Source organism: Hyperolius riggenbachi, chromosome 1, assembly GCF_040937935.1.
Source record: "Hyperolius riggenbachi isolate aHypRig1 chromosome 1, aHypRig1.pri, whole genome shotgun sequence".
In the NCBI taxonomy this organism is placed as follows: domain Eukaryota; kingdom Metazoa; phylum Chordata; class Amphibia; order Anura; family Hyperoliidae; genus Hyperolius; species Hyperolius riggenbachi.
This window is the reverse complement of record NC_090646.1, coordinates 312,020,041-312,164,219: the sequence shown is the minus strand read 5'-3', so window position 1 is coordinate 312,164,219 and position 144,179 is coordinate 312,020,041.

Sequence of the window (144,179 nt, the reverse complement as noted above, 5' to 3'; positions counted from 1 at the left end):
GGTAATGGCCCCTAAACTATGTTCTGGGATGCAATTCACAGCTTCAGTGAAATCTGTTTGCAAATAGGAGTGATAGTTTTGAATCAAGAGCCCACAGTAGGTTTTGCTATGTTAAACCTATATACCATTGAAAAACTGGTTGTGTTTGCAATTGAAAGAAAAATGACTATAGTTGAAAAGGTAATGGCCCCTAAACTATGTTTTGGGATGCAATTCACAGCTTCAGTGAAATCTGTTTGCAAATAGGAGTGATAGTTTTGAATCTAGAGCCTACAGTAGGTTTTGCTATGTTAAACCTATATAGCATTGAAAAACTGGTTGTGTTTGCAATTGAAAGAAAAATGACTTTAGTTGAAAAGGTAATGGCCCCTAAACTATGTTCTGGGATGCAATTGACAGCTTCAGTGAAATCTGTTTGCAAATAGGAGTGGTAGTTTTAAATCTAGAGCCTACAGTAGGTTTTGCTATGTTAAACCTATATACCATTGAAAAACTGGTTGCGTTTGCAATTGAAAGAAAAATGACTATAGTTGAAAAGGTAATGGCCCCTAAACTATGTTCTGGGATGCAATTCACAGCTTCAGTGAAATCTGTTTGCAAATAGGAGTAATAGTTTTGAATCTAGAGCCTACAGTAGGTTTTGCTATGTTAAACCTATATACCATTGAAAAACTGGTTGCGTTTGCAATTGAAAGAAAAATGACTATAGTTGAAAAGGTAATGGCCCCTAAACTATGTTCTGGGATGCAATTCACAGCTTCAGTGAAATCTGTTTGCAAATAGGAGTAATAGTTTTGAATCTAGAGTGTACAGTAGGTTTTGCTATGTTAAACCTATATACCATTGAAAAACTGGTTGTGTTTGCAATTGAAAGAAAAATGACTATAGTTTAAAAGGTAATGGCCCCTAAACTATGTTTTGGGATGCAATTTACAGCTTCAATGAAATCTGTTTGCAAATAGGAGTGATAGTTTTGAATCGAGAGCCTACAGTAGGTTTTGCTATGTTAGACCTATATACCATTGAAAAACTGGTTACGTTTGCAATTGAAAGAAAAATGACTATAGTTGAAAAGGTAATGGCCCCTAAACTATGTTCTGGGATGCAATTCACAGCTTCAGTGAAATCTGTTTGCAAATAGGAGTGATAGTTTTGAATCGAGAGCCGACAGTAGGTTTTGCTATGTTAAACCTATATACCATTGAAAAACTGGTTGCGTTTGCAATTGAAAGAAAAATGACTATAGTTGAAAAGGTAATGGCCCCTAAACTATGTTCTGGGATGCAATTCACAGCTTCAGTGAAATCTGTTTGCAAATAGGAGTGATAGTTTTGAATCAAGAGCCTACAGTAGGTTTTGCTATGTTAAGCCTATATACCATTGAAAAACTGGTTGCGTTTGCAATTGAAAGACAAATGACTATAGTTGAAAAGGTAATGGCCCCTAAACAATGTTCTGGGATGTAATTGACAGCTTCAGTGAAATTTGTTTGCAAAAAGGAGTGATAGTTTTGAATCTAGAGCCTACAGTAGGTTTTGCTATGTTAAACCTATATACCATTGAAAAATGGGTTGCGTTTGCAAGTGAAAGAAAAATGACTATAGTTGAAAAGGTAATGGCCCCTAAACTATGTTCTGGGATGCAATTGACAGTGAAATCTGTTTGCAAATAGGAGTGATAGTTTTAAATCTAGAGCCTACAGTAGGTTTTGCTGTGTTAAACATATATACCATTGAAAAACTGGTTGCGTTTGCAATTGAAAGAAAAATGACTATAGTTGAAAAGGTAATGGCCCCTAAACTATGTTCTGGGATGCAATTCACAGCTTCAGTGAAATCTGTTTGCAAATAGGAGTGATAGTTTTAAATCGAGAGCCTACAGTAGGTTTTGCTATGTTAAGCCTATATACCATTGAAAAACTGGTTGCGTTTGCAATTGAAAGAAAAATGACTATAGTTGAAAAGGTAATGGCCCCTAAACTATGTTTTGGGATGCAATTTACAGCTTCAGTGAAATCTGTTTGCAAATAGGAGTGACAGTTTTGAATCTAGAGCCGACAGTAGGTTTTGCTATGTTAAACCTATATACCATTGAAAAACTGGTTGCGTTTGCAATTGAAAGACAAATGACTATAGTTGAAAAGGTAATGGCCCCTAAACTATGTTCTGGGATGTAATTGACAACTTCAGTGAAATTTGTTTGCAAATAGGAGTGATAGTTTTTAATCTAGAGCCTACAGTAGGTTTTGCTATGTTAAACCTATATACCATTGAAAAACTGGTTGTGTTTGCAATTGAAAGAAAAATGACTATAGTTGAAAAGGTAATGGCCCCTAAACTATGTTCTGGGATGCAATTCACAGCTTCAGTGAAATCTGTTTGCAAATAGGAGTGATAGTTTTTAATCTAGAGCCTACAGTAGGTTTTGCTATGTTAAACCTATATACCATTGAAAAACTGGTTGTGTTTGCAATTGAAAGAAAAATGACTATAGTTGAAAAGGTAATAATGGCCCCTAAACTATGTTTTGGGATGCAATTCACAGCTTCAGTGAAATCTGTTTGCAAATAGGAGTGATAGTTTTGAATCGAGAGCCTACAGTAGGTTTTGCTATGTTAGACCTATATACCATTGAAAAACTGGTTACGTTTGCAATTGAAAGAAAAATGACTATAGTTGAAAAGGTAATGGCCCCTAAACTATGTTCTGGGATGCAATTCACAGCTTCAGTGAAATCTGTTTGCAAATAGGAGTGATAGTTTGAATCGAGAGCCGACAGTAGGTTTTGCTATGTTAAACCTATATACCATTGAAAAACTGGTTGCGTTTGCAATTGAAAGAAAAATGACTATAGTTGAAAAGGTAATGGCCCCTAAACTGTGTTCAGGGATGCAATTCACAGCTTCAGTGAAATCTGTTTGCAAATAGGAGTGATAGTTTTGAATCAAGAGCCTACAGTAGGTTTTGCTATGTTAAGCCTATATACCATTGAAAAACTGGTTGCGTTTGCAATTGAAAGACAAATGACTATAGTTGAAAAGGTAATGGCCCCTAAACTATGTTCTGGGATGTAATTGACAGCTTCAGTGAAATTTGTTTGCAAATAGGAGTGATAGTTTTGAATCTAGAGCCTACAGTAGGTTTTGCTATGTTAAACCTATATACCATTGAAAAATGGGTTGCGTTTGCAAGTGAAAGAAAAATGACTATAGTTGAAAAGGTAATGGCCCCTAAACTATGTTCTGGGATGCAATTTACAGCTTCAGTGAAATCTGTTTGCAAATAAGAGTGATAGTTTTGAATCTAGAGCCGACAGTAGGTTTTGCTATGTTAAACCTATATACCATTGAAAAACTGGTTGCGTTTGCAATTGAAAGAAAAATGACTATAGTTGAAAAGGTAATGGCCCCTAAACTATGTTCTGGGATGCAATTCACAGCTTCAGTGAAATCTGTTTGCAAATAGGAGTGATAGTTTTGAATCTAGAGCCGACAGTATGTTTTGCTATGTTAAACCTATATACCATTGAAAAACTGGTTGCGTTTTAAATTGAAAGAAAAATGACTATAGTTGAAAAGGTAATGGCCCCTAAACTATGTTCTGGGATGCAATTCACAGCTTCAGTGAAATCTGTTTGCAAATAGGAGTGATAGTTTTGCATTTCAAAGTTCTTTATTGGCAGTAAACATAAACATTGCCAACAATTATGTATACATATAGCAAATTTAATCATGTAATACATAACAATTGATTGTCATAACAAATAGACAATCAAACAAACATTGACCGATATTTGTCAAAACATTAATACAGTGGCGTAGCTAAGGAGCTGTGGGCCCCGATGCAAGTTTTACATTGGTTCCCCCCAAGCACTCTATACATAACAGTTGATACGGCGCACCAAAACCTGCCAATGGCAACTACAGTGTCAGAGGTGCAAGAAGGGGACGGGGAACAGCTTGTTAATGATTAACACTATTCAAAGTATCTATAGAAGTGATTATTATGAGCACAGGCCCAATAGAGAGCTAATACTGTAGTTGAGGGAGGGCCCTTCGGGGCCCCTCTGGCCCAAGGGCCCCGATGCGGTCGCTACCTCTGCACCCCCTATTGCTACGCCCCTGCATTAATATCAAGAAGATAAAGCATAAAAAATAAAATAATGGTTAATAAATACTAGATTAAAGAAATTATAGTATTGTTAGGGTATAGTAGAGACCACTAACTTTTAGATCATCAATCCATCCTGACCAGATACTATTACATTTGGGCATACTATCATTTAGCATCGCATTTATTCTCTCACTAATCATAATATCAGATATTTGTGTAAAAGTTTCAGAAACATGGATACGGGGAGACCTCCATCTTCTTGCTATTGTAATTCTAGCTGCTGACAAGATGTGCTGAACTAATTTCTGTTCACATTTTAAAATGTGTGGAATTTGAAATCCTAAAAGAAAGGTCCAAGGGTCCTTTTTAATACGAATTTTTAAAAGCTTATTAATTTTTATTGATTTCATTCCAAAATTTTGCAATTCTTGGACATGACCACCAAACATGAATGAGGTCTACCCTTGCTCCACAATTCCTGAAACACCGATCAGAGTTGCTATTACTAAAATGATGCATCATATGTGGCGTTATGTATGCTCTATGAAGTAATTTAAGGGATGTTTCTAAAATTGAATAATATAAACTATTGTTAGATAATAAAGTACATGCATCAAACCATTCTACAGAAGATTTTTCCATCCCTAAATCTTCTTCACATCTAATCATAAATTTGTGTTTAAAGTCAGGTCTAGGATTGATCATGCTAGAATATATAAATGAGATCTTTCCTTTCCTTAAAGGTTGTAACATACAAACCCTCTCAAATTGAGTTGGTTCCTGTAAATTTCTAGTTTTCATATATCGATTCCAAAAATTATAAAAGGGTGAAAATTCCCAAAAAAATTCGAAAGACAATGACCACTTTTTCTGTATATTTCTCAATGTAAGCAATTTTCCAAATTTACAGAAATGATGCAATTTTGAGAAAGGAGTTTGTAGATCCAACCTCCATAAGAGATTTTTCAACCAAAGTTTCTGTGGGAGATCTGGGCATCCGGTAATTTCAATTAGTGGGGATATTTTATTTTGTAGATTACATCTAAACCTATTTGCCCTCCATAAAATCAGAGAGTGTTTAGTACTAGGCAAAATATTTATTGAATTTTTTGGGCTATTGGCCCACATTAAACCTTGCCAAAGGCGATAATAAAGAAGATTCCATTTCAACCCATCTAGGGGAGTCCACTTCTATAGCAGACAATTGAGAAATTTGACATGCTAAATACAGGAAAATTGTATACTTACCTTCCGTAATTTTCCTTTCCTGTACAAATTCCACGTCAGCATACCATGGGTTAGCCCCGCCCCCTAACCCCCTCAGGACATGTAACTATAAATTTGAAGATGGCTGCCTGGCTCACCGCTTTTTGTAACTAGGCCTGTTCTCCTAACTGAATAGTGGGTGGGAAATCCCGTATGCTGACGTGGAATTTGTACAGGAAAGGAAAATTACGGAAGGTAAGTATACAATTTTCCTGTTTCCTATACAAATCCCCATCAGCATACCATGGGATTTAGCTATTACCACAAAATAAATATAGGGTGGGCAACCTTTAATGCTGAAACAGTATAATTCTTTATTTAAACGTCTGCACACATATTAGATTTATTTATAGAAGATAGTACTTCTTTCCCGAATTCCACAGTTGTACCTGCTGACGGGTCAACTTTATAGTGAGTTATGAACGTATGAATGGTAGACCAATTAGCTGCTCTGCAGATGGTTTCTGGCGACACCTTGGCATATGCTGCCCAAGATGAGGATATTCCCCTAGTCGAATGGGCTCTTATTATTTCCGGTGGCTCTCTACCGTCCGTTCTATATGCTATTCTTATTGCTCTTACCAACCAAGTGGCAATTGTTCTTGTTGTAGCCGCATGGCCTTTCCTATAACCTGCCGGGATAATAAACAGTCTTTCAGTTTTTCGTATATCTTTGGTTCTTATTAGGTACTCTGACAATATTGTAGGAATATCAAGAGATTTTGGATTCTCTAATGTGTCATCTATGAAATTTGGTAGATTCCACTCTTGATTAAAATGATAGGAGGTTGCCACTTTGGGAATGAACTCCTATACGGGTCTGAGGGTCACTCTATCCTGAAAGAATTGTAGATATGAATTAGCGCAAGAGAGTGCTTGTATTTCTGAGGTTCTTCGAGCTGAAGTAATTGCAATGAGGAATACTACTTTAGTCGTCAGATTCTGTAGCGTACATTGCTGTAATGGCTCAAATGGTGATTTATTTAATCCTTTCAATACTAACGGCAGATCCCACTGTGGATACAGATTCTTCTTTGCTGGCCTCAATTTTGATACTGCTTTAATAAATTGGATTATTAGAGGGTGAAATGCCCATCTTTGATCAGTAAGTGCTGATATTGCGGAAATGTGTACTTTAAGTGTGTTTACTCCCAGTCCTAGGTTCAGACCCTGTTGTAGGAATTGTAATACCTCTGTTACCTGTGGTTTATATGGATTAATTTGATTTTTAATAGCTGTTTCCATAAATTTAGACCATATGCGGTAGTAAGTAGCATTTGTTGTTTTTTTCCTTGCCTGTAGTAGCGTATCTATTACTTCCTGAGAACAGCCTAATGTTCTTAGTTTTTTCCTCTCAGTTTCCAGGCCGTCAGAGATAAAATGGCTGGATTGGGGTGGAGCAGGTGTCCCTGCGACAATAGATTCACTGGACATGGTAACGGTATCGGTGGGGCTATCATCAGCTTCTGCAACAAAGGATACCATGGTCTGCGTGGCCAATTCGGTAGGATTGCTATTACTACTGTGTGCTCCTGTTGTATTCTTTTGAGTATTTGATAAATCATTGGGATCGGTGGAAATACATAGACCAGCTTGGTGTTCCATTTCGTCGTTAGTGCGTCCCATCCTGCCGCTGCTTTGAATTTGTAACGGGAAAAAAACAGTTTGCATTTCGAATTGTTCGGTGTCGCCATTAGGTCTATCTGTGGGTGACCCCACTTTGTGCAGATCGTTTTGAAGATTTCCACATTCAATGACCACTCGTTGTTGTCGTAACGAGTTCGACTGAGGCTGTCCGCCACTGTGTTCTGTATTCCTGGTATATGTATTGCCTGTAGATGTAGTAAGGTCTCCTGAGCCCATGTCATAATAGGTGTGACCTCCCGTAATAGGGTGCGGCTGCGTGTGCCTCCCTGATTCTGTATGTAGGATACAGCTGAGGTGTTGTCCATTCTTATTAGCACTGATCTGTTCTGGATTTTGTCTGCAAAGTATAGGAGTGCTTTGAACGCTGCCCTCAATTCCAGTATGTTGGCAGAGACGTTGTGTGTTGGATATCTCCATGTGCCCTGTGCAAATTGATGATTGAAGTGTGCCCCCCAGCCCATCTGACTCGCATCCGTAGTTAGGATTAATGATGCCTCCATTTGCAGAAAGTGGTGGTTCTGTAGATTGTCTTGGTTCTTCCACCAGGCTAGTTGTGATCTGGCAGCTGGATGTATTACTATATTTTGTTGTAAGTTTGTTCCGTCCCACTGATCTAAGAAGTTTTTCTGGAAGGTTCTCATGTTCCATTTTGCCCATCTTATCATCAGTATTGTTGACGACATTGTGCCTAATATTCGTAAATATTCTCTCGCTTGCAAAGTCTGCATATGTTCTGTCCTCAGTATCAGTGTTATTAAATTTTGTCGTTTGTCTTGTGGCAGTGAGATTGAATTTTTCAAGGTATCTATTTCGGCTCCTAGAAAGGTCAGTTTTTGAGTGGGTATTAAGCTGCTCTTTTTCCAGTTCACTAGCCATCCGAACTGTTGTAAAGCGTCCAGAAGTAACTCCTTGTGTTGTAGGGCTATCGTCTGTGATGATGCTATCAAAAGTATATCGTCTAGATATGCATGGATGCGGAGACCTTTTATCCTGAGAAACGCTATGATTGTAACTAGTACCTTGGTGAAGGTTCTTGGTGCTGTGCAGATTCCAAATGGTAGTACTCTGAATTGGTAGTGTTGTTGGCCTATTGCAAATCTGAGATACTTTTGATATTCTTCCTGTATTGGTATATGGAGGTAGGCATCTGCCAAATCGACGGATAGTAGCCAATCCGTTAGTTGGATTGACGGTAGAATTGTTTGTAATGATTCCATTTTGAATGTTTCCAACGAGATGAAAGAATTTAGAAGTCTTAGATCTAACACCGGCCGGAGATCGCCACTCTTCTTTTTTACGAGAAAAAGTGGGGAGTAGAAGCCTCGACATCTTTGCTGTTGTGGAACCACTATAACTGCCTCCTTGTGTATTAGTTCGTTCACATACTGGGAAAGTATGTCTTTGTGGTGTTGTGATCTCGGTATACTTGTAGTTCGAAATGGTCTGGAGGAATCCTTTCTTTGAAATGCCATGAGTGGCCTCTTTCGATAGTCTTGTTCACCCAGGGATCTGTTATATACTTCGCCCACACTTTGAGGTGTTTGCTTAGTCTCCCGCCTACCTTCTCTGTGTGGGCGGGCGTCTCCTCAGAATGACTTGGGCGGCTGGGGGATTGAATTAACATTTCTCTGTTTGTTATACTTTGCAATTTGTGTTTGTCCGCTCTGCCATTGGCGACGAAAATTTCGGCCAAATCTGTTCCCGTTATATTCTCTACCTCTCGATTGATAATTTGATCTACTTCCTGTGGGACGTTGCCTTTTCGGGCGACGATCCTGAGGGAGCAATCCAGACCTACCGCCAGTTACTCTCTTGATGGCTGAGTCGAGTTTCTCGCCGAATAAATTTTTCCCATCAAAAGGAATTTTACACCATGTGACCTTTGAATTTGAATCCGCCGCCCAAGGTTTTAACCACATGGCCCTCTTGGATGTGACTGAATTAAACATTGCGCGAGCCGAACATCTAAGTATATCAAATGAAGCTTCGCCGACAAAATCCGCCGCTACGCGAAAATCCTCTAAAGCTGAGCAGAGAGATTCCTTGTCTAGGTTTGCCTGGATTGCCCCCTCTAGGTTGTCTGCCCATGTTCTGAGAGCTCTGGCCACAGAAGTTAAAGCGATGGCTGGGCGACAGGCTCCGCCTATATTTGTATAATTTTTCTTAAGATCGTTATCTACCTTTCGTTCCATCACATCTTTAAAGGCCACGGCGTCTTCCGACGGTAGGGTCACGTGCTTGGCTAAGCGGGCTACAGCCGCGTCGACTACCGGAGGTGATTCTAGTTGTTGCGGTAATTCACCTTCTAGCGGGTACATTTTAGATAATCTATTTGATAGGGACACTTTCCTTTCCACTTTAGATCACTCTTCATTAAAGAGTTCTGAGACTTCCTCCATTATGGGAAAAGATATGGTAGACTTTTTTAGGTGAGGATAGTAACGTTTTGATTTTGTAGGTGGTTCAGATTGGTCTTCCCACTGAATTGCCTCTTTTATTGATTTAATGAAGGGGTTAATTAATGCGAAGTCGAAACCCATGCTTAGACTATCCTCATCGGTTTGTTCGTCGTCATACGGATAATTGTCTTCCTCAACATTCAAACTTTGCGCTGAGGTAGAAGTGGTTTGTTCCATTAGTGTTTGCTGCACTATGTCCTTTATTAATGCTGGCAAGTCAGGGCTGGGGGTCTCCTTTTCTTTAGGTAAAGTGTAAAAGCAATCTGCGCACACTAGTTTACCCGGGAGCGGATAATCACCGCATGCCCAACAATAAATTTTCTTATTTTCAGATCTGGGTGGTTGGGAACTGGATTTATTTTTAGATGAGGATCTTTTACTAGATCCGGATGATGATTCCTGAGCTTGAGTACTTCTGGGAGTCTCAGTGGAAGGACCCGCAGATTGGGGGCTGTAATGATAGACAAAATAAAAAGATCTTTGTCAGTCTTCACCTCTCTTTTTTCCTACCTACATACCTACCATCTAACAACTCTTACCCTTTGGTATTGTGCTGGTCTGTATGCTGGTGCTCAGAATTAGACTCCATGGCCATATAGTATATGCTCTGTGAAGATATAGTTATAAGTTTATCATGATGTGTCCATTTTAATTACTGGGAGAGCTTTATCTATAAAAGCGGTCACCTGGTATATTGCTGTGTCTCTGGCCTGGCCGATCAACGTGGGTGCAGAGCCTAAGTATTAGAATACATGCTATAAATATTAACCCCACATCATAGAAAGACGTTTCTGGGAGCTTTTGATAACTCCCCCTACCTTCTCCCCAAGGCGTGCGTGGTTCGTTGATCCGCACCATTGTGAGCCCGTGAGCTCTCTTTATGGGCGGCTTGGCGTCCTGCGTCCAAAGAGCGCCTGCGTGTGACGTATTTCCGGTTCCTTTTCGAGCTGGAACGTAGGACCGGAAGTAGGGCATCCATTCTCCTGCCGGGCGGCAATGCAATGGTGCCAGCGTGTGACGTAACTTTGGTCTTTGTCCGCCGTGGAACGCAGGACCGGAAGTAGGAATTCAATTCTCCATGCGAGGCTGTAATGGAGCGCATAATGCCGCTTTACTCCGGGTTCAGTGTATAACTTTCAAAGCAACATAAAAAGGTACACTACCGCTACTGTAGATATACAATGGGCTTTAGCTTGTAGCTGGGTCCGAAGATCCCATACCCCACAGACCAGCAGAGGGGGCCTCTTGTCAAAACACTCATTTAGAGGTTTAATAGAGCAAGAGCTTCGCTTCAGGAGAGGGTCAGAACCTGAGCGGAGGCTATTAAGAAAACAGCCAGGCAAGAGTAAAAATAAAAAGTTTTCCTTATATTCTTATCTTCAGTCCTGAGGGAATTTGGACAGGTGAAAAAAAGCGGTGAGCCAGGCAGCCATCTTCAAATTTATAGTTACATGTCCTGAGGGGGTTAGGGGGCGGGGCTAACCCATGGTATGCTGACGGGGATTTGTATAGGAAAATATTTTTTCAGGTTGGGAACAGATAATCCTCCAAAGTTTTTGTGATAAAATGTTACATTAATATTAATCCTAGGTTTTTTATCTTTCCAAATAAATCTACTCAAAGCATTCTGAAGATCCTTAAGATCTGTATCTTTAATAGGAATATGTAAGGATCAAAATAAATACAATATCTGAGGCAATGAAATCATTTTAAATGCATTCATCCTACCTGTCCAAGATAAACACATTGCTGCCCAATTTTATTATATTCTCTTTAATTTTTTTAAAACAAATTTGGATAATTATATCTCTATAGGCTAATTCTATTATTAGTTAGGTTTATACCCAGATATTTTAAATAGTTTTTTTGTAAAGCAAATTTAAATTGTTTGGCTAGGAATTGTTGTATAGAATGAAGGGTATTGCAAAAAATGGTTTCAGATGTTTCTATATTAATTTTTAGGCCAGATATTTCTTCAAATTCCTTTAACATTTTAATCAAATTGGGTATTGAGGTATGTGGTGATGTTAATGTCAGTAAAATATCGTCAGCAAATAAATGTATTTTATATGTACGATTATTTATTGTAATACCTAAAATTTCATTAGATTTCCTAATATTTTCTGCCAAGGGCTCCATAACAATTGCAAACAATGCAGGGGATAGAGGGCATCCCTGTCTTGTACCTCTATGAATATTTATTTGTCTAGGGGATGGGGCTTGTATTTTTAAAAAGGCCGATGATGTTGCATATATGGAACGTAAAGCTGTAATAACATTCCCTTCAATACCTCTAGACTCCAAAATCGGAAAAAGATATTCCCAGCTAATAGAGTCAAATGCTTTCTCCATATCTAAACTCAAAATTTGTAACGAAGTGGACTTTTTATTTGCAAAATCAATAATGTTAGTCATTTTTCTGATATTATCCCCTGCCTGTCTTCCAGCCACAAAACACACCTGATCTTTGTCAATTATTTGTGGAAGAATATTATTTAATCTATTAGCCAATGTACCAGTTAAAATTTTAAAATTTAAATTAAGGAGTGAAATTGGTCTATAATTTTTAGGTTGATTGGGGTCCCTATCATTTTTTGGTATTACCGTTATTTGGGCAGTTGTAAAATCTGGGTGTTAAGTAATAATTATATAATGAGGTTAAAAACGGAGTAAGAATATTACTAAATTTTTTATAATATATACCTGTAAGACCGTCTGGACCTGGTGCTTTTTTAATCTTCAGATTTAGAATTGTTTGTTTAACCTCATCTTCAGTTAATGGTCTATTTAAGTTATTAATTTTGTCCACATCAATTTTTGGAAGATTAGCAGATTCTAGAAATAATTTTAATTTAGATTGGTCAGGCTGTATTTTTTTAGAGTAAAGATGTTCATAAAACTCCAAAAAACTATCGTAAATTTTCTGTGGGTCTGAGGTCAAAATACCTGAGGATGTAATGATTTTATGAATTTGATTGAAACGTTGAGTTCCTTTAAGCTTATTAGCTAATAAAGAGTCAGGTTTGTTTAATGTTCTATGAAATTTTGCCTTGACCCATCTCAATTGTTTTTCTGTGTAATTGCTGAGAAGTGAATCTATTTCCAATTTAGTATCTTTTATGGCTTTTCTTAAGAAAAAAGATGGATTCATAGTGTTAGCATAAGAAAATCTATCAAGCTTATTCTAAGGATTAAACAAGGCCATAGAACGTTCTCTCTTAAGCTTTGAACTCTGTTTGATAAAAAAAAAACCTCTAATATAAGTCGTATGGGCCAACCAAAGAATCTCCGGGGAAATCTGAGCATTCTTGTTTGTATCAAAATAAAATTTCAGATTATCTTCTGTTTCTTTTAAAATATGATATTCGGATAATAAGGAGTCATTCAATCTCCATGTATAATGTGGCTTGATCTGTTGAGTGAGATCCAACACAGTATATAACATATCGTGCTCAGACCATGACAATGGTATGTATCTAGAATATAATGTGTTAGATATAAGATTATTACTCAATAAAACAAAATCAATTCTGGAATAAATACCATGTGATTGGGAGAAAAAGGAGTATGTTCTACTTGATGGGTTAAGTTCTCTCCAAATATCTGTAATCAAAAGCTGCCTTAGTGAATTATTGACCCAATTCCTTTGTTTTTTTGATAGTTTATCAGGAGACATTGATGTTCTGTCTAGATTTGGAGACAAAGTAAAATTGAAATCCCCACACCATATCAAATTATCATAACTTAGTTTTTCTAATTTCTCAATTATGACTTTAAAACATTTAAATGGATTAATTGGAGGCAAATAGGAATTCACTAAACATACTTCTCTCTCTCCCATTTTCCCTAAAAGAATAATAAAAGAACCATCTTCATCCTTAAATTCTTGTATATCAGTGAAGTGTACAGTATTTTTTAGTAAAATAGTCACACCTCTATGTTTTTTATTTGCACATGAGGAAAAAACTCTGGAGAATTTTTTATTAAAAAATGTTGGATGTGAAATATCTGTAAAATGTGTTTCTTGGAAGGCAATAATATCCGGATCGTATCTTTTATAATCTAGGAATGCCTTAGATCTCTTCTGAGGAAAATTAAAACCCCTAACATTATGAGATAATACCTTAACCATATTTAGACACAGACTAACCAGCAAGCTCATGGTGACCCAGAACTCATTGGGGTGTGTAAGGGACTACAATGGTCCTAAAAGCCCCCTTACTAAGATGTTAAGAAAAACAAAAGTTTGCTTTCCTAAAACAGAAAGAATTTGCGATAATTCAGGTTGGAGTGAGCTCGACAATGGTTAATTTCCATATTTAGACCAAAGCCAATTGCTTAGTAAACCCATCCTCTGGAACATTAAAATTATTCAGTTTAAACAGTATCAGTCAAACAAAACATAAAACAAAATAAAAAAACAAAAAACATGAAATACAATTACTGCAGTGGAACAAAAAGTTCCCTAGGTGGAATAGTTGTGATTAGGATATTAAACTAACCACAAGTATACCCCAATTGGTGTACATGTAAACCAGCAGCCTTTAAAATCTAAAAAAAATAAACATTTCTATGTAATAAACTATAGTAAAATATCTTGGTGATATTTTATGCTTTCTTCTTCTTTTTATACATGTGATTAGCATAAAATTAATCCTTGAAAACCAACAAATTTAATGCAAACATAAAAATGTTTAATTAAGACAAAATAAACAGTCTATAAATAGAAGATACTCATCTCTATTGGATGTTGGATCAGATAAAAGTCTAAAGTGAACCAAGGAGTTGTAGTTTAAAGAGTTCAATGGATTCAAAGAAGATCCTTTCTGACCACTTTTATCAGAATTATATCAGAATTAAAAAGTGTTCAAAATTTTGACACAAACGAACCTTATTCTTATATATCTAGACTAAATGAAAAGGTATCAGAATATTCTCAAAGTAATTTTACTTGCTTCTCACTTTCATGAAAAGGTGTTAGAGTAAACTATACTAACCTTATTCTTTTTCTATCTAATTTTATTGACAAGGTGTCAGAATATAATCTTAACTAATTATACTTACATCTTACCATATTGAAAAGGTGTCAGAGTAAAAAATACAACCCAGACCCAGTAACACAAAATGTGTAGGTGTCAGTGTGGCCCAAAATGTTTGAGAATTTAATCAATCTCAATCTTGAGTATCTATAGGTGTTGAAGGAGAAACTTGACTAGTCTCTGTTAGAATTTCAGAACCATCAGTTATAACTGAAGCCAAAACATGACCTTGTGAAACCGACAAAGAAGTAGTAGAGACAGGAATGGATTGCGCCAATTTTCTGGAAGCATATCTATTTTTCCACACTCTTTGTGATTGTGGAGGTAACGTTGGAATGGGTATAGGTGTTTCCATCTTCATTTGTAGAGATTCCAAGATTCTATTCCCTTCATTCAGAGATCTAGCCGTGTAGATAGAACCAATGTATTGAAAGCAAAGGGCAAATGGGAAATTCCACCTATATTTAATGTTATTTTTGATCAGAGTTTGTGTGACTGGTTTCATTTCTCTTCTTCTTGCTAAAGTGAGAGGCGAAATGTCAGCGTAAAGTTGGACAGAAGCTGGAAAACCAGGAATAGATGAAAGTCTCCTTAATGCTTGTAATATTACATCTCTCATCTCTGGATAAAACAAACATAGCACTACATCCTTAGGTAGTTTAGGGTTTCTTTGCTTTGCTATGGCCCTATGGATTCTGACAATTCTAAATTGAGAGACTTCAACATGTGGGAGCAAAGTGGTAAACATTTTCAACGCTGTTTCTTTAAGATCAATCACAGAGTCTGGGAGGCCTTTAATTCTCAAGTTGGCTCCACGAGATCTGTTCTCAAGGTCTTCTAGTTTGTAATCAATAAGCTCCAGTTTAGAGGAATGTTCATCCACTACTGCCTTATCATTCTCTATTGTATCAGACAGTTCAGCAGTACGGATCTCAAGGTCATTAACTCTCTTGCCTAACTCATTAATTTGACCTGTAAAATCAGCAACCGCAACCGCTAGTTCTGCTTTAAAGATGTGTTGGATTTTATTAAGAAGCTCTTCATCACGAGTATTTTGTGAGATAGAAGGAGAAGGAGAGTTATCCATTGTTTGACATCCTTTGTCTTTGTTTCCTTTTTTGTTTGTCTGTTGAGAGCCTTTGTGTTTTGTTTGCATTGCAGTATCAGACGCCATATTGTCTGTATTCCTACAAATTTGTGAATAGGAGTTACTAATTAATGTTTTAGACTTTGTATAAGCAGTTTGGGAAAGTTTCTCTATTTTAGTACGCCTAACCTTAGTTGGCATAATAAACAAAAGTAAAAATAAAATTGGAACAATCAATCTTTGTTTTTACTTCTTGAATCTAAAAATATATTCAAAAAATAGTATTTGCTCACTATTTGATAAAAAATGAGAGCATCCAACTTGAAAATCCAGCTGTTTTATATTTAACAAAGGATATCACCATAGCAACCCATAGTAGTGTTGGGCGAACACCTAGATGTTCGGGTTCGCGAACGTTCGCCGAACATCGCCGCGATGTTCGGGTGTTCGCGCCGAACTCCGAACATAATGGAAGTCAATGGGGACCCGAACTTTCGTGCTTTGTAAAGCTTCCTTACATGCTACATACCCCAAATTTGCAGGGTGTGTGCACCTTCGGAGTGGGTACAAGAGGAAAAAAATATTTGAAAAAGAGCTTATAGTTTTTGAGAAAATTGATTGTAAAGTTTCAAAGGAAAAACTGTCTTTTAAATGTGGAAAATGTCATGTTTCTTTGCACAGGTAACATGCTTTTTGTCGCCATGCAGTCATAAATGTAATACAGAGAAGAGGTTCCAGGAAAAGGGACCTGTAACGCTAACCCAGCACCAGCAGCAGCACACGTGATGGAACAGGAGGAGGAGGCGCAGGAGGAGAAGGCCACGCTTTTTGAGACACAACAACCCAGGCCTTGCATGAGGACAAGAAGCGTGCGGATAGCATGCTTTTTACCGCCATGCAGTCATAAATGTAATAAAGATGAGAGGTTCCATAAACAGGGACTGGCAACGCTAACCCAGCAGCAGCAGCAGCACACGTGATGGAACAGGAGGAGGCGCAGGAGGAGAAGGCCACGCTTTGAGACACAACAACCCAGGCCTTGCATGAGGACAAGAAGCGTGCGGATAGCATGCTTTGTACCGCCATGCGGTCATAAATGTAATAAAGATAAGAGGTTCAATAAACAGGGACCGGGCGGCAACGCTAACCCAGCAGCAGGCCACGCTTTCAGGCGCAACTCAGGCCTTGCATGAGGACAAAAAAATGCGTGCGCAAAGCAATGCAATGAGTAGTTTTCAGGACACAATGGGCTATTCGGAGGAGCTATTCCCACCTCCACAATCTTCAACCTGTGAAAGGTCAATGGAACAGCCACAAATGTTGTGCCCGGATTCACAACCTTTTTCTGTGGAAAATGCACCTCGCACTGAAATGCAAGGCGAGACCGAGGATGAACATGACGTCAACAACTCAACATGACGCAAAATGGGGGCGGAACAGAAAGCTGCTTTCAATGTTTTGAAGGCCTTAATTGCCTCCGGTGGTCAGTTAGATGCATCATTCATCACACCCAAATCCCAGAGCAATGTGTGCAGGAATTTGAATCGCAGGAGGTGTACCGAGATCATCTGGACAAGTGACCAAGTGACCAAGTGACCAAGTGACAAGTGACCAAGTGACAAGTGACAAAGTGAAAAGTGACAAAGTGACCAGTGACAAAGTGACAAAGTGACTGACAAAGTGACAAAATGACAAAGTGACAAGTGACAAAGTGACAAGTGACAAAGTGACAAAGTGACAAAGTGACAAAATGACAAAGTGACAAAGTGACCAGTGACAAAGTGACAAGTGAGAGGTTGTTCTGGGGAGCTCTACTCCACTGCACACATTCACATATGAGGAGAGGTCTCGTCGGGACTGCTGATCCTCCTCAGCTTGCTCAAAGCCTTGAGGGTTCCTGAAGATCCTCTGCTTGGAGTTCGCCGGGGTTCAGCTTAGTGTCGGGGTCGGCGGTGTCCTCCTCACTCCAACGTGGCAGATCTTCTGTTGAAGGAAAAAAAAAACATTTTTTAAAGTCCAGTACCGCTTCTGAAGGACTCACCAAGAGATGCAGGAGCGCTTCAATCTAGCGCACCATCGCTCGCTGGGTGATGTCCCTCCCTACGCGCTGGAATTCTACGCTGCACATGCTAGCATGCTTTTGCGCAGTGCCGAGGCGCATTCCAGCAGCTAGCTACCAAGCTTCTGTGGATCTGATTAGGCCACCATGTTGGATCTCTGCCAAGTCCTCCAAAATTTTGAGCAATCCACGTTGCTTGTGACTGAGCAGTGACAACTCTACAGTCAGCATTACAATACCACTGCTGTGTTTACTGAAGAAATCAATGTTGAAGATGGAAACTGCTGGCATGATGCAAGTGGGGGAATCTGAAGATGAAAACGATCAGCGTGATGATACCAACATCAGGCAACCTGCCTCGGGAAACGCTGGTCCCAGCTATGACAAAGAACAGGATGAGGAACAGCTGGAGTTGGAGCAGGAATTGGATGCCCCCACTGCCGAGGGACAGAGCGGTGCACGTTGGACTTCCACAATTTAGCGGGAATGGACAGCAGAAGAGGAAGAAAGTGATGCTGGTGACGAATATGGTGCATCACAACAATCACAACGCTCACAAGAACATGAAGACAGAGGAGTCTGGCAGGATTCTCTGGCACACATGGCTCAATTCATGCTAGACTGCATTGAACGCGGCCTGCGCATTATTCACTATTCATTATTATTCATTATTCTGGACAACACCAATTACTGGGTTTATACCCAGTTTATACAAACACAATGTTAAAAAACTGATTGAAGAAAGTGTCAGACAGGTCAAAAATGGAACAATTCCAGCAGGCCCTTGAGGATGGAGACTTTAGAGAGGAGATTGACATCCTCCTCCTTCTCTAGCCAGTTGTACGCCGACAGACTGACTTCAGCAAACCCAGGAGGACCAGGAGGGCAGCAAAGAACACAAGCTGCTGCTAGTGCCCAAAAGGGAATGGTATTGGCAGTGTCCTTGGAGTGGGAACATTTTCTGACACCCATGCAGCAGCCCAAAGAACAGCAATCGGGCAGTTCCACGTCCTCCAACACCAATCGCCTGGAGAAGATGGTCAAGGACTACATGTCAAGAGTTCACAAACAGATAAATTATATATGCTCAGCGCAGAGTCCAAAAACAAAAGACGAGTCTTCAACAAAGGATAAAAGCAGGCAAATCTCCACCACAATAAATATTGGGTTCACGGCACAGCTCTGCAATCATGGATACCCAAAAAGGAAAGAGGCTTACCAGCTGGTGACAACCCACATTATAAGGTTGTATCAACGCTTTGGTAGGACATCAGGAAGCAACAGTCTGTCCAGGATCCACCAATTCAGCAATGATTCCTCTCACGAATGGATATCAGTAAACATCATAAAAAACAAACAAACGGCAACTCTTAAGTGTAAACCGTTTAATATAGAGTTTTCATAGTAAAAACAGCTTAAAAATAGCATAAAAATAGCATAAAAACAAAACTTACATACGGGGCCCATGCAATGGGAACCCCGAGAAAGTTGCACGCGTGTATGGGTCAGCAGTAAAGGACAGTATGAAGGTGCCGCCTGTCTCCTTCCCTGGGAAGGAGACAGGCGGCACCTTCATACTGTCCTTTACTGCTGACCCATACACGCGTGCAACTTTCTCGGGGTTCCCATTGCATGGGCCCCGTATGTAAGTTTTGTTTTTATGCTATTTTTATGCTATTTTTAAGCTGTTTTTACTATGAAAACTCTATATTAAACGGTTTACACTTAGAGTTGCCGTTTGTTTGTTTTTTATGATGTTTACTGATATCCATTCGTGAGAGGAATCATTGCTGAATTGGTGGATCCTGGACAGACTGTTGCTTCCTGATGTCCTACCAAAGCGTTGATACAACCTTATAATGTGGGTTGTCACCAGCTGGTAAGCCTCTTTCCTTTTTGGGTATCCATGATTGCAGAGCTGTGCCGTGAACCCAATATTTATTGTGGTGGAGATTTGCCTGCTTTTATCCTTTGTTGAAGACTCGTCTTTTGTTTTTGGACTCTGCGCTGAGCATATATAATTTATCTGTTTGTGAACTCTGGACATCGTTCTTCTCTCAGCAGCGGCCACTTTGTTTCCTTGGCGCTGATACACATATGCAAAAAAAAAAAAAAAAAGAAGGACTACATGTCAGATGGCGTAGCTATGTTGAACAATCCATCTGCAGACAGACGGTGAGTGTGACAGCACAGAAGGACCATGGCAACTCACTCATAGTACCACAGTTTGATAGTGCTGCCCAAAAAATTATATGGATCCCTGGACCCGGGCAGTACTGGGAAGTGGGAACGCAGATTTTAGTACCTAAACACACGATACAACATGTTTTCCGGGGTCGGACTCTGTGGCACATACAGATGGTCCCGATCATCATCCTCATCATACAACTCTTCTCCTGAGTCTGACCCACCCACCACCTCTGCCACCCCAACATCCCCAGACACAGACCCCTCATCGTCCTCAACATTAACTTGGGATGCTGGCCTGAGCCCGACCTCCTCCTCCACATCAGGCCCCATCATCTCCTCAATGGCAGCCCTCAATAATCGATCTGGCGCCGAACCGATGGACACAACGTTCTCCTCCGGGGAGGGCTGCTGCTGACCACTGGCTGCTGGGGTGGATGTTATAGCTTGCGTGGGGCGTTGGCTGTTGCTGTTGTTGGGAGTGCTGCTCACAGCGGAGGTCTCTGAGGAACTCATGGTGAGCTCATATAGTGGTTGACGTTGAGTGGAGTATTACTGATCCCAGCAATATACACACTGACTGGCAGAGTACGCAATGCTATATAGTGGTTGACAGTGAGTGAAGTACTACAGATCCCAGCAATATACACAGTGACTGGCAGTACAATGGTATGGGTGGGTGAGCAGAGTACTACAGATCCCAGCAATGCTATATAGTAATGGGGTGACTGAGTGAGCGGCAGTGTACTACTGTTCCCAGCAGACACAGAGTGGCAGTAAACATAATGCTATATAGTGTGGCTGAGCGAGCGGTGTACTACTGTTCCCAGCAGACACAGAGTGGCAGTAAACACAATGCTATATAGTGTGGCTGAGCGAGCGGTGTACTACTGTTCCCAGCAGACACAGAGTGGCAGTAAACACAATGCTATATAGTGTGGCTGAGCAAGGTACACAGAGTGGCAGTAAACACAATGCTATATAGTGTGGCTGAGCGAGCGGTGTAGTACTGTTCCCAGCAGACACAGAGTGGCAGTAAACAGAATGCTATATAGTGTGGCTGAGCGAGCGGTGTAGTACTGTTCCCAGCAGACACAGAGTGGCAGTAAACACAATGCTATATAGTGTGGCTGAGCGAGGTACACAGAGTGGCAGTAAACACAATGCTATATAGTGTGGCTGAGCGAGCGGTGTACTACTATTCCCAGCAGACACAAAGTGGCAGTAAACACAATGCTATATAGTGTGGCTGAGCGAGCGGTGTAGTACTGTTCCCAGCAGACACAGAGTGGCAGTAAACACAATGCTATATAGTGTGGCTGAGCGAGGTACACAGAGTGGCAGTAAAAACAATGCTATATAGTGTGGCTGAGCGAGCGGTGTACTACTATTCCCAGCAGACACAGAGTGGCAGTAAACAGAATGCTATATAGTGTGGCTGAGCGAGGTACACAGAGTGGCAGTAAACACAATGCTATATAGTGTGGCTGAGCGAGCGGTGTACTACTATTCCCAGCAGACACAGAGTGGCAGTAAACAGAATGCTATATAGTGTGGCTGAGCGAGGTACACAGAGTGGCAGTAAACACAATGCTATATAGTGTGGCTGAGCGAGCGGTGTACTACTATTCCCAGCAGACACAAAGTGGCAGTAAACACAATGCTATATAGTGTGGCTGAGCGCGCGGTGTAGTACTGTTCCCAGCAGATACAGAGTGGCAGTAAACACAATGCTGTGGCTGAGCGAGGTACACAGAGTGACAGTAAACACAATGCTATATAGTGTGGCTGAGCGAGCGGTGTACTACTATTCCCAGCAGACACAGAGTGGCAGTAAACACAATGCTATATAGTGTGGCTGAGCGAGGGACACAGAGTGGCAGTAAACACAATGCTATATAGTGTGGCTGAGCGAGCGGTGTACTACTATTCCCAGCAGACACAGAGTGGCAGTAAACAGAATGCTATATAGTGTGGCTGAGCGAGGTACACAGAGTGGCAGTAAACACAATGCTATATAGTGTGGCTGAGCGAGCGGTGTACTACTATTCCCAGCAGACACAGAGTGGCAGTAAACAGAATGCTATATAGTGTGGCTGAGCGAGGTACACAGAGTGGCAGTAAACACAATGCTATATAGTGTGGCTGAGCGAGCGGTGTGCTACTGTTCCCAGCAGACACAGAGTGGCAGTAAACACAATGCTATATAGTGTGGCTGAGCAAGGTACACAGAGTGGCAGTAAACACAATGCTATATAGTGTGGCTGAGCGAGCGGTGTAGTACTGTTCCCAGCAGACACAGAGTGGCAGTAAACAGAATGCTATATAGTGTGGCTGAGCGAGCGGTGTAGTACTGTTCCCAGCAGACACAGAGTGGCAGTAAACACAATGCTATATAGTGTGGCTGAGCGAGGTACACAGAGTGGCAGTAAACACAATGCTATATAGTGTGGCTGAGCGAGCGGTGTACTACTATTCCCAGCAGACACAAAGTGGCAGTAAACACAATGCTATATAGTGTGGCTGAGCGAGCGGTGTAGTACTGTTCCCAGCAGACACAGAGTGGCAGTAAACACAATGCTATATAGTGTGGCTGAGCGAGGTACACAGAGTGGCAGTAAACACAATGCTATATAGTGTGGCTGAGCGAGCGGTGTACTACTATTCCCAGCAGACACAGAGTGGCAGTAAACAGAATGCTATATAGTGTGGCTGAGCGAGGTACACAGAGTGGCAGTAAACACAATGCTATATAGTGTGGCTGAGCGAGCGGTGTACTACTATTCCCAGCAGACACAGAGTGGCAGTAAACAGAATGCTATATAGTGTGGCTGAGCGAGGTACACAGAGTGGCAGTAAACACAATGCTATATAGTGTGGCTGAGCGAGCGGTGTACTACTATTCCCAGCAGACACAAAGTGGCAGTAAACACAATGCTATATAGTGTGGCTGAGCGCGCGGTGTACTACTGTTCCCAGCAGATACAGAGTGGCAGTAAACACAATGCTATATAGTGTGGCTGAGCGAGGTACACAGAGTGACAGTAAACACAATGCTATATAGTGTGGCTGAGCGAGCGGTGTACTACTATTCCCAGCAGACACAGAGTGGCAGTAAACACAATGCTATATAGTGTGGCTGAGCGAGGGACACAGAGTGGCAGTAAACACAATGCTATATAGTGTGGCTGAGCGAGCGGTGTACTACTATTCCCAGCAGACACAGAGTGGCAGTAAACAGAATGCTATATAGTGTGGCTGAGCGAGGTACACAGAGTGGCAGTAAACACAATGCTATATAGTGTGGCTGAGCGAGCGGTGTTCTTCTATTCCCAGCAGCGACACAATGACTGGGGGGACCCTGGCTAGCGTGGCTGGAGCGCGAACTACCCTGCCTACCCAAAGCTAAACCCACAGACAAATGGCGGAGATATGACGTGGTTCGGGTATTTATTTACCCGAACCACGTGACAGTTCGGCCAATCAGAGTGCGTTCGGGGTCCGAACCACGTGACCCGTTCGGCCAATCACAGCGCTAGCCGAACGTTCGGGGAACGTTCGGCCATGCGCTCTTAGTTCGGCCATGTGTCCGAAATGTTTGGCCGAACACCATCAGGTGTTCGGCCGAACTCGAACATCACCCGAACAGGGTGATGTTCTGCAGAACCCGAACAGTGGCGAACACTGTTCGCCCAACACTAACCCATAGTAACATCTAATGTAAGCTTAGATCAGCCTAGATAGATATCCATCTAAAATAAAATATTGTCAAAATACATATTGAGTCATATGAAAATGTTTCTCATATTCTCACAACATCAAATATGTTATTTTCACTGTAGTTTGTAGTTTGTGAAGAGAGAAATTGTAGTTTAAAAAATGGAATCTGCTGCTATCTTGCCTGTCTCTTCTATACAAATAGGGATGCAAAATCGAATGAACTGCGCAACCAAAGTGTGAATAAAATGAAATATAGAGCATATAAATACAATCTTTATTGTAGCCCCTTCTAATTAGAAGCAAAATCGTCGCTCTCAGTGGTCTATGTCGCACATAAACACTATTTGAAAAACTGAATCTGCCGCCATCTTGTCTTCCTCATAGAAACATATAGGGAAGCAGGATCTGACAGACCATGTCAGAAGTGAAAACAAAATGTGTTTTAACCTATATGGCAGTAATCCTTATAGTTGTCCTTGCCATTTAATGTCAAAACCGCTGTGTATAGATATATATTGTTGATTTTATATACACTGTGGAATCTCTCTTTTTTTAGTCTAATGGACTCTCCTCGCCTCCCCCCCCCCCTCTTTGGGTGTGTTTCTCCCAATTGGATGTGGGGGCTTTGGGTGTGGTCTTTCCATATATAATCTGTGTGATTTTATTTGGATTCGTGCTATGATTAAGGACCAATGTGTGTCTGAAACATGTTAGCGAACTTTTTACCTGTGTGATCTGCATTAATAAAGAATTTGATACTTTTGGAACATCGAGCGGAACTTCACATTTTTCAACTATTCATGGCTTGGGGCAAGAGTTACCTGGTTCCCAGCTCTGTTCCTTACACCAAGGTTGAGCGGACAACACATTGAACTTTATAGATATATACTAGTACAGTAAACACAGTTTAAAAAATGGAATGCTGCGCCATCTTGTCAGCGCTATGTAAACAAACAGGGCAGCAGGATCTGTCAGACAGCGTTATATGAGTGGTCAAAAAATAGATTTTAAGCTATGGGAAATTAATCCTCATGCCCCATCAATTTAAGAGCAAAACCGCCATTTTTAGACTCATATTATGCCCATACACACAGTTTCAAAATTGGGAATCTGCACCATCTTGTCAGCGCTATATAAAATAATAGGGCAGCAGGATCTGCCAGACAGTGCGTCAGAAGTGATAACAAAATGGATTATAAGCTATAGGAAAATAATCCTCATACGTGACCCATCAATTTAAGAGCAAAACCGCCGTTTTCTGACACTTATATAGTCTGTAAATACTTCATAAAGGACAGTATCCAGCGCCATCTTAAAAAAACATATGTCAGCTAATGGCATCAAAATCTGACAGGCAGTGCTGTTGAAATTCAGTCAAATTGTAAACTAAAGTATATTTTCAGGATCTTCATATGTTAGGCATCCTTTATTTAACAGGATTCCTTGATTTCTGATCAATTACTGGTACAAATAGGTAGAAGATAAGCTATCAATCAACATCACTCCATCTGACAAGGCCTCAGATTGACAGTTGATCCAAAAAAGATCATTTCTTATATTTTTGGTTCAAAATCACTGCTGGGGGATCTACAGAACATCCTTTATCAATTAAGCATAAAATCACCACGTATATTTCAATTTATAGCTGATTACCATTGCTGCTGGCACAGAGCTCCTGTTAAACAGGTCTGTTCAGCATGGCTCCGCCCATGCTCACCTCAGGAGTGATAGTTTTGAATCGAGAGCCTACAGTAGGATTTGCTATGTTAGACCTATATACCATTGAAAAACTGGTTGCGTTTGCAATTGAAAGAAAAATGACTATAGTTGAAAAGGTAATGGCCCCTAAACTATGTTCTGGGATGTAATTCACAGCTTCAGTGAAATTTGTTTGCAAATAGGAGTGATAGTTTTGAATCTAGAGCCTACAGAAGGTTTTGCTATGTTAAACCTATATACCATTAAAAAACTGGTTGCGTTTGCAATTGAAAGAAAAAAGACTATAGTTGAAAAGGTAATGGCCCCTAAACTATGTTCTGGGATGCAATTCACAGTTTCAGTGAAATCTGTTTGCAAATAGGAGTGATAGTTTTGAATCTAGAGCCTACAGTAGGTTTTGCTATGTTAAACCTATATACCATTGAAAAACTGGTTGCGTTTGCAATTGAAAGAAAAATGACTATAGTTGAAAAGGTAATGGCCCCTAAACTATGTTCCTGGGATGCAATTCCCAGCTTCAGTGAAATCTGTTTGCAAATAAGAGTGATAGTTTTGAATCGAGAGCCTACAGTAGGTTTTGCTATTTTAAACCTTTATACCATTGAAAAACTGGTTGCATTTGCAATTGAAAGAAAAATTACTATAGCTGAAAAGGTAATGGCCCCTAAACTATGTTCTGGGATGCAATTCACAGCTTCATTGAAATCTGTTTGCAAGTAGGAGTGATAGTTTTGAATTTAGAGCCTACAGTAGGTTATGCTATGTTAAACCTATATACCATTGAAAAACTGGTTGCGTTTGCAATTGAAAGAAAAATTACTATAGTTGAAAAGGTAATGGCCCCTAAACTATGTTCTGGGATGCAATTCACAGATTCAGTAAAATCTGTTTGCAAATAGGAGTGATAGTTTTGAATCCACAGCCTACAGAGAGCGTCTTTCTCTGCGTCTCAGCCGGCGGCTGCTTCCGTGCAGCAGCATGGGGCTGTCTTGCCTGGTCCTTCTAGTGCACACAAATGGAGATCTACGCGCACGCGCGCCAGGCGACAGGACCTTTATGCTGCTAGAAGGGGAGTCAGCTGATCATGCCGATCAGCTGACTCCAGTCATGATTCGGATTGGCTGAGTGTCTGGGGCGGTGCTGTGCAGCGCTGTTAGTATATATAGGACTTGCTGGTCACTTGCAAGTTGTCTGCAGTTGCGAACACATGCGTGTGAGTGCTCAGACCTGAGTCAGATCCCACAGTGTGTTAGAACCAGCCGGAGCTGGGAATTCACACTGAGTCAGATTCTTGTGATAGCCTTCAGTACTATTGTTTACTATTATCATCTTTTAGACTAGTTCCCAGGTGTTGAGACCAAGGACCTCACACCTAAGACTAGGAATTGTTATATTGCGATTATCATCTTTCAGACTAGATCCCAGGTGTTGAGACCAAGGACCTCACACCTAAGACTAGGAATTGTTATATTGTGATATCATCTTTCAGACTAGTTCCCAGGTGTTGTGACCAAGAACCTCACACCTAAGACTAGGAATTGTTATATTGTGATTATCATCTTGCAGACTAGATCCCAGGTGTTGAGACCAAGGATCTCACACCTAAGGCTAGGATTGTGTTATATTACTGTCTACCCGTTATGACCTTTGGCTTTCCTGATTACTCTCCTGTTCTCTGATTCGGTACTTCTGCTTATCTGTCTACCTGTTGCCAACCTTGCCTGTACCTGGATACCGAATCAGCCTTACTCTTCTGTACTTTGTCTGTCCGTGTGTTGCTGACCTGGCCTGTCTGAGCTTCCTGGCTGTCACCTAGCCCTTGGGTGTAACAGCCTTACTGTACTCCTGTGACATCTGCTCTTCAGGTGGTTACTAGCTGTTATATCTGGCCTATGGTCACCAGCTCCTCTGGAGACTATCATACAGCACAGCTAGTGGGCTTCTACCTCTCTAAAGTCCACTGGCTGCAGTACAGTCTGATTCCCTTCCTCTCCGGGAATCCTTGGCTGCAGTACAGTCTGATTCCCTGCTCCTCAGGGAATCCCCAGTTGCAGTCCAAACCTCACTACTTCACTCCAGACAGTGGTCCCTGCTCCTCAGGTACCCACTGGCTGCAGTACAGTCTGATTCCCTGCACCTCAGGGAATCCTTGGCTGCAGTAGTGTCTGTATCTCCTGCTTCTCGGGAGATAACCTCTCCTATTACTGTTGCACAAAACACTACATATCATTGGGTGTCCTGTGTCTAGCTATACTGGTATTATTGGTGATTCTGCAGATCACCATATAATCGGGTATAGCATCTGTATTATTGGTGATACTGCAGATCACCAATAATCCGAAAAATCTGTGTGCTGACACCAATCGTTACAGAACAGCAGACCAAAACAAAATGGACGCACTACACAGCCGAGTTGACAGTTTAGCCACTTCGGTGGAGAATCTCATCAGAGTGCTTGATGGCCATCAGACTCAAATCACAGCTTTGTCTGGGTCAATCCAGGTTCTCCAAATGGCTGTGAATACAGTGCGATCCCCTCCAGTTACAGACCTTCGCATGTCTGTACCTGAAAAGTTTTCTGGACATAGATCTGACTTTCAGAACTTCAGAAATCGAGTGCTATCCCATTTTGAGTTGAGGCCTACCTTATCAGGAACCGAGTCTCAGAGAGTTACGTTTTGTCAGGGGATTCACAGACATGGGCATATAGTCTTCATGCAGAGCATGAAGCCCTGACATCAGTTGAGGAATTTTTTTAAGCCATGGCCATTATATATGACGATCCGGACATTGCTTCCACCACTGAATGGAAGCTTAAAACCCTGCGCCAGGGTCAGGATCTGGTAGAAGTTTACGCAGCAGAGTTCAGGAAGTGGGCTGTATCAGCTAGGTGGGGAACATATGCACTGTTAGACTGTTTTTTGTCAGGTTTATCTGATGCAGTTTCTGAATTGATGTTGGGGCATCCCGAGCCTAAGTCCATTGACGAGAACACTTTAGCTGTCCAGGTAGATCGCCGCTTACGCTATCAAAAACAGTCCCGGGGTAGAAATGCTGTAAGATTTGTCTCCTACACCTCCTCTCCACCCCTGTCACCCCCGCCAGAGCTGATGCAAATTGGACACTCTAGATTGACGCAGGTGGAAAACAATCGCAGGAAATCGGAAAAACTCTGTTTATACTGTGCTGAGGAGGTTCACAGGGTTCAGGGTTGTCCTAAGAAGTTGGTAAACGCTGTCACCTGGGTGTAGTCAGAGGTAATACCCTAGGCGAGTAGTCTTTACCTGTAAACAATAATCGTTTACTCCTTCCCTGCTCCATCACGTGGGAAGGTCAGACTGTCCCCACAGAAGCTTTTGTAGACTCCGGCTCTGCAGCTAATTTCATTGATTATGACTTTGCTAAGAAATTGGGAATTCCCTTACTGCCATTAGACTGAAAGATTCTGGTTACTGCAGCCGACGACTCTCCATTACAGAGTAGACAACCTCTGTCCCAGACCCCATTGTTGGTGGGTAATGTAGGGGTATTACATAAAGAGAGTTTACAGTTCCTGGTCCTGCAGATGGCAACCTCTACCATTATTCTTGGTATGCCTTGGTTACAACTTTACTCTCCTCAGATTGACTGGGTTTCGGGTCAGCTAAAGAGCTGGTCGGCCCATTATCATCATCATTGCTTAGAGAAAGTTGCTGTTTGCGCTACCAAGATTCAGGTTGGGGGGAGTGGCTTACGTGCTGTCATGGTTGCTGACCTAACTACAGCCCGCATGGAATGCTGCTTTTAGCGTCCTTAATCGCTGAATGGCTTGGCTGGAACTCAGGCTGCATTTACTAAGTGTTACACCACGGGATCTCATCTGCATATGTTATGGTCCACGGTGAACGGAGCTTCTAGGACAGCGACAACCAGCGACATCTTTGTCTGGAAACAACGTGGGTGAGAGCGTCCCTGCATTGATTTGCATGTAATATAAGTCTATCTGCTTGCTTAGCTGAACTTTGGCTCCCCCGCTCCTTAGCACTGCCCTATGTGCTTATCAAGCTTATGCTGCACGTTTCATCAATGGCTATGCAATTTTTCTTGTGAGCCTAGGAATAGTGTGCTCTATCTATCAGCATATGCTCTGTTTGTGGATATGTACTGTGCTTGTGATCTCTGGAAACAGTGATTTATTCAACTTTTTTCATGCAGACAGTTAACCTTGAATCCTGAAAAGAGTAAAGGAACCCTGAAGGATATATATGGCCTTTGCTTCCTTCATGGACTCTCCCTTTTTTTGCCGGCCTAGGTGATGTGGGTGGAGTATGAGTGTACAGGATGGTCTGTGTGTGTACAGTGGCCACTGTATTCTATTTCTATAGCAACCATTATTATAGTGACAGTATTGATAAGCTGAGGCTTTTTTAACATTGTTTTATTGTATTTTTGTACCATTTTTTGCATGCATAAGATTATCCTTATCTCATCCAATTTTTCCAATTGAATAAAGTGATTGATTGTAAACAGTGCCTTAAACCAATTCTTTTTATGCATTCGCACGGTTGCACTGCCTCCTATTTGGAGGGATATAACTTAGCCAATTCCTAATCAGAATTGACAGTTGGGAGATTGTGGAGGTGTTGTTCCTTTATTTCTCTAAAGATTCAGGTTAAAGGTGTGCCAGTACAGTATGCGGAATTTGCTGATGTGTTCTGTCCCAAGTCTGCAGATAAACTCCCGCCTCACCGTAGTTTTGACTGTCCTATAGATTTAAGATCCGGTTGTATGCCTCCTAGGGGTCACCGTTATAATCTCTCAGGACCTGAGAAAGTGACAATGCAGGATTACATCAAAGAGAATTTGGCCAAAGGCTTCATCTGCCCTTCTCGCTCTCCAGCTGGGGCCGGATTCTTTTTCGTACAGAAAAAGGATGGAGGTTTCCGACCCTGCATTGTCTACCGAGGATTGAATAAGATTACAGTAAAGAATCGTTACCCATTACCATTGATTGACGATCTATTCGATCAGGTGACCAATGGAAGCATTTTTTCCAAATTGGATTTACGGGGTGCATACAACCTGGTACGGATTAGAGATGGTGACGAATGGAAGACGGCGTTCAACACACCCGACGGGCACTACAAGTATCTGGTTATGCCCTTCGGGTTGTGCAACGCCCCTGCCGTCTTCCAGGAGTTGATCAATGAGGTTTTTAGGGAGGTTCTGGGAAAGTTCGTGCTAGTGTATCTAGACGACATACTGATTTTTTCTCCTAGTCTGACAGAACATCGCAAACATGTCAAATTCGTTTTGAGGAAATTGAGACAGAATTCATTGTATGCTAAGTTAGAGAAGTGTCTCTTTGAGGTCACTTCCGTTCCTTTCCTGGATTATATTATGGCTACATCTGGTCTCTCCATGGATCCAGAGAAAGTATCGGCTGTTTTGGAGTGGCCGCAACCTGTGGGTTTGAAGGCACTCCAAAGGTTTTTGGGCTTTGCCAATTACTACAGGAGATTCATCAAGGGATTCTCCTCGGTAGTCTCACCCCTCACCAGTCTGACCAAGAAAGGGGCTGACACGTACCACTGGTCAGTAGAGGCACATTCGGCCTTCTCTACATTGAAAAAACTGTTCTGTTCTGCTCCCATTTTGAGACATGTGGATGTCACCTTCCCCTTCATAGTAGAGGTCGATGCCTCAGAGGTCGGGGGTTGGGGCTGTACTGTTTCAACGCACTGGTTTGCAAGGCAAACTTCACCCCTGTGCTTACTTTTCCCGTAGGTTCTCTCCTGCTGAGAAGAACTACGATATTGGCAATCAAGAGCTTTTGGCCATTAAACTAGCCTTTGAGGAATGGCGACATTGGCTAGAAGGGGCAGAACATACTATCACAGTTTATACTGATCATAAAAACTTGGAGTACATAGAAGGGGCCAAAAGACTTAGTCCTCAACAGGCCCGTTGGTCTTTATTCTTTTCAAGATTCAGATTTGTCATAACGTACACACCAGGGAGTAAGAACGTCAAAGCTGACGCCCTATCTAGGTGTTTCGAGCCCGAGACAGTGCAACCCTCAACCCCAGAAACCATCCTACCTCAGAAAGTAGTCTTGGCAGCTACTGAGACCTGGAAGGATTGGACGGCTACTCTGGGCCCTTATCAGCAGGATGTTCCTGAAGGGAAGCCTGAGGGAGTCATGTTTGTACCACTGCCCTTCCGCCTGCAACTCCTACAGCTGTTCCATTCTCATAAGAATGCGGGGCATCCGGGGGCTGCCAGAACGCAGGATTTGCTGGCCAGATGTGCTTGGTGGCCTACGTTAGCAACTGATTGTAAGGAGTTCGTAAGAGAGTGTGCAGTGTGTGCCAGGAGTAAACCCTCTCGTCAGGCACCAGTGGGTACACTCCAACCTCTACCAGTGACAAGTGAACCTTGGACTCATCTGTCGATGGACTTTGTGGGAGAACTCCCCAAGTCTGAGGGTAAGACGATCATTTTGGTGGTGGTGGATAGATTCAGCAAGATGGCTCATTTTGTCCCTCTGAAAGGACTCCCCTCGGCTCAGGAATTGGCTGATCTCTTCATCCAGCACATTTTCCGGCTGCATGGCATTCCGGAGAATGTAGTCTTTATTCTTTTCAAGATTCAGAGTCCAGTTCATGTCAAAATTTTGGAGGGCATTTTGCCATCAACTGGAGATGGATCTTTCGTTTTCATCAGGCTACCACCCACAGACCAATGGCCAGATCAAGACATTAAATCAGTCCCTTGAGCAGTTTCTCAGATGTTATGTGGCAGATGCTCAGTCCGACTGGGTGAAGTTTTTGCCTTTTGCAGAATTTGCACATAACAATCTGAAGAGTTCCTCTTCAGGATTCTCCCCATTTCAGGTAGTGTCGGGAAGATCTCCCAAGTTTGCTCCATTACCTGTGACATCTACCCCATTTTCGGCCCTGGAGGATTGGCAAAGGGCATTGAGGGAGATTTGGGGAATGGTTAAGAGGAATCTGGGGAAAGCCTTTCAGGCCCAGAAGAAATAGGCAGATAAAAGACGGTCTGCAGAATGGAATTTTCCCCAGGGGACATGGTGTGGGTATCTACTCGGCATTTAGCTTTAAATCAGCCGTCACCCAAGTTGGGACCCCGATTTGTAGGACCATACCCGGTGTCCAGAAGGATTAATGACGTCATGTATGTGATTGATCTCCCAGCTAGCATGAAAGGTGTAAGATTGTTCCATGTGTCTCTGTTGAAGCCTGCAGTGCATGTGGATTCCCCCCCCCCCCTGTGATGGTTAACGACCAACCCAAGTATGAGATTGAGAAGATTTTGGATTGTCAATTGGTCCAAAATTCTGTGCAGTATCTGGTCCACTGGAAGGGGTATGGTCTGGAGGATAGAACTTGGGTGCCGGATTGTCACATGCATGCTGAGGAATTGAAAAGTGAGTTTCATGAATTACACCCTGAGAAGCCGTGTAGGAAGTGTCTGGGGTCCACTCCTCAGGGGGGGGGAGTACTGTAAGGAATAGCAGAGATACCGCCGCATGGACAGGCGGCATGGCGGCTATCTCCGCTTCTCAGCCGGCGGCTGCTGCCGCGCAGCAGCATGGGGCTGTCTTGCCTGGTCCTTCTAGTGCACACAAATGGAGATCTACGCGCGCGCGCACCAGGCGACAGGACCTTTATGCTGCTAGAAGGGGAGTCATCTGATCATGCCGATCAGCTGACTCCAGTCATGATTCGGATTGGCTGAGTGTCTGGGGCGGTGCTGGGCAGCGCTGTTAGTATATATAGGACTTGCTGGTCACTTGCAAGTTGTCTGCTGTTGCGAACACATGCGTGTGAGCGCTCAGACCTGAGTCAGATCCCACAGTGTGTTAGAACCAGCCGGAGCTGGGAATTCACACTGAGTCAGATTCTTGTGATAGCCTTCAGTACTATTGTTTACTATTATCATCTTTTAGACTAGTTCCCAGATGTTGAGACCAAGGACCTCACACCTAAGACTAGGCATTGTTATATTGTGATTATGATCTTTCAGACTAGATCCCAGGTGTTGAGACCAAGGACCTCACACCTAAGACTAGGAATTGTTATATTGTGATATCATCTTTCAGACTAGTGCCCAGGTGTTGAGACCAAGGACCTCACACCTAAGACTAAGTTTTGTTATATTGTGATTATCATCTTGCAGACTAGATCCCAGGTGTTGAGACCAAGGACCTCACACCTAAGGCTAGGATTGTGTTATATTACTGTCTACCCGTTATGACCTTTGGCTTTCCTGATTACTCTCCTGTTCTTTGATTCAGTACTTCTGCTTATCTGTCTACCTGTCGCCAACCTTGCCTGTACCTGGATACCGAATCAGCCTTACTCTTCTGTACTTTGTCTGTCCGTGTGTTGCCGACCTGGCCTGTCTGACCTTCCTGGCTGTCACCTAGCCCTTGGGTGTAACAGCCTTACTGTACTCCTGTGACATCTGCTCTTCAGGTGGTTACTAGCTGTTATACCTGGCCTATGGTCACCAGCTCCTCTGGGGACTATCATACAGCACAGCTAGTGGGCTTCTACCTCTCTAAAGTCCACTGGCTGCAGTACAGTCTGATTCCCTTCCTCTCCGGGAATCCTTGGCTGCAGTACAGTCTGATTCCCTGCTCCTCAGGGAATCCCCAGTTGCAGTCCAAACCTCACTACTTCACTCCAGACAGTGGTCCCTGCTCCTCAGGTACCCACTGGCTGCAGTACAGTCTGATTCCCTGCACCTCAGGGAATCCTTGGCTGCAGTAGTGTCTGTATCTCCCGCTTCTCTGGAGATAATCTCTCCTATTACTGTTGCACAAAACACTACATATCATTGGGTGTCCTGTGTCTAGCTATACTGGTATTATTGGTGATTCTGCAGATCACCATATAATCGGGTATAGCATCTGTATTATTGGTGATACTGCAGATCACCAATAATCAGAAAAATCTGTGTGCTGACACCAATCGTTACAATATCAATGAAAAACTGATTGCATTTGCAATTGTAAGAAAAATGCCTAAAGCTGAAAAGGTAATGGCCCCTAAACTATGTTCTGGGATGCAATTCACAGCTTTAGTGAAATCTGTTTGCAAATAGGAGTGATAGATTTGAATCTAGAGCCTACAGTGGGTTTTGCTATGTTAAACCTATATGCCATTGAAAAACTGGTGAACTCCAACAAGGACCGGCACCACTCCAGTGTGTTTATAGCTCAAATACTTTAATGATACATCACAAGCAATGACAGACTGCTGTTTCGGCATTCCATAGGCCTTTGTCAAGTTGCACAACTTGACAAAGGCCTTGTGCAACTTGACAAAGGCCTATGGAAGGCCGAAACAGCAGTCTGTCGTTGCTTGTGATGTATCATTAAAGTATTTGAGCTATAAACACACTGGAGTGGTGCCGGCCCTTGTTGGAGTTCATGATTGTGACCCCTTGGTACTGGGGTGGGACCGTGGCACACATTTTTCATTTTTAATCTTCTCGGTGCTCCTGGAACCACCTTTGCACACATTGAAAAACTGGTTGCGTTTGCAATTGAAATAAAATGACTATAGTTGAAAAAGTAATGGCCCCTAAACTATGTTCTGGGGTGCAATTCACAGCTTCAGTGAAATCTGTTTGCAAATAGGAGTGATAGTTTTGAATCTATTAGCAATAGATAGAAGGATAGTCAGCACATGCAGGTTAAACAGCATTAAAAAAAGCTTTATTCCTTAGGCTTCATGCAGGCTGCAAGCAAGAACAGTGTTGATAAAAATAATCCTACCCGATACTTCACATGGCTGTGGGGTGAGGTGGGAGCAGTGGGGGCCGCCTAACTGCTCCCCCTCACCCCACAGCCATTTGAAGTATCGGGTAGGATTATTTTTATCAACACTGTTCTTGCTTGCAGCCTGCATGAAGCCTAAGGAATAAAGCTTTTTTAATGCTGTTTAACCTGCATGTGCCGACTATCCTTCTATCTATTGCTAATGAATTGATCTGCTGTTCTTTCAAGTCTGAGCACGCAATTTACAGCTTTGCCCGATACTAATCCTCTTAACAGTCATTACCTGTTCTTATGCACGTTTTTGAAGCAGCTGCAGTGCCGGTTCTATTTTTCTATTGAATGTATATAGTTTTGAATCTAGAGCCTACAGTAGGTTTTGCTATGTTAGATCTATATACCATTGAAAAACTGGTTGTGTTTGCAATTGAAAGAAAAATGACTATAGTTGAAAAGGTAATGGCCCCTAAACTATGCTTTGGGATGCAATTCACAGCTTCAGGGAAATCTGTTTGCAAATAGGAGTGATAGTTTTGAATCTAGAGCCTACAGTGGGTTTTGCTATGTTAAACCTATATACCATTGAAAAACTGGTTGTGTTTGCAATTGAAAGAAAAATGACTATAGTTGAAAAGGTAATGGCCCCTAAACTATGTTCTGGGATGCAATTCACAGCTTCAGTGAAATCTGTTTGCAAATAGGAGTGATAGTTTTGAATCTAGAGCCTACAGTAGGTTTTGCTATGTTAAACCTATGTTAAACCTTTTTAAGTGCTCAACAATTGCAAAGTAACTATAGGGACAGGTCTGGCTCGACTTACAGACAGTGTAGGTTATTCTGATTTTGGAGGTAGCATAAGAATATAACTCACCCCAAATAGAGGATAGAAAACATTTGATAGGTTGAGGGGTGCACAAATGTGCGGTGATGGTGATTGAGGTCGGGCCCGCACTGCAAAAATGGCTATTATCGCTCAAAACGTGTATAACCACACGGATCCAAACACAGCGAACCCGTATAATAATACTTCCTATATTAAACATAGCAAAACCCAGACATATTAACTAAATAACGAAACAGTAATCTCGATAACATGCAAACTTTGAGGCAAACAGGAGGCATCCAATGCGCCCAATAAGAATAAGAGTCTCGAATGGGGCACCAAAGTGCCACTTCGCGACCTCAGAGTGCCGTCCTTGCCATAAAGGTTGTAAGACCTCTACCCGGCCACAGCATCTGCCCAACATCATAAAGGGGCTATGCAAATATGCCAGGCTTAGATCAGCCTGACCGGCCAATACCAAGCCTGAAGTGAAAATACGTGGTAGCCAATGGTTCTGTAGAAGGATGGCTAATGGTGTTGTGCCACCCGCATCATAAAGGGGATTGGCACATCACCGGAAGTCTATTGTCGTCCAGTCAGGCTCATAAGGTTGAAGGATTCACTCAGAGTATCAAGCACGCACTGATATGGCGGCATACAGCACGAGACTTAAGGTGGTGGAGGTGAAAAAGAGAGATGCGAGACTGGACACACTGAATCAGACTTCTGAACAACACGATGTCAGACTGTCTGAACACGCCAGACAGCTAGAGGACCTAGACAATCGGGGGAGACGCTGCAATATTCGAATTAAGGGTGTTTATGAAGCGGTTGGATCAGACCAGATCCCACAGGCCCTGGAGGCCATTTTCAACAACCTCCTGCAATGACAGGCAGACTCACAGATTTCATTCGTGCGGGCACACAGAGCCCTTAAACCGAGGGGCAGTGATTCTGAAACCCCAAGAGACATTATATGATGTCTCGAATCATTCCAATTGAAAGAAAACATCATGCGGGCTGCCCGGGCACAAGATGAAATCCTATTCAATGATAAACCGGTGCAACTGTTCCAGGACCTGTCGATCATTACCCTCAATAAGCGCAGAATCTTAAAACCCCTCCTTAAGACCCTAAAAGAAAAAGGAATGTCATACAGATGGCAGTTTCCATTTGCTCTTACTGTACTGCATAATGGCACTTTGTTTGCCCTACACACCCCAGCAGGCTTAACTGAATTCTGAGAGGATTTAGGCCTGGGCAAAATTGAGATCCCCAACTGGGAAACTACACCACTATATCCAAGGCCCGAGGCTGCCACTTCTAAAGGCCCTCGCCGCACCGCGGGTAGCCCCAACCGTACCAGGCGAAGATCCACAAGTAGCAACGATGAGGAGATCAATAAGAGACATACCCGCACCCAGCATGAGCATGATTCCTCTGATGGAGACTGATGGTGATGCATCCCCTCTGCTGTTTGCAATCTACATGTTGCCACTCGGCACACTTATCCAACGACATGGCCTGACGTACCACTGCTACGCCGATGACACACAGCTATACCTGTCCTTCAAACCTGGTGGAACAGACCCTACCCCAAAAATAAACTCTTGCTTAGCTGAGCTACAGGCATGGATGAATGATAACTGGTTGAAACTGAATGCTGATAAAACTGAGGTCCTGTTTGTCCAAGGCCAGTGCCCGCCATCAAAACAGCTCTATCCTAAAGCAACACCAATCAGGATTGGGAATTCAGACATAAACAGCTCCAACCTTGTGCGCAGCCTTGGCGTACTAATCGATGGGGAATTGAGTTTCAGAAACCAAATTTCATCTGTAGTTAAATCCTCCTTCTTTCATCTAAAGAACATTGCAAAGATTAAACATCTGATTCCCCCAGAGGATCTTCCAACCCTAGTCCACGCCTTCATCACATCACGACTGGACTACTGCAATGCCCTTTATGTTGGCCTCCCCAAAAAGGACCTGCGTCGCCTGCAATTAGTGCAGAATTCTGCTGCCAGATTGCTAACAAACCAGCCTCGCCACTGTCACATTACACCGATCCTTCGCTCACTGCACTGGCTACCAGTAGAATGGAGAATACTCTTCAAGATTGGACTGCTGACATTCAAATCCCTGCACAGTCTGGGCCCTGGATACATGAAGGACTTGCTAAAGCTGCACCACACCTCTCACAACCTCAGATCAGCAAGTTCTGTAAACTTGGTCACTCCCAGAGTGCACCTCAAAAAATCTGGAGATAGAGCCTTCTGCCATGCTGCCCCTACTCTCTGGAACTCCCTACCACACCCAGTAAAGACAGCACCATCCCTGGAGCTATTCAAATCCAGACTGAAAAGCTACCTGTTTAGCCTGGCATTTCCAGACTTAGTTTAAAATTTCTTCCTCTGTAACACGATGATCTGAGCCATGCTTATGCGCTTTGAGTCCCACGGGAGAAAAGCGCTTTACAAATGTTATTTGTTGTTGGTGTTGTTATACAAGAGATCATTCTTCCAAAAATCCACCTGAAAGTGTAAAAATTGTCTTTTCTCCTATTTGTGTCCCCTAAGCTGACTGTGCCTCCTTATACCAATTCATTAGACATGCAGAACCCCCAAATTGCTAGAGATGTAGCGAACGGTTCGCCGGCGAATGGTTCCAGGCGAACTTAGGGGGTTCGCGTTCGCCTGCACCAGGCGAACTTCTGCGGAAGTTCGATTTGCCCCATAATGCACTATGAGGGTCAACTTTGACCCTCTGCATCACAGTCAGCAGGCACATTGTAGCCATTCAGGCTACACTAAGCCCTGGAGCCCCCCCCCCCCTTATATAAGGCAGGGTCCGGCGGCCATTAGCCTCACTCGTGTGCCTGCTAGAGAGAGGAAAGGGACAGCTGCTGCAGACTTTTTCTCCTAGGGACAGATTAGTTAGGTTCTAGGCTGCTTTGCTTGCTCCTGTCCTGACTGATTATTATTGCTTTTAAAGCACCCAGCAACAGCTCTTTTCAGAGCTCATCCTGTACATATTTTTTTTCAGTGTGTCAAACTGACACTTTTGTTGCATGCACAGCCTTGCTTATTGATATTGTGTGTGCCACTGCCAGCAGCCCAGCACATTCAGTGACTACCTGTGTGTGTGACAGGGAGCTGCACATTGTACTACCCAGTACTGCATATACCCCAGTACCTGTTGTGTTTACTTAACCCACCTCATCACTGAATATACCTAGCTTTGTGTTGAGTGAACCCAGCTCACTGCATCTAACTACCCAGTACCTGTTGTGTTTACTTAACCCACCTCATCACTGCATATACCTAGCGTTGTGTTGAGTGAACCCAGCTCACTGCATCTAACTACCTGTTGTGTTGAATGAGAACCCACCTGGCCACCTCACTGCATCTAACTACCTGTTGTGTTGAGTGAGAACCCACCTCACTGCATCTTAAGTACCTTTACTGTTCAGTGAACCCAGCTCACTGCATCTAACTACCCAGTACCTGTTGTGTTTACTTAACCCACCTCATCACTGCATATACCTAGCGTTGTGTTGAGTGAACCCAGCTCACTGCATCTAACTACCTGTTGTGTTGAGTGAGAACCCACCTGGCCACCTCACTGCATTTAACTACCTGTTGTGTTGAGTGAGAACCCACCTCACTGCATCTTAAGTACCTTTACTGTTCAGTGGACACAGCTCACTGCATCTAACTACCTGTTGTGTTCAGTGAACTAAGCTTACTGCATCTAACTACCTGTTGTGTTGAGTGAGAACCCACCTCACTGCATCTTAAGTACCTTTACTGTTCAGTGAACCCAGCTCACTGCATCTAACTACCTGTTGTGTTCAGTGAACCCAGCTCACTGCATCTAACTACCTGCTGTGTTGAGTGAGAACACACCGCACTGCATCTTAAGTACCTTTACTGTTCAGTGAACCCAGCTCACTGCATCTAACTACCTCTTGTGTTGAGTGAGAATTCACCTGGCCACCTCACTGCATCTAACTACCTGTTGTGTTGAGTGAGACCCCACCTGGCCACCTCACTGCATCTAACTACCTGTTGTGTTGAGTGAGAACCCACCTCACTGCATATAGCTAGCATCCCCCCGAGATGGACAAAATGGACAAACCAGGTAGAGGAAGAGGTAGAGGCAGACCCAGAGAAAGGCCACCAGGCACCGGCAGGTCTGTGCGAGGTGGTGTTGCTGTGATTTCGTGTGGACCTGCCCCAAAATACAGTGCTCAGAAGAAGGCACGTGTCATCACTTCCCAAAACCGTGAGGAGGTGCTTGAGTATTTAACACAGAACACCTCATCTCCCGCAGCCACCAGCACTACAACAAGCACCACATCCGCTGCATTTGACACTTCGCAGGAGTTATTTGGTGGTGGTGGTGAAATCACTGATTCCCAGCCACTACTGAAACAACAACAAGAAGGCGCAGGTACACCACCTCATACGTCTGAGTTAGGTGTCGATAGTATGGACGTAACGTGTGTGGATGGGGATGATGGTGGACCACCTGATGTTGGTGCACTTGAGGAGGTGTCTGAGGAAAGCGCAGCTGGCCAGGAGGATTATGATGATGATTATATGGATACCACATATGTTCCCAGTAGAGGAGATGAACAGCGGGACAGTTCAGAGGAGGAGTCAGAGAGGAGTAGGAGGAGACGACTCCATGATAGAAGCAGAGGGAGCTCGTCCTCAGAAACAGCTGGGGGCAGTGTCCGGCGCCATGTATCACCAGCTATGGCCAGCCAATATGCCCTTCAACGTCAGCTGCTGATGCCACCGTAGCGCCATCACCCCAGGGGGGTTCAGCGGTTTGGAATTTTTTTCACGTGTGTGTCTCAGATCGGAGCAAAGCCATCTGTTGTCTCTGCCAGCAAAAATTGAGCCGTGGAAAGGCCAACTCTCACGTAGGGACATGTGCCTTACGAAGGCACCTGGAGAGAAGGCACAAACAGCTATGGCAAGAACACCTGAGGAAAAGCAGCACCCCTCAAAAGACAAGCCACCTTCCTTCTCCTCTTCCTCCTTCAGGTGCATCGTCTTCATCCACTTTCTCCCTTGCACCTTCACAGCCACCCTCTTCCACACCGCCTCTTCCCTTCAGCGGTTCCTTCTCCTCTGGCCACAGCAGTACCCAGCTGTCCGTGAAGGAAGTATTTGAGCGTAAGAAGCAAATGTCTGCCAGTCACCCACTTGCCCGCCGTCTGACAGCTGGCGTGGCGGAACTATTAGCTCGCCAGCTATTACCATACAAGCTGGTGGAGTCGGAGGCTTTCCGTAAGTTTGTGGCCATTGGTACACCGCAGTGGAAGATACCAGGCCGCAATTATTTTTCAAACTGTACCGTGCAGTTGAGAGGCAAGTGGTGTCATCTCTGGCACACAGCGTTGGGTCAAGGGTCCACCTGACCACAGATGCCTGGTCTGCCAAGCACGGGCAGGGCCACTACATTACATACACAGCCCATTGGGTCAACCTGGTGACCGATGGCAGCAAGCGGGGAGTACGTGGCTGCGCAGCGGACTGACTTGTCACACCTCCACGGCTTGCAGGCAGGCCTCTAGCCACCTCCTCTCCACCTGCTACCACTGCTTCGCTGTTGTCATCCTCCTCCTCCTCCTTGGCTGGTGCCACAATCTCCTCTCCAGCTACACAGCCCCAGCACCCCAGGGCCTATGCTGCATGCCAGGTACGACGGTGTCACGCAGTGTTAGACATGTCTTGCCTGAAAGCGGAGAGTCACACTGGAGCAGCTCTCCTGGCTGCTCTTAACAAACAGGTGGAGCAATGGATGACCCCGCACAAGCTTGAGATCGGCAATGTGGTGTGTGACAACGGCTTCAATCTCATTGCTGCGTTGAATTTGGGAAAGCTGACACACATACCCTGCATGGCACATGTGCTGAATCTGGTCGTGCAAAGATTTGTGTCCAAGTACCCAGGCTTAGAGGATGTCCTGAAGCAGGCCAGGAAGTTGTATGGGCATTTCAGGCGCTCTTACAAGGCCATGGCATGCTTTGCGGACATTCAGCGTAGAAACAACTTGCCGGTGAGACGCCTGATTTGCGATAGCCCGACTCGCTGGAATTCCACCCTGCTGATGTTCTCTCGCCTGCTAGACCAGGAGAAAGCCGTCACCCAGTACCTGTATCATTACAGTACAAGGACACAATCTGGGAGGATGGGGATGTTATGGCCCAACAACTGGACACTAATTATTTATTTATTTATTGTATTTATAAAGCGCCAACATATTACGCAGCGCTTGACAATAAATATATACAATGATACAAGGATGACATACATAGGGTTATACACATAGAAGAAAGTTGACAAAAAACAGAGAATAGCGCTCGTATCCAAGTTTGTAATTGATAGTTTATTTATCTATACATAAAAAATATCTAGCCTTTGGAGTTAAAACCATATAAGCATAAAGGGTTTCATATACAAGATCACTTCAAAAGTTCTCCACTATATCCCCTCCTGCATATGTCTTCTAAAAAAATAATAAGTGGAACAATATAACTTCATTCATGCCATGCACACTGTCATGCATACCATGGAGCCACCTGAATCTCTAATAAAAATTCCCCATAAAAAATTCTCTAGTAAAATCCGTGTAGATAGGTGTATTGGGTCAATCCGCCTATGCGTTTATAGCAGTCCCCTCCGTTATCTCAGAGTGTCTATCCACCTGCCGCAAAGGACGCTTTCAATCACTTGTGCGTTCAGTCACTTACGCGTCTTGCAGCTTTTCTAATTTTCACATGCGGGCTCCGGCCGGTAGCCTCGCAAGCAGGACTCCTCTCTCTTTCCGTATCGCCGCTCCCCCGGTATGGCGTCCGTTTGCAAGCTCCTTACAGCTCCGTGCGCTCCGGCTGCACAGCTTTCCGGGTGATTGGCCAGTTGGGAGTGACGTCACTTCCCTTTCCGGGCTCCTGCGTTCCAACCAGCGTTCCAATGCGATTTCCTGCTTTCAGAACTCCCATATGCAACCATGCACCTTGTACTGTACGTGCTTTTGTTGCAGAACGTAGGAACACTGCGTGGATGCTCCTAGAGCCCTTCACATCGACATGTTTCGATAGTATACGACTATCTTCATCAGGATGAGGGATACCCACTGGCCACCACTTCCTGCTTTTTATAGACATCCAATCTATCAAATCTCCACCTTTCCTTAAAGGGGAACTCCATTCATTACTCATAGTTGCCCTCAATTCTCTAAGTCACATAGAAGAAAGTTATGCATACAAATTGTACAAAATACATGATCATGCAATATGGGCTGGTTAGGTAGGCCCAGTAATACAAGTACAGACTGTCATAGGACAGGAGCACATGATCCTGTAGATTACACTAGGGAGTGGAGGACCCTGCCAGAGGCTTATAATCTAAAGGGAGGGGTGTAAACACTAGGGGGGGATGCGAAATGCATGCAGGGTCATGGAGCTCTTTGAGGAGGTGACCAAACTGGTGAGTCGCGATGAGGGCACCATCAGCGACTTGATCCCCTATGCCTACTTCCTGGAGCGTGCCGTGCATAGAGTGGTGGATACAGCTGTGGAGGAGCGTGAACGAGAAGAGTTACGGCAGCAGGAGTCATGGGAGCCATTTACACCCGAACCCGATGTTCCCACAACACCTGCGGCAGCACAGAGGGGGGAGGAGGAGAGGGGGAGGAGGAGGAAGAAGAAGAGGAGTCGTGTGGGGAAGGAGAGGAGTCAGACTCTGATGATGGTGATGATGAGGAAGGTGTTTCTGTGGAGGAGGAAGAGGCAGCGGAAGAAGAACAACCGCGGCAGCCGTCACAGGGGGCTTCTGCTGCTCCACGTTCCCGTGGTATTGTTCGTGGCTGGGGGGAGGAAGAGGAGTTGCATCCCATCACTGAGGAAGAGCAAGAGGAGATGGAGAGTACGTCTGCATCCAGCTTTGTGCAGATGTCCTCTTTCATGTTGTCCAGCCTGTTGAGGGACCCCCATATCAAAAAACTCAAGACGAATGACCTGTACTGGGTGGCCACGCTACTAGACCCTCGGTACAGGCACAAAGTGGCGGACCTGTTACCAAGTCAACACAAGGTGGAAAGGATGCAGCACTTGCAGAACAAGCTGTCGATGATGCTTTACAATGCGTTTAAGGGTGATGTGGCTGCACAACGCAATCAAGGTACCACTGGCAGTAACCCGCCTCCTCCCAAGTCCATGCAGGCAAGGACAGGACGCTCCAGCGATCTCAGGGTGATGTCGGACATGCGGACGTTCTTTAGTCCAACTCCTCGACATAGTCCTTCCGGATCCACCCTGCAATGCCTGGACCGGCAGGTAGCCGACTACCTGGCCTTGAGTGTGGATGTAGACTCTGCGAAAAGCGACGATGAACCCTTGGACTACTGGTTGCGCAGGCTTGACCTGTGGCCAGAGCTTTCCCAATTTGCCATACAACTTCCCTCTTGCCCTGCCACAAGCGTCCTGTCAGAAAGGACCTTCAGTGCAGCTGGAGGCATAGTTACTGAGAAGAGAAGTCGCCTAAGTCACGACAGTGTTCAGTACCTGACCTTTATCAAAATGAATGAGGAATGGATCACGGAGGGCTACTGCACGACCGAAGACTAAGTCAGTCCCCACACACAGCATCTCTGTCTGCAGGCCGCTTGACTGCCTTCTCTGCCACCACCAACAGGGTCCAGGACTCTAGGCGGATTCCTGAATTTTTAAGGCCGCTGCTAGCAGCGGCGCTACACAAATTTTTCTGGTGCGTGTACATGCCTGCCTAATTTTTCTGGCTGCACTGCGGGCGGCTGCAACAAAAAAAACAAATGGCATGTACATGTGCCCATCCCCCTTCATGATCATTACCTTGCCACGGTGAAGGGGCTTGCGCATCACAATGAAGCAATGACCGCCGGCTATTTGAGTGTCTCGGGTGGGGGTGGCACACAAAAGATAATAAGGTCGTTGCTTCATTGTGGTCAGACCAAATTTGATCAGCTGGACAGTCACTGTTGTTCTATCATTGAGCTACCACAGCCCGGTGACCATATGGCCTTGAAAAACGCCACGGCCTACACTCTGGCCACGGTGCGCACCAGTCCAGCACGGCCGTCACTACGCAAACAGCTGTTTGCGGTGCGTTACACAGTGAGTTTGGTGTGTCAGTGTGAAGCAGAACTCTAATTACACTCCCTAATTGATGTATACCCATGCAGGATGTTTGAAAGCACTTTAGGCCTGCAAATTAGCATTCAATGTGATTTCTGCCCTTAAAACGCTGCTTTGCGTCAAATCCAGATTTTCCCCCGGGACTTTGGGCATGTATCCCACTCCGCTATGCCCCCCTCCAGGTGTTAGACCCCTTGAAAGATCTTTTCCATCACTTTTATGGCCAGCATAATTTTTTCCATTTTGCAAAGTTCACCTCCCCATTGAAGTGTATTGCGGTTCGCGAACTTTTATGCGAACCGAACCTTCCGCGGAAGTTCGCGAACCCGGTTCGCAAACCGAAAATCAGAGGTTCGCAACATCTCTACAAATCGCAACCAACTCAGCTTTAATAACAGCAACTTTCCTAATGCTACTAAATGTATCTTGCAGCATAGCGTATATGCAACATTCTCTTACGCTCTGTCACCAGACGCTGCTGGTCAAGCTTACTACAAAAAGGTCTAACTGAAACTAACCTATCTCGGAACCTATATTGGGCTCCTCAGCAGAAACTATGCCAACTTAGAACTCGTCTTCTCATTGGGGAAAATGACTTACCTGATAATTTATATGTGGCAACAAATTTTACTTTCTATTTCCATGCAGGGCTTATTCACACAAGCCCATAAGGTACAAGGTACACCGCAGGTTTTAAACAGCTCGGAGACATATGATTGTATTGTTTCTTTTTTTTCTTTTTTCGTTTTGTATTTTTCACTGGTTATTGCTTGGTTTTTCTCTCCCAGCTAGTCTAGGTAATATTGTAATAGGAATGATTGGGTTACTCTTAGTCATGTTTTATGTATATAGCCTATTACAACTCATAGCATTAGAGGGTTTTCCCTAGAAGAAGGGGGTGTTGATGAATGCTTAAAAACGTACATGTAGACATTGTATGTGCCTCACTGCGCTCATTGCCTGCCATCTAACGCTGCTACGGCGTTAAGGTCTCGGCTCTGTCTTTTATTCTGGCGGAGCATAGTGAAGTGCACCCACATTATTGATAAAAACCTCATCTAACACAGGGACTATCTAATAGTATCTCTTTCCCCTCTTATACCCTTATAGGATTTACACTTAACCTCGTCCTGGCTAATTAGGCTAAAGAAAAACCCCTTATGTGAGATATATATCATTACTAGTGTCGGTCTCAATGAAAAGGTCAAATAGAAATGGATCTGGCTCTCAACTTAGCTCTTGGCTAGGGGGATGTCTCCCAGATAAGCCATCTTAATACTTAAGCTTTCATCTCCTAGTCCCCATCACGATGGCTTCTGTGGGGGATCCCCACGGGTCAACCTGCTAACATATGCTAGCTGCTGCTCTCTTTAATGATGTTAAATACATTGTGTTCACTGGACAAAGTAAAACATAATGGCGGAGGATGCGGTATTCCGCATATTCAACCCAACCTATCCAACTGTGCTTAATTGGTTGTAGCTTATTAAGTTGCACTCAATTAATATCAATATTGGGTGCCTTCTACCCCCCCCCCACCCCCCACAGTGTATGTGTTCTTAATATATGCACTGAACAACTTTCCCACTAATAAAGTAAGTGTTGATTGGTGATATCACACTTACGTAGGGAATATATTTCAGCAAATACATAATCTGACTGCCCTCTGGAAGTGGCACAAGCATAACTACTAACTAGATTTATGCAATTTTTGAGGACACTTCTCTGGATACTTTTTCTCTTTTTCTCCTCTCTCTCCCTCACCCCTTTCTTCTACCCTTTCCTCCAACCTCAATCCCCCTCATCACTGTACACAGCATATATAGACTCGCATTCAACTTTCCCATACATAATCAAATATCCTTATTATCTCAACAAAATGACGGAGGCAACCTTCACCTATCAGTCGCGACTGTCATGGAAATTCCTTTCACTTAACGTGAACGGCTTGAACATACCCCCCAAAAGGACATTGGTCTTTGATTTTCTAAAAAAAGAAAAAGCTTACTTCGTTTTCCTCCAAGAAACACACTTGAGAACCAACCACATACCCGCCAGATTTGATAATAGCGTTCCATTAGCTTTCCATTCCACATCACCTTCTTCCAAATCCAAGGGAGTATCGATTTTTGTACACAAAAATGTCCCCTTCCTAGTGGAAGAGGTGGAAAGAGATACAGAGAGAAGGTTCTTGTTTGTCAAAGGAAAATGAAATAACCGATTTTTCACACTAGCTACAATTTATGCTCCCAACAGACAACAACCCTCCTTCCTTGCATCAACTCTTGCTAAACTATCCACCTTCTCCTCAGGCATTCTAATCCTAGAAGGAGATTTTAATGTACCTATCCACACTCTGACTGATTGCTCAAATGGTTCTTCTATACTATCTTACAGAGCATTGAGACACATCAAAACTAGCCTACAGAAGTTGACATTGATGGACCCTTGGTGAATTTCTCATCCCACTGAGAAAGACTATACCTTTTTCTCAGCAATCCACCAAAAATACTCACGGATTGACTATTTCTTTATACCTCAAAGAGATTTGATATACGTATGCAGCTCCTCAATTGGAACTAGAACCATATCAGATCACTCCCCCATTTCTCTGACAATGAGCTTTCCTGAAAAAGTAAGCAAATCTTGGTGTTGGAGACTTAACCCTCAACTTTTAGCTGACAAGACCAGAATAGCCAAAATAACAAACATGATAGAATCCTATTTCCAAGATCATGCCAACGCAGACACCTCCATTTTAACAATATGGGAAGCACACAAAGCAGTGGTTATGGGACGACTTATCCAAATTGGAGCTAGACTTAAACGAGAAACAGAGGAAGACATAGCAAAACTTTCAGATGAGGTAAGCAGATTGGAGAAACTCCATAAATCCTTCCTTGCTAGACAAACCCTAGAAACTCTGACTGATCGTAGATCTAGATTAAACAAACTACTAACTATTGATGCCAAGCAAAAAATTTTAGCGGGGAAAAAGATCTTCTACGAACTAGGAAACAAAAGTGGCAAGTACCTAGCCAAAGCCCTACGCCAGAAAATGCAACAAACTCACATCCCTACTATCATAGATACTAAGCAAACTAAATTGGCCAAATCAGAGGACATAGTCGAGGAATTCCGCAGATTTTACAAGACTCTATATAACTTGCAAGACACACACCCAGAAAAAAGATCACATCAAACGAGGCTTAATAGAATAAACGAATATTTGTCTAAACATTCCTCTCCTCTTAAAATCTCCCAGGAGGAGCTAATAGATCTTGAGGCTCCTATTAACACAGATGAATTCACAACAGCAGTTAGAAACTTGAAAACGGGTAAAGCACCGGGATCAGATGGGTTCACTTCCCAATATTATAAAGCTTTCGCTAAATCACTGGCCCCAGCTTTTGTCTCCGCATTCAACTCTATCACCTCAACAACTGTTCCCTCCCCCCAATTTCTAGAAGCCCATATAAGAGTGATCCCTAAGCCTGGGAGGGATGCCAAATCCTGCTCTAATTATAGACCCATTTCTCTTCTCAACCTAGACGCTAAAATATTCACAAAAATCTTGGCAAACCGACTACTCCCATACATCCCAGACCATATTGGGTTAGACCAATCTGGCTTCATTCCCAGCAGAGAAGCCAGAGACAATGTAATGAGGACAGTGGGGGTCATTGCTTTAGCTCAACAACTCAAAACTAAGGCCTTTCTTTTATCTACCGACGCCGAAAAAGGCGTTTGACAGGGTGGCCTGGGATTTCTCCAGAGCTGCCCTGTCACGTCTAGGATTAGGTCCTAACCTATTCAACTGTATCAACTTACTTTACACAAATCCATCCGCTCGGGTAAAAGCTAATGGCTTGCTCTCAGAAAAATGTACTATTACAAACGGTACACGACAAGGGTGTCCTCTTTCACCCCTGTTATACGTATTAACATTAGAACCATTCCTTAATGCGGTAAGATCTGACCCATCCATTAAAGGAATACAGACAAACGACTCAAAACACGTTTCCTCTGTGTTTGCAGATGACCTCTTTTTTTTTTTACAGGACCCAATAACATCCATTCCCAACCTAATGAAACAATTTGGAGAATTTGGATCTCTCTCTAACCTTAAAATAAACTACCACAAATCTAGAGCTCTAAACATATCCCTAGATGTTAAATCAATGGAACATTGTCAGTCCTTATTTTCTTTCTCATGGACAAAAGATTCCTTGCATTATTTAGGAATAGATATTCCCCGCAACCTAAACAACATATATGAGACTATGTTCCGCTAGGTAAAAAACTTAAAAAAGACCTTGAAACATGGGGCTCGCAAAAAAAGCTATCCTGGTTTGGCAGGATAGCCTCGGTTAAGATGACACTACTCCCTAGATTTCTATACGTGAGTCAATGCTTCCCGATTTCCATACCTATATCCTTCATCAAAGATCTACAAGCCACTATAAATAAGTTTGTATGGGGGGGTAAACCCCTGAGAATCAAATAATCAACTTTAATACTTCCCAAGGAACTGGGAGGCATGGGACTTCCCGACCTACAATCATACCATCTTGCCTCTCAATTAAGTCGAGCAGTGGAGTGGTCAAACTCCTCTGTTCCGAAACAATGGGCGCAGGTCAAAAGAGAAAACTCAGCTACCTCAACATCAAGTTTGGGTTGGGCAGACATTCCTTACGAGAATAGGAAAAGCTGGGGAAACCCACTTATCAAGGCGACAATTAAATGCATGCGTAAGGCTCTACTTCCAAGAGGTTTGGCATCCTTCCCAGGCAGACTTACTCCCATATGTAACAATCAATCCTTCCTTCCAGCACAAGATATTCCCTTTTTACATAACTGGCCCGGAGGTGATTGTCCAAAAATCATGGATCTCATCAAAGATGGCAAAATAAAATCCATGGCGGAACTTAACACAATGAGAGAAGATCTCCAATTATCTCAATGGCAATATTTTCAAATTCGCCACTTTATTCACTCAATCCTACACAAAGTCAATAAATCTGCACTGTTATCCCCATTTGAAAGACTGGTTCACAGTGAGGGCCCACATAGACACCTCATATCTCAGCTATACCAACTGTTACTGTCCAACCCCCAGCCTGATAAGCTTGGATTTCAGAGGGACTGGGAGCGTAATCTCGATACCCAATTTGACTCTGAACACTGGCAAAAAATAGTAAACTTAAATCATAAAGGCTCCATGAATGTCAACACGCAGGAACTAGGCTACAAGATCATATCCAGATGGTATAGGACACCAAAATTACTGCATAGAAACTTCCCATCAGTAACTAACATATGTTGGAGATGCAATCAGTCAGAGGGCTCACTCCTGCACATATTCTGGGCTTGCCCGAACATACAGAGGTATTGGTCCCAGATACACAACCTAATAGAAAGCATAACTACAGATAAATGCCCTTTTACACCAGCGTCACTCATACTCCATGACACCCCAGACTCAACCAAATCATACAAGAAATCCCTCATGATCCACATGATTAACGCAGCTAGAGCTCTCATACCAGTTTTTTGGAAAAAAAATAGAAACACCAACTATCAAAGATTGGATTAGAAGGATGGAGTCTGTGGAGTCGATGGAAAGACTGATTGCCTGCGCCAAAGATAAATTGGAAAACTATAATTTCACCTGGGCCCTATGGAATGAATTTCAATGCTCTGAACAATATAAAACCCTGATGACATATTAGCCATATACTAATAATAACCCCCTGCAGGCGGGAACCTTCTTATCAAGTTATACATTTCCAACCGACTGATTGTGTTTGACATGGAATATACGAAGACTCAAACTAACCTCCCTATCTTAACCACCTACATGCCTTTCGCTTTTACCCCTCCTACCCCCCCCCCCCCCCCCTCACATCTTTACCTGTCCTCCAAATCTTTTTTCAGTATCCAGAGAAGTCAAGCAGCCTTAAATCTGTTCGGAATAATATAATTGTAGGTGCCAATACAGCTCATTCTGATTGCAATATGGAATCCGGTCTTATACTCACCCTATTCTCTTTCAGCTTCTCAAACAACGAATGTACCTGTTTATAAATGAACATCTGTATATGACGTGTTAATCAGCTAGACATTTTAGATTTTGATTTATAACTCCAAATATTTTGCTGCAGTTATTCAAATAATTAATACTACAGTGTATTTGGACTCTGCTCGCTAACCCTTGCAGAGAATTGTTAATATTTTTGGCTTTATTCTGTTCAATAAACATTAATAGTAAAAAAAAAAAAAGGAAAAAATAAAAATAAAAAAATAAAATCTTTGGAGTGCCTTCAAACCCACAGGTTGTGGCCACTCCAAAACAGCCGAGACTTTTTCTGGATCCATGGAGAGACCAGATGTGGAGATAATATAACCCAGAAAAGGAACAGAAGTGACCTCAAAGAGGCACTTCTCTAACTTGGCATACAGTGAATTCTGTCTTAATTTCCTCAAAACGAACTTGACATGTTTACGATGTTCTGTCAGATTAGGAGAAAAAATCAGTATGTCGTCTAGAGACACTAGCATGAATTTCCCCAGTACCTCCCTGAAAACCTCATTGATCAACTCCTGGAAGATGGCAGGGGCGTTACACAACCCGAAGGGCATCACCAGATACTCGTAGTGCCCGTCGGGTGTGGTGAACGCCGTCTTCCATTCGTCACCATCTCTAATCCGTACCAGGTTGTATGCTCCTCGTAAATCCAGTTTGGAAAAAATACTGGCATTGGTCACCTGAGCGAATAAATCATCAATCAAAGCAAAGGATAACGATTTTTTTACTGTAATCTTATTTAAACCTCGGTACTCAATGCAGGGTCGGAGGCCTCCATCCTTTTTCTGTACGAAAAAGAATCCTGCCCCAGCTGGTGAGCGAGAAGGGCGGATGAAGCCTTTGGCCAAATTTTCTTTGATGTAATCCTGCATTGTCACCTTCTCAGGTCCTGATAGATTATAAAGGTGACCCCTAGGAGGCAACCAGATCTTAAATCGATGGGACAATCGAAGCTACAGTGAGGCAGGAGTTTATCTCCAGACTTGGGACAGAACACATCAGCGAATTAAGCATACTGTACTGGCAAACATTTAACCTGAATCTTGGTAGCGCAAACAGCAACTCTCTCTAAACAATGATGATGACAATGGGCTGACCAGCTCTTTAGCTGACCTGAAGCCCAGTCAATCTGAGGAGAGTGAAGTTGTAACCAAGGCATACCAAGAATAATGGTAGAGGTTGCCATCTGCAGGACCAAGAACTGTAAACTCTCTTTATGTAACACCCCTACATAACACAGCAACAATGGGGTCTGAGAAAGAGGTTGTCTACTCTGTAATGGAGAGTCGTCATCTGCAGTAACCAGAATCTGTCAGTCTAATGGAAGTAAGGGAATTCCCAATTTCTAAGCAAAGTCATAGTCTATAAAATTAGCTGCAGAGCCGGAGTCTACAAAGGCTTCTGTGGGGACACTCTGACCCTCCCACGTGATGGAACAGGGAAGGAGCAGACGATTATTGTTTAGAGGTAGAGACTGCTCGCCTAGGGTATTACCTCTGACTACACCTAGGTGGCAGCGTTTCCTGACTTCTTAGGACAATTCTGAACCCTGAGACCCTCCTCAGCACAGTATAAACAGAGTTTTTCTGATTTCCTGCGATTCTTTTCCACCTGCGTCAATCTAGAGTGTCCGATTTGCATCAGCTCTGGCGGGAGTGACGAGGGTGGAGAGGAGGCGTAGGAGACATGTCTTACAGCATTTCTACCCCGGGACTGTCTTTGATAGCATAAGCGGCGATTTACCCGTACAGCTAAAGCGATTGCCTCGTCAATGGACTTAGGCTCAGGATGTCCCAACATCAATTCGGAAACTGCATCAGATAAACCTGACAAAAAACAGTCTAACAGTGCATATGTTCCCCACTTAGCTGATACAGCCCACTTCCTGAACTCTGCCGCATAAACCTCTACCGGATCTCGACCCTGGCACAGGGTCTTTAGCTTCCGTTCAGCTGTGGAAGCAATATCCGGATCATCATATATAATGGCCATGGCTTTAAAAAATTCCTGAACCGATGCCAGAGCCTCGTGCTCTGCATGAAGACTATGTGCCTATGTCTGTGAATCTCCTGACAAAAGGGTCTTTATAAACGTAACTCTCTGAGACTCAGTTCCCGAAAGGGTAGGCCTCAACTCAAAATATGATAGCACTCGATTTCTGAAATTCTGAAAGTCAGATCTATGTCCAGAAAACTTTTCAGGTACAGACATGCGAAGGTCTGTAACTAGAGGGGATCGTACTGTATTCACAGCCATTTGGAGAACCTGTATTGACCCAGACAACGCTGTGATTTGAGTCTGCTGGCCATCAAGCACCCTGATGAGATTATCCACCGAAGTGGCTAAACTGTCAACTCGGCTGTGTAGTGCGTCCATATTGTTTTGGTCTGCTGTTCTGTAACGATTGGTGTCAGCAACACAGATTTTTCTGATTATTGGTGATCTGCAGTATCACCAATAATACAGATGCTATACCTGATTATGTGGTGATCTGCAGAATCACCAATAATACTAGTATAGCTAGACACAGGACACCTAATGTGATATAGTGTTTTGTGCAACAGTAATTGGAGAGATTATCTCCCGAGAAGCGGGCGATACAGACACTTCTGCAGCCTAGGATTCTCTGAGGGGCAGGGAATCAGGCTGTACTGCAGCCAGTGGATACCTGAGGAGCAGGGATCACTGATTGGAGTAATATTGATGATGATTGGTCTGCAGCTAGGGATTCCCTGAGGAGCAGGGAATTAGACTGTACTGCAGCCAAGGATTCCCTGAGAGGCATGGAATCAGACTGTACTGGAGCCAGTGGACCTTGGAGAGGTAGAGACCCACTGACTGTGCTGCACGATGGTCTCCAGTGGAGCTGGTGACCATAGGCCTGATATAGCAGCTAATAACCACCTGAAGAGCAGGCATCACAGGTATACTGTAAGGCTGATCACCCAGGGGCTAGGTGACAGCCAGAAAGGTCAGACAAGCCAGGTCGACAACACACGGACAGACAAAGTACGGAAGCGGAAGTCTAATTTGGTATCCAGGTACAGGCAATGTTGGCAACAGGTAATCAGATGGGCGGAAGTACCGAATCAGAGAACAGGAGAGTAGTCAGGAAAGCCAAAGGTCATAACAGGTAACAGAAATATCTCTCAATCCTAGTCTTAGGTGTGAGGTCCTTGGTCTCAACACCTGGGAACTAGTCTAACAGATGATAGTAACAATATAGCAATCTCCTAGTCTTAGGTGTGAGGTCCTTGGTCTCAACACCTGGGAACTAGTCTAACACATAAACAGTAGCAAGCAATAGTACTTCAAAGCTATCAATGGAATCTGACTCAGTGTGAATTCCTAGCTCCGGCTGTTTCCAACACATTGTGGAATCTGACTCAGGTCTGAGCGCTCACACGTAAATGTTCACAACAGCAGACAACTTGCAAGTGACAAGCAAGTCCTATATATACTAAAAGCGCTCCACAGCGCCGCCCCAGTCACTCAGCCAATCCGGAGCATAGCTGGAGTCAGCTGATCGGCATGATCAGCTGACTCCCTTCTAGCAGCATAAAGGTCCTGTCGCCTGGGGCGCGCGCGTAGTTCTCCATCTGTGTGCACTAGAAGGACCAGGCAAGGCAGCATCACGCTGCTGCGCGGCAGCAGCCGCCGGCTGGGACGCGGAGATAGCCGCCATGCCGCTCTCCCATGCGGCGGCATCTCCGCTATTCATTACAAGCAGTGAATAATTTGTAGTCGACTCCTAAGAGTGATATTGGCCTAAAATTTTTGGTAGGTGGTTTTTGGTAGAATGCAGATTGCTGATGCTAAGAACTCTGGGGGAGGGGTACCTCCTTTCAACAGAAAATTAAAAAATGTCAATAGGTGTTGTGATAATTTACCTTCAAATTTTTTGTAATAGAGAGAAAAGAGCCCATCTGGACCTGGCGCCTTGGTGCTTTTCAGCCTTTTAATGACTGTATGTAATTCTTCAGCAGAGATAGGATTATTCATAAATTTAGATACCGTAAATCTGAGGTAAATTTATTTTTAACTGTATCTTCTAAAAATTCTTCTCTAACCACTTCAGCAACTTTGGGATCATTGTCACTATATAGTTGGTGGTAATATTCAAGAAATGTATCATACATTTTGTCAGGATTAGATGTTATTCTACCTTTATTGTCTCTGATTTTGGTGATTCGGTTTGAAACTTGCTTGATTCTAAGTTTCTTGGCCAACCATTTATTTGGCTTATTAAGCTGTTCATACGCCATGGCACCAGTCCATCTTATGGCTTTCTCTACCTCGCCATTCATAACATCCAATTGTAATTTAGTATCTAAAATTTGTTTCAATAGGAATCTAGATGGGTTTTCTTGATTAAGAAAATGTAGGGAAGATAATTTGTTCTCCAGATTATTTATTACTATACCTTTATTTCTTTTAGCCTTTGAGGATAAGCAAATAAATTCTCCTCTAATTACCACTGTGTGGGCCATCCAGTGTACTCCTGGGCTAATGTCAGTGCTTGCATTCTCCACAAAATAGTTATCAAGGCATGTCTCTATGTTGTTATAAATTTCAGGGTTTATCAATAGTGATTCATTGAGCCTCCACAGTGTTCTAAGAGTTTTTGGGACAGGGGATGACAATACTGTAAGCACAGGGTCATGATCTGACCAGGCACAAGATACGTGTTTTGAGTATGTCAAAGAGGATACGCATAGTGTAGAAATTAACCACTTAAGGACCAGGCTATGGTGGTTGGATCTGTGCTGCATGGGATCTCCAGCCCACAGCACAGATCGTATAATAGCCAGGGCGTCCAGACTTCTCCTCTTTTTTCCCCACTAGGGGGATGTCCTGCAGGGGGGTCTGATTGCCGCCGGCTTGCTGCATGTAGCGGGGGGGCTCCTCAAAGCCCCCTCCACAGCGTTTTCTGCCTTCCCTCTGTTTCCCTCCCTCCCCTCCTTTACCTAGGTGGCGGAACTGACAGGCTTCAGCCTGTCACATGCCGGCGATCTCCGGCCAAACAGAGGTCGGGGATCGCTGATCTCCTTTACGGCGCTGCTGCGTAGCAGCGCCGTATGATGTAAACAGCGGGGATTTCTTCCCCGCGTGTTTACATTTAGCCTGCGAGCCGCAATCAGCGGCTCGCAGACTGTTCACGGAGACACCCTCCGTGAACTGACATGGAATGACCACAAAAGCGTTAAAGAAACGCATTGGACAACATTTAAGTGACATCAGATGTGGGATACAGGAAAATGGGGAATTCAGGAGTGCGGTGGCGGAGCATTTTGGAGCAGAACATAAAAGTGATCCAACTGGCCTCAAATTTAGGGGCATTTATAAACTGCCCAAAAGGGGAAGGGGAGGTGACAGAGAAAAAATCCTTCTACAAAAAGAAAGCCGCTGGATTTATACGCTTAATGCTCCAGAACCTGCTGGATTGAATAATGAGCTGGACTTTGCACCTTTTCTTTGAATAATGTCCATGATAGATAATTTGTGGAACTTTGTTTATACTCCTATTGCTCTGCGTATTGGTCTCCTCACCATTTGTATGTCCAGGTCGGAAGTATTTCTCCCATATTTGCTTTGCTTGAATGGAAGGTCAGAGCGTGTCCGCATTGGCTCCACTGTGTTGTGCATACGGAGCAGGAAGCAGCATTTTGGACTTTTCAGGCGGAAGAGGAAGTGACAGGCCGTGTGAGGGCTGCACCAGTTTGTTACACAGTTATAAGGGGGAGTGTTTCCTATCCCTAATCAGCCACACCCAGTTGAAGTCCGCAGAAGGCGGACGCAACGCGTAGGTGGGCGGGGCATCATCCCGCAGCTGTCCTGGAGCGTTCCGGCGTGTCGATCAGCAGGGATCCTCCATTGGTGTTGCTGGCCTGCCTGGGCTCCATGTGACCGGGCACCTCCCCTCCCGGGTTGAGGACCGGTGAAGACAAGCAAGTCTCGGCTGTGCGCACAGCAGTTACCCAGGGTCCGCAATTGGATGAAGATTGGTGAGTCCCGCACAGCGGGCGAAGAGTTTCCACTCACTCATTGCTGACACTTGGATACCAATGTGATATTACGGGTCAGCTGTTGACACCTTACAGACTGCCTGCATTCCCATCTCTGTTCCCCACTCCTCCTGCAGGGTAGATATCCAGTTAGAGGTACCGGTACCCCTGTATGGATGGTGGTATGAGAGGTGTGCTTGCGACATGTTTGATATCGGAGCGCTCCAGTGTTTTTAATTGTTTTTAGGATAACCCCCTTGCGTGTGTTTTTTTTCTACTAATAAAGTGTTTCCCATATAAAAGCCTGTTGAGTGATGGCACTTGCATTTTTGGTAATGGTGAACTGACATGGAAAGGCCCCTCGGGCGGCCGTTTCCATGGGAAACCACTTGCGACCTGCCGACGCCTATCGGTGTTAGGTGGTCGTTAAGTGGTTTAAATTAAATCTATACGAGAATACGTGTTGTGAGTAGATGAAAGAAATGTATATCCCCTTTTTGTATTGTTGTATTCTCTCCAGGAATCAGTTATTGATTGTGTTTTATAAAGATCATCAACAAAATGTTTGTTCTTAGTAATAATAGATTGCCTGATCGGATGTGACCTGTCTATTTGATCATTTGGAGTTAGATTAAAGTCCCCTGCCCAAATTAGGCTGTCACATTTTAGAGTTAGTAGCAGATCTGAAACCTTAGAAATAGTTGAGTAATTATTATCTGAAGGAGCATATATATTGAAAATACAGATTACCTTAGATTCATAAGTACTACTGACCATGGAAAATGTTCCTGAGTCATCAGTGATGTGTGAGAGAATCTCAATATTATAATTATCTGAAAAAAAGAGTTATTATACCTCTACTTCTCTTTTTAAAAGATGAGACATAAAACCTGCTGTATTTTTTGTGGAATAATTTTGGGACACTTGTTGGAGAAAAATGTGTCTCTTGAATGCATAATAAGTCAGGAGAATGTTTGAGGTAATCTTTAAATGCCTTTGATCTCTTCTGTGGGGAGTTTAGGCCTCTGGTATTATGCGTGAGGATTTTAATGAACTTAGTAGACATGGAGTGTGTTAAAAATGATGCTTTTGATAGGGTAGGGTCTTCTTAGGGACATTTTAAAGTGAATGAAGCTCTGAAAGGAAGGCAGGCCTGAGCAGGAAAGGATAAGAATTTTTTGAATGATCTCAAAACTTATAGAAGGTGGCACATCTCTATGCCTAAGGTTAGGTCAGACGCTGTCCAGTCAATAAATATGGACCAGTCACCAAATTGACCCAAGTGGGGGACAGACATGTAAGTGTGAACTTGCACACCAAATCTATGTTATAAATCTAAATAAAATTGTAGCTGTATGGGACGACAACTTTCTCAAATATAAAACATCTCCAGAAGGCTACACCCCCACCCAAAGAGCCTCCAAAAATAAGAAGGCCTCCGAGTGATAGCCAAGCCTCCAGGAGGGTCCCAGCCCAGGAAGCAGCTCATCAAAACATTTGCCTGAGAGCCCAGGCCTATATAGAAAATCCAGCCCATGGTTCAGCAGAAATACCATAGGATTAATCACAATATAAACTATATCATGATTAAGCTACTACAAACCTAAATTGGCATTAAGCATGTGAGCGAATTGCTCGATAGTCATAGCCAAACCCATATTTGTTTAAAATTAAACAACATGTGTATAGATCTGTTACTAAAGTCACTAGATCTCAAAACATGAGGCATACAATTCAAACAGATATAAGAGTCTCAAATAAAATAAAACATAAATCTTAAGTCTTATATATTCAAGATGCCCGGAAATTATAGCCAGACTATTATGAAATGTACTAAATGACCCTATTGGTCCATTCTTAATTAAGGTCAGTAAGCCTCAAAAAATGTCAGGCATTTATGAGCTAAACTTTGCTCATAGTAAAATTTTTGTCATCAGAAAAAATAGAAAAAACTCCAAAAATAGGATCAAAGGAAACAATAAAGTTCAACAGATGAATAAGTATTATAGTTTTAAATCCAAGAATCTCTTATAAAGGTGAGTAGGCATACCAACAGTGCATATCTGCTAGTGCCTGTATATAGTTACCACATATCTTGAGAAATGATTTATCAGGTATCAGATGATCTTGACATTGATACTGGAGATCTTGAGTGATGGCTTGAAACTGGGCTAGCTTGCAAATTGCGTGGGCTACCTCGGCTTCTTGGAATTTGGGAGGATCCCTGTGTTCTTGGAGGGAGAGGTTTAGGAATTTCAAATTGTATTTTAGCTTCAGTTAAAGCATCTTTAGCCTCCTCAGTTGTTCTGCAAATGTACTGTTTGTTGCCAATACGGAAGCTCGAAAGGAATGGGAAGCCCCATTTATATCTAATTGCGGCTTTTTGCAGAGCGAGTGTATAGGGACGCATACTTTTCCTTTTCTGTATGGTGGTCGGTGCAAGGTCCGCAAACAATTGAACTGCCTGTGGAACTCCAGGCAATGAAGAAAGATCTCTAGCTGCTAGTAAAAGCTTGTCACGACTGTCTTCCGAGCACAGCCTGGCTATGATGTCACGTGGGAGATCTGGGTTTCTCGGACGTACCAAAGCTCTATGTACTCTCACAATTCTTAATAGAGATTGATCTATTTGGGGTAATAGAGCATGAAACAGAAGTGGTAGATTCTACATCAATTATTGATTCTAGGAGCCCCCGTATGCGTACGCTAGCATGCCTGATACGGTTCTCAAGATCTTCCATTTTTGATTCAACTGTGTCAATACGTGAATCTTGAGTTTTAATCTGATTGGTATGGGTCTCCACAGTAATTGTAAGGTCATCCGTTTGTGTTTCTACTGATTTTACTCGATCGCCCATGTCACCCATCTGTTGTGACAGCTTGTTCACGGCCTCATTAAGCTCCGATCTAAAAACTTCTTTCATGGTGTTTATCAAGTCCCCAATTGACATACCTCCAGTTAAGATAGCCTGCGGGCATATCATCTGAGAATGGGATGTGTCCCGAGTACTTTGTCCCTCTCCTGTCTCGCTGCTCCACGAGTCCTGCTCTCGCTGCGATGCTGCGGCGGCCATCTTGGAAAATCGCCTATTGAATCTCAGCAGCGAAAGAAGGGGGATTCTGCTTGATCTGGTTCTTCTTTTTTGTTCTGAAGGGCTCTCCTGCATTGTACGTTCCCCAAGCTCTCGGTCAATGTATAATTTGTCCCGTACAGCTCGTTCTAGCAGTGGCGATTCAGCTCACAACACGGAGCTCACTGTATCTCGCCATTTTTTTTTTTATTGCAAACGCAACCAGTTTTTCAACGGTGTATTGATTTAACATAGCAAAACCTACTGTTGGCTGTAGATCATAATCTATCACTCCTATTTGCAAACAGATTTCACTGAAGCTGTAAATTGCATCCCAGAACATAGTTTAGGGGCCATTACCTTTTCAACTATAGTCATTTTTCTTTCAATTGCAAGCGCAACCAGTTTTTCAATGGTGTATTGGTTTAACATAGCAAAACCTACTGTTGGCTCTAGATTCTAATCTATCACTACTATTTGCAAACAGTTTCACTGAAGCTGTAAATTGCACCCCAGAACATAGTTTAGGGGCCATTACCTTTTCAACTATAGTCATTTTTCTTTCGTTTCAAGGGTGTTTATTGAAAGGAAAATATAACATACAGGTAAGTAAGGCAAACAAGACATTACAAATTCCCCGCTTGGGGGATCAGCATGGTAGCTTTAACATGTAAAACTAAGAACAGACATAAAATAAAAAGTATACCTGGTTTATTAGTGAGAAATAATATAACAACTTCCTTATATTTAAGAGAATAGAGAGAGAGAAGAAGAAAAAGAAGAAGAAAGAAGAAAAAGAAAGATATAGAGGGAGAAGAGAAAAAAGGGACGTTTTGGGAAAAAGGGAAAAAGGAAAAAGGGATTGGGATAAAGGCTGGGATCATGGGTGGGGGTACCACAACATGCCGATGGACCCCAGCAGTGCAAAAAGGAGGGTAAACAGAGGAAAAAGGTAGAAGGGGGCAGAAAAGAAGAGAAAAAGGGGGAGGGAAAAGAGGAGCACATGAAAACTCTTGTCCAGGTTCAAATACCCACATAATGGCCACAGGAAAGATAATGAAAAAGATCCACATATCCGAGGCCTAAAAAGAGTGTAAAGTATAGGATAGGCCTTGGTTATCTTGTCATATGATCCAAGAGTCCCAAATTTTGAAAAAGTTGTTCATTTTATCATATAGTTTAGCCAGAATGTGTTCAGATTACATAGTATCGTTCAAGCCCTGGAAGACTGCATCAACTGATAGGGAGGAGGAGCGCCATTTGGAGGCTAAATGTCTTTTGGCTTGGGCCATAACAAATTCAAGAAACTTATGGGAAGCGTAAGGTAATGAGGGGGGTTTATTACCCAAAAGTGCAATGGTTGGGTCAAAAGGGATTGATTTTTCCAAAATTAATTCGAGTTTGTTCCATATTCTTTTCCAATAGGATTGTGCTAGAGGGCAGGCCCACCAAATATGCTAAGTATCCCCTTTAGAGGTGCAGCCCCTAAAACAAAGATCAAGGTGTGAGGAGGAAAATAAGTGTAGTTTCGCAGGAGTATAGTGTACCCTATGAAAACGTTTAAGGGAGGTTTCTATTGAGGAATAGAACAAGCTATTTTTGGTCAGTTGTGAGCAACAGTGAGCCCATTTAGGATCTGAAAGATTAGTAGAGCAGTCCTTTTCCCAATCAGTCTGTCACTTCAATTTGGGTTCCATATCATGATTAAGAAGCAGAGCATAGATTTCAGATATAAAACCTCTATCTAATGAGCGACCTTTACATCTTCCTTCAAAAGGTGTATATATAAGAGTTTCATTATTCCTATCGAGGGATTTCAAGAAATTGAAAATCTGGTTAGCTCTATAGTGTTCAGCAAGGGGAACAGGAAATTCCTCAAAGAAACATGAAATAGATATAATTTGGACGCTCTCAAAAATGTACCTAGAAATACCAGTCCCTTATCAAACCACCATTTAAAAGGGGTCCAAGGGGAAAGTCAGGATTTCTGAGAATATGGGTCATGCATGATGTGTGGGCTTGAAAGCCATAATCGTAGCTGTACTTCTGCCATAATTCAAAGGAATGAGCTGAGGGGGGAGAAATCTTGTTAATAGACTGATATGGGATATTTTTCACCCACATAATAGCAGGCATAGAAAGGGGTGTAAGTATTTGCGATTCTAGGTCCACCCATAAAGGGGCCGCTCTTCCGGAGTGCACTACGGCTAATTGGGAGATTTGAGCAGCTAAGTAATAATTGCAAAGAATAGGGGCTCTTAAGCCCCCCCATCTTTAGGTCTTGCCAGGGTGGTGTATTTAATTCTTGGTTTACGCTGCCTCCAAATAAATTTCTGGATTTGTTGTTGTAGATTATGGATAGCATACTTTTTAATTGGAATGGGGAGGACCCTAAAAAGATATAATAAGCATGGGAGGAGAGTCATTTTAGCTGAGATTACTCTCCCAAGGAGGGAAATTGGGAAATCATTCCAGGATTCTAGATCTGAATTGAGTTTCCTAAGGAGGGCTGGGTAATTACAATCATATAGATTATTGGGGTCCCGAGTCAGATTTATTCCCAAATATTTAATCATTTTAGGCTGAGATTGAATACCTAACGCTGTGGCCACGTTTTGTGTTTCTAAATATGAAGATTTAGCAAGCATCAACTCAGACTTGTCAAAATTTAGTTTGAGGCCTGAGAATGTGCTAAAGTTTTGAAGGATAGTGAAAGTATTTGGAATTGAGATACGGGGGGGTTGTGAGGGTCAAAAATATGTTGTTGGCAAACAGACTTATCTTATGATCCCTGTTGTCTATTCGAACCCCCAATACTTCAGTTGACCTACGTATTGCATTGGCCAGAGTTTCCATCATGAGAGCGAATATAGCTGGCGACAGTGGGCAACCCTGTCGGGACCCCCGTTGAATGGGGAAACAGATTCTATTTGGAGCTGGCATTTTTAGAGATGCAGATGGAACTGAGTATAATGCGTTAATTGCCTTTAAGAAATTGCCCATAAATCCAAATTTCTGTAGGACCGCTCTCATGTAAGGCCATTTAATAAGGTCGAAGGTCTTTTCCATATCTAACGCCAGCAAGGCCAGGTTGACATTTGTTTGTTCACAGTAATATTGAATACCCACAATTTTTCTAATGTTATCCGAGGCCTGGCGGAAAGGAATTAAGCCAACCTGATCCTTGCTAATCAACCTAGGAGGGCCTTATTTAGTCTAGAAGTGAGAATGGACGTGAATAGCTTATAATCAATTCCTAGTAATGATATAGGTCTATAATTCTTAACCTGAAGAGGGTCTCTATTAGGTTTTGGGATGACCACTAGGGCCGAAGCTAGGAATTCTGGGGGAGGTATGTTTCCCCTCATGATGGTATTATAAAATGTTAGCGTGTAAGGGGCTAATTTGTGCTCAAATTTCTTGTAATAAAAGGCCGTAAGGCCATCTGGGCCTGGTGCTTTAGGTCTCTTTAGTTTTTTAATGGCTTCATGAAGCTTCTCTAATGTTACTGTATATCATTATTTAAGGACTTGGCAATTGCTTATGGAAGTGAGCAATGCATATTTTGGTTAAGAAATTCGGTTTGTGCTATAGGGTGAGAGTCAGGAGATTGGTCCTTATATACATTTTTATAGAACTCCAGAAATATATTGTAAATTTTATCTGGGTTGGAAGTAGTTATGCCCCTGGTATCTCTAATTCGTATAACTCTATATAGTACTTGTTGATTTCTTAATTTTTTAGCTAACCAGCGGTTAGGCTTATTTATTTGTTCATAAGGTCTGGTAAGAGGGGCAGGTTTGATTAATGAGGGATAGTGAACGTATTTTGTGCTCTATATTTGATTGTACAATACTCTTTGTTTTCTTATAGGCCGAGGATATTCGAAGGATCTCTCCCCCGTACAACAGCTTTATGTGCAAGCCAGCATATCCCTGGAGATATCTCTGGAATATCATTATCCTGGAAGTAGTTATTAAGACAGGTGTCTACTTTTTCAAATACCTCTGAATTAAGAAGGAGGGAGTCATTCAGTCTCCATGGAGAAGGCTGAGATTTGGGAATAGGTGATGACATGACTGTAAGGACAGGATCATGATCTGACCATGGGGTAAGCAAGTGTCTCGAATAGACCAGGGAGGGGGCACAACTAGCCGAGAGAAGTAGTATATCAATTCTCGAATACGAATTGTGAGGAGCTGACAAATAGGTGAAGCCTTTTCTAGCACCATTATGCTCCCTCCATGAGTCCCCCAGAGAGTGTTGCCTGAAAAGGTTGTCAAAGAAAGCTGTATTATTTCTTGAGTCGGATGGACGAGATGGATTGGTACGGTCTATGTTATCATTTGGGGTGACGTTGAAGTCTCCAGTCCAGATTAAAGAGTCATATCTCAGGCCAACCAAAATGTCTGACACCTTAGAGATTGTAAATAAGGCCTTCTCGGGAGGGGGGGGGGGGAACATTCACTATAAACAGTGTTTTAGACTTGTAGTTACCCAGCAATATAATGTATGTGCCATCTGAGTCTATGATTTGTGAGGAAATTTCTATAGGGAGGCTATCAGAGAAAAATATCGCTACTCCTCTACGTTTAGCGGTGAAGTTAGATAAAAAGAATTTCTGATACCTTCTATGAAACATTTTTGGGTGAGACCTATGGGTAAAGTGGGTTTCCTGAAGACACAGTATATCAGGGGCATGTTTTAAATATTCGTTAAAGGCCTTATTACGTTTTTGGGGCGAGTTTAGGCCTCTAGGATTATGTGAGATCACATTTATGGATTTGTTAGCCATTGTCAATAAATGTAGGTTTTGCTAATAGTTTAAGACTCATCAAAGTTAGAAGCAACTCTGGGTTAACCTGAACCATAACTAAGAATGTAAATAGTAAAAGGACAAGAGTATAAGAAAATAAAAGGCATAAAGCCATTAGAAAGTCCAGCAGGGCTAATATCTTATCTGGCAAGTGGCCCATAATAAAGAGGAACCACATCCAGATTTAAGTGGCAGGGGCAACAATAAACTCCAGGGCATGCCACAGGTTCTCAAGTTAAGCTAACAGAAACCCCGCTCAAGCTGGGGAACAAACTAAACACACTATTAACTATATAAAAGTAGGCGTATGAGCTAAATGCACATGATGGGTATCAAAATCAACAAACATGTGAAAAGAGCTCTCAAGTTAAATACAAATAATGTTAACATAATGCAATATTATTAGCAATGACTTACAGCACCTCAAAATTTCAAGAGGTGCTTTTATGACTGTTCCTCATGGACATATATGTGCAAAGGTACTGCTCCAACCTGTGTTTTAGGTCCTCTAAGGAATCCCAGGTATCTGCTTTTGGGAGTTATTAAGGCGTTGCAATAGAAAACCTCCTGGAGATTATCAAGGGGAGAATTTTTGCCTTAGTCCCACATCATAAAGGGGATCTATAGGCATCAAGGAGGAGCTATATTGCTCAAGGATCTGACCAAAATCAGTACATCCATGGAGACTCCTAGGGCTCTGTGGGGTCCCAGGTGACTGTTCCTGGAAAATTACTGAGAAGTTAGGGTAGCACTCCACCTGGAAAGTGTCATGCAAAACAATTCTGCCCTGATCCCGCATCATAAAGGGGATCTACAGGCATCAAAAGGACGTCATATTGACAGAAATGCTGATCAGAGTCAGAACATCTATGGAGACTTCTAGATAACTCCAATGTTAATTGGATGAAGTTTTCATGCTTCATGAGGTGAACCTTGGGATGGATAATCCAATGCTCTTGGCTGGAAGCGAGCACGACCTATAGTGTCCCAATTTCTTCTCCTTCTAGGGGACCTTTGTTGTCTGGGTGGCTGATTGTTGGTCACTGGTATAGTGTATGGTATATTAGCTTCAGTTAAAGCAGCTGCAGCTTCATCAGTGGTCTTGCAATTGTACTGTTTGCTATTGATGGTGAAAGATAGCATGAATGGAAATCGCCAACGATACCTGATAGAGGCTCTCTGCAAGGCTAACGTATACGGTCTCAGCTCTTGCCTTTTCGCGATCGTGGTTGGAGCTAGATCAGCGAAGATTTGGACCGATTGTGAGACATCCGGCAACTTCTCGAGGTCCCTTGCAGCCAAAAGAATTTTATCTCATGCGTCCTCAGAAGCAATTTTTGCTATGATATCCCTTGGAAGTTTGGGAGGTGAGCCTGTCAGAATTTGGGCCGGGTCATTTGGAGGCTGGTGGCCGGGGAGACCAGGTGAGGAAATAGAGCTGCTGGTGGAGGCTTGGGCCTGGTCGGCCATCTTGGAAAATCTTCTCCTGAACTTCAGCAGGGAAAGTAGTGGGCGTGCGGTCGATCTGCTTCTCAGAGGGTATCCAGTGGGTGACCTCAGCATAGCTTAGTGTGAGGGGTCTTCAGCGGTGCATATAAGTCCCAGCTTTGGCGGGTAAATCAGCGGTGGTTGCTCCTGGATCACGGAGCTCACAGAGCACACATCCTCACTCTGCAGCGCCCCGTCATTTTTCTTTCAATTGCAAATGCAACCAGTTTTTCAATGGTGTATAGCTTTAACATAGCAAAACCTACTGTTGGCTGTAGATTCAAATCTATTACTTCTATTTGCAAATAGTTTTCACTGAAGCTGTAAATTGCATCCCAGAACATAGTTTAGGGGCCATTACCTCTTCAACTATAGTCATTTTTCTTTCAATTGCAAACGCAACCAGTTTTTCAATGGTGTATAGGTTTAACATAGCAAAACCTACTGTTGGCTATAGATTCAAATCTATCACTCCTATTTGCAAACAGTTTTCACTGAAGCTGTGAATTACATCCCAGAACATAGTTTAAGGGACATTACCTCTTCAACTATAGTCATTTTTCTTTTGTTTCAAGGGTTTTTATTGAATGAAAAACAAGTTACAAACATATAACAAAACTGAATAGCCCCACTCATGGGGAATATGCAAGAATATAGCATCAGTAGTAACTTACAATACAATTGTGATCATTTTGTATACAATGATTTAGATTAACGAATTATATAAGCAAAAGACCACGTTCTAGTTAGAACCTTAGTTAGGAGGGGAGGGATGGATAGGCCATAGGAAGGTCTGATAGTAAAAGAAGAGGTAGGGAAGGGGTAAGGGGGGGGGGGGGGTATGGTGGACCATGGGTGGACAAATCCACATCATGCCCATGGAACCAACCAACAAAAATTTCCCTAAGGTGAGATACCCCTTATGAATCCACCATTGAAATTTACTGGTTTGTAAGCCCCGTGGAAAGTCAGGGTTTCGGAATATATCTTTCATGCATGATATTGGTGATTGGAGTGCACAGGAGTATCTCAACCTTGACCAGACTCCTAATGAATGGGCTGCAGCAGGCGACTTTTTCCTAATGGTATTAGTATGTATGGACTTGGACCACATTAACCCTGGAAGAGATAGAGCACTAAGGAGCTCTGATTCAATTTCTACCCAAATAGGAGTATTACATTTTGAATTTACTGCAGCCAGCTGTGTCAATTGAGCTGCATGATAATAATTTATGAGAATTGGAGCATTTAGGCCTCCCATATCTCAAGCTCTCGCAAGGGTAATGTATTTGATGCGTGCTTCATGCTTCCTCCAGATGAATTGTTGAATTTGTTTCTGAAGGCATCCCAATGTGCCTTTTTATACAGGAATAGGCAAGACTCTGAATAAATATAAGATTCACAGAAGTAGGGTCATCCTAACTGACGTCACTCTTCCCAAGAGTGAGATTGGATAATTATTCCAGGTTTCTAAGTCTGTAGCTAGTTTTCTGAGCATGGCAGGATAGTTTTGCTCATATAGCTTAGTTGGATCTATTGTCAAGTTGATTCCTAAGTATTTTAGGTACCTAGGTTGATATTGCAGGCCCCATGAGCGAGCCATTTCTAGACCTGCTTTAGTATTGGTATTAGAGAGCATAAGTTCAGACTTGTCTAGTTTATATTCTCGGGTACCAATAGTAACTCCTTTTATGTCAGGTGTTTTGCGTATCATCTCAGCCAGGGGTTCAATCATTAAGGCAAAGATTGCAGGTGAAAGGGGGCACCCTTGCCTGGTCCCCCTCTGGATTGGGAACGACACCCTGTTGACAGCTGGCATTTTTAGGGACGCAGTGGGGCACGAGTATAATACTCTAATTGCGTTGAGAAAATGTCCACTAAACCCATATTTCTGCAGTACAGAAATCATGTATGGCCATTTTATGAGATCAAAGGCCTTCTCCATGGCAAGGGCCAATATGGCTAGACATGAAGAAGATCTGCTCGTGAAATGCTGGATATCTACAATTTTCCGGATATTATCCGAGGCTTGTCTAAGTGGGATAAATCCCTCCTGGTCTCTATGAATGAGAGCAGGTAGAATCCTATTAAGTCTAGCTGCCAAAATGGCCGTGAATAACTTATAATCTAACCCAAATAATGATATTGGGCAATAATTTTTAGTTAAAAGGGGGTCCCGTTGGGGCTATGGAATGACTACAATAGAAGAGGCAAGGAATTCAGGGGGAGGAGAGTGGCCCTTCAGTATAGAGTTAAAAATTTTAGTAAATGAGGGGTTGAAGTGGCTCCGAATTTCTTGTAATATAGTGCAGTTAAACCGTCTGGCCCTGGGGATTTCGCGGTTTTTGTTTTTTTAATAGCCTCGCGCAGTTCTTCTGAGGATACATTACAATTAAGCTGTGTAACTGTTTCAGGTGTTAGGGTCTTATGGAGAGTATGTGAGGCCTTCTCGGGATCATCATCCCTGTACAATTGCTTATAATAGGTCATAAAGGTATCATACATTTTGTCAGGATTGGATGTTATTTTACCATTTGTGCCTCGAATTCTGATGATTCTATGTACCGTTTGTTGGGCTCATGACTTATGTGCTAACCACCTATTTGGTTTGTTTATTTGATCATAAGCTTTGGCATTTGTCCAGCTAAGGGCTTTTTCACATTTTGCATTAAGTATAACCTCCAACTGTGTGCTCAAATCGTGGATTTGTTTGCAAAGATATCTAGAGGGATTATTCTGATTTAACTGATGAAGAGTCATTATCTTGTGTTCTAGGTTGGAGGTTATTATTCCTTTCTCCCTTTTATGTTTGGACGTTATTTTAATGAATTGGCCTCTGATCACTGCTTTGTGAGCCATCCAGCACACTGCAGGTTAAACCTCTGGAGTAACATTTTCTGCAAAGTAATTATCAAGGGTCTTATCTAGTTCACTATAGATTTCTGGGTTATGTAGAAGGGTCTCATTAAGCCGCCACAGGGCTCGTTGAGTCTTAGGTAAGAAGGAAGTTAATGAGGTTAAGACTGGGTCATGATCTGACCATGTACAAAGGAGGTGTCATGAATAAGCCAAGGATGGAGCACAATGAGAGGATATTAGAATTAAATCTATTCTTTAGTATGAATTATGAGGTGCCGAATAGAATGAGTAGCCTCTCTTCCTCCCATTGTGCTCCCGCCAGGTATCCATCAAATAGTGAAATTTCAAAATGTTGTCAAAATAGTCTTTTAATTTCCTGTCATTTTTCTTTCAATTGCAAACTGTAACGATCGGTGTAACACAGAGAGGGTCTGATTACCGGTGAACTGCAGTATCACCGGGAATACAGAATATACCCGATTATTGGTGATCTGCAGTATCACCGATAATCAGATATATCTACTAACCTCTGGACACCAGAGAGAACAAGTGAGTGTTTAGATGCAACAGTATACTTTGAGTACTTCTACAGAAGTATGTTCCTTCCGATAGCCTAGACTCTCCCGGGGGAGGAGCTAGGCTGAGTGTAGGAAGGCCAGAGCGTGAGTGACACCAGAGAGAGAGGGTGTCACTAACAGATCTGGGAACTGCCTCTAACAGTAAGGCCAGTTCTCGAGGTCGGCAAGCCAGGTCGCTAACACACAGACAGATAAGGGACAGATTCAGGAGACAGATACGGAATCCAATAAACAGACAGAGTTTGGCAACGGAGTATCAGAATAGCAAAGTACAGAATCAGGATTCAGAGGAATAGCCAGGCAGGCAGAAGGTCATAACAAATAATACAGTTCAATATTCCTAATGCTAAGGTGTGAGTTCCTTGATCATCAACACCTTTGGAAACTATGCTAGAACACAGATACAGACAAGGTCTGAGTGCTACCACGTAGTGATCGCAATGGCAGACACCAGAGAAATGACCAGCATCCAGTATATATACTACAGTGCTCACCAGCGCCACCCCTAAGTGCTGGACCAATGGAAGGTGGTGAAAATGTCAGCTGACCCGCTTGGTCAGCTGACTCTTCTCTGGCTGTCATATAAGCTCTGCCTCTCAGCGCGCGCGCGCATCCTTCTGAACCTGTGTGGACTAGCAGTCCCAGCCACACCAGATATGTCTTGCAATGTATCCGCTGATTCAGGCGCGGGGGCCGCCACCCCGCTCTCCAAGCAAGCGGCGGTCTCCCCGCGTCCAGCCACAATGTCAGCAGCTTTGCCATGCGTGCAATCCGCTGCATCCAACGTGGACTCCACCGCTCTGCTCATGCGGCGGTTTCTTCGCGTTGTGCCGCCATGTTAGACGCGGAAACCGCCGCCTCCCTCTGAGCCCTTGCGGCGGCTTTTCCGCGTTTCCTCACAGTACCCCCCCCCCTCCCCCCCTGAGGAGTGGACTCCGGACAGCTCCTACCAGGCTTCTCAGGATGCAACGCGTGGAACTCCCTTCTTAATTTGTCAGCATGCATGCGACATTCAGGTACCCCTGATCTCTCCTCAATACCATACCCTTTCCAATGAACCAGATATTGTACTTAGTTCTGAACTATGCTAATTACAACAGAGAGAAAATGTGTGCATCAACCAAGTGAACCTGACGAATCTGGCTTTGCAAATTTGGCCTATTGGCTAATCACGAGACATTGCTCATGCAAATATGCATTTGCTTTCGCATGCCTAAATATGCAGGGTCAAAAACCAAAAACCGCAAAACAATCGCCCTGCGGGAATTAGTTCATGCTACATAGCACTATCCAGGGGCGCCACGAGGAGGCTTCCCATTGCCCCCATACAACCGGGGGGCCGCGGGGGTCCCAGGCTCTCTCACCGCCTGGAACCCACACAGCGGCACCCCGGAGGTGGAGGCTGGGGGGTGCAGGCGATCTCCCCAGCGTGGCCAGCGCAGGGAAGAGCCGCCCGCACACACCTCCCAAGATTAATAACAGGCACTTACCTTAACGTCCATTGCGTTCTGCTATATGCGCATGACCTGGGCGCGACTCATAAGGGAAGGACAGGCGCAAATAGCCTGCTCCAGGGCTCTCACCTCCTAAAACAAGCCATTCACCACTTGCCTCCAAAGAAAAGAAAATGCAATGCTAATTACAACAGAGATTTTGTAGATGCCTTTTCTTTGGAGGCAAGTGGTGAATGGCTTGTTTTAGGAGGTGAGAGCCCTGGAGCAGGCTATTTGCGCCTGTCCTCCCCTTATGTGTCGCGCCCAGGTCATGCGCATATAGCAGAACGCAATGGACGTTAAGGTAAGTGCCTGTTTTTAATCTTGGGAGGTGTGTGCGGGCGGCTCTTCCCGACGCTGGCCACGCTGGGGAGATCGCCTGCACCCCCCAGCCTCCACCTCCGAGGTGCCGCTGTGTAAGTTCCAGGCGGTGAGAGAGCCTGGGACCCCCGTGGCCCCCCGGTTGTATGGGGGCAATGGGAAGCCTCCTCGAGGCGCCCCTGGATAGTGCTATGTAGCATGAACTAATTCCCGCAGGGCGATTGTTTTGCGGTTTTTGGTTTTTGACCCTGCATATTTAGGCATGTGAAAGCAAATGCATATTTGCATGAGCAATGTCTCGTGATTAGCCAATAGGCCAAATTTGCAAAGCCAGATATGTCAGGGTCACTTGGTTGATGCACACATTTTCTCTCTGTTGTAATTAGCATTGCATTTTCTTTTCTTTGGAGGCAAGTGGTGAATGGCTTGTTTTAGGAGGTGAGAGCCCTGGAGCAGGCTATTTGCGCCTGTCCTCCCCTTATGTGTCGCGCCCAGGTCATGCGCATATAGCAGAACGCAATGGATGTTAAGGTAAGTGCCTGTTTTTAATCTGGGGAGGTGTTTGCGGGCGGCTCTTCCCGACGCTGGCCACGCTGGGGAGATCGCCTGCACCCCCCAGCCTCCACCTCCGAGGTGCCGCTGTGTGGGTTCCAGGCGGTGAGAGAGCCTGGGACCCCCGCGGCCCCTCGGTTGTATGGGGGCAATGGGAAGCCTTCTCGAGGCGCCCCTGGATAGTGCTATGTAGCATGAACTTATTCCCGCAGGGCGATTGTTTTGCGTTTTTTGGTTTTTGACCCTGCATATTTAGGCATGCGAAAGCAAATGCATATTTGCATGAGCAATGTCTCGTGATTAGCCAATAGGCCAAATTTGCAAAGCCAGATTTGTCAGGTTCACTTGGTTGATGCACACATTTTCTCTCTGTTGTAATTAGCTATGAGTTCTGAACTATGCGAGAGTCTAAAATCTTCTCTACTTCGTACTCAGGTTGGTCATCTATCATCACAGGAGGAGGAGGAGTGGGACCCACATGGACTGCTGGCTTAAGCAGGGACACATGAAAGGATCTCACGCCACGCATACTGGTAGGAAGATCAATGGCATAAGTGACATTGTTGATCTTTCTAGTTACTGGAAATGGACCCACATACCTGGGCCCCAACTTAGCTGAGGGCTGTTTCAAGGTCAAGTGACGTGTGGACACCCAGACTAAGTCTCCTGGTAAAAACCTCCACTCTAAGGAACGTCTTTTGTCAGCTTGACCTTTTTGACTTTGAAACGCCTTCTCCAAATTATTTTTCACGATCCACCACATGTCTTTAAATGACCTTTGCCAGGCCTCCAGAGTTGGAAACGGAGTGGAGGCGACTGGCAATGGGGAGAATTTAGGCAACTTCCCGGTCACTATCTGGAATGGACAAAATCCCGAGGAAGAACTTTTCAAATTATTGTGCGCAAATTCTATGAAGGGCAAAAACTTGACCCAATCATTTTGCGCCTCTGCAATGTAACACCTCAAAAACTGTTCCAATGATTGATTGACTCTTTCCGTCTGACCATTGGTCTGTGGGTGGTAGCCCGACGTAAATGACAGTTCCATGCCCATTTGGTGACAAAATGCCCTCCAAAATCTAGAAACAAATTGGACTCCCGTATCTGACACTATGTTTTCCGGAATGCCATGCAATCGGAAAACGAGGATGATGAACAAATCGGCCAATTCCTGGGCCAGGGGGAGTCCTTTCAAGGGCACAAAATGGGCCATTTTACTAAAGCGGTCGGCTACCACCCAAATGACCGACATGCCCTCAGACCTGGGGAGCTCACCCACAAAATCCATGGACAAGTGGGTCCATGGCTCACTTGGGGTGGCAAGGGCTGCAACGTTCCCACAGGTGCCAGCTGGGAGGGCTTACTCCTCGCACACACCGCACACTCTCTAACAAACTCCTTGCAATCGGTTGCCAGAGAAGGCCACCAAGCGCATCTGGCCACAAGGTCCTGTGTTCTGGAGGCCCCAGGGTGTCCCGCATTTTTGTGTGAGTGGAACATCTGTAAAATCTGAAGAGGAAATGGCAGTGGAATAAACATAACCCCTTCAGGCTTCCCCTCCGGGATGTCCTGCTGAAAGGGACCTAAAGTCTCTGTCTAATCTTCCCAAGTCTCAGTTGTTGCTAGTACCAGTTTCTGTGGGACAATGGTCTCTGGGGCGGAGGGCTGTGCTGTCTCCGGCTCAAAGCATCTAGACAGGGCATCTGGGTTAATGTTTTTGCTCCCTGGAGTGTACGTTATTATAAATCTGAATCTCGAGAAGAACAATGACCATCGAGCCTGATGGGGGCTTAATCTCTTAGCTCCCTCGATGTATTCTAAATTTTTGTGATCAGTGTAAACTGTAATCGTATGTTCTGCTCCTTCCAACCAATGACGCCATTCTTCAAAGGCCAATTTGATGGCCAGGAGCTCCCTGTTGCCTATATCGTAGTTTCTCTCTGCCGGAGAGAACCTACAAGAAAAATAGGCACATGGGTGCAATCTACCCTGCAACCCTGACCGCTGGGACAGCACAGCCCCTACCCTGACCTCCGAGGCGTCCACCTCAACAATAAAGGGATAGGAGGTGTCAATGTGTCTTAGGATGGGTGCAGAGCAAAACAAATCTTTCAAAGTGGAGAATGCATGCAGAGCCTCTGGAGACAAGTGGGTAGTATCTGCCCCTTTCTTAGTGAGACAGGTGAGGGGTGCAATGACAGTGGAATACCCCTTTATGAACCTTCTATAGTAATTGGCAAAGCCTAAAAATCTCTGAAGAGATTTTAACCCCACTGGTTGAGGCCATTCCAACACAGCAGAGACCTTGGCAGGATCCATAGACAGGCCCGAGGGGGAAATTATGTACCCTAAAAAGGTGACAGATGTTATCTCGAAGATGCATTTCTCCAATTTAGCGTGAAGCATGTTTTGCCTTAGTTTGTCCAATACAAACTTGACGTGTGTCCTGTGCTCAGAGAGGTTGTTTGAAATGATAAGTATATCATCTAGGTATACTAACACGAATTTGCCCAATACCTCCCTGAATACCTCATTAATCAGTTCCTGGAAGACGGCCGGGGCGTTACACAGCCCGAAGGGCATCACTAAGTACTCGTAATGCCCGTCGGGCGTGTTAAAGGCCGTCTTCCATTCATCGCCCTTTCTGATCCGCACCAGGTTGTATGCCCCCCGTAAATCCTACTTTGAAAAGATCTTAGTGTCGGTAATCTGTGTAAACAAGTCATCTATCAGGGGCAAAGGGTAGCGATTCTTCACTGTGATTTTATTCAGGCCCCGGTAATCAATACATGGCCGCAGGCCTCCGTCTTTTTTCTTAACAAAAAAGAACCCTGCGCCAGCGGGCGACCAGGAAGGGCGAATGAATCCCTTGGCTAAATTTTCATGAATGTACTCCTGCATGGCCACTTTCTCTGGCCCAGACAAATTGTAAAGATGACCCCTAGGAGGCATACAATCAGATCAGAGATCGATGGGGCAATCAAACGGGCGATGTGGAGGTAATTTGTCAGCAGCCTTGGGACAGAACACATTGGAATACTCGGAATATTGTACTGGTACCCCCTCCAAATGAATCCTGGTCTGGCCCAGTGTCACCTGTTATAATTTAAGTAGGCCTCAGTTATTTGGACTGAGTTAGTCAAAAAGGCTTGAGGAGCAGACCTGCCCTTTAAGGGATTTTCTCTTAGAGAGAAAATCTGCAGTTCTGTCAGCAGAACTAGAACATACCAAGAAGCTGTTCTATGGACAAGGCCGCAGGTCTCACTGACCTCAGCTTGTACGCCACTGGAACAATAAACATCAGCCATATTTACTAAATATCCACATTCCAGTAAGTAAAGGAAAGGTGACATTAAATATTAATCGAGTGGGTGGGTATTATGACACCACGATGGGGTTCATCCAATAGTCTGGTCTAGGGGATGGCGAATATGATGTCACGTTTAACTCTTTTCTAGTCGGTATTAAAAACCTAGGTGGGCGCTCAGAGCTCACTCTGCTTCTGACTTTCCCACTAGATCTAAAGGCTGACTGGAACCTCTAAGTATTTCCATTCTACATGTAATCTGATATAATGTATGCTGTACATAGGTAGTCTAGTATAACGTAGTTAGGAAGAAGGTACCTGATTGACTTCAGCAGGAAGTCTAATCAAGAAGCTTGTAACGCAACATGAAGATTGGCGTGGCTAGGATATGATGAACTGTGTCTATCTGTATTTCTGTTTCTTGAATAAATAACGTAAACCTTGAAGAAGCCTGAGAAAGTCTATCTCCTGCTTGCTGTGTTGAGAGTCAAGTGATCTCACAGTCTGTAAGACACAACTGTAAGAAGTTAATGGTGTCGAAGCAAGGTGATATAGAACAGGTTCTAACTAGAGTTGGGCCGAACCTCCGATTTTAGGTTCGCGAACCGGGTTCGCGAACTTTCGCGGAAGGTTCGGTTCGCGGTAAAGTTCGCGAACCGCAATAGACTTCAATGGGGATGCGAACTTTGAAAAAAAAAATTTATGCTGGCCACAAAAGTGATGGAAAAGATGTTTCAAGGGGTCTAACACCTGGAGGGGGGCATGGCGGAGTGGGATACATGCCAAAAGTCCCCGGGAAAAATCTGGATTTGACGCAAAGCAGCGTTTTAAGGGCAGAAATCACATTGAATGCTAAATGACAGGCCTAAAGTGCTTTAAAACATCTTGCATGTGTATACATCAATCAGGTAGTGTAATTAAGGTACTGCTTCACACTGACACACCAAACTGTTCACTGAACAGAACAGGTATGCAGTGGCGGGTTCACAGAACAGGTATACAGTGGCGGGTCCACTGAACAGAACAGGTATACAGTGGCGGGTTCACAGAACAGGTATGCAGTGGCAGGTTCACTGAACACAACAGGTATGCAGTGGCGGGTTCACTAAACAGGTATACAGTGGCGGGTCCACTGAACAGAACAGGTATGCAGTGGCGGGTTCACAGAACAGGTATGCAGTGGCAGGTTCACTAAACACAACAGGTATGCAGTGGCGTGTTCACTAAACAGGTATACAGTGGCGGGTCCACTGAACAGAACAGGTATACAGTGGCGGGTTCACAGAACAGGTATACAGTGGCGGGTCCACTGAACAGAACAGGTATACAGTGGCGGGTTCACAGAACAGGTATGCAGTGGCAGGTTCACTGAACACAACAGGTATGCAGTGCGGGTTCACTAAACAGGTATACAGTGGCGGTCCACTGAACAGAACAGGTATACAGTGGCGGGTTCACAGAACAGGTATGCAGTGGCAGGTTCACTGAACACAACAGGTATGCAGTGCGGTTTCACTAAACAGGTATACAGTGGCGGTCCACTGAACAGAACAGGTATACAGTGGCGGGTTCACAGAACAGGTATGCAGTGGCAGGATCACTGAACAGGTATGCAGTGGCAGGATCACTGCACAGGTATGTAGTGGCAGGATCACTGAACAGGTATGCAGTGGCAGGATCACTGAACAGGTATACAGTGGCGGGTCCACTGAACAGAACAGGTATACAGTGGCGGGTTCACAGAACAGGTATGCAGTGGCAGGATCACTGAACAGGTATGCAGTGGCAGGATCACTGAACAGGTATGCAGTGGCAGGATCACTGAACAGGTATGTAGTGGCAGGATCACTGAACAGGTATGCAGTGGCAGGATCACTGAACAGGTATGCAGTGGCAGGATCACTGAACAGGTATGCAGTGGCAGGATCACTGAACAGGTATGCAGTGGCAGGATCACTGAACAGGTATGCAGTGGCAGGATCACTGAACAGGTATGCAGTGGCAGGATCACTGAACAGGTATGCAGTGGCAGGATCACTGAACAGGTATGCAGTGGCAGGATCACTGAACAGGTATGCACTGGCAGGATCACAGAACAGGTATGCAGTGGCAGGATCACTGAACAGGTATGCACTGGCAGGATCACTGAACAGGTATGCAGTGGCAGGATCACTGAACAGGTATGCACTGGCAGGATCACAGAACAGGTATGCAGTGGCAGGATCACAGTACAGGTATGCAGTGGGCTGAGGGCTCACTGAACAGAACAGGTATGCAGCCAGGAAAAGCTAAGCCTAACTAATCTTTCCCTATGAGAGACAGACAGCAGCTCGCCCTACTCTCTCTAATGCAGGCACACGGGTGGCCGTAATGGCCGCTGCTGCCTGCCTTATATAAGGGGGGGTGGGGCTCCAGGGGCTAGTGTAGCCTAATTGGCTACACTGGGCCTGCTGACTGTGATGTAGAGGGTCAAAGTTGACCCTCAGGTGCATTATGGGGCGAACCGAACTTCCGCAAACGTTCGCGTGCGGCACCCGCACGCGAACCACCGAAGTTCGCGCGAACCACGTTCGCCGGCGAACCGTTCGGCCCAACTCTAGTTCTTTTTTTTTTTTTTTTTTTTTCAAACTCAGCGTACAGATTTGTACTATACCCAACTAGATTAGCTGCGCTTCACCGGAGCCCTCTTATGTTGGGTTTTATTTTGCATCATCGTTTGACAATTTTTTACTTCTCAAATATGTATATCTGTATATAAACATGTGTGTATATCTACTTAGCTATCAAAAATTACGCAAAAACGTGAGAGCAGAAATAAGTGAGGGAAGAAGAAGGTTAGTGGCCCAGATAACCCCTCTCACCCGAATCATGCCCCACCTTTTAAGTTTTAAATTAATATACACCAAGTTCCTTTCAGACTTCAAAACATACACATTTATCCTCCTTAAATTACATCCATCCCCATCCTCTCTATACATTCTCTCTTTATCTTTCTCTACCCATTCCCACATGTATCCGGTATGTCAGCTTTAACCGTTTCGGTAACCTATTCCCCTCTGAGAGTCCCATCCTCAACCATTCCCCGGGTTCTACACCTCCTTTTCCTTCCCGCTTTACTATTCTTTAATCTTTGTTCTTCCTCTCTCTTATCTTCTCTCATCCTCTCTCCTCCTCTCTCCCCCTTGCTTCCTCCCACAACTCTCTGGCCCTCTGAAAATTTTCCTGTAACGCATCTTCCAGCTCTCCTTCCTCCCCTGCTTCTATCTGTAGCCAATAAGATGATAAGTTCGCCCATTCTTTTTTTGAGGGTTTGTCAGTGGATTTCCAATTTCTTATTATAACAGTTTTAGCTGCCGCTAAGAGAATATAAATTAACAGATCCACTGCCTTGTTTTCCCCTTTTAGGCCTAATCCAAAAATTGCTGCTATCTCATTTATATCGCCATCAGGGAGAACATATTTTCTTATAAATGTCTGTATTTCTGACCAAAAGGGTCGTATTGTTGGGCATTGCCACAGCATATGAGCTAGATTCCCCGTGCCTGCATCGCATTTCCAACAGTGGTTATTATCCTTTAATTTTCTTTGAAAGAGTTTCTCAGGCGTTAAATACCATTGAGTCACTATTTTAAATTGTATTAATTGAACACTGGTATTCTTGGGTAGCCATATATATGAAATAATCTTCTCCCACTCCGAATCATCTAATTTTTCTCCCCACTCCTTTTCCCATTTTTCACGGTACCAGATAATATTTTGTTCCACCTCTTTTTCTCCCAAATGGTCGTATAGCCGAGACAGCATCTTCTGTGGGACTGTTTTTCCTATAAAGAGTTTTTCTAATTTGTTCAATTGTTCTCTTATCACTCCCCCCTTTAGTTTCTGTCTTCCAAGGAAACTTTGTATTTGTATTTTTCCAAACTCAGTGGCTGGTCTTATTCCTTGGACTAAATTAACTATTCTCGTATCTTCCTCTAATTTATTCCTTTTTAGCCAACCGAGTTCTCTTGCTGGTACAAATTCTGAGTTGTTTTCAATTAACATTAGAGGTGAAGGGTCTACAATATTATGTTTAATATAGTCTAAGATTATTTTCAACGTGGGGGTAATAAAAGGGTGGTCTATTTTCTTTGCTACATGCCTGATTCTTGTTTTATCCCATGACAGTACATCTTTCATATTCACACACTCATATTCCATCGTGATCCATATTTTATCACCTCTCCCTTGCCTCCACTCCAACATTCTACCCAGTAATATAGCTTGGTAATATTTAAGTAAATCCGGTGCTGCTAATCCCCCATTTTTTTTATCCCTTGTTATTTTTTTATATGATATTCTTACTGCTTTGTTTCTCCAGATGTATTTTGAGAAAAGCCTGTGTAACGCCGAGAACCAATTTTGGGGAATTTCTACTGGGATGCTTTGTAGTTTAAATAGTATCCTAGGCAGTAAATTCATTTTTATTATATCTATTCTGCCCAGGGTATTAAAACTATGTATGTCCCATTGTTTTAGGGCGTTAGTACAGATTTCAAGTTCTTTACCCAAATTTCTGTCAAAGAGATTCCGGGTCTCACTACATATATTTATCCCTAAGTATGTAATATGGTCATTATGCCACTGTATTTTATATTTTTCCCTAATTTTCTTTTTAGTCTCGCTACTGCAATCTAAATTAAGTGCCGAGGTTTTTTCTATATTTATTTTATAATTTGAATGGTCCCCGAAGTTTTTTGCTATATTAATGGTTTTTTCTATGGAAACCCCAGGGTTTTTAAGTGTCAGAATTACGTCGTCTGCATAGGCACATATCTTTAATTCTTCCCTACCCATTCTTAGACCATTAATCTTTTCTTCCTTCTGTATAGTCTGAATAAATGTTTCCAGTACCAAGTTAAATAGACTAGGGGAGAGAGGACAGCCCTGCCTGACTCCATTTGTCAGTCTAAAAGCCTTTGAATGAAAACCATTTATGTTTATACATGCGGTTTTGTTTATATACAATTTTTTAATCCTTCTAATGTAATTCTCACCTAACCCAAATTTTTCCAGTGTCGCGTATAAATATTCTCTGGATACCCTGTCAAATGCTTTTTCTGCATCTAGAGCAAGCAGGGCAGCCTCTCCCCGACTTTTCTTACATTGATGTATAAAGTTTACTACCGTATAAATATTATCTTTTATATGCCTCCCTTTTCTAAAACCAATTTGCTGTTTCCCCAATAATAAATCTAATTTCTTATCCAATCTATTTGATAATATTTTAGCATATATCTTAACATCTATATTTATTAAAGATATTGGGCGATAATTGGCGACTTCTATAGATGATTTCTGTTCCTTGGGAATTAAAGTGATAATAGCTTTATTAGAGAGGTCGGTGAATGTCTCGCCTTCTAGGCTTTCGTTAACCAGTTTACAAAAAGGTGTTGCTAAATCCTGAGCAAAGTTTTTAAAAAATTCACTTGTGTAGCCGTCTGGCCCGGGGCTTTTTTTATTTACCAGATTTTGCACAACATCTAAAAATTCCTCTATTTTTATTGGTTCTCCCAGTTCCTCTTGATCTAAGTTAGACAATATGGGCAATTTAACCTTGTCTAAAAAGGAGGCGGGTTTTGGTGACTCTTTTCCTTCCTTCAGGTTATATAGATTATTATAGTATATATAATCAACTCTAGTTCTAACAATGGTGCCGATTAAACCCTGATTAAACACTGTCTAGCAGAACAAGCAGACAGGGGCCGGGGGCCGAAGAAGTTTTTTAAGATATTCCACAGCAAAACAAGCGGAGTAGACGCGGACTGGAAAAACTTATCAAGCTGACAAGTGGTGTGGGTGTGCGTGAGCCGAGCACACGGGCTGCAATTCGAGGAATCAGCGGCGAAACTCTTGCACGTTACACTGTAACTGAATGTGCACACAGTTACAAGCCTAAACCTGGATCGCAACGGGACACTTCGGGGCCAGCTTGCAACTTGCTGCGGGAGAAGTCGATCCCCTGAGCCGGTCCAATGTGGTGGGGGCCAGAGAGTTGACGCTCAGATTACGCTCAGGAGTTCCGGAGTCCACAGAAGTTTCGCGGGAGAACAGTTGCAAAAGCTGATGAATTGCCAAGTGTCCGCTAATCAGGCATGTATGATTTACGTTGTTATATTGCATTATCTTTATTGTGCAAGGAGTTGTTAATGTGTACATTCTGTGTTAATTGCAGTTTGGTGTCTGCGTATTTTTTTGTAAAGCGTACATAGTATGGGCTTTAATGTTTCTGTAATGTATGTTATGGTTTAGAATGTGGTTACATCCACATTTGTCACAGGCATGTTTTTTTTCTGCTGGTGGTATTTGCTGCGTTTGTTTTTTTCTCTTTTTTGTTTTCTCAGAGAAGCTGTCTGCGTAGGAGTGATGACAGCGAAGCTGCAGTCTGTTAGTAGTGGATGAAGGGGAGAGAGGAGGTAGCCGAGTAGACAGGAGAGGGAATGTGAGACAGTTGTAAAACTTAGAAGTAAGTTTTTTTCTTCGGTGAGCTGGCGTTTTTTTCCCGATCCCGATCAGTGTGTTTTTTTCCTCTCTGTCCGTAGGAGAAAGCGTATAGAGATAAGTAAGCTTCTCTCGTTCCAGTCAGTGCTGCTAACAAGTTTTTAGATGTCTGCATATGTTTTATGTTGTGTGGCGAGCTCCGGCTGTTGTTCGTCTCAGAAGAAGTTTCTAGCTGGGTTGGTAACAGTTAAAGTGGTTTGGAGTTGTATAGCGCGCTCGGGCGGTTCTGAGTTATGTCTGTGACAGAGTGAGAGAGATTCCTACGTCTCTGGGGATCCTTATGTCTGATTGCAGTTCAGATTACAGCAGAGACGTGGGGTTTGTTTTTCTCAGGTTTGCAGGCATTCGTAAGGGTATGTGACGGAATGCTGAGGTTCTGCACTGTGTATCGATGCTGTGTAATTATGCATAAAATGTTTGTTCTGTTTGAATTTGTTTTTTTCTCCTAATGTTTATAGGATTAAGTGGTTGCTACGGGAGATTGATAGCAGCCATCTTAGCTGGCAGTCCAGGACTCAAAATGGCGGCATAGGGGAGGGCCCCGCCCCCGCCCCCAAGAGTCATGGCTCCCACACGTCATGGCAGGGGGGAGGAGGGGCTGGGGGATCCACGTCACGTCAGGCTGTGCTCGCGGCTCCGGGCAGAGCAGCTGAAAGGGAGGGGGTAGAAATACAGAGACATTCTACTGAGTATCTCGGATCTCAAAGTATTTCCCCATAGCCTGGGTCCAGGGATAGGAATGCCAGGATACGTGCACCAAGCTATTACTGTAAGACTAGCATGGTCACGGATAGGAAATGTTTCCCAGCTAGGTGCAGGGAGACAAGGAACAGCGCAGATCAGGAAAGTGTCTGTTCTGAGTTGCTTATGGGATTATTCCTGTAAGTGGGGCACCTTAATGGGTGTTGCAGCATGAGTTCCCAATAGAGAAAAGGGGGGACAGTGCAGCAAGGGAGTGCCAGAGTTGGAAAAAAAGGGAGTTGACCAATCCAGGTATCCGTCGCCGCTGCTGCAGAGCGGTAACGTTTTTTCCGGTTTTTGTCGTGGACAGGGCCAGAGCTTGACTAAGGGGTCTATGCTGGGCTGGGGCTGTTTTTTGTGCGTTTTTTTTTCGTCCACTGATTGGTCAAATATGTTTTTTCCAGCTCCTATCAATTGTAGCACAAAGAACAAGAACTGACAGCAGTTCATGGGGCAATTATACAAATGAAAGAATTGCCATGTACAGAGTGACAGTGTATCAGTACGGTGTTTGTCATATGACTACCTACCACGTGGGCATTCAGGGATCTGCATACAGGCATGTGACGCTGGTATGCTTCGCCCTGCACCCAGTGTAGTTTAAGTGCAAAGTGCTCCTTCCTACAGGGAGGCAGCCATTTTTTTTTGTGAAGTCTGGGGGTAGTGGCACGGCAAACATTGATCAGAGGGTACAATACACAGAACTTCTAGCAGAGCTGGTATCGCAATGAGGTTCTAGATAAGTAAATGCGATAATGAGTAAGAGCATTGCAGGCTCACCTGCAAAGCAACAACAGGTGTGGCATCCGTAATCTGTGCATGCGATGGCCGTGCATGGACAGATAGGGGGGGATGTGGAGGGAGCTGCAATGAGGTGAGAGCTTCCAGAGGTGAAGTCCGCGGGAGCATATTTTAAACAGGTAAGTACTGAGGATAGTACTGAGGTAGGGGGGTGAAGTTTAACTCCAATCTACCAAAAAGAGTAAACAGAGTTCATGAGATGAGAACCATAAAGCAATGAGATCAATTACGGCATATATTGATCAAGTTAAAGTGTACAGAGTACAAGCCGCAGGGCGAATCCAAAATCATTAATAAGAATTGATTTGTTTGTATTTCGATTTCAGGAGTTTGGCAATATGGACTCGAGACAGCTGCAGTGCTGGCAGCAAAGATGGAGATGTCAGACGGATAAGCGAAAGGTTCCAGATGCCAATCTAAGTTTGGAGAAACACGAGATTCCTGAAATTGGAAAGAGACTAAAACACGAGATTCCTGAAATTGGAAAGAGACTAAAAACCGAGGTTCCTGAGATCGGAAAACGACTAAAAAAACTGACTGAGCAAAGCATAGTGCAAATTGCTAATGTTTTTCTTTCCCAAGGTGGTGCTTTTATAATGAAGAGTACCGAGCTGATGGTGATCCTAGGTTGCCAATTCATCCTAGGAGAACGAAGAGAGGGCATTCTCATGTATAATAAGGGGTTAATGAGAATGCAAGGCCCAAGCATGTTAATGTTTGGTGACAAAGGTACTAATCCTTTCACACCTCCCTCCGTTTGGCACAGATGGGCCAAGCGGGGATGGAGGAAAAGAGCACTTGTGCCAGGAGAAATCAAATTTCATGGCACAATGTGGGTGAAAGGTCTGAAGGGTCAGGTGTGCGGGCAGTGGGAATTGAATGGCAGTGTAAATCTGCTATTGAATGCCACACTCCCAGAATCGATGCACCGGTCCAAAGAGTTGTTAAAAGGTACATTGCAGTACAATGGGTACATGCAAAAGGTGGAGTGTGTGATTCAGGGGTACCTTGTCTTGGTTATCCAGAGTGAGATGGTTCCAGATTGGAGAGGAACGAGCAGGAGGCGTCAATTCTCCTGCCGGAGAGACGCGGGGGACAACACCACACTCTGGAACTACCAACAGAGAGTGCCTCTGAAACAACTATACACACGTAAAGGCTGGAAAGCCGAGGGTTGGTGGTTCTCGAAACAAGAAGTAAAAATCGAGATCAAGCCACATTTCCAGGTGACAAAGAGGGTGAGGAGAGCGGTCCCGGGGGAGGGAAAGCCAACACAGGGAACCCCATCCACACTACACGGGTCACAACAGGGGACGATATTACACAGTCCATATGCAGCCGCTTATCCTCATGCTAGTTGGGTAAGTGAAGAGGTAATCTTAATTGAAAGATTGCAGAGAGTACAGTCTTCCCAACCTCTGGTACATAGTGTGCCTCAGGACATAAGGGGGGAAGAGGTCCAATCAGGACAGTTGGGGACATATTTTGTCAGGGAGATGCTAAAAGATCCTGTGCAACTGAGATTGGACAAGGAGAGGTATATCGATTTTTCTGGAGAAGGATCTTTTGCATGGCAGCTTCGAGATGTTTGGGTGAACAAATGGAAATGGTGCAACATTCCTTTAGGCACCGCCACTTCCTTAGTTCCCACCTCAACGCATGTCTTACACCAGGACCTGAGAGGTCAACCTTTTTTGGTGCTAGACGGGGAGGTGAAAAAAGTAGAGTTGTCCTCATGCGGGCAATTCTTGCAGAGGTACCTGTGTTTGCCGGGGCAAGTCAAATTTAGCAAAGAAGCCTGCAGGCTCAATAACGCAGAATGCGAGGCTACCATTCAAAAGATCCACCCTGAAGCCAAACCGACAGTTCCGGTGGCTGAAGGAAAGGTTTGTTTTTTTAGCATCATGTCTAAGGACACATTCAAGGTACATTTTCATAATTGTTCCAACAAGGGGGATCTGTCAAGGGGAACATATTGGGGGAGCGGAGATCCCATATGGATCCAGTCATCCAGGTTTGATGACGTTATTTCTCAAATTGTTAAGATAACTCTTAAGGTCAAAGTTTCTCGTGTAGTTCCCGTCCTAAAAGAGAACACGACATGGGACAAAGGGGAATAGGGTTTGATCCAAGACGACCACACTTTGATACAACGGTTAAACAAACAGTACACTAAGTTAGAGGTAAGATTTCATCATGATCCAGGTGATCTTAACGAGGTAGAACACAAAAATAAGCAGGTGAGTTCCAGTCTGACCTGGTGGAAAAGGTTTCCGGTGATGTTCCAGGGACACTCGGACTGGGCCTCTGCAGTTCAAAAGTTCTTCCTACACCCACTGGTCGTCTGGATGGGGATGACAACTTTAGGCATCATTATCCAGGTGAGGTTGCGTGTTAAGATTACGTAAAACAAATTAACCTGGTCAAGAGATTGGTGCCTCATAAACAATCTCATGAACCAATATTTTTAAATTAAGGGATATACAGGGTTACGGGTATAGGTTTAGTAGTACCGGTGATGGAGTTGATTGTATAAAGGCGCTCTTTTAGAAGGCACCTGGCACTGCTCCATTGAGTAACAAACAAACGAGTTTCACTTTTCTGTGGTCATGCAAGTTTGTGAGTGATACGCAAGTGACGCAAATGCTGAGCATGTGGTATAGAGGGACTTAGAAGTAGGGCCTCCCCAGAGAGCCTGGCTACAGGAAGACCAAGAGGTCTTGCTCTCTCTTCCAGGGATAACCGCCTAGAGCAGAGAAGTTGTGTGAGCGCGAACATCGAAAAGTGAAACATAAAGAAAGAAACCAGGTACTGGTAGGTTCAGCTGCGGGTCAAGCCTTTTTAGGGGGTATTGTTATAATTTAAGTAGGCCTCAGTTATTTGGACTAAGTTAGTCAAAAAGGCTTGAGGAGCAGACCTGCCCTTTAAGGGATTTTCTCTTAGAGAGAAAATCTGCAGTTCTGTCAGCAGAACTAGAACATACCAAGAAGCTGTTCTATGGACAAGGCCGCAGGTCTCACAGACCTCAGCTTGTACGCCACTGGAACAATAAACATCAGCCATATTTACTAAATATCCACATTCCAGTAAGTAAAGGAAAGGTGACATTAAATATTAATCGAGTGGGTGGGTATTATGACACCACGATGGGGTTCATCCAATAGTCTGGTCTAGGGGATGGCGAATATGATGTCACGTTTAACTCTTTCCTAGTCGGTATTAAAAACCTAGGTGGGCGCTCAGAGCTCACTCTGCTTCTGACTTTCCCACTAGATCTAAAGGCTGACTGGAACCTCTAAGTATTTCCATTCTACATGTAATCTGATATAATGTATGCTGTACATAGGTAGTCTAGTATAACGTAGTTAGGAAGAAGGTACCTGATTGACTTCAGCGGGAAGTCTAATCAAGAAGCTTGTAACGCAACATGAAGATTGGCGTGGCTAGGATATGATGAACTGTGTCTATCTGTATTTCTGTTTCTTGAATAAATAACGTAAACCTTGAAGAAGCCTGAGAAAGTCTATCTCCTGCTTGCTGTGTTGAGAGTCAAGTGATCTCACAGTCTGTGAGACGCAACTGTAAGAAGTTAATGGTGTCGAAGCAAGGTGCTATAGAACAGGTTCTAACATCACCCTCCCTAAACACTGCTGAAAACAGTGAGTTGACCAGCTAGTTAGCTGACCGGTAGCCTAATTGATCTGTGGAGAGTGTAAGTGCAGCCACGGCATGCCAAGGATGACTGTGGAGGTGGTCATGCATAACACAAAAAACTGCAGTTTCTCTTTATGTAGCACCCCTATAGTGACCTCTGGTGTCTGAGACAGCGAGTGATTACTTTGCAGGGGGGAATCATCTACTGCTGTAACCTGAATGGGTGGTTCTACCGGGGTGAGCGGAATACCCAATTTCTTTGCAAATTCGAAATCCATAAAATTAGCTGCAGAGCCTGAATCAACAAAAGCCTCAGAAACCTCAGTTTTATCTTCCCACGTGACAGTACAAGGAAGAAGTAACCGTTTATCTTCTAGGGGTAAAAGTCGCGTGCCTAGGGTGTTACCCCCTACAACTCCTAGGCGATAGCGTTTCCCGGCTTGTTAGGACAATTACGTACTCTATGACCCCCCCTCTGCGCAGTAAAGACACAGCCGCTCAGACATCCTACGTCTTTGCTCCACTTGGGATAGTTTCGACCGACCAATTTGCATTGGTTCGGGTGGAGGTGAGACAGGAGGAGGTGGAGTTACTGAAGGCGCAGCGTAGGACACCATTCTTACATGACTACTACCCCGGGTCTGTTTCTGATAGCGCAGTCTGCGGTCGACTTGAATGGCCGATGAAATGGCCTCATCGACTGTTTTAGGTTCAGGCAGACTTAACATGAGATCTGAGACCTCATCTGACAACCCTGATAAGAAACAATCTAAGAGGGCATAGGTGTCCCACCTGGCTGAAACTGACCACCTCCTAAATTCGGCTGTGTAACCTTCGACCGGACCCTTGCCTTGACGCAAAAGCTTGAGCTTCCGCTCAGAGGTTGCAGCAAGGTCTGGGTCGTCGTAAATTACCGCCATAGCTTTAAAAAATTCATCCATTGAGGAGAGGGCCAAATCTCCGGTGGGCAAACTGTACGCCCACATCTGAGAATCGCCTGATAACAAAGTCTTAATAAATATGACCCTTTGGGCCATAGTTCCAGAAGATCAGGGTCTCAACTCAAAGTAAGATAACACTCTACTTCTAAAATTTCGGAAGTCAGATCTGTGACCAGAAAATTTCTCAGGAACAGGCAAACGTATGTTAGAGCTAGGAGGGGATCGCACCTCATCCACTGCTGTCTGGAGGGTTTGTAAAGAACCAGACAAGGCTTCAATCATAGTCTTGTGACTACCCAGCACTTGGTTGATGTTTTCCACCGAAGTGGCAAGTGCGCCCAGACGGTCAGTGTGTGCATCCATTTGCATTTTTGGTCTGCCGTTCTGTAACGATCGGTGTAACACAGAGAGGGTCTGATTACCGGTGAACTGCAGTATCACTGGGAATACAGAATATACCCGATTATTGGTGATCTGCAGTATCACCGATAATCAGATATATCTACTAACCTCTGGACACCAGAGAGAACAAGTGAGTGTTTAGATGCAACAGTATACTTTGAGTACTTCTACAGAAGTATGTTCCTTCCGATGGCCTAGACTCTCCCGGGGGAGGAGCTAGGCTGAGTGTAGGAAGGACAGAGCGTGAGTGACACCAGAGAGAGAGGGTGTCACTAACAGATCTGGGAACTGCCTCTAACAGTAAGGCCAGTTCTCGAGGTCGGCAAGCCAGGTCGTTAACACACAGACAGATAAGGTAAGGATTCAGGAGACAGATACGGAATCCAATAAACAGACAGAGTTTGGCAACGGAGCATCAGAATAGCAAAGTACAGAATCAGGATACAGAGGAATAGTCAGGCAGGCAGAAGGTCATAACAAATAATACAGTTCAATATTCCTAATGCTAAGGTGTGAGTTCCTTGATTATCAACACCTTTGGAAACTATGCTAGAACACAGATACAGACAAGGTCTGAGTGCTACCACGTAGTGATCGCAATGGCAGACACCAGAGAAATGACCAGCATCCAGTATATATACTACAGTGCTCACCAGCGCCACCCCTAAGTGCTGGACCAATGGAAGGTGGTGAAAATGTCAGCTGACCCGCTTGGTCAGCTGACTCTTCTCTGGCTGTCATATAAGCTCTGCCTCTCAGCGTGCGCGCGCGCGTCCTTCTGAACCTGTGTGGACTAGCAGTCCCAGCCACACCAGATATGTCAATGAAACAGGATTGGACCCACTGCAACCACACACACTCACACCAAAGGGAGCCAGGAATCCATAGAACTCGTGAGAACATCCAGTAGAAAAAGGGTTCCGCTACACCAGAGGTTGGGTGAAAAAAGATCGGCTTTTATTATTCCATCAGTGCATACAAAAGATAAAAAAGCTCATGCGTATCGGAGCTCACGGCTCCTTAATCATAGCTTGCATACTAGTACAAAGTGCTGGTTTATATAGTCTAACACCTCCCCAAAGAAGGGGGGGTGTGACTGATGGTCTTAAAGTGACATAAGCACAAATATCTGTACAAAGTAACACGAAATCTTATTTGTAACATGTTAAAACAATTTGCAAGAATATAAAAAAATTATTTTACAAAAGCAACAACAATGTCAAGTTGGATGAATAGCATCAGAGAAAAAAAAGTGTATGTTAAAAAGGTTCAAAGATAGTTGTAAATACAGTTATTATGATACACAGTATTCCCAATAAGAGAGACATCTCTCATATATATGAAGGGCTATGCACCAAGGTCATATACCAAATTAATGTCTAACCTCGAATTTAGTCCCCTTGGGGCCCATGTGTCCAGCCTCCAAATCCAGAGTGCCTCCCTCTTGCGTAGCAGTTTATATGTATCCCCTCCTCTAACAGAACGAACAACCCTCTCTACCCCCTGAAAAACAAAACCCTTCATATCCCCCTGATGTACGTGCAAGAAATGTCTTGCTACACTGGACACCTGGGAGACATAGGCCTCGTTCCTAAGGCACCTAGAGGGACCGTTAAAATGTTCCAAAATACGTTGGCGTAGGGGACGTGTCGTACACCCCACGTATTGTAGCTTACACACAGTGCACCCAACGAGATAAACCACATAGCTAGTATTGCAGTTAATGTATTGTTTAATCTGAAATTTCGCATTGTTAGAGGTGGAAATTATCTCGCACAGATAGTTGTGCTTATGTCACTTTAAGACCATCAGTCACACCCCCCCCCCCCTTCTTTGGGGAGGTGTTAGACTATATAAACCAGCACTTTGTACTAGTATGCAAGCTATGATTAAAGCGGAATATAACCCTGCATTTCAACTTTGCTCTAAAACATTATTTACAGCATATTATATGCAAAAAGCATTTTTTTTTTACTAGACCAGCATTGGAAGGGTTAAACACAGAGGTTTTAAGTTCCGTGCAGACATTCAGATGGTTACATTCTATTTAGTTAGTGTGTAACTGTTTATCAATAGATACATCTCTTTGGCTGTCCTCCAAGCTCCTTCTCAGTGAGAGAGATGAGTCATAATAAACACATATTTGTAAACAAAAAGTATCTAACTCAAGTTCGGATTCGGTTGCAGAAATCTCTAGGGACTTTAAAGCCCTGTGTAACCCTTCCAATGCTGGTCTAGTAAAAAAAAAAATGCTGGTTGCATATAATATACTGTAAATAATGTTTTAGAGCAAAGTTGAAATGCAGGGTTATATTCCGCTTTAAGGAGCCGTGAGCTCCGATACGCGTGAGCTTTTTTATCTTTTGTATGCACTGATGGAATAATAAAAGCCAATCTTTTTTCACCCAACCTCTGGAGTAGCGGAACCCTTTTTCTACTGGATGTTCACACCAGATATGTCTTGCAATGTATCCGCTGATTCAGGCGCGGGGGCCGCCGCCCCGCTCTCCAAGCAAGCGGCGGTCTCCCCGCGTCCAGCCACAATGTCAGCAGCTTTGCCATGCGTGCAATCCACTGCATCCAACGCGGACTCCACCACTCTGCCCATGCGGCATGCGGCGGTTTCTTCGCGTTGTGCCGCCATGTTAGACGCGGAAACAGCCGCCTCACTCTGAGCCCTTGCGGCGGCTTTTCCGCGTTTCCTCACACAAACGCAACCAGTTTTTCAATGGTGTATAGGTTTACCATAGCAAAACCTACTGTTTGCTCTAGATTCAAATCTATCACTCCTATTTGCAAACAGTATTCACTAAAGCTTTAAATTTCACCCCAGAAAATAGTTTAGGGGCCATTAACTCTTCAACTATAGTCAATTTTCTTTTAATTGCAAACGCAACCAGTTTTTCAATGGTGTATTGGTTTAACATAGCAAGGGGCGTGGCTGGATGCAGAGGCTGATGGCTGCTTGAATCCACAGCTCTCTGACAAAGCACCCTATTAAGCAACTTTACAGCACACTGAGGAGATCCCAGCTGCAGCAAAAAGATGGGAGAGCATGCCAGCAATAAAGGGGAGTGGAGGAAAGTGAGTTTTGGTAGGAAATACTCATCCCCTTTCCCCAGAAAGCTCACTGATTATTTTGGAGAAGAAGGACAAGATGGCCACCACTATTCCCAACACAGAACAATGGAGGAAGCTGCCTATCTGACTCCCACATCTCTGCCACAGCGGAACAGGTTCTCAGCACTTCAAACACCTTACCCAAGGGGACACCAAGCTATCTATGAGGAGGATAGCGATGAAGAGACCTACCAAAAGTCGCAGCCCAGCAAGAAGATCAGAGAACGCAGCCCGCTGAAGCATGCGACCGTAAGTACACATTCAATACATTCTCCATGCGTACAATCCCCTTCCTCATGCGTTCAACCATCTTCTGCATGCGTACAACCCTCTTCTGCATGCGTAAATTCAGCTGCATACAATCAGGAAAGCCAAGACTCCCAGACAGGACAAAACCTTCAGGCCATATCCCAAGCAGCCATGTATCCACCTCCCATAAGTAATGATCCAGATCCTCTGGCTTCATACCCTGTCACAGACCAGCCCGTATCTCAGAAATTCTTCAGAGACTTCATGTTATCATTTAAACCAGCCATGCAGGATAATATGATAGAAATCAGAAGGGACATGAAGACACTGGCTGTCCAAATGTCACAATTTGCAGGAGAAACTGACATGAGGATTTCCAAACTAGAAAACCACATTGCTGAGATGTCAATAGCACATAATGAGTTGGTAGATTCACACCGAGAGCTGAGGGCAGAGAATAAATGGATGAGAGAGAAGATCTCAGATGGAGAGGATAGGAACCAAAGGAACAACTTAAAGATCAGGGGAGTGCCCAAAACAGTGGCCACTGATGATTTAAAGGACTATGTGAAAGACTTACTCAAAACCACTTGCCCTAATCTACCTGAAAATGAACTTACTATTGACAGGGCACACAGGCTATGTAAACCGAGTCACATACCCAAGCATCTTCCCAGAGACGTAATTACCCGCATTCATTTTTTTCATGCCAAAGAACTGCTGCTTTCTGCAACTAGAGAAGGACGGAAACTGCCAGACCCCTACCGTGAGTTATCTGTATACCAGGACCTTTCCAAGGCAACTTTGCAATCCAGAAGGAAATTTTCCCAAATCACCACGACTTTACGACACAAATAGATCAATTATTCTTGGGGCTTTCCCCCAAAACTACTGATTAAGGACAATGGAGTAACACACGTGGCTAAGGATCCCAAAGAGGCTCTAGACCTTCTGGCCAAATGGAATATCCCACTGTTCATTCCGAGAGATCCAAAGAAGGATAAACCCATTTATCAAGATTCTCTATCGAAGCAATTAGTTTCTCCCAGGCAACCATCAAAGGACTTCAGACAACAACCTATGGATACTACCCAACCACCAAACCAGGAAGAAGTCGGGAAATCTGCAGAAGACTCCTCAGGCTCCTGAAGCATTGGGTGCTTGCCACTAACTTTCCCCCACTTCAGACATTCCCTCTTGGGCTTACTTATCCCTAGAGAAGGAAAGTCCGCTTCGGGTCCACATCGGTGGACATTGGCCATATAGGCCTTGTCAGTTCATAGCTGAAGTTTGGAAGAATTTCTACTTGCTTAAAATTCTTCCCTAACTATTGTTTGTTGTTGTTGTATTGTTGTTGATATTGTTGTTTAAGACTAAAATTGGGTGTCCCTAGTAGCACTAGGTAGAACCGGATGCCGAAATGCTGCTGAGAACCTCAATTTCTCCATTTATTCTTTTAAATTTGTTGTTTCCCCAGATACTACTAACACTTTTTCTTCCCAGAGATGAGACTTTGAAATTACAACTTGGAATGTTTCTTAGAATACCATTCCTGAGGGCTGTCTTGACTGAGGTCACTATATTGTTATGGATTGATGGTATTAGCGATTTAATGAATAACCATGTCACATGACTGTAAGCTGCTTTCACTGAATGTAAGAGGGTTGAATTCCAATAGAAAGTGATACCTCTTGCATAAATTAATACAAGAACAAAAAGCAGATATTGTGTGTGTATACAGGAAACCCATTTGAATAATGATGGGGCTAAAAAACTAAAAAATACATCAATTCACCAATATTTATCACTCTAATTTACCTCAAAAGGAAAAAAAGTGGAGTATGCATAGCAGTTATAGACACTCTACTGGTGGTGAGAGACACTTTCAGTAGTGCAGATGGCAGAATGGTAATAATAGTCGGACAATCAACTAGCAAGACTTTACTATTGCAAATTTGTATGCACACAATTCCCATCAAATAAGTTTCTTGAACAAAAAATTTACAAAAATATCTAACATATCAAAAGGATTTCTATTTATAGCTGGGGACTTAAACTCAGTAATAGATCCCCTGACTGATTGTACTTCTAAAACCAGAAGAATTCCCTCACTACTCCAACCAGCATTACTAAAAGCCGAACTATATGATGTCTGGAGATGTTACCACCCCAAAGAGAAACAATTTTCTTATTATTCCCCAGTACATAAGTCATTTACCAGAATAGACTACTGCCTTGCTGACAAGTTCTCTCTGCCACTAGTTTCAGATATTCAGATTGATACCAGTAGAGATGAGCGTAATGACCTAATTACGATTTTGCGAAATTTCGCGTAATTAGTGTAATTACGATTATGGCCGTAAGTACATAATCGTAATGAAGAAGGATTTCGCGAAATTTCGCGTAAGCGTAATTTTCGCGTAATTTTCGCATTACAGTCGTATCATGCCGTAATTTCGCATTAAACGCTACCGTAATTTCGCGTTAAACCGTAACGCTCCGTATAATATAAAAAAGCCGCCGACTTTAAGGGTTAATAGCAAAGCCCCCTTAAATGCTAAGAGCCTCAAATTTGGAGAATATATTAAGGAGATCAGGAGGAATAAGAGGAAAAATTTTTTTTTCAAAAAGACCTTATAGTTTTTGAGAAAATCGATGTTAAAGTTTCAAAGGAAAAATGTAAACATTTAAAAACCCGCCGACTTTAACGGTTAATAGCAAAGCCTGCTTAAAGTTTAGGAACACCAAATTCCCAGGGTATATTAAGGGGATCAGTGGGAATAAGAGGAAAAAAAATTTTTCAAAAAGACCTTATAGTTTTTGAGAAAATCGATTTTTAAGTTTCAAGGGCGAAAATGTCTTTTAAATGCGGAAAATGTCAGTTTTTTTTGCACAGGTAACAATAGTGTATTATTTTCATAGATTCCCCCAAGTGGGAAGAGTTTTACTTACTTCGTTCTGAGTGTGGGAAATATAAAAAAAAAACGACGTGGGGTCCCCCCTCCCAGACCTCTTTAACCCCTTGTCCCCCATGCAGGCTGGGATAGCCAGAATGCGGAGCACCGGCCGCGTGGGGCTCCGCACCCTGACTATACCAGCCCGCATGGTCCATGGATTGGGGGGTCTCGGAAGGGGAGGGGCAGCCAAGCTTTCCCCTCCCCCTCCGAGCCCTTGTCCAATCCAAGGACAAGGGGCTCTTCTCCACCTCCGATGGGCGGTGGAGGTGGAGGCCGCGATTTCCTGGGTGGGGGGTTCATGGTGGAATCTGGGAGTCCCCTTTAAAAAGGGGTCCCCCAGATGCCCACCCCCCTCCCAGGAGAAATGAGTATAGAGGTACTTGTAGTACCCCTTACCCATTTCCTTTAAGAGTTAAAAGTAAATAAACACACAAACACATAGAAAAAGTATTTTAATTGAACAAAAAACATAACCACGAAAAAAGTCCTTTAATATTCTTAATTAACCATTAATACTTACCTGTCCCTTTAAATAAATGATCCCACGCAATATCCTCGGAAATGTTCTATCAGTTACAATGTAACAAAGTTATTATGTAACAACTTTGTTACATTGTAACTACGCCGCACCCGACGCCACTCGCCGCTCAGCCGCCGCATACGCGTCCGTGCAGGACGCTAAGTCCCCGCAGCTCCCGCTGTCCACCCCGCCCACATCTGTCACCCACATGTCACCCACATGTGGGTGACATGTGGGTGACATGTGGGAGAGGCGGGGAGGGCAGCGGAGCCGGCGGGGACTTAGCGTCCTGCACGGACCCGACAGAGCTCTGAGCTATATAGCTCAGAGCTCTGAGAAGCATCTTTGTATTTGGGCTCCAAGGAGCCCCATTGGTCCTTAGCAGACCAATGGGGTTCCTTCAAATCAGAAGGAACCCCATTGGTCTGCTAAGGACCAATGGGGCTCCTTGGAGCCCAAATACAAAGATGCTTTCGAGAGCTCTGAGCTATAGCTCAGAGCTCTGTCGGGTCCTGCAGCGCAGACGCGGCGGCGGCGGTGAGTGACGTCGGGTGCGGCGTAGTTACAATGTAACAAAGTTGTTATATTGTAATAACTTTGTTACATTGTAACTGATAGAACATTTCCGAGGATATTGCGTGGGATCATTTATTTAAAGGGACAGGTAAGTATTAATGGTTAATTAAGAATATTAAAGGACTTTTTTCGTGGTTATGTTTTTTGTTCAATTAAAATACTTTTTCTATGTGTTTGTGTGTTTATTTACTTTTAACTCTTAAAGGAAATGGGTAAGGGGTACTACAAGTACCTCTATACTCATTTCTCCTGGGAGGGGGGTGGGCATCTGGGGGACCCCTTTTTAAAGGGGACTCCCAGATTCCACCATGAACCCCCCACCCAGGAAATCGCGGCCTCCACCTCCACCGCCCATCGGAGGTGGAGAAGAGCCCCTTGTCCTTGGATTGGACAAGGGCTCGGAGGGGGAGGGGAAAGCTTGGCTGCCCCTCCCCTTCCGAGACCCCCCAATCCATGGACCATGCGGGCTGGTATAGTCAGGGTGCGGAGCCCCACGCGGCCGGTGCTCCGCATTCTGGCTATCCCAGCCTGCATGGGGGACAAGGGGTTAAAGAGGTCTGGGAGGGGGGACCCCACGTCGTTTTTTTTTTATATTTCCCACACTCAGAACGAAGTAAGTAAAACTCTTCCCACTTGGGGGAATCTATGAAAATAATACACTATTGTTACCTGTGCAAAAAAAACTGACATTTTCCGCATTTAAAAGACATTTTCGCCCTTGAAACTTAAAAATCGATTTTCTCAAAAACTATAAGGTCTTTTTGAAAAAAAAATTTTTCCTCTTATTCCCACTGATCCCCTTAATATACCCTGGGAATTTGGTGTTCCTAAACTTTAAGCAGGCTTTGCTATTAACCGTTAAAGTCGGCGGGTTTTTAAATGTTTACATTTTTCCTTTGAAACTTTAACATCGATTTTCTCAAAAACTATAAGGTCTTTTTGAAAAAAAAATTTTCCTCTTATTCCTCCTGATCTCCTTAATATATTCTCCAAATTTGAGGCTCTTAGCATTTAAGGGGGCTTTGCTATTAACCCTTAAAGTCGGCGGCTTTTTTATATTATACGGAGCGTTACGGTTTAACGCGAAATTACGGTAGCGTTTAATGCGAAATTACGGCATGAACGAAACGCGAAATTTCGCGTTGAAAATTACGCTTACGGTATTTTCAATTACGATTTTAATGGCAATTTCGCTACGCTAATTTCGCATCGTAATCGCAAATTTCGCATGCGTAATTATAGTAATGCGAAATTACGAAAATTTCAGCTCAACTCTAGATACCAGAGTTTGGTCAGACCATTCACCAATCATTATGAAGTTTCACCTCCAAAACCCAGCTCCACATCCTAACATCTGGAGATTGAATAAGTACATTCTCAATTCCGAGCACACATCCCCACACATTAAAGAAGAACTCATTGAATTCTTTCAGTTTAATGACACAACAGAAGTATCTAAAACTACTATATGGAACACACACAAGGCCTTTATGAGAGGCGTGTTTATTAAATATAGTTCTATCCAGAAGAAGAAGGTAAGAGAGAAAACTGAGGCTTTACTACAAAAAATCAAACTCCTAGAAACAGAAATATTTATAAAAAAAAAAAAAACTGATTTAACACAAGCATTAGAAGAAGCGGGACAAGACCTGGCTGATTTAATGTACCTTGAGTACGATAAATGGCAAACCATGCTCAAAGACAGATGGTACTATGATAATAACAAAGCTGAGAAAGCCATGGCCAGAAAAATAAAAGGAGAAAGAATATATCAAAGGATTCTTAAGATCAAGCACCCTAAAACAGGAATAGAAGTGTAACGATCGGTGAAGCACAGAGAGGATCTGATTACCGGTGATCTGCAGAATCACTGGGAATACAGATGTATACCATATTATAAGTGATCTGCAGTATCACCGATAATCCGATATACCAGCTAACCTCTGTTCACCTGAGTAGAGTGTAGTGTTGGGTGCAACAGTAACACTTTGAGGACTAAGCCTCAGTGCAGTAAGGAGTACTGCACCGATTCCTTCCGAAGACCTGGACTCTCCGAGATGGGAGGAGTTAGGCTGAGGGTAGGAAGGATTGTCTGACAGTAACGCTCTGAAGGAAGTGTCACTAACAGAACGGGGAACCGCCTCTAACAGTAAGGTCGGTTCTCGAGGTCGGACAAGCCAGGTCGTACACACACGGACAGATAAAGTACAGAATCAGGAGGCAAAGGCAGAGTCGAGGTACAGGCAGGGTTCGGCAACAGGGTATCAGAAATATTGAGGTACAAGATCAGGAGGCAGAAGCGGAGTCTAAGGACGAGCCGGGGTTTGGCAACAGAGTATCAGAAATAGCAAGGTACACAATCAGAGTTCAGGAGGATAGTCAGGCAGGCAAAAGTCATAACAGATAATCACAATCAAACTAGTACTTTAGCTATCAACAGAATCTAGCTAAGTGTCGGATTACAGCTCCAGCTGGTCCCGGCACACTTGCGGATCTGACTACGGATTTGGGTGCTCCCACGTATGTGATCGCACGCCAGAAAATCAGCAACTGAACAGCCTGCAGTATATATACACAGGCACCTCTCCAGCACCTCCCTAAGTGCTGGACTAATGAGGAGTGGAACCAGAGTCAGCTGACCAGCCTGGTCAGCTGACTACCTCCGGCTTCCACAAAAAGCCCGCCTGAGTGCGCGCGCGCGCGTCACTCTTACTCCAGAGGGACTACGCGTCCCAGCCACACCAGCCCCGCTCTGCGGTGCCTCCGCAGCGGGGGCATGCGCGCTACTGAGACCTGCCCGGGGACAGCCGCCTCATACTGAGAGGAGGCGGCTGCCTCTCCGTGTGCAGCGTCACTGTGTGCGGAAAGAGCCGCCTGCCGCTGGCTTATGGCGCTTTCTCACAGTACCCCCCCCCCCGAGGAGTGGACTCCGGACAGCTCCTTCCAGGTTTTTCTGGGTGCAAAGTGTGAAACTCCCTTCTTAACTCATCCGCATGCATGCGAGTCCCCGGTACCCATTGTCTCTCCTCAATGCCGTACCCCTTCCAATGCACTAGATATTGTACCGAGTTCTGAACAATGCGTGAGTCCAATATTTTTTCCACCTCGTACTCAGGTTGGTCCTCCACCATCACTGGAGGAGGAGGAGTAGGACCCACATGAACCGCAGGTTTGAGTAGGGACACATGAAACGACCTTACGCCCTGCATGCTGGCAGGAAGATCAATGGCGTAAGTGACATTATTAATTCTTTTGGTCACTGGAAATGGACCCACGAACCTGGGACCCAGTTTGGCAGAAGGCTGCTTCAGGGTCAAGTGACGTGTGGACACCCAGACTAAATCCAGTGGCTGAAACTTCCATTCCACAGACCGTCTCTTGTCTGCTTGACCCTTCTGACTATGGAACGCCTTCTGCAAGTTCCCCTTAACAACTCCCCAATTGTCCTTGAGTGACCTCTGCCAATCCTCTAGTGCTGGAAATGGAGAAGAGACAACTGGAAAAGGGGAGAATTTGGGTGACCTCCCTGTCACAATTTGGAATGGAGAGAACCCAGATGAGGAATTCTTCAAATTATTTTGTGCGAATTCCGCGAAGGGCAAAAATTTTACCCAGTCACTCTGTGCCTCCGCAACGTAACATCTTAGGAATTGCTCCAAAGACTGGTTGATACGTTCCGTCTGCCCATTAGTCTGTGGGTGGTAGCCTGACAAGAAAGACAATTTCATGCCCATTTGATGGCAAAATGCCCTCCAGAATCCAGACACAAATTGGACTCCCCTATCCGACACAATGTCTTCCGGAATGCCATGCAGCCGGAAGATGTGAATGATGAACAACTCGGCCAGTTCCTGAGCCGAGGTCAGTCCTTTCAGGGGCACAAAATGGGCCATCTTACTGAAACGGTCGACTACCACCCAAATGACCGACATTCCTTCAGACCTGGGCAATTCTCCCACAAAATCCATGGACAAGTGGGTCCGTGGCTCACTCGGGGTGGGCAAAGGCTGCAGCCTACCTACAGATGCCAGCCGGGAGGGTTTACTCTTGGCACAGACCGCACACTCCCTGACATACTCCTTGCAATCTGTTGCCAAAGAAGGCCACCAAGCACACCTGGCAATCAGATCCTGCGTTCTGGCAGCTCCAGGATGACCAGCATTCTTATGGGCGTGAAAGAGATGCAGGACTTGTAAACGAAAAGGCAGTGGGATAAACATGACCCCTTCGGGTTTTCCCTCAGGAACATCCTGCTGAAAGGGGCCCAAAACCTCCGTCCAATCCTCCCAAGTCTCCGTGGCGGCTAACACCAGTTTCTGTGGGATGATGGACTCAGGAGCGGGCGGCTGTGCTGTCTCTGGTTCAAAACACCTGGAGAGGGCATCTGCCTTGACGTTTTTGCTGCCTGGAGTGTACGTGATTATAAACCGGAACCTCGTAAAAAATAAAGACCATCGGGCCTGACGGGGACTTAGCCTCTTCGCCCCCTCGATGTATTCCAAGTTCTTGTGGTCGGTGTAAACTGTGATCGTGTGTTCTGCTCCCTCTAACCAGTGGCGCCATTCCTCAAACGCCAATTTAATGGCCAGAAGTTCCCGGTTGCCTATATCGTAATTCTTTTCTGCAGGTGAGAACCTACGGGAAAAGTAAGCGCACGGGTGTAATCTGCCCTGCAAGCCAGACCGTTGAGACAGCACCGCCCCCACCCCAACCTCCGAGGCATCAACTTCCCCGATAAAAGGAAAGGACATGTCCACATGCCTCAAAATTGGTGCTGAGCAAAATAATTCCTTCAAAAGAGAAAATGCTGCCACGGCTTCAGGGGACCAGTGGTTGGTATCCGCCCCTTTTTTCGTGAGACTGGTAAGAGGGGCAACTAACGTGGAGTACCCCTTAATGAACCTCCTGTAATAATTCGCAAAACCTAAAAATCTTTGTAGGGCCTTTAACCCCACTGGCTGTGGCCACTGTAACCTTGGCAGGATCCATTGAAAGGCCCGAGGTGGAAATTACGTACCCAAGTATCGTGACAGTGGTCACCTCGAAAATACACTTCTCCACCTTAGCATAGATCTTATTTTGTCTTAATTTGTTCAAGACAAACTTCACGTGGACCCTGTGCTCAGAGAGAGTATTGGAGTAGATTAGTGTGAGAATCTGCTCAGCTGCCTGTGCAGACAGGCAGCGTTTTGACCACTGTTCACGTCTGCATTCTGCAGGTCTCTTTAAGAGAGACCTTCTGTCAGTTTTGCAGCTTGTGTTGCTTAGGGATTTGCATACATTAGTCATGCAAATCCGTTACCTGCCTTCTTTTGATGACTGGCACTATAAAAGCATTCTGCTCCCAGAATGCTTTGCTGGACATTTCCCTTCCATGGTCTGTTCCTGATGGACACTGGTGGAGTGTCAGCCATTTCTATCTAGTATAGTTAATTCCTGGGGGTTGCTTTAGGCTCCCCTTCTAGCCCAGTCAGGTTGTATTATCTGTATTGCCTGTTCTGTCTTGTCTTGTCTGTTGCCATTGTCCTGTCCCAACGGTGGTCGACAGGAAATGGTTCTGATCTCTGTTCTTGGAGTATAACTGGTGCAGCGGTTGCTCCCAGCTATCTCTTCTGTTCTGCCTTCTGGGATCGCGCTAGCTACTTTTCGCTAGCACTGGGGATCCTTCTGTTCTGCCTTCTGGGATCGCGCTAGCTACTTTTCGCTAGCGCTGGGGATCCTTCTGTTCTGTCTTCTGGGATCGCGCTAGCCACTTTTCGCTAGCGCTGGGGATCCTTCTGTCGCTTGTCCCTGTTTTCGTGTGTCTGTCTTGTCTGCTGCACTTGCTGGAGGCTCGGTGAGGAAACCGTTCAGCAAGCGCTCGCGTCCTCTGTTTCATGTTTGTCTGTTAATGGTTAGTTAGGCGTGCTTGTCTCTATTGTGCTTATTACGTGGAGACCGCGCATAACCACGTGCACTGTTGCGAATGAGTGCGGTGTTCGCGGTTAGCTAGCGTTTGTTATTTTCCGTATCTCCTTATTGTATTATTTGCTGTGCCTTTGCTACTCTCGTGCTCCGCCTTGCTGTAACCTTGTGTCACGTCTGGCGATCGCACCTCTCGCGATCACGTTCCTGCTTCTTATCTGCTGTGGTGTGTGCACAGTCGCGGGTTGGCGACTAATTTTATGCACACACACACAATCTGTCTCTGTGCTCACTCTCAATCGCTTCTCTTGCGATTGCGTTTCTTCCCTTCGTACAATTCCTGTCTGGCGTGTGTGGTAGGGCAGAGGAGCTGTTCCTCTGCACTCCACAGCTCCACCTGCCAACAGGAATTTCCCTCTGCAGGTGCATAGCACCTAGCCTGGGTGTCCTCAATTATACGCTTGTGGAGGAAATCCGCCGCGTCAGCGCACGTCTGGTGCGCTGACCACGGAGACGATTCCGCAATCGTTACAATTAGTATATCATCAAGGTATACCAGCACGAATCTACCCAATACCTCCCGGAATACCTCATTGATTAATTCTTGGAAGACGGCTGGCGCATTGCACAACCCGAAGGGCATCACTAAGTACACGTAATGCCCGTCGGGTGTGTTGAAGGCCGTCTTCCACTCATCGCTCTCTCTAATGCGGATTAGGTTGCATGCACCCCTCAGAGCCAACTTAGAGAAGATTTTTGCGGCTGTGACCTGCGTGAATAAATCGTCTATCAAGGGTAACGGATAACGATTTTTCACCGTGATTTTATTGAGGCCCCGATAATCAATACATGGTCAAAGACCCCCGTCTTTCTTCTTAATGAAAAAGAAACCGGCCCCAGCAGGCGACCGAGAGGGCCGGATGAACCCCTTGGCCAAGTTATCACTAATGTATTCCTGCATAGCCAACTTCTCTGGACCGGACAAGTTATACAGGTGACCCCTAGGGGGCATACAACCAGCACGGAGATCAATGGGGCAATCGAACGGGCCATGAGGAGGTAATTGATAGGCAGACTTGGGACAAAATACAGAGTACTCTTCGGGAACACCCTCCACACAAATCTTGGTCTGACCCAATGTCACCTTCCATAAACACTGTTGGTGACAATGATCGGACCATCTGGTTACCTGACCCGTAGCCCAGTCTATTTGTGGAGAATGGACTTGTAACCACGCCATGCCTAGGATGATATTGGAGGTTGACATGCGCAATACAAAAAACTGTAGTTGTTCCCCATGCAATACCCCTAACGTGACTTTCACCTGCGGGGTCTGTGACAGGGGACGATTCCGTTGCAGAGGGGAATCGTCTACTGCCGTGACCTGAATGGGGGGACTCACTGGAGTGAGAGGAATACCCAACTCCTGAGCAAATTCAACGTTCATAAAATTAGCCGCCGAGCAGAGCAGGGACAAGGTCCTCCAGCACCCAAGGCTGAGACACCAAAGTGCGCCCCTCCATCCCCCCCACCCCAGTTGTCATACACAGATTATTATTAGACCAAGAGGGCCACAGGGCCCACAACCTCCCCAACACCTTAATATCTAGTTATCTGGCTTGCAGTCACTGCCATGTATCCCCTTTTCTTATTTCTTTCTGCTTCATACACAATTAGGAATGACAACTGAATGAATTGTGCGCCCCTCCTACACTGCGCCCTGAGGCTGGAGCCTCTCCAGCCTATGCCTCGGCCCGGCCCTGCCGCCGAGCCAGAATCAATAAAGGCCTCAGTGGCTACGGACTTATTCTCCCATGTAATCGTACAAGGGAGAAGCAATTTTTTCTCTTTTAGGGGTGAGAAAGGTGTGCCTAGGGTGTCACCCCCCACTACTCCTAGGCAGACTCGTTTCCCGGCTTGTTAGGGCAGTTTCGCACTCTATGCCCCACTCCAGCACAGTACAGGCACAATTGTTCAGCTATTCTCCGCCTTAGCTCCACCTGGGTCAGTTTTGATCGACCAATCTGCATTGGCTCGGGTGGAGGCAGGGCCGGAAAGGAAGAGACAGGCGGAGATGTCGTTACTAAGGGTGCAGCGGAAGGTGCCGCATAAGATGTCACCCTGACACGGTGACTGCCCCTAGTCTGCCTCTGATGGCGTAGCCGACGGTCGACTCGAATGGCCGATGAGATGGCCTCATCGACTGTCTTGGGCTCGGGTAATGTTAACATTAGGTCGGAGACTTCCTCCGATAACCCAGACAGGAAGTAATCCATCAGGGCATAGGTGTCAAATCTAGCAATAACTGACCACCTACGAAATTCTGCCGCGTAATCCTTGACCGAGCCTCTGCCTTGCCGCAAAAGTTTGAGTTTCCGCTCAGAGGTTGCAGCAAGATCAGGATCGTCGTATATCACTGCCATGGCCTTAAAAAAATCCTCTACTGAGGTCAGAGCGGTATCTGTGGGAGGCAGGTTATATGCCCAGGACTGAGAGTCACCAGTTAACAGATTTTTGATAAAAATGACCTGTTGAGTCTCAGTCCCAGAGGATCGGGGTCTCAACTCGAAATACGACAACACTCTACTCTTAAAATTCCGGAAGTCAGACTTGTGGCCGGAAAATTTATCTGGTACGGGCATACGTATGTCATCACTAGGAGGGGATCGCACTGAATCAACTGACGTCTGAAGGGTTCGCACAGAGCCTGTTAGGGCATCAATTAAGGCCTTGTGCTGGCCCAGTGCTTGATGGATGTTATCCACCGAAGTGGCAAGCACATTCAGAGGGTCAGCGCGTGCGTCCATCTGTTTTTTGGTCTGGCGTTCTGTAACGATCGGTGAAGCACAGAGAGGATCTGATTACCGGTAATCTGCAGAATTACTGGGAATACAGATGTATACCAGATTATAAGTGATCTGCAGTATCACCGATAATCCGATATACCAGCTAACCTCTGTTCACCTGAGTAGAGTGTAGTGTTGGGTGCAACAGTAACACTTTGAGGACTAAGCCTCAGCGCAGTAAGGAGTACTGCACCGATTCCTTCCGAAGACCTGGTCTCTCCGAGATGGGAGGAGTCAGGCTGAGGGTAGGAAGGATTGTCTGACAGTAACGCTCTGAAGGAAGTGTCACTAACAGAACGGGGAACCGCCTCTAACAGTAAGGTCGGTTCTCGAGGTCGGACAAGCCAAGTCGTACACACACGGACAGATAAAGTACAGAATCAGGAGGAAAGGCGGAGTCGAGGTACAGGCAGGGTTCGGCAACAGGGTATCAGAAATATCGAGGTACAAGATCAGGAGGCAGAAGCGGAGTCTAAGGACGAGCCGGGGTTCGGCAACAGAGTATCAGAAATAGCAAGGTACAAGATCAGAGTTCAGGAGGATAGTCAGGCAGGCAAAAGGCATAACAGATAATCACAATCAAACTAGTACTTTAGCTATCAACAGAGCGTACGTACAAAAAGGGCACCTGGACAAAAAGGGCGCGGGGTGTAAACTCTAAATAATAATTAATCATTAATAGGGTTTATAAAAATAGTGTGCTATAGTTCGTTTACAAATAAAGTTTAACAAAATTATAAATCATTAAATAATGTTTATAAAATCGGAAATTGTGAAAACGTTAATCTTCCCTATTTGTAAAGTTAAACTTATAATTACGTTTATTAAAAAAACAATAATATATGTTTAATTGTTATAATTGTATATTATTGTGAATAACCTTCATTTATGGTTTGTTCTTATAATAAAATCTGAAAATATTCTTTATAACGATGATATAAATATAAGTACGTTCGTAATAAGTGTTGTAAAACATTAGTAATTATTACAAAAATTTTACTAAAACTATACCTAAGCCTACTCTTACACAGAACCCTCCCTGTACCTATCCCTAACCCCTAGATCCCCCTGTTGGTGCCTAAACCTAAGACCCCCCTGTTGGTGCCTAAACCTAAGACCCCCTGTTGGTGCCTAAGCCTAAGACCCCCCCTGTTGGTGCCTAAGTAACCCTCCCTGTACCTACACCTAACCCCTAGACCCCCCTGTTGGTGCCTAAACCTAAGACCCCCCTGGTGGTGCCTAAACCTAAGACCCCCCTGGTGGTGCCTAAACCTAAGACCCCCCTGTTGGTGCCTAAACCTAAGACCCCCCTGTTGGTGCCTAAACCTAAGACCCCCCTGGTGGTGCCTAAACCTAAGACCCCCCTGTTAGTGCCTAAACCTAAGACCCCCCTGATGGTGCCTAAACCTAAGACCCCCCTTTATTTTGTGAATAATAATGTTTTTTATTATGTGGATAATAATGTTTTACAAATTGTGACTCCAAAAAATATATTCCAATTTACATTACGTACTGATCGCTTTATTTTGTGAATAATGTTTTAAAAACAGTAAGGGATGAAACTTTAAATAAAAAAATATATTGCAATTTACATTACGTACTGATCGCTTTATTTTGTGAATAATGTTTTAAAAACAGTAAGGGATAAAACTTTAAATAATGTTTTAATTATTTAAATAAGATAAATATATTTAGTATTTTCATAAACGTTATTCGGCACGGGTGCATTTTATAAACGTAAATCAACACAAGCTCAGTTATAAATCATTAAACAGCTCCGGGCGCCTTTGTAAACTTTATTTAGCTCCGGGCGCCGTTTGTAAACTTTATTTAGCTCCGGCGCCCTTTTTTCCTGCTCGGCGCCCATTAAACGTTATTTATTATGGGAGTGAATGGCGGCGCCCTTTTTGTCCACTAGCTGCCTGCGCCCTTTTTTCCCAGCTCCATCAACAGAATCTAGCTAAGTGTAGGATTACAGCTCCAGCTGGTCCCGGCACACTTGCGGATCTTACTACGGATCTGGGTGCTCCCACGTATGTGATCGCACGCCAGACAATCAGCAACTGAACAGCCTGCAGTATATATACACAGGCACCTCTCCAGCACCTCCCTAAGTGCTGGACCAATGAGGAGTGGAACCAGAGTCAGGTGACCAGCCTGGTCAGCGGACTACCTCCGGCTTCCACAAAAAGCCTGCCTGAGTGTGCGCACGCGCGTCACTCTAACTCCAGAGGGACTACGCGTCCCAGCCACACCAGCCCCGCTCTGCGGTGCCTCCGCAGCGGGGGCATGCGCGCTAACCGCTGCGTTCAACGCGGCGGTTTCTCCACGCTCTACTGAGACCTGCCCGGGGACAGCCGCCTCATACTGAGAGGAGGCGGCTGCCTCTCCGTGTGCAGCGTCACTGTGTGCGGAAAGAGCCGCCTGCCGCTGGCTTATGGCGGCGGCTCTTCCGCGCTTTCTCACAAGAAGTACACCACCCCCAAGAAATTGTTGAGGCCCTAGCATCCTATTACGAATAATTATATAACTTAGGAGATAACCCAGAAACTCACATTCCCACTAGTAAAGAAATAGACATATATTTAAGAAACACGCAACTCCCTTCAATATCAGATTCTGAAAATAAATATTTAGGAGTCCCATTTAGACAACAAGAAATTGAATCGGCTATAGGTTCCCTTAAAAAAGACAAAGCCCCAGGCCCAGACGGATTTATTAATGATTACTTCAAAAAATGTATAAGTATTATATCCAAACCACTTACAGAAATGCTTAATGAGGTTGCTGTTAAAGGTACTTTTCCAAAAGAAAATCTATCTGCTTTGATCACCACAATTCCCAAAGAAGGAAAACATGCATCTGACCCTGGGAATTACAGACCCATATCTTTACTTAATACAGATATAAAGATCTACGCAAGGGTAATTGCTAATAGGTTGGCCCCCCTGATGCCTCAGCTTATCCACCCGGATCAGGTGGGATTCATAAAAGGAAGAACAACCAGTGATGGAACACGGAAAGCACTGGCATTAATTCATAAACTAAAACTCTGTTGAACGCCTACCCTCCTGGTTTCACTGGATGCGGAAAAGGCGTTCGACAGAGTTAACTGGTTTGATCTGTCAAAGGTGTTGGAAAAATTTGGTATACCTGATTTCTTGCATGGAGCTATAATGTCTCTATATACTCAGCCAAGATATCCTCCCCATTTGATATCAGGAATGGAACCCGTCAGGGATGCCCACTTTCCCCTTTAATCTTCAATCTTTCACTTGAACCACTTGCACAAAGAATCAGGGATAATTCCTCCATTTATGGCATTAAACTAGACAAAAACACTATTAAACTGGGACTTTATGCAGATGATGTACTTTTATTTCTCCAAAAGACGAATATATCTTTGCCTAATATTAACATTGAATTGGATAGTTTCTCAGAGGTTTCTTTTTACAAACTAAATCAAAACAAGACAGTTGTTCTCCCATGCTTTGTATCCAAAAATATGATAGAATCCCTTAAAACAACATGCCACTATACTTGGAACACTAAATCTATAAAATATTTAGGTATTTTACTTACTCCTACCATAGCACAAATCTACAGAGAAAACTATATGCCTTGGTTATCCAATATCAAAAATAAATTAGATTCCCTTGCTAAGCTAGAATTCTCTTGGCTTGGATGCTCAGCTGCATTTCAGATGATGAAGTTTCTAAATACAACTCCTTTATGTATTTAGAAACTTACCCATTAGAGTACCACAAAAATGTTTTGATACTATACAGAATTTACTAAATAAATACGTAATCATGAACAAGAAGGCCAGATTTTCATATAAAATTCTTACGTCCCATACGTCTAATCTAGGTCTAGGCGTTCCCAACCTAGAACTATATTACAAGGTGACAATTTTGGACCAATCCAGGTCAGTTTGGACTAATGAAGATAATAAACAATGGCTCTCGACTGAGGAGGAGCAATTACCATTCAAATCATACAAAACATATTTAGAGTCCAGACTGACATGGAAAGTCAGACAAAATATTGGTAACCCAATGTAATGATCAGCTCAGCTGTCTGCACAGGCAGACAGCTGTTTGACCATTCCTTAAGTCTGAGGGCTGCAGGTCTCTGGAAAAGAGACCTGTCTTTTCTTTGCAAGAGTATCAGCCTTGCTTGTTTGCTAAAGATTATCTTACAGTAATTCCTTGGGATTGCACTAGGCATCCGTTCTAGTGCAGTCAGGTTGTATTATCTGTTTTGCCCTGTACTGTCTCTCTGTCTCGATTGTCTTGTCGCCAGTGGCGGTTGACAGGAAATCGCTCTGTCTGTCTGGGAGTGTAGGCCAGAGCTGCGGTTGCTACTGGCTACTCCATCTGTCTGGATTGCATTCACCCTAGTGGTAGTGGCAGTGCTTCCTTCTGTATTCTGCCTTGGGGGTGCTAGCCAGAGCAGCGGTTGCTACTGGTAGCCCTATCTGTTTGTCTTGTCTGATACGAACGCTTGCTGTAGGCTCGGTGAGGTAACCGTTTAGCAAGTGTTCGCGTTCGCTATTTTGTGTTTGTGTGACATTGGTTAGTCAGAGTGGCACGCTTATCACTGGGCGCCTAACACACGGTGATCGTGCTTAAACGCGTTCGCTGTTGTGAATGAGTGCGGTGTTCGCGTTTAGTTAGCGTTTGTTATTTTCCTTGTTGTTCCTATTGCTGTCACTTGCTGTGCCTTCTTGCTACTCTCATGCTCTGTCCTGCTCGGTCTTGTGTCACTATTGGCAATCGCCACTCTGGCGATTGCATTCCCACTTCATTTCCATTGTTGTGTGTTCACCGTCGCTGGGTGGCGACTAGATTGGTGGACACACATACATTCTGTATCTGTCTTCTATCTCTCTTTGAGGGCGATCTTGCCCTGCATTGCTTCAACTCGTACAATTCCCATCTGGCGTCTGTGGCAGTGCAGAGGCTGTGTTCATCTGCACTCCACAGCTCCATCTACCGGTGGGAATCTCCCTCTACAGGTGCGTAGCACCATAGCTGGGTTCTCTCAATTTACACGCTTCTGGAGGATTTCCATAGTGTCGGCGTGCGTCTTGTGTGCTGATCACGGAAATAATTCCGCAATCGTTACACCCAGTCATGGCTAATACTATACGGCTGTGTAAAGAACTGAATAATTTATGTAAAGGAAATAAATTAGCTATAAAACCTCCTACTCCCTTCACCACTCTAAAAGCTGTCATTAGAGATATTGATCTAGAAGATTGGATGGTTAAAGGAATAACATCTATAGAAGATATAATGACTAATTCAGAAATCAAACCGTTCGAGGAATTGATTGCATTATATGATATTTCCCCATTGGACAAACCTTTATACTCCAAAATTCACAAATTTCTAAGTAGACACCCAACCGACCCAATTACTTTACTACCTTCAATCATTAAAATAACTAAACAAGAAGGTTCCCATATAAAAGGCACCACGGTCTTTTATAGGGCACTATTAGACCTAAAGGATCAGGCCCCAAAATGGCACTTACAAAAGTGGCAGGAGTTTTTAGAAATTGAATTGGATACAGAGGATTGGGAAATGGCTATGAGATCTCTTAGGAAATCTTCTCACTTTATCAACCATCAGGAAGGACTTTTAAAGATGATTTGGCAATGGCACATGTCACCTGAGAAAATCACTAAATTTGACTGCAAGGCTTCTCCTCTTTCTTGGAGAGATTGCGGCCTGACGGGTTCCATTCCACATATCTTCTGGAACTGTCCAAAATTGGAGAATCTCTGGAAAGACATAGAGGATTTCCTTAAACAACTACCAATGTTTTTGGAGACTATTCCTCCAGGTATGGCGTTGTTGCACCTGAACACTATGGATTTGACTCCTCAGGAAAGGTTAATAACAAACCACATTTTCATTGTAACAAGAAATTTAATAGCTTCTAATTGAAAGTCCCCCATAATACCAACTATAAAAGAGGTTTTAAGGATGGTAGAATCAAATTTACTAGCAGAGAAAGCATCTGCAATCAAATGTGGTAATTTGAAGGCTTTTTTGAGAAGGGCAAATCTGTGGCCGACGGTGTATAGAGAATCAAGGTTGTCAGATTTTTAAACAAGATAAAACCCTCTTACTAACTAAAGTCATAGTGTTCCTCATCAAGTACAGTCCTCCCTTATGCTGGTAATAAGTTGGCATTCACTGTCGCAACATACAGTATTCTGGGGTTAAATTTCTTATCTGTAGATAGTTAGTTTAGTTGTTTTACCTAATTTAGACATATAGTCAAACAAGAAAGGATAAGTTCTAAGAATCTTCCAATGCATATGATACACTACTCATTCATAACTTTATAGATAACCTTCACTAATAGATACAAACTACGTTCTACCCTAGTAACGATTCACAATGTGGTACTATATGATGATAAGTACCACTCCCTGAGATCTCAGTAGGGCGGTCTCATTCCCCCATTTCTCAGGTTGAGAGGCTGATGGTGACCTGTTGGTTTATTCACATTGTGATGTTAGAAGAAGTGATGTATTGTGAAACATTGGTAGATCTGGAAACGACTATAACAAATTTTAATTCAACTGAGTTCAAGGTTGGATCTTCCTAGCTTATTTAATAAAGGTTAGTAGCCTCTAAGAGTTGTACCTTTGTTGGGACTGTACTCAAAATGGTACTAAAGAATTATTAGGACAACTCACAGAACGTGTTCTGCTGTGAATGTGTTAGTTTTTGATTTTGATATTGCTATCATTTTACTACTATTATCTTATATTGTATTGTTATTGTATTGTTATGTAACATATTTACACAGATATGTCAAAATATTAATGTTTGACTGTTATTTTTCTTTGAAAAATTCTCAATAAAAATTATTGAAACAGGTTTAACATAGCAAAACAAACTGTTGGCTCTAGATTCTAATCTATCACTCCTATTTGCAAACATATTTAACTGAAGCTGTAAATTGCATCCCAGAACATAGTTTAGGGGCCATTACCTCTTCAACTATAGTCATTTTTCTTTCAATTGCAAAAGCAACCAGTTTTTCAATGGTGTATTGGTTTAACATAGCAAAACCTACTGTTGGCTGTAGATCATAATCTATCACTCCTATTTGCAAACAGATTTCACTGAAGCTGTAAATTGCATCCCAGAACATAGTTTAGGGGCCATTACCTCTTCAACTATAGTCATTTTTTCTTTCAATTGCAAGCATAACCAGTTTTTCAATGGTGTATAGGTTTAACATAGCAAAACCTACTGTTGGCACTAGATTCTAATCTATCACTCCTATTTGCAAACAAATTTCACTGAAGCTGTAAATTGCATCCCAGAACATAGTTTAGGGGCTATTGCCTTTTCAACTATAGTCATTTTTCTTTCAATTGCAAACACAACAAGTTTTTCAATGGTGTATTGGTTTAACATAGCAAAACCTACTGTTGACTCTAGATTCCAATCTATCACTCCTATTTGCAAACAGATTTCACTGAAGCTGTAAATTGCATCCCAGAACATAGTTTGGGGCCATTGCCTTTTCAACTATAGTCATTTCTCTTTCAATTGCAAACACAACCAGTTTTTCAATGGTGTATTGGTTTAACATAGCAAAACCTACTGCTGGCTCTAGATTCTAATCTATCACTCCTATTTGCAAACAGATTTCACTGAAGCTGTAAATTGCATCCCAGAACATAGTTTAGGGGCCATTACCTCTTCAACTATAGTCATTTTTCTTTCATTCCAAGGGTGTTTATTGTAGAAATAGTTCACATGACAACACCAAGCAAGAAATTCACAGATATTCCCCACATGTGGGGAGTTTCACAATATAGCTTATCACATGAACATTCATAAAACGATCAATAACAGACCAAAGTAATTCTGCATAATGGTATATCAATGTAATGATCTTATATTGCTAGCTTTTTATTGGGGGTAAGGGGGGACATAGGAAAGGTAGGAGGGGAGGGATAGTGTAGGGAAAAGGAGAGGGGATTCAAGGATGTACCATGGGTGGTGTAACCACATCATGCCAATGGTCTCACCTAGAGGGTGAAAGAATGCAATACATGGGAGAGGCCTATATTGTTCTGCCACTCAATCCAGGGATCCCAGACTGTATAGAAGTTTTCAAGGTTGTCAAAAATCTTAGCTCTAATGTATTCTGATGACATGGTGTCATTTAAGCCACGGAACACTGCCTCTACCGATAAGGAGTCTCTCTTCCAACTATGTGCCAAGTGTCTCTTGGCTTGTGACATCACAAATTGGACAAATTTATGCGTAGCGTGTTTTATTGTTGTAGGTCTATTGCCAAGTAAAATGACTGTGGGATCTAGGCCATATTGAATTTTTAGGATTAATGTGACTTTATCCCAAACCCCCTTCCAAAATCGTTTAGCTTTGGGGCAAGTCCACCAGACATGCCATAAGTCTCCTAACTGATTACAGTTACGAAAGCAAAGATGTAACTTTTGAGGGGTCACATAGGCCCTATGTAGTAGTTTTAAAGATGTTTCAATCGATGAATAAAAGAGAGAATCCCTAGTCAGAGAAGCACAGCAATGAGCCCATTTGGTTTCCGTGATCTCAACAGCACAATCCCTTTCCCAATCCAGGTGGGCTTTTAGTTTGCCATCTATCACAGGGTGTGAGAGTATAGTATATAGTTCCGAGATAAACCCTCTATCCATAGGCTGGTTTTTACATCTGACCTCAAAAGGTGTATAGGTAAGAATTTCTGTGTTAGTGTCTAGAGCGTTCAGGAATCGGAAAATATCATCCATCCTATTCAGCTCATGTGTGGGTACTTTATGCTTCTCACAAAATTAAATAGGTTTAGCTATCTTACATTCTGATAAGAATTTGCCTAATGTGATTAGCCCATTTTGGATCCACCATCTATATTGAGTAGTTTTATGGCCCAAAGGGAAGTCAGGGTTACGAAACACCTGCGTCATACATGAGACAGGAGCTTGCAAAGCAGAAGTGAATCTAGCCTTGGACCATACTTTTAAAGATTGAGCAGAAATAGGAGATAGCTTTGCAATTTTTTGGATAGGGATTTTTCTCGCCCACATAATCCCTGGCAGGGATAGAGGGTAAAGCAATAAGGATTCAATCTCAACCCATAGAGGGGATACCGTTGGATTGGCATTAAAGCTAGCTAACTGTGAAATTTTGGCGGCTCTATAATAGTTGAACAGTAGGGGGGCGTTGAGACCACCTAGATCCCTGGATCTAGCTAAGGTAGAGTATTTAATTTTGGTCTTTCTGCCCCTCCATATACATTTTTGGATCAATGACTGTAAATGTTGAATTGGTGCCTTTTTAATTAATATTGGCAGAGTCCTAAATAGATATAAAAGCCTAGGTAATAGAGTCATCCTGACAGCCGACACCCTCCCCAGCATGGAACCAGGGTATTTATTCCAGGTCTCTAAGTCTTGAGACAGCGTATTGTAGAGTGGTGGTGTAACATTCTCTGGAGATGCAGCTGCGGGCAATCAGGATACCCCCGCAGCTGCTTCGGTTTCTCTGTCGGGCGTTTCTCCTGTCAGGATTGTCAGTGGCTCACAGGGTGGCTTTGTCGACAGGACCTTTATGCGGGGAGGAGGCGCGTTAGCTGACCTGCCGGTCGGCTGACGTCAGAGGAGACTCTCGGCGGTTCCGATTGCCTGATGGGTGTGGGCGTGGCCAAGGGGTCTCCTCCGCTTCTTAAGCCTCCTGGAGTCACTTGCAAACTGTCTGCTGTTGCGAATGCTTCGTGTGAGCACTCAGACCTTTGCTAGTTCCGGTGTGCTTTGATCTGGGAAGAAACCAGGGATTTCACACAAGACTAGGATTTATTATTACTATTGTTATTATTGCTTGATTACCTGTGTATGACTCTGGCTCTCTTCTGACTTCGCTCTCGCTAAACGATTCTGCACTTTAGCCCATCTAATCCTGTTTCTGACTCTGCCTGAAATATCTCTATCCTTTTCCTGCAGATTTTGTACTGTATCCTCCTGTCTGTTGCTGAACCGATCTGTCTGACCACTCCACTCACCAGTGAGCCCTTGTTACTGGTGAGGTTCATTACTGATAGTACCCACCAGCTCCTCTGGTGAGGTTCTGCCAAACTGATCAGTATTACAGTTGCACCAAGCACTATACACTTGCAATTACCTTGTTAGCTATACTTGCATTATTGGTGATTCTGCAGATCACCATATAATCAGGTATAGTGTCTGATTTATTGGTGATACTGCAGATCACACAATAACCAGACTCCTGTTTGCTACACCAATCGTTACAGGTGGAAAGTTTGTGGTATATAGATTTTGTGGGTCTACCATGGGGATCGGTTGAAAAGGGCGCCCGAGCTGCCTGTATGAAAAGGGCGCCGCCATAGACATCAATATTATTTCTGGAAATATGGGCTACAAGGTGTAGAAAAGGGCGCCCGAGTTTTGATATAGGCTACAAGTGGGCTCCCCTTTGTTGTCCATATTTTTTCGGCTACAAGGTTTTCGGCTACAAGCGGGCTCCCCTTTGTAGCCCATATTTTTTTCGGCTACAGTAAGGTGCCCCTCTGTAGCCCATATTATTGACCTTTTTTTTGTAGCCGAAGTTTTTATATGGGCTACAAGTGCTGGAAGCCGAATTATTTCATTCCCCCACTATCCATGGCGGCCTGGAGGGGGAATAGTAATTAACACATCCCGGAGTTTTTTTCTAGCCGAAGTTTGTATATGGGCTACAAGCGCTGGAAGCCGAATTATTTCATTCCCCCACTATCCATGGCGGCCTGGAGGGGGAATAGTAATTAACACATCCCGGAGTTTTTTTGTAGCCGAAGTTTTTATATGGGCTACACCAGGCGCCTTGTTTTTTTTGTAGCCGAAGTTTTTATATGGGCTACACCAAGCGTCTTTTTTGTAGCCGAAGTTTATATGGGCTACACCAGGCGCCTTTTTTGTAGCCGAAGTTGGTATATATATGGGCTCCACCAGGCGCCCTTTTTTACCGGCGCCCTTTTCATGTAGACCCCTACCATGAGTTTTACTCCTAGATAGTTGAGAAATTAAGACTGGTATTGGAGGCCAAAAGATTTTGCTAAGTCCATTGTTTCCTTCTGGGGCATATTAGATACCATCAGGTCTGACTTATCTAAGTTAAGCCGAAAGCCTGAAAAATTTGAGAAATACTGTATAACTTCCAACACCTTAGGAATGGAGGAATGTGGGGAAGTAAGGGTTAAGAGGATGTAGTCAGCAAAAAGTGACAGTTTGTATTCCTTCGAAGCTATACGAACACCTAAAATTTCCGGGGTATTGCGAATCATTTCGGCAAGAGGTTCCATAACTAGGGCAAAAATTCCAGGTGAAAGGGGGCACCCCTGTCTAGTACCTCTTTGTATAATTAATGATTTTCTAGTCGTTGTAGGCAATTTCAAGGAGGCAGATGGACTAGAGTATAAGGCTGAGATAGCATTAAAATAGTTCCCCTGAAATCCATATTTCTGCAGTACTGCATTCATGTATGTCCACTTAATAAGGTCAAAAGCTTTTTCTATATCCAAAGCTAGAGTGGCCATACATGTGTCAGTCGAAATGTTGGAGGTTTACTATCTTCCTAATATTGTCCGGAGCTTGTCTAATGGGAATGAACCCAACCTGGTCCCTGTGAATAAGTGCAGGAAGAATTTTATTTAATCTTGCAGCCAGGATAGATGTAAAGAGCTTATAGTCTACCCCCAGGAGAGATATAGGTCTGTAATTTTTGGGAAGCATATGGTCTCTTTGAGGTTTGGGGATTACCACAATCATGGAGGATAAAACTTCTGGGGGGGGGGGGGGGGTTATTGCCCTTCATAATATGATTATAAAATTTCACTAAATAAGGTGCTAGAATTGATTCGTATCTTTTATAATATAATGCTGTGAAGCCATCTGGTCTGGGAGCTTTGGATCTTTTAGACTTTTTGATTGCCTGGTGCCATTCCTCCTGAGTGATGTCTGAATTGAGAATTTTAAGGGTGTCTTCTGCCAGGAGTTTCCTTATATTATTGGCCAAAAAATCCAGTCTCTGTTGGTGGTCCTGATTGGGGTGGTCATCGCTGTATAATGATTTATAATACTCCGTAAATACTTCATAGATCTTATCAGGATTGGATGTGACCTTTCCTGCCTTATCCCTAATTCCAGTGATCCGATTAATTGCTTGTTGCGCGCTCAATTTAGATGCCAGCCATCGCTTGGGCTTGCCAATCTGGTCATAAGAGGTGGCAGCAGACCATCTCAAGGCCTTTTCGGTCTCTGAATCAAGAATTGTGTTAAGTTGTAGTTGGAGGTCTTATATCTGTTTAAGACAGAACCTAGAGGGTTGTACTTGATTGGCTATGTGAAGTTTTTGGATTTTAAACTCTAAATTGGAAATGATGTCCTTTCTTTCTTTCTTGTGTCTGGATGCTATTTGTATGAGCTTACCTCTGATTACTGACTTATGGGCCAGCCAAATCATAGCTGGCGACATATCCTCTGTGTTGTTTAATGCAAAGTAGTCTGTCAAAGAGGATTCAATTTTCTCGTTAATTTCAGAATTGAATAATAGAGACTCATTTAGACGCCAAGTTGATCTTTGGGTCCTTGGAATTAAAGAATTCAGGGAGGTGAGAACTGGGTCATGATCTGACCATGGGCACAATACATTTCTGCAGTATATCAGATCAGGAATACAAAGCGACGAGATTAATATTAAGTCAATCCTGGACAGGGATGGTCGTAGTCAGCCAACTTTGCTACGCTGGAACTACGCAAAGTTTTACGCAATTACGCTTTGCCAAACTACGTCTTCGAAATCAAATATTCGCTTCCTATGCTTTTCGTAGAATACGCGTTAAAATACGTAATTACGTGTGAAGCGTAGTGTATGCGGATGCTTATGCCTGTATGCAGAAAATTTTACGCATTAATTCCTCTTTAGATGCATAGCCCTTGAACTCTTCTATGCGTACATTCCCCTTTCCAATGCGTAAATTTGTACGCATACAATCATATGCGGAAAAATAGACACGAGTAATGCATACGTAGTTCACTACGCAATACACATGTTAACTACGCATAGTAAGCGTAAGCTACGTGTAGCGGTACTTCGCTACGCGTAAATTCGTAAGCGTAGTTCTGCAACTTTGCCTACAAACTATGATGCGTAGATGCAAACTACGATGCGTAAATTCGCACTGTCGTAGTTTCTGCTCATCCCTGATCCTGGAATATGAATTGTGTGGGGCTGACACATAAGTATATCCTTTTTTTTTGGGCCATTGAATTCCCTCCAAGTGTCTGTGAGTGAGTGAAGCTTAAAAAGGTTATCCAGAAAACGTTTAGTCTTTTTGGCTTCTGTAGACCTAAGAGGATGCGTCCTATCTAAAGTACTATTAGGGGACATATTAAAGTCTCCTGCCCAAATAAGAGTAAGCATAGTCAATTTATCTGAGATCTTATTAATTGTATCGTAGTTTTGGTCAGGAGGGGCATACATGTTGATAATACACAGAATCTTCCCTTGATATTGTTCAAGAATCATATTATATGTCCCCTCATCATCCTGGAAGTTTGTAGTAACATCCAGTGGGAAAGAGTTTGCAATTAAAGTTAACACTCCTCTTTTTTTCTTATGATAATTTGAGAGGTAGGCTCTCTTTTATTGATGATGGAAATATTTAGGACACGCTGTATCTGTAAAGTGGGTTTCTTGAATGCATATTATATCAGGGGAGGGCCGTATAAGTTTAGTGATTGCTTTCTTCCTCTTCTGGGGGGAGTTCAAACCTCTTACGTTATGTGATATTATATTACATGGTTTAGTGGCCATAGAGGGTGGTAGTTATTTGTGCACTTGGGATAAACCAGTAATCTAGAGTAAGTTGTAGGACTAAATGTCACAAATAAATTTGACAGGAGAATTATATGGTCAGACCTCATGTTTGTAGGGAGATTCTCAACTCTGTGGGGAAGTATAATCAAAACAGTAAAATAACATAAGTAAAGGAAAGGGGGATATGCATAAATGTGCCTGAACAGTGACTGAATGAGAGCCCACACTATCAGTGCAAGCTCCAATCCAGAAACTATTGTGGGTAGGGGGGACAGCATCAGTGATCAAGACCGAACACGCCTGAACATACATTAATATTATACGCTCCTGTACCAGCCATCGGGGCATAAATATTATTATGAGACACAACAACAACCAAAACAAGGTTCGAGTAGACCAATGAATTGTAGCTGGTAGTTGTCAATGCTAGGGCATTATATCCAACATTCCAGCCACAATTCAGGGTCACCCAACTTAGGATATACAAAGAGAACTCATTTAGAACATAGAAACACAAAGAAAAAATACAAAGAAAACAATAATGAGCAGATGGAGCCAAGTGTATAATATTACACGGACGAGTTCCCATCACAGTTTGGTTATCAAAGGGCACAACAGTTTTAGTTTGAAAATTTCCTCTTAGAACATGAGGATAGCAGTTACTGAGATACATTTATAGTGCTTTGGCTCAACATCATAAAGGAGCCACACTACCTTTAGAAAGCGATCCAGTGAAACCCAGAGAACCACAGTGAACTTATAACTAAAGTTAAGGTTCTAAGGATAAGTGTAGACACAAATTGTCGGAAGACCCACATCATAAAGGGGTTAAACCAAAAAGAAAAAGAAGAAAAAAGAAACAAAGGAAAAATGTGCCTTCACCACAAAGAAGCACTGGGATACCTAGGAGATCTTATGCTGCAGAAATCAGGTGGCATCCATGTCGAGAGATCTCGGGCATGTGGATGATGCTCCTCGTGCTGTGTTCCAGGCTCTAGCAGGTTTCCTTTGAGGTTTAGGTGGTTGTTTCGTGGGAGATGGGATCGTGAAGGGTATATCCGCCTCAGTAAGGATTTTAGCCATTTCTTCAGGTCGTTTACAAGAGTAAACCCTTTTATTGATCTTGAAGGTAATCATAAATGGGAAGCCCCATCTGCAGCGGATGCCTTTCTGTTGCAGGGCTAAGGTGTACGGTCTCATCTCACGTCTTTTAATGTTTGTGGTTGGTGCTAAATCTGCAAAGATCTGCACTGAGGTGGGGACTCCAGGAAGGACTGTCAAATCCCGGGCGGCAAATAGTATTTTGTCTCTAATGTCTTCTGAAAAGAACTTAGCAATCACGTCTCTAGGTAGTTCTGAGTTGCGCATTTTCACTAGAGACCTATGTATGCGAACTACTCGCAGATGTGAAGCATCTATCTGCGGCAGTAGTGTCCCGAAAAGATTACCCGCCACAGATTCCAAGTCCTCAAACGCCTCTCGAAGTTCTCGAATGCGGACATTGGAACGCCTGCTCCTATTCTCTAGGTCCTCTAGTTTTGCTTCCGCAAGATCTAGCCTTGTGTCATGATCATCTATATGGAGCCTATCTTCATTCATCGCTTGAATTACATCATCAGTCTGATGTTCCAGAACGTCCACCCTCTAGCCAATATCAGTCATTTGTTGTGAAAGTTCGTCCAGAGCATCGCGTAATTCTTCCTTAAATACACTTCGCATCATTGCCATAAGGTCATGCGTAGACAAGCCAGTTGGTAGTGTTTGAGGCTGATCAGCATGCGTAATTTCATGCGTACTTTTATTTGCATCATGCGTACTTTCATGGGCAGCATGCGTACTTTCCTGTGCGGGATGCGTACTTTCATGGTCATCACGTGTACTTACCTTACCGGCACGCGTACTTTTTAATGCAGCAGGCGTACTTTTGGACGTCTTTGCGGTCCGCGAGGCCTAAATCACTGATGGTCCTGCCGGGGTCTGAGACACATACCAGAACATAGTTTAGGGGCCATTGCCTTTTCAACTATAGTCATTTCTCTTTCAATTGCAAACACAACCAGTTTTTCAATGGTGTATTGGTTTAACATAGCAAAACCTACTGTTGGCTCTAGATTCTAATCTATCACTCCTATTTGCTAACAGATTTCACTGAAATTGCATCCCAGAACATAGTTTAGGGGCCATTATCTCTTCAACTGTAGTCATTTTTCTTTCAATTGCAAACGCAACCAGTTTTTCAATGGTGTATTGGTTTAACATAGCAAAACCTACTGTTGGCTCTAGATTCTAATCTATCACTCCTATTTGCAAACAGTTTTCACTGAAGTTTTAAATTGCACCCCAGAACATAGTTTAGGGGCCATTACCTCTTCAACTATAGTCATTTTTCTTTCGTTTTAAGGGTGTTTATTAAAGATATGTAAGTTCACATATAACACTTACAGAGAACATGATGAATACAGCATGTACCCCACTCAGGGTTTTTTCTACAGTAACAAAAGGAATACAGTGTACATGTTTATAACAAATGTTTGATAACAAGTAGTCTAATTGAAAAAGTACAAATATATAAACATATCTTTAAAATTATAGAGTAATAGTGGATGAGAGGAGGTGGACTTGGAAGGGAGGCGAGGGAACAAAAGGAAGGGATAGGGGTTAGAGGGATCAAAGATGAGTCCACGGGTGGAATATCCACATCATGCCAATGGACGTCACCAGTGTGGAAAGATAGGGTGTGGTAAAAGGGGGATAAGGGAAAAGGAAAGGTATAGAGATAGGCTAAGACCCAGACTTAGGCCACCGGGCCCATATCAACATCCATTCACCAGAAAGAAAGAAATACGCTAACATATTTGCAACAACCTTTGGAAATGCTTGCCTATGTGGGGTAAAAGAGAACTCATCACCTGATAAAAGGGGAAAAAGGAGCTTTAGCTTTAAAAGGCATGCAGGGTATAAGAGAGGCCTGTGTTGTCCTGCCAGGTAATCCATAGATCCCAGACTTTGAAAAAATGCTCAGTTCTATCATGGAGTTTTGCTAAGATCTGTTCCGACAGCATGGTATTATTCAGGGATTTAAATACTTCGTCAACTATTAACCTATTTTGGTTCCTGGACGTAGTTTCTACGTCCAGGAACCATGCGCGCTACCGCGCTCTCCCACGGCCGATCGTGCGCGTGCACGCGCACTCCCATCCGCGTATTCAGTAGCCAAGGAATCAATGTATCGGGCTATGGAGCCCGATCACTGATTTCTCTCCCCCGCTGAAAAAGCGACAGCTTCTCTCGGAAGCTGTGCTTTTTCTGGCTGTCTCCTTCCCGTTGCGTCACTCTAAGCGCATGCTACTCTTAGAGTGACGTCATGTAAACAAACTCATGGCCGCCATCTTGTGGCCAAAAAGTAATACTACACCTGAAAAAAAAAAAAAAAGAATTAACACACATTTACATTATAAATCTATTGTTTACCTCCCACCCTCCCAAAAGTACCCAAATAAAATGTTTACTAGAAACAAAAAAAACATTACAATAAAAAAAAACATGTAAATATTTACCTAAGGGTCTAAACTTTTTAAATATCAATGTAAAGATGAAATATTTCTATATTTTTTTTATTTTAAACTTGTAAATAGTGATAGATGCAAAATGGAAAAAAAATGCACCTTTATTTCCAAATAAAATATTGTCGCCATACATTGTGATAGGGACATAATTTTAATGGTGTAATAACCGGGACATATGGGCAAATACAATACGTGAGTTTTAATTATGGAGGCATGTATTATTTTAAAACTATAATGGCTGAAAACTGAGAAATAATGAATTTTTCCATTTTTTTCTTATTCTTCCTGTTAAAATGCATTTACAGTAAAGTGGCTCTTAGCAAAATGTACCCCCCAAAGAAAGCCTAATTGGTGCCGGAAAAAAACAAGATATAGATCAGTGCATTGTGATAAGTAGTGATAAAGTTATAGGCTAATGAATGGGAGGTGAACATTTCTCACGTGAAAACGACGGAACCTGAATGGGTTAATAAAGAAGAATTCCAACGTGAGGCTAAATGTCGCTTTGCTTGTGCCATAACAAACTGGACTAATTTATGGGGAGCACAAGGAAGGCTAGAGGGCCTGTCGCCAAGTAGTGCAATGAACGGATCAAAAGGAATGTCTCGACCCATTACTAGGTAACCTTCTGCCAAATGGAATTCCAGAATTGTTGGGCCACTGGACATTGGTACCAGATATGCCATGTATCTCCTATAACTGGACATCCTCAGTAGCAAAACTCGGAGTGAGACGGAGAAAAGAGATGTAGCTTAGCTGGAGTATAGTGTACTCTGTGTAATAATTTTAAGGAGGTCTCTATTGAGTAATAAAAGAGACTGTTTTTGGTTAATTGAGTACAACAGTGGGACCATTTACTTACTGACATCTCCTTTCCGCAATCTCTCTCCCAGTCAGCCTGACATTTTAATCTATCATCCATGTTGTGCTGGGATATCATTTGATAGACTTCAGAAATAAGACCCCTATCCAAAGGACGTGTCTTGCAGCGTACCTCAAACGGGAATATACTGTAAGTACGTCATTGTTCTTATCTAGGGAGCCTAAAAACTGAAAAACAAGCTGGGCTCTTTGAAATTCTTCTCTGGGGACAGGAAATTCACTAAAAACTGGTTAAGGGACATAGTTTTAAATGCCCTAAGAAATTTACCCAGAGTGATTAGTCCCTGGGCTATCCACCAATTGAATTGGTTATAGAGATGGCCTGGTGGGAAATCAGGATTTCTTAAGAGGTGTGTCATACAAGAAATTGGAGTCTGAAAACCATATGGCAGCCTGCATTTATTCCATAATTTAAAGGAATGAGCTGAAAGCGGGGACGTTGTGCTTATAGATTGAGTGGGAATATTTTTAGACCACATTATGGCCGGCATAGAGAGAGAGGGCTTACGAGTTGAGATTCCAAAGCCACCCATTGAGGAGCAGGTGCACCTGAATTAACCACCGCCAGATGGGAAATTTGGGCAGCCAAATAGTAATTCCAGAGTAGGGGTGCCCCAAGGCCTAGCCAGGGTAATGTATTTTATCCTAGGTTTATGCTGTCTCCAAATGAAGTTTTGAATCTGTTTCTGAAGGTTATGCAATGCCATTTTCTTAATTTGTATAGGGAGGACCCTAAATAGGTAAAGAAGACGAGGAAGAAGGGTCATCTTCACTGACATTACTCTGCCTAGCAAAGAAACAGGTAGTTCGTTCCAGGATTCTAAATCTGATTTAAGCTTTCTGTATAAAGCTGAATAATTATTCTCGTATAGATTTGCAGGGTCCTTAGACAAATTAATTCCAAGGTATTTGATAAATTTAGGTTTTAATTGGACTCCCAGGTAGAGATGGGCCGAACCTCTGATTTTAGGTTCGCGAACTTCCACGGAAGGTTCGGTTCGCGGAAAAGTTCGCGAACCGCAATAGACTTCAATGGAGAGGCGAACTTTGAAAAATAGAAAAAATTATGCTGGCCACAAAAGTGATGGAAAAGATGTTTCAAGGTGTCTAACACCTGGAGGGGGGCATGGCGGAGTGGTATACATGCCAAAAGTCCCGGGGAAAAATCTGGATGTGACGCAAAGCAGTGTTTTAAGGGCAGAAATCACTTTGAATGCTAAATTGCAGGCCTAACGTGCTTTAAAACATCTTGCATGTGTATACATCAATCAGGGAGTGTAATTAGAGTACTGTTTCACACTGACACACCAAACTCACTGTGTAACGCACCGCAAATAGCTGTTTGTTGTGTGTTGTGACGGCCGTGCTGGACTACTGCGCAACATGGCGAGATTGTTCTTCCTCACTCAGTGATGTCAGGTAATGTATGACTTCCTTCTCAACTTTCCATGGCACTGTTAAATAGCTTACGTTTTGTTTTTAAATTACATTTTCTACTTGCTGTGTACTTGTTCAGTACCGCTACAATGAGAATCCTATGGAGGCGGGCACGTCTGACATTGTGACCCCGGGTAAAGGCCGGGGAATGAGGGATGGAATCCGGTGTGGAGCCTGAGCAACGCTACACATCCAAGGAGGGCAGCAGGCAGGCATGCACGCCCGCCCCGAGGTAGTGACCAAAAATAACAATACAGGAGGAAGACTTTCGAGGCCCTGCTGTGTATTTGAAATGAATGTACTTTAAATCATTTAACGAGAACCAGTTATGGCGGGCAAAGATGACACCACATTCCTTTCACGAGAATCATATGGAGGCGGGCAAGTCTGCCATTTGTGACCCCGGGTAATGGCCAGGGAATGAGGTATGGAATCCGGTGTGGAGCCTGAGCAACGGCTACCACTGCACATCCAAGGAGGGCAGCAGGCAGGCATGCAATACAGGACTTTGAGGCCCTAATTGTAATGAATCAACTTTAAATCCTTTAACAGGAATCCGTTATGGAGGGCAAGTCTGCCATTGTCACCGCGGGGAATGAAGGTTGGATTCCGGCCCGAAGTGGGAGCCTGCTGAGACCCATGCTGTAGCTGCCCTGACCGTGCTTTGCAGACCAGGCATCTGTGGTCAGATGGACCCTTGAGCCAGCGGAAGACAAACCAAGTCGAAAGCATTTGCCAAGAATGTTTTACGGAGGGCAATTTTTGTTGGCATTTTTGTAAATTGTTTGAAAATGTAGATGGTTGTATTTTTAAATTGTTTGAAACTTTAGATGGTTGTATTTTTAAATTGTTTGAAACTGTATCCATTCAAGTGCAAGTTATGCACTGACTGCCAGGTATAATGTGCAGTCACAGATGCAGTGAAAGGTATGCAGTGACTGCAAACAGCCATTTGAGTAGTGACGGCCGTGCTGGACTGGTGCGCACCATGACGAGAGTGCAGGTGATGGTGGCTTTTCAGCCCATATGCTCGCCCGGCTGATGTAGCTGAATGACAGAACAGTGGCTGTCTAGCTGATCAAATTTGATCTGACCACAATGAAACAATGACCTTATTATCTTTGGTGTGCCATCCCCACCCGAGACACTCATATAGCCGGCGGTCATTGCTTCATTGTGATACGCAAGCCCCTTCACCGCGGCAAGGTAATGATCACGAAGGGGGATGGGCACATGTACATGCCTTTTGTTTTTTGTTGCAGCCGCCTGCAGTTCAGCCATAAAAATTAGGCAGGTATGTGCATGCCCAAGAAAAATTAGTATAGCGGCCGCTGCTAGCAGCGGCCTTAAAAATTCTGGAATCCGCCTAGAGTCCTGGACCCTGGTGGTGGTGGTGGCAGAGAAGGCAGTCAAACGGCCTGCAGGCAGAGATGCTGTCTGTGGAGACTGACTTAGTCTTCGGTCGTGCAATAGCCCCCAGGGATCCATGCCTCGTTCAGTTTGATAAGGGTCAGGTACTGAACACTGTCATGACTTAGGCGACTTCTCTTCTCAGTGACAATGCCTCCAGCTGCACTGAAGGTCCTTTCTGACAGGACGCTTGCGGCAGGGCAAGAGAGAAGTTGTATGGCAAATTGGGACAGCTCTGGCCACAGGTCAAGCATGCGCAACCAGTAGAGCAAGGGTTCATCCTCGCTGCTCGCAGTCGCAGTGTGTACATCCACACTTAAGGCCAGGTAGTCGGCTACCTGTCGGTCCAGGCGTTGGTGGAGGGTGGATCCCGAAGGCCTACTGCGAGGCGTTGGAGTAAAGAGTGTCCGACATCACCCTGAGATCGCTGGAGCGGCCTGTCTTTGCCTGCGTGGACTGGTGAGGAGGAGGAGGAATACTCCCAGTGGTACCTTTATTGCGTTGTACTGTCACATCACCCTTAAATGCATTGTAAAGCATCATTGACAGCTTGTGCTGCAAGTGCTGCATCCTTTCCGCCTTGTGTAGAGTTGGTAACAGGTCTGCCACTTTGTGCCTGTACTGAGGGTCTAGTAGCGTGGCCACCCAGTACAGGTCATTCCCCTTGAGTTTTTTTGATACGGGGGTCCCTCAACAGGCTGGACAACATGAAAGAGGCCATCTGCACAAAGTCGGATCCAGACGTACTCTCCATCTCCTTTTGCTCTTCCACAGTGACGTCACGCAACTCCTCTTCCTCTCCCCAGCCACGGACAATACCACGGGAACGTGGAGCAGCAGAAGCCCCCTGTGACGGCTGCTGTGGTTGTTCTTCTGCCGCCTATTCCTCCTCCACAGAAACACCTTCCTCATAATCATCCGAGTCTGACTCCTCTCCTTCCCCACACGACTCCTCTTCTTCCTCCTCCTCCCCCCTCTGTGGTGCCGCAGGTGTTGAGGAAACCTGTGGTTCGGCTGAAAATTGGTCCCACGACTCCTCCTGCCGTAGCTGTTCCTGTTCCCGCTCCTCCACAGCTTCATCCACCACTCTACGCACGGCACGCTCCAGGAAGTAAGTGTAGGGGATCAAGTTGCTGATGGTGCCCTCAGCGCGACTCACCAGGTTGGTCACCTCCTCAAACGGCCACATGGTCCTGCATGCATTTTGCATCAGTGTCCAGCTGTTGGGCCGCAACATCCCCGTCTTCCCAGATTGTGTCCTTCTACTGTAGCTGTACAGGTACTGGGTGACGGCTTTCTCCTGGTCTAGCAGGCGAGAGAACATGAGCAGGGTGGAATTCCAGCGAGTCGGGCTATCGCATATCAAGCGTCTCACCGGCAAGTTGTTTTTCCGCTGAATGTCCGCAAGCCGTGCCATGGCCGTATAAGACCGCCTGAAATGCCCACACAACTTCCTGGTCTGCTTCAGGACGTCCTCTAAGCCTGGGTACTTTGAGACAAATCTTTGCACGACCAGATTCAGCACATATGCCATGCAGGGTACATGTGTCAGTGTAACGATTGTGGAATTCTCTCCGTGATCAGCGCACAAGATGTGCGCTGACACTGCGGAAATCCTCCACAAGCGTATAATTTGCGGGAACCCAGCAAAAGGTGCAATGCACCTGTAGAGGGAAATTCCTGTCGACAGGGGGAGCTGTGGAGTGCAGAGGAACAGCTCCTCTGCCCTACCACACACGCCAGACAGGAATTGTACGAAGGGAAGAAACGCAATCGCAAGAGAGGCGATTGAGAATGAGCACAGAGACAGATTGTATGTGTGTGCACCAAACTAGTCGCCAACCCGCGACGGTGCTCACACCACAGCAGATATGAAGTAGGAACGCGATCGCGAGAGGTGCGATCGCCAGACGTGACACAAGGCTACAGCAAGGCAGAGGACGAGAGTAGCAAAGGCACAGCAAATCATACAATGAGGAGATAAGGAAAATAACAAACGCTAACTGAACGCGAACACCGCACTCATTCGCAACAGTGCACGCGTTCATGTGCGGTCTCCACGTGATAAGTTTTTTAAATCTCTTAAAGGTACAAGAGCCATATTCGACAAAATCGTACAAATCGGAAATTCCGTCTACACTGGGGTTTTGGGTCAGGCTGTTCATACTGTAACGATTGTGGAACTTTCCCCGTGATCAGCGCACAACGCGTGCGCTGACACGGCGGAAATCCTCCACAAGCGTATAATTTGCAGGAACCCAGCAAAAGGTGCTACGCACCCGTAGAGGGAAAATTCCTGTCGGCAGATGGCGCTGGGGAGTGCAGAGGAACCAATCCTCTGTACCTTTACAAATGCCAGACAGGAATTGTACGAAACGCAGAACGCAATCGCAAGAGAGGCGATTGCGAATGAGAATGAGCAAAGGGACAGGTTGTATGTGTGTGCGCCAATCCAGTCGCCACCCCGCGACCGCACACACACAACAGCAGATATGAAATAGGAACGCGATCCGAGAGGTGCGATCGCCAGATGAGACACAAGGCAGATCAGGACAGAATACGAGGTTAGCAAAGGCACAGCAAATAATACAATGAGGAGATACGGAAAATAACAAACGCTAGCTAACCGCGAACACCACAGTCATTCGCAACAGTGCACGCGGTTATGCGCGGTCTCCACGTGATAAGCACAATAGAGACAAGCACGCCTAACTAACCACCGATAGACAAACATGAAACAGACGACGCGAGCGCTTGTTTAACGGTTACCTCACCGAGCCTCCAGCAAGCGTTCGTAGCAGACAAGACAGACACACGAAAACAGGGACAAGCGAGAGATAGGATCCACAGCACTAGCGAAAACAGGCCAGTGCGATCCAGGGAGACAGAGAGATGGAGATCAGATGGATCCACAGCACTAGCGCTAGGCGAGTGCGATCCAGGCAAGACAGATAGAGGAGATAGCTGGTAGCAACCGCTGCTCCAGCTATACTCCAGGAACAAGGATCAGAACGACCTCCTGTCGACCACCGCAGGGACAGGACAATCGCAACAGACAAACAAAACAGATATGCAATCCTAACTGCATTAGGGAACCTGCCGAATGCAGTCCCAGAATTACTCTAAGCTAATCTTTCAAACAATGAGCAAGGCTGACACTCTCCAGAGTGTTTCACAGGAAGAATCCTTATGACCAGTAACTTACTGTGGGAAACATAGCTCTTTTTAGAGCAAGCCCACAAAGGATGTGGCTAGGCAATCTGCATGACACACATATGCAAATTCCTCAGCAGCAAGCTGCACAACTGACAAAAGTTCTCTCTTCCAGAGACCTGCAGAATGCAGATCTGAACAGTGGTCAAAAGGCTGCTTGCCTGCCTGCGCAGGCAGCCACGCGGATCCTCACAGTCAGCTTTCCCAAATTCAAAGCGGAAAGGAGATTGCTGCCGTTGTCACACACCACGCTGCCGATCTCCAGCTGGTGCGGGGTCAGCCATTGCTCCACCTGTTTGTTAAGAGCAGCCAGGAGAGCTGCTCCAGTGTGACTCTCCGTTTTGAGGCAAGACATGTCTAAAATTGCATGACACCGTCGTACCTGGCATGCAGCGTAGGCTCTGGGGAGATGGGGCTGTGTAGCTGGAGAGGAAGAGGAGATGGCAGCACCGCTAGAGTTCAACTGACACTCAGTCAAGGAGGAGGAGGTTGACAGCGAAGAGGATGCAGCTGGAGGAGAAGGAGAGGAGGTGGCAGGAGGCCTGCCTGCAAGCCGTGGAGGTGTGACAAGTCGGTCCGCTGCACAGCCACGTACTCCCTGCTTGCTGCCATCGGTCACAAGGTTGACCCAATGGGCTGTGTACGTAATGTAGCGGTCCTGCCCGTGCTTGGCAGACCAGGCATCCGTGGTCAGGTGGACCCTTGACCCAACGCTCTTTGCAATAGATGACACCACTTGCCTCTGAACTGCACGGTACAGTTTGGGTATGGCCTTTCGTGAAAAATAAGTGCGGCCTGGTATCTTCCACTGCGGTGTCCCAATGGCCACACATTTACGGAAAGCCTCGGACTCCACCAGCTTGCATGGTAATAGCTGGTGAGCTAATAGTTCCTAATAACCGGGCAAGAGGGTGACTGGCCGAAATTGGCTTCTTCCGCTCAAAGACTTCCTTCACGGACACCTGGCTACTGCTGTGGGCAGAGGAGCAGGAACCGCTCAAGGGCAGAGGCGGTGTGAAGGAGGGTGGCTGTGAAGGTTCAAGGGAGAAAGCGGATGAAGACGATGCACCTGAAGGAGGAAGAGGAGACGGAGGGTGGCTTGTCTTTTGAGGGGTACTGCTTTTCCTCAGGTGTTCTTCCCATAGCTGTTTGTGCCTTTTCTCCAGGTGCCTTCGTAAGGCACTTGTCCCTATGTGAGTGTTGGCCTTTCCACGGCTCAATTTTTGGAGGCAGAGAGAACAGATGGCTTTGCTCCTATCTGAGGCACACACCGTAAAATATTTCCAAACCGCAGAGCCCCCTGGGGTGATGGCACTACAGTGGCATCAACAGCTGACCTTGAAGGGCATGTTGGCTGGCTGGCCATAGCTGGTGATACATGGCGCCGGACACTGCCCTCAGCTGTGTCTGAGGACGAGCTCCCTCTGCTTCTATCGTGGAGTCGTCTCCTCCTTCTCCTCTCTGGCTCCCACTCTGAACTGTCCCCCTGGTCATCTCCTCTATTGGGTACATACGTGACATCCATATAATCGTCATCATAATCCTCCTGCCCAGCTTCACTTTCCTCAGACACCTCCTCAACTGCACCAACTTCAGGTGGATCATCATGCCCCTCCTCACACATTATGTCCATACTATCGCCACCTAACTCAGACGTATGAGGTGGTGTACCTGCGCCTTCTTCTTGTTGTTGCAGTAGTGGCTGTGAATCAGTGATTTCACCACCACCACCACCAGATAACTCCTGCGAAGTGTCAAATGCAGCGGATGTGGCGCTTGTTGTAGCGCTGGTGGCTGCGGGAGATGAGGTTTTCTGTGTTAAATACTCAAGCACGTCCTCACAATTTTGGAAAGTGATGGCACGTGCCTTCTTCTGAGCACTGTACTTTGGTCCAGGTCTGCACAAAATCACAGCAACACCACCTCGCACAGACCTGCCAGTGCCAGGTGGCCTTCCTCTGGGTCTGCCTCTACCTCTTCCTCTACCTGGTTTGTCCATTTTGTCCATCTCGGGGGGAAGTTAGGTATATGCAGTGAGGTGAGTTCACTCAACCCAAAGGTAGTTATATATGCAGTGACATTTCTTTGATCTTTTGTTTAGACAACACTCAGTGGTTGATTCATGGAGGGAGTACAACGGCACAAGATGAGGCTATACTTATATGTCTGCTCCTCACAATTCATATTCCAGGATTGATCTGATCCTAATATCCTAAAACTCAACATTCACCCTGGAGGCTCAATGAGGCACTCTTATTGAATTCAGAAATCATTGACCAGGTTGACACTAGCATTTCAAATTACTTTAATGAAAATGACACCTCTGAAATCTCCCCTGGTATTTGTTGGTTGGCCCACAAAACGGTTGTCATTTTCATTAAAGTAATTTGAAATGCTAGTGTCAACCTGGTCAATGATTTCTGAATTCAATAAGAGTGCCTCATTGAGCCTCCAGGGTGAATGTTGAGTTTTAGGGATTGGCGAAGACATAACAGTTAAGACCGGATCGTGATCTGACCATGAAGTTAACAGGTGTCTAGAATATGTCATGAGGGGAGTACAACTAGCAGATATTAGGATCAGATCAATCCTGGAATATGAATTGTGAGGAGCAGACATATAAGTATAGCCTCATCTTGTGCCGTTGTACTCCCTCCATGAATCAACCACTGAGTGTTGTCTAAACAAAAGATCAAAGAAATGTTTGCTTTTGTTGAGATCGGAAGGGCGAGGAGGATGGGTTCTATCCAAGCTGTCATTAGGAGTGGCATTAAAGTCACCAGTCCATATCAATGAGTCAAATTTTAAGCTCATAAGTATATTAGATACCTTGGTGATATTATCAAAATTTTGGTCTGGCGGAGCATAGAATAACAATACACAATATTTTAGAGAGATATGTACCAAGGAGAATGACATATGTTCCATCTGAGTCACTAATATGTGAGGTGACTTCCATGGGAAATGCATTAGAGAGAAATATGGCCACTCCTCTTCTTTTGGAGCTATAATTAGATAAATAATACCTCTGCAGGGTGTTGTGTAAACATTTTGGATGAGACTGGGAGGTGAAATGGGTCTCCTGTACACATAATATATCCGGGTGGTGCTTCAAATAATCTTTTAATGTTTTATGCCTTTTAAGTGGTGAGTTCAAACCCCTAGCATTATGTGAAACAATATTGATCGACTTGTTAGCCATAGTCTAATATGGATCCATTGCTAGATAAAAATATAAGAACATAAGTCAGGTTAACGAGCAAAGGATTTGCTAACGCGGATAAAAGGTATGTGAATGGGCATAAATTGAATAGTGCTGAGTGGGGGGTCAGGGGGAGGGAAAAGGAGTATCATGAGGCAACACAATAGTGTTAAAAATTTGTCTAACAGAGGGCCCATAATAAAGCAAGCCCACTACAAGCACTAAAAGGGGGGGACAGCAATAACATACAAGCTGAACCACTTATGCTAAGATTTAGCGAAATATAGGCAGTAGCCCTCAGAACAGGGGACTCTCCATTAGTGTTGGGCGAACAGTGTTCGCCACTGTTTGGGTTCTGCAGAACATCACCCTGTTCGGGTGATGTTCGGGTTCGGCCATATGGCCGAACTAAGAGCGCATGGCCGAACGTTACCCGAACGTTCGGCTAGCGCTGTGATTGGCCGAACGGGTCACGTGTAGTGTTGGGCGAACATCTAGATGTTCGGGTTCGGGCCGAACATGGCCGAACTCCGAACATAATGGAAGTCAATGGGGACCCGAACTTTCGTGCTTTGTAAAGCCTCCTTATATGCTACATACCCCAAATTTACAGGGTATGTGCACCTTGGGAGTGGGTACAAGAGGAAAAAAAATTTAGCAAAAAGAGCTTATAGTTTTTGAGAAAATCGATTTTAAAGTTTCAAAGGGAAAACTGTCTTTTAAATGCGGGAAATGTCTGTTTTCTTTGCACAGGTAACATGCTTTTTGTCGGCATGCAGTCATAAATGTAATACATATAAGAGGTTCCAGGAAAAGGGACCGGTAACGCTAACCCAGCAGCAGCACACGTGATGGAACAGGAGGAGGGTGGCGCAGGAGGAGAAGGCCACGCTTTGAGACACAACAACCCAGGCCTTGCATGAGGACAAGAAGCGTGCGGATAGCAATTTGCATTTTGTCGCCATGCAGTCATAAATGTAATACAGATGAGAGGTTCAATAAACAGGGACCGGAAACGCTAACCCATCACAGATGTTCATTGTTCATGTTACTTGGTTGGGGTCCGGGAGTGTTGCGTAGTCGTTTCCAATCCAGGATTGATTCATTTTAATTTGAGTCAGACGGTCTGCATTTTCTGTGGAGAGGCGGATACGCCGCCGATCTGTGACGATGCCTCCGGCAGCACTGAAACAGCGTTCTGACATAACGCTGGCTGCCGGGCAAGCCAGCACCTCTATTGCGTACATTGCCAGTTTGTGCCAGGTGTCTAGCTTCGATACCCAATAGTTAAAGGGTGCAGATGGATTGTTCAACACAGCTACGCCATCTGACATGTAGTCCTTGACCATCTTCTCCAGGCGATCGGTGTTGGAGGTGGATCTGCACGCTTGCTGTTCTGTGTGCTGCTGCATGGGTGTCAGAAAATTTTCCCACTCCAAGGACACTGCCGATACCATTCCCTTTTGGGCACTAGCTGCGGCTTGTGTTGTTTGCTGCCCTCCTGGTCGTCCTGGGTTTGCGGAAGTCAGTCTGTCGGCGTACAACTGGCTAGAGGAGGGGGAGGATGTCAATCTCCTCTCTAAAGTCTCCACAAGGGCCTGCTGGTATTCTTCCATTTTGACCTGTCTGGCTCTTTCTTCAAGCAGTTTTGGAACATTGTGTTTGTACCGTGGATCCAGAAGGGTATAAACCCAGTAATTGGTGTTGTCCAGAATGCGCACAATGCGTGGGTCGCGTTCAATGCAGTCCTAGGCCGAAGAGGTCATAGCCTAGGGTCACAAAACCTGTTTATTTGGGCAATTTCAATGGTGGCGAGTCTGACGTACATAAATCGCAGCAATGGCCGTTAGCAACGTCTGAATCTCACGAAATGTCTCATGCAGGTAGAAGACATATTGTTAGACTTGGGCTCCAAAGATGGGGTCCCTACATCTCTGCAAACCAGAGTTACAGGGCTCCAAATTTGGTAAAATCCCCCATAGGCTTTCATTGGGCCTCCTATTTACAGTTCCAAAATCTCACATCTTTTCAAAGGGCAATTACTCAGCAGTACCAAATGTTCTAGCATTGTAGGGACCCTTAGGGGGAACATTACTGGTGAGTTTCGGGCCCCTAGGCCAAAGAGGTCATAGCCTAGGGTCACAAAAACCAGTTTATTTGGGCTATTTCAATGGTAGTGATGGTGACGTACATAAATCGCAGCAATGGCCGTTAGCAAAGTCTGAATCTCACGAAATGTCTCATGCAGGTAGAAGACACATTGTTAGACTTGGATTCCAAAGATGGGGTCCCTACATCTCTGCAAACCAGAGTTACAGGGGTCCAAAATTGGTAAAATCCCCCATAGGATTTCATTGCCTCCCTATTTCACTTTCCAAAATCTCACATCTTTTCAAAGGGCAATGGCTCAGCAGTACCAAATTTTCTAGCATTGTAGGGACCCTTAGGGGGAACATGACTGGTGAGTTTCGGGCCCCTAGGCCGAAGAGGTCATAGCCTAGGGTCACAAAAACCTGTTTATTTGGGCTATTTCAATGGTAGTGATGGTGGCGTACAAAAATCGCAGCAATGGCCGTTAGCAAAGTCTGAATCTCACGAAATGTCTCATGCAGGTAGAAGACATATTGTTAGACTTGGATTCCAAAGATGGGGTCCCTACATCTCTGCAAACCAGAGTTACAGGGGTCCAAAATTGGTAAAATCCCCCATAGGATTGCATTGCCTCCCTATTTCACTTTCCAAAATCTCACATCTTTTCAAAGGGCAATGGCTCAGCAGTACCAAATTTTCTAGCATTGTAGGGACCCTTAGGGGGAACATGACTGGTGAGTTTCGGGCCCCTAGGCCGAAGAGGTCATAGCCTAGGGTCACAAAAACCTTTTTATTTGGGCTATTTCAATGGTAGTGATGGTGACGTACATAAATCGCAGCAATGGCCGTTAGCAAAGTCTGAATCTCACGAAATGTCTCATGCAGGTAGAAGACATATTGTTAGACTTGGATTCCAAAGATGGGGTCCCTACATCTCTGCAAACCAGAGTTACAGGGGTCCAAAATTGGTAAAATCCCCCATAGGATTGCATTGCCTCCCTATTTCACTTTCCAAAATCTCACATCTTTTCAAAGGGTAATGGCTCAGCAGTACCAAATTTTCTAGCATTGTAGGGACAGTCAAGTGAGAGGCACAAGGTTCTCCTGTATGCCATAGTACAGCAATACCCTCATCATAAAGGGGTATCCATCTCCTAATGAGGATTCAAGCCAGGTTTAATAAAGCATTTGCTGACTCTTAAGTATTAAGTTATACAGCCCGCAATGGGATTATGTCAGTCATGATAACAAAGAATGTATTCTTACCAGAGAAAGAACCGGGCGTTTCTGATGTGTGTAGATCAATCTGAAGAGTTTGGACGATAATCCAGGGCCCTTGGAAGTGTACGCGGCCGTCCGGCCGTGGACCAGGTCCTGCGGGGTCGTGAAGGTTGTTGTTGCCTGGAAGACTGCTGAGATGTTGTCGGTAGCTCGTAGGGGATGTCAGCCTGTTTCATGATGAACTGAAATCCAGCGCTAGAGGTCTAGGTCTTTTGCTGTACTCCATTTTCTAAAAGATCTCTTGGACCGTTGTTCCTTTGGAGCTATAACCTATTGAGTAGGTGATCGTGGTCGAAATTCCAGGGCTCTTGGAAACGATCGAGGACAGCCCACCATAGACCAGGTTCTACGGGGTCGTGGGGATCGTTGTTGTCTGGGAGGTTGCTGGTTGTTTGTCAGTAACTCGAATGAGATATCCACTTCGTTAAGGGCTGATGCAGCTTCCTCCGTGGTCTTGCAGTTGTATTGCTTACTGTTTATGGTAAACGATAACATCAATGGAAATCGCCAACGATATCTTATGGATGCTCTCTGAAGTGCTAATGTGTAGGGCCTAATCGCACGCCATTTAGCAATGGTGACCGGGGCCAGATCCTCAAAGAGTTGTACAGACTGCGGTACATCAGGCAGGGTGTCTAAATCTCTAGCTGCTAGCAGGATTTTGTCTCGGATGTCCTCTGATGCTATTTTAGCTATAACGTCGTGGGGTAATTCAGGATTCCTTGGTCTCACAAAGGCCCTATGTATGCATACAACATGCATTAGTGACACATCCACATTAGGCAGCAGGACACAAAAAATATTGGCAGCAGCAGCATTCATGTCCTCAATAGACTCAGGGAAACCTCTAATGCGTATATTAGCACGCCTGCTCCTATTTTCCAGATCTTCCATTTTCTCCTCAATCGTAATGATTCTGGTTTCTTGCGAATCTATCTGCGCTTTATCTATCTGAACAGCTGCCACTAAGTCATCAGTCTTGTCTTCCAAAAGATGAACCCTTTCTCTCACTTCAGTAATTTTATTGGAGAGATTATTAACTGCCTTCCTTAATTCATTCCTAAATATTTGTGTGATTGTCCCCAGCAGCTCCTCGGAAGACATACCTGCATGAAATGTCCCTCATGCAGGGGGTTTAGCAGTCTGCGACAAGCTGGGATCCATGTGCTGAGAGTGGAGATCCATTGGCAATGAGCGTGGAAAAGAATGTGTGTGGTCTGCAGAGTTTTCGTTCTGTGTGCCCGTTAACTGCTTTGAGCAGGGAGAAGCCGTGTGCTGTGAGCAGTGATCCGGTGGCTGCAAGCAGGGAGAAGCCTGTGTGTGGTCCACATATCCTCCGAGCGGCATACTCACTGGCTGGTGTGAGCAGGGAAGAGCCTGCGCCGGTCCCACGCTACCTCCGCTCGAGTCTTCCTGCTCCTCGGCTCTCTGCGATGGTGGCAGGCTGGGGACAGTGTGCTGCGGTTGAAGCTCAGGGAGAGGAGAATGAGGAGAGGTTTGTGAGATGGACGCAAAGCTGGTAGATGGATGATCCCGGTCGGCCATCTTGGAAAAACGTCTCCTGAGCTTAAGTGGGGAAAGAAGGGGTCTTGAGACAGATCTATTTCACAGAGGGTATCCCAGGGGTGACCGGTGCATAGCTTAGTCCCAGAGCTATCAAATGATACCTATATCACCCTGTTCTGTTGAGTGGAATAGCAGTGATTCAGCCTGGAGTATGGAGCTCACTGAGAACACATCTGCTCCCTGTGGCACCGCACATATGCCCCGTCATTTTTCTTTCAATTGCAAATGCAACCAGTTTTTCAATGGTGTATTGGTTTAACATAGCAAAACCTACTGTTGGCTCTAGATTCTAATCTATCACTCCTATTTGCAAACAGATTTCACTGAAGCTGTACATTGCATCCCAGAACATAGTTTAGGGGCCATTGCCTTTTCAACTATAGTCATTTTTCTTTCAATTGCAATTGCAACCAGTTTTTCAATGGTGTATTGTTTTAACATAGCAAAACCTACTGTTTGCTCTAGATTCAAATCTATCACTCCTATTTGCAAACAGTTTTCACTGAAGCTTTAAATTGCACCCCAGAACATAGTTTAGGGCCCATTACCTCTTCAACTATAGTCATTTTTCTTTTAATTGCAAACGCAACCAGTTTTTCTTTTTTTTAAATCAGCCTTTATTAAGAATCAACGAAAGGCAAATAATAATTCAGGGAAAACATTGTATGACACATTTTACATACAGAGCAGCAGCAGCGTTTCAAAACATAACTGAAAAAATCAACCCAATCAAAGACACATTGCGACCAGTCCCAAGCCCACAAAGAAAGCATACATTAATTTTACCTCCCTAGAAAGGCCCACCAAACAGTCTGTCTTGGATCAAGGAACGATCCGGGAGCCCGGGAGCCCAACCAGACCGACTAAATTAGATCAATTTTTTTGAGGGGCCCCTCTATGGACATATATTAGTTTTTCCATTTTAAGGTACTCGTTTATTTGTTTAACCCAGGCATCTGGCAGTGGGTGATTGGAATCCTTCCATAACCTTAAAATCAGTAATTTGGCCTGAAATAAGAGTCTGAGGACCATCACCTGAATATGCTCTGGTATTGAAAGGTCTGTAAGCAATCCTAATATACAAAATTGAACCGTCCTAGGGATTTTTTGTTTTACAACAGTATCAATGGTATCCAATACCGTTCCCCAGTATCTATGTAGCTTTGGACAATGCCAAAGCATATGTAGTAAATCTCCATGGTCTCTGCGACACCTGGAGCAGATTGGGTCCTCTCTAAGGTGCATAGCATGGAGTCTTTTAGGTGTTAGTAGGTTCCTGTGGAGTATATTAAGTTGTGACATTTTTTGTGAGGTGTTGGTGGATACCAATGGCACCGCTTGAAGAATTGCAATCCAGTCTTCATTTGTCAGTGTGTCTATCTCTTCAACCCATTTCCTATAGCATTTAAGAGTGAATTTCTTTAGAAATAGACCCATCAGAAGAGCATAACAAGAAGAAATAAATCCGGTTCTTGCATTGGAATGGTTTATCAGATTAAATATCAGAGTCGGACACAACCGCAAGGGAATAGTTCTACGGTGTTTATGGATCGCGTGTGATAGTTGCATGTATTGAAATTGAAATAATAACGAATCGTGACTTTGTCTCAATTCCAATATTTGCTCACTAGATTTTAGCTCCTCTCTTTCTATTATTTGCCCGAATAAAGAAATTCCTTCTCCTGCCCATTTTTTCAAAAAGTCTAATTTAGACAATTCTGCAAATCTCAAAGTATATAATGGGGTATAATTGGTGTATCCTTCAATATCCTGCATGTAACGAAGTCTGTTCCATACCTTCTGCATTAGTGTTAGTGTGGGTGCTTGTTTCCCTTTAGAGCCACAAAGTTCTGCTTCTAAAGCAGCATAAATTGACTGACACCCCAAAATGTAGTTCAACAGAGGTCTAGTTGAATCTAATAACTCCTCATTTTCCCAGCCAACCATATGTTGTGCCTGTGAAGCTAAAAAGTAGACCCAGGGGTTGGGTACCGCCAATCCTCCTTCCTCTTTAGAGTACTGTAAATATTGTAATTTTATTTTAACCCTACCCTGCCCCCATATGAAGTCCCAAAATATTTTATCCAGTACCTTAAATAGCCTGAGATGGAGCCATGTTGGAGCGTTGTGCAAGATGTACAACAATTGGGGCATAGTGACCATTGTTAGGAGATTAACACGAGCTACTGGAGACAGCGGCAGTCCGGACCATACCTTCAGTTTTTGAAGTATTTTGGCAATAAGGGGAGTAATGTTGGATGATTTGTATTGCTCCATGTCTGCTGAGACGCTAATCCCTAGATACTTAAATGATTCTACTTTTTGAATTTGTGAACAACCAGTAGGTAAAATTGTGTTAGTATTATCTAGGGGTAGAATGGATGATTTTTCCTAGTTTATTGTTAAACCGGAGAACTCACCAAAAATTGACAGAGTAGTCATAGCATTTACTAAAGAGGATTTAGTGTCCTGCATGAAAAGAAGGGTATCATCTGCGTAAAGCGCAATTTTCTCCTCAATGGTACCATACCTAAACCCCTGTATTTGATTCGAGTTCCTGATCTGTTCTGCTAAGGGCTCAATAGCTATCGCAAAAAGTAACGGGGACAACGGGCATCCCTGCCTCGTACCCCTTTCTAAGTTAAAGCTAGGAGAGATATTACCATTCACGCATAACCGTGCAGTAGGTGACTTATATAAGATCTTAATCCAGTGACAGAAGACAGGACAAAACTGCATAGCCTCCAGGACTGCATGTAAATACTGCCATTCCACACTGTCGAAGGCCTTGGCGATGTCCAAGGACAGTATAGCCCGATCCCCCTGATTATCTGCCCTTAACTGCATGTTTAAAAAAACCTTCTAATATTGATTGCAGTGGACTTAGAAGGAATGAATCCTGATTGGTCAGGTTTAATGATTGTGGTGATTATTTTAGCTAATCGATTCACCAAGACCTTCTCCAGTATCTTAATATCGGCTGTCAATAGGGAAATAGGCCTGTACGATTCTGCTTTCGTCAAATCCTTACCAGGTTTTGGAAGGAGAATAATAAGAGCCTCCGACATAGAAGCTGGAAGCTGTCCAGACTGATAAATTTACCCATAAACTTCCAACAATTGAGGAAGAAGCTTCTCAGAATATCTCTTATAAACCTCAATTGGCAAACCGTCATTGCCCGCTGCCTTATTATTAGGACATGTCGCTACTGCAATTTCGAGTTCATCTAACATAATAGGCGCATCCAACATGGCTCTATCCTCATCACTAATTTTTGATAGTGAAATAGAGTTAAGGTATCCAATCAATTCTTCTGGTGTATAATCAATTTTGGACGTATATAGCTCGGTGTAAAACCTCTCTAATTCACCCATAATTCCATTCATATCTGTGACCATATCCCCTGAGGGTACTTTTAACGCACTTATATAGTTAGGTGGCTCTTGAGCTTTGGTAACTACAGAGAGGAGATGCCCTGTTTGGTCTCCCTGCTCAAAGAAGGCCTGCTTAGTGAAAAATCTCTTATGTTTGGCTTTAGCAAGCAGATGTTCAGTGAGCAGGTCCTGTGCTTGTACCCAAGCTGACTTCTTTAAATCTGATGGGTCCGTAAGATATGCTGCCTCCAGTGCAAGGACATCTTTTCTAAGAGCTTCATCCTGTTCTCTAGTTTTGGATCTGATCTTGTTTATTTCACGACTAAACGTTCCCCTTAAATAGGCCTTAAATGCTTCCCACGTCCACATCGTTTTGGAGTGGTCATTATTATACATAAAGAATATTTGCATTTCTTGTAGGATTTCAGAGTGTGTGTTTATTAATGTTAGCCAATATGGGTTAAGCTTCCATAATGGCCTAGGCTTAGCCATAGCTAGGGGGTTATGAATACACACCTTTAAGGGTGAGTGGTCAGAGAGGGATCTTGCTAAATATTCAACCCTGTCAACGAGGGGTAATAGTGGTAGATTACATAATGCTAGGTCTATTCTAGAGAGTGACATATGTGTCCTGCTGAAGCAGGAATACACTAAATCCGATGGGTGCGAAGTTCTCCAAGCATCTACCATCCTCAACTCTGTCAGCAATCTAGCTAATGATGTTGGCTGACTCATTTGACTCCTAGACTTATATCTATCAATATGCTGATCCAAAAACATATTAAAATCCCCAATCCATAACATAGGTATGTGCATTTTATCTTGCACTAACTCTATAATCGGTTGGAGACTGGAAGGCGAGAAGGGAGGGGGAACATATATTGCAATCACAATAAGCTCCATCGAATTATAGACCGCATGAACTATCACAAAGCGCCCTTCTGTGTCTATATGGGATTTGATTAATTTAAATTGGATTTTGGCATGGACCAAAACAGAGACACTCCTGGAGTAAGAGGAGTAAACTGAGTGGAAGGAATGAGGCAGCCATCTTTTATTAAGCAGGTGCGTTGATGAGGGGGTAAGATGTGTCTCTTGTAGGCAGTATATGGCTGGGCCCTCTTTTTGAAGAAGTGCAAATATTGCCTGGCGCTTTACAGGGTCAGATACCCCTCTCACATTCCAGCTAGTGTTGGGCGAACAGTGTTCACCACTGTTCGGGTTCTGCAGAACATCACCCTGTTCGGGTGATGTTCGAGTTCGGCCGAACACCTAATGGTGTTCGGCCTTTTAAGTTCGGGTTCGCCCCGAACTACTGAATGGCCACCGAACAGGGCCCCTGTTCGGCCGAACAGGGCCCTGTTCACCCGAACATGCCGCAATACGGCCCCCCTATAGGGTCGCAGGCATAAGGGGGGAGCATGCCCCGATCGCGGGGGGTGGTCGGAAATTCCCCCCACCCCCTCCGCTAGCGCTCCCTCCTCTGCCCCCTTCCCCATACAAAAGTTTAAGGCAAGTTAAATAGTACTTGGTGGCTGGCCTGGCACTGGCAGTGGAGTGAGGAGGAGGAGGAGTCCGAGTAGCAGAGTGACGCGTTGAGGCCGGGCAGCGGGCGGTTCAGCGGTAGTACCCTTGTGGTACTTCCGCCCTTTCTCTGACCTCACGTCCTCTGCATACGAGTGTACGCGTCATGCGTACCCTCGTATTCGTCATCACGTAGAGGACGTGAGGTCAGAGAAAGGGCGGAAGTACCACAAGGGTACTACCGCTGAACCGTCCGCTGCCTGGCCTCAATGCGTCACTCTGCTACTCGGACTCCTCCTCCTCCTCACTCCACTGCCAGTGCCAGGCCAGCCACCAAGTACTATTTAACTTGCCTTAAACTTTTTTTATGGGGAAGCCGGCAGAGGGGGGAGCGCTAGCGGAGGGGGTGGGGGGAATTTCCGACCCCCCCCTGCGATCGGGGCATGCTCCCCCCTTATGCCTGCGACCCCATAGGGCCCCCAAAATGGGCATGTTCGGGGGTCCCATTGACTTCCATTGAGTTCGGCGTTCGGGCCGAACATGCCGAACATCTGGCCCATGTTCGGCCTGTTCGGCCCGAACCCGAACATCCAGGTGTTCGCCCAACACTAATTCCAGCCAACCACACATAAATCAGCCATTGTCATTCTTGGGAATGTAGATTGAGCAAAAGGCTGGTACACACTGCGTCTGAACAAAATAACCGCTGCTGCTACTTACATGAATCTGACGTAATTTGACGTAATAGTTTCCCTAAAATAACCCCAACCCCACTCCCCCATTGTGTAAGAAGGATCGCTGTAGGTAACATAGTTATGTATGGATCAGCTGTTACACTATACAAATAGCAAATAGAAATCAGAAAGAACTAGAGTTCTTTTTTCAGTTACCAAGTTCGGAATCACCTGTGGGAAGGGTACAGCAATTTTCATTGCCTCCACCCCCGCCAAAAGAAAGATAATGCAAATAAGTAGACACCACGATCTGTGTATGTAACGGACCCCTCCATCTTCTATGCAGTGAAAACATTTGTGGCAAAAAAGTAAAAGCACATAATCCTGGGGTGGAGATCCCAAGACAAGGAGAAGCAGGTAAAGTTAACTTTCAAAGATCAACTGACACAAATACAACCAATCTTCTTCCCATTAGAAGATATGTGAATGCTGACTAGTAAAACTCTAAGGTGCGTTGGAGAGATTAATCCTCCTCGTTATTGGTGGCAGTGTTAGTAGCATGTGCTTTAAGGTGCTGTTCGTTTTCATCTAACCACTGCATTGCCTCCTTTGGAGATTCAAAAAATTGGGATTCGTTGTCAGCGATAACTTTCAATTTAGCAGGATACAACATAGCATATTGTAGATGGAGCTTTTGCATACGCTTCTTTACATCGATAAATTTGGCCCTTTGCTTCTGCACCTCGGCGGAAAAATCTGGGTAGAAAGATATCTTGCTTTCATGATGCTGCCTTTCTGCCGCGCTATTCTTAAGATGGCTTCGCGGTCTCTGTAATGCAGTAGTTTGGCCAGTATGGGCCTGGGAGCAGCCCCTGGTCTGGGGGGACGTGATGGGACATGATGTGCCCTTTCAACAGCGTAAAGATTTTAGAAAGAATCGCGCCCAAAAATCTCGACTAGCCAGTTCTCTATAAAAATAGTAGGATCAGCCGATTCTGTTTTTTCAGGGAGTCCAACTATTCGAACATTATTCCTGCGCAGTCTATTCTCAATATCATCATTTTTATCTGTGTTTAAGATGGCATGCTTAATCACTCTTTTCAAGTCTCTCAAAGCAGGAGCATTTCATCTTCAACTACGCTTACTCGTGAT